This window comes from Eulemur rufifrons, chromosome 28 (assembly GCF_041146395.1).
Source record: "Eulemur rufifrons isolate Redbay chromosome 28, OSU_ERuf_1, whole genome shotgun sequence".
In the NCBI taxonomy this organism is placed as follows: domain Eukaryota; kingdom Metazoa; phylum Chordata; class Mammalia; order Primates; family Lemuridae; genus Eulemur; species Eulemur rufifrons.
Genome location: NC_091010.1, coordinates 28,161,711 through 28,305,889, shown reverse-complemented (window position 1 = coordinate 28,305,889; position 144,179 = coordinate 28,161,711). Strand labels below are relative to the sequence as shown.

General features: G+C 35.2%; 1 protein-coding gene across 1 annotated transcript; it reads right to left on the bottom strand.

The window, feature by feature from the left end:
- Positions 1-35,185: 35,185 nt before the first annotated feature.
- On the bottom strand, positions 35,186-103,732 carry RTKN2 (rhotekin 2). Its single transcript, XM_069460773.1, has 12 exons — positions 103,673-103,732; positions 97,853-98,049; positions 83,891-83,949; positions 80,135-80,188; positions 78,652-78,769; positions 75,035-75,232; positions 63,620-63,714; positions 54,451-54,557; positions 53,384-53,515; positions 41,277-41,442; positions 36,980-37,087; positions 35,186-35,721 (listed from the first exon to the last, which is right to left on the bottom strand). Exons 1-12 carry the CDS (start codon positions 103,730-103,732, stop codon positions 35,186-35,188), a joined length of 1,830 nt encoding a protein of 609 aa, XP_069316874.1.
- Positions 103,733-144,179: the final 40,447 nt, after the last annotated feature.

Below are 144,179 nucleotides of genomic sequence, written 5' to 3'. Positions count from 1 at the left end.
TGTTTTCCAGTTTGAGACTGGAAAGTCAGCAACCATGCACGGCTTGGGGTATTCTCTATATGATTATTTTTCCTTCCGTTAGACCTTTAATTTTAAAATTATTTCCAGGATACATTCTGACTTCCTATTATGTACGTATTTGTTTTAGGTGCTATTTCGGGGTAGGGGGCTGAGGGGAGGAAGGGCGGGAGGCGGGGTGGGGGGAAGACACAGTGTCCACCAGTGCTGATCCTAAAGAGATTATTCTCTAAGCAATGCCTTCTGAAGGGCCACCTGTTGAATAAACAGACACAGCTCAGGGAAGGCACCTGGTGCTACAAAAGACTGAAAGAAATAGTCACAGCCATTTTTCTTTAACGGCAGGACAGGCAGCTCAAGGCAAACAGGAAGGGGACATAAATACAAATCGATCAGCTTCCCGAGTGTAGGAAAAGAGACTAAGGTACTTTCAAAGGATTTCAGCAGCAAGGATTGAAACAAGGTTTCGCCTTCTGCTAACCAGAACATTCTGCTAACCAGATTGGTTTGTTCCCTGACATTTGTCTATTTGCAGACTCTGCTTCCTAAGTCTCCTTCTAGCCAGCAAGTTCCCCAGCTATGATTACCTCCAATATATGAGCTCATTTCTCTGCACTTACTCCCAAATGGTCGACATCGATTTGCAACATTAATGAAGTAAGTACCCAGCTATCCTTGTTCATGAGCTATTACCTCAGTATTGATTGTAGCCTTAATTGACAATTACTTGAATGGGCCGGGCTACACTGAGCTTTTATTAATTTTCCATTGTGATGCTCATTACTAAACTTCATTGCAATTGTGTAACAATGTAAACTCCCCACTGTGGCTAACTGAAGTGGAAAATTCCACTGGCCATTTCCCAAACCTATTTATCTTGGAAAATAAAGAATTTGGTATTGTTAAATTTGATATCAGGATTCTAGGCCTTGATTCTGTGGGAAGAGAATCGTGACTTTGGCTGTGAAAATAAATAGAATTTGCTAAATTATTTTCCCTTCGCGGCCATTTCAGAGGACATGTGACATCCAGAGACTTGGTTCTCTCTGCTCCCTGCCCAGACAAACAGTGAACCCCATGCTATTGTTACATTATATTCATTCTTCCACCTCCCTTTAAAAATTTTTTTTAATTAATGACAGGGAAGGGACAGGGAGAAGAGAAGTTTATGTGGTTGTAAGAATTTTCATTTCCTTCAGCTGAGCCCTGTAAATAGACCATTTTTTTAGCCACTCTGTCGACAACCAAAAAACCCTCTGATTTTAAGCCTTGCTCAAATAAGCAAATCATAGGAGAACTATCAAGACCCTGTTGGAAATGGAAGTCAGAGCTTCTTCACAAAGAGCAGTTAGCTGGGCTCAGCAGCCCCACCCCCAGAGACACATGGAAAAGCCCTTCCCTCTCACATGTGGCGCTCAGAGAGCCTCACAGTGGCCTCCCTTCCTCACCCTAACATGCCCTTGACTGTCCCTGACCCCACTGGGATTGTAAGTATGAATGTTATGCTGAATCACAGCCACACTTGGAAAATGGAAAAATGTAATTATAGGAGCCATTCCTTCTGGTCTATGGCTGGGAAGGGCTGAGTTCGGGGCATATGATGGGAGAAGGTGATCTGGAAATGTGACTTATGATATCTGAAAAAGCCGGAGCAATGGGTGCAACGTGACATCAAACTGATTAGAGTTAGAATTCACTGCGTTATGAACTACCGGAATGGAGCCACTCTATGGTCTTCAGAGAGAACCACCAATGTAGCAGAAAGGGGAGGAGTTCAAAAGCTTATCCATAAAGGAACTGCTTAACTATTGATCTTGCTGCTCTAGAAATACAACCAGTGAATAGCTACAAAAATTTCAGGGAAAACATTGATTGGCACCCAGCTAATTCAACTCCCAACTAATCAGACTAGTTCAGCTTTTGTTTTGCTTTGTTGATCATTACGCACTCATGGGAAGTCGATGATAAGAAAACAAGCTCCTACGAGAGAAGATGTTTTGAAAGAAAAAAATTAACAGAGATCAGTTTACATTGAGTGCAATCATCTCTACCTTGTGTGAAAGGCAATGCCTTCTGAGCCTCGCATTTGTCCTGTTTTTTTCTCAGCTCCCTTTATAATCATTCTTTTCCCACTTTACAAAATGGGGCAGATATGAAGCTATGCTGCCCAGCTACCCCATTCTACTAAGTGTGGTAGAAAACATTCTTCCCTGGGAACCAAAATCCTCATAGCTTAATGTCTCTAGACCTTATTGTAAAATGAGGGGTTTGGCCCATATAATCTCTAAGAAGCTTTTGTGCTCTAACATGCTGTGGTTTTGGTCACTGAGTTGCAGGAGGGTAGAACAGTGGAAAGAGTACTGCCCCGGGAGTCCAGACCATTGCTTTGAGTTTTCATTCTCCTAGCCAGCTGTATGGCTTTGGACAAGTCACATCACGTCACCGGACCTCACTTTCCTCCTCTGTACCATGAGGTGCCACTGAGCCAGGCAACCCATATGGTCCCTCCCACCTCTCAGCTTCTTCAATTCAACATGGCAAGTAATGGCTCTTGGGATGGTTACTTTTACGTGTCAGCTTGGCCAGGCTATAGTACCCAGTTATTTAATTAAACACAAATCTAGGTGTTGCTGGGAAGGTTATTTTGCATCTATAATCAGTTGGGTTCAAGTCAAGGAGATTACCCTCAATAAGGTGAGCAGGCCTTGTCCAATCAGTTGGAAGTTCTTTCTTTCTTTCTTTCCTTTTTTTGGGGTGTGTGTGTGTGTGTGTTCTAATTGGAAAGCTGATCAGTTGGAAGTTCTTAAGAGCAGAAGCTGAGGTTTCCAGGAGAAGGAAAAATTCTGCCTCAAGACTGCAGCACTAACTCCTGCCAGAGTTTCTGGCTCACCAGCCGGCCCTGCAAATTTTGGACCAGCCAGTCCCCACAACTGTGTGAGCCAATTCCTCAAAATGAATCTCTCCGTATACATATATATCCTATTGGTTCTAGTTATCTGGGAAACCCTGACTAATACGGCTCTGTAGGTGAGATGGCAAATCCGTAGCCATCAAAGGGAGGTGCATTTCTTCTGCTTACTATGATATTCCTTCTACTTACTATGATATTTCTTCTGCTTACTACAGTAGGAGCAGGCATAGAAACATTACAAAGCACAGGTTACCTCTGAGGCCATTTCCAGCCCACACACATTTTTTTCTTGGGCCTACCTTATTTATTTGTTTTGAATTACCTAACAACATTTAAAAACAAGGAGAAATTACTTAAAGTATGAATTTCTAATTCTTTTAAATAATTGGAGATCTAGCAACCTGAGGTCTGTATTCCTGCAAATAGATGATCAGCTTGCACTAAATCCTCAAACTGGATTACTTGTCACCCTAGGGTACACAAAGGCTTTCCAAGGAGTATCAATTTCCAGACACTCCGCTTCCATATGTTCTCCTTTCTAAAGCTGATCTGCTTGGCAACCTGCTTGCCTTTTGAGCCTCACATTTGTCCTGTTTTGTTTTTTTTTTTTTTTTTTTTTTTTCAGCTCCCGTTTATAATCACTCTTTTCCCACTTTACAAAAAGGGGTAGATATGAGGCCATGCTGCCCAGCTACCCCTTCCACAAACGACTTGCCGCTTGTACTGGGTTGAACGGTGACCCCCAAAAGATATGTCCACCTGGAACCTCAGAATGGTACCTTATAGGGAGGAAGGGTCTTTGCAGATGTAGATCTTGAGATGAGATTATCCTGGATTACAGCAGGCCCAAAATCCAATAATGAGTAACCTTAAAAGACACTGAAAAGGAGAAAACGGACACAGAGACACAGAGGGGACGGCCCTGTGAAGACAAAAGCAGCGACTGGAACAACGCATCTTCACGCCAAGGGAAGTCAAGGACCGCCAGGGGCCCCCAGAAGCTGAGAGAAAGGGTGGAATGGATTTTTCCCTCATAGCCTCCAGAAAGCACCAACCTTGTCAACATCTTGACTTTGGACTCTGACCTCCAGAACTTTGGTAGAGAAAATTTCTGTTACTTGAAGTTACAAGTTTGTGGTAATTGGTTATGGCAGCCCTAGGAAGCCACTAGACTGCCCATCTGCGGAGAGTGTGGCCAGTGGAGAGCCCCCAAAGGTCAGCTCCTTAGGGGGCCGCCCTGCCTGAGGTCACACCCTTCCCTGGATGGCCCCATACCTGGTGCCCGAGCAAATGTACGGGGTCACCAAGACAGCTCTCACGGGCAGCGTTCACTTCCCAGTTCCCGGCCGGGTTGGTCAAGGTGTTGCAGATTTCTTCTGTGCCCAGACCTACTTCCTCCTCCTTCATTTCGCAGATACTGATCCCTAAGAAACACCTCGCCCCCACGTTTCCTTCCCAAGAACCTAACCTTTTACCCATCTCAACTCTTGCTGTGGTGCCATTGCCTCGGGGTGTTACAACTTTCTGGGCGACAATGGGACAATTCAAAATATTTATGTTGTTGTAACAAAACAGTTCCTATTCCCATGTACTTGTTTTTATAAACCAGGTTTTTATAAACCTTTATATCTATAAACACCAAAAATAGGAACAGAGTTGGTGCTGAACCCTATCTCATTCTAGCGTTAGAGAATATCAATCCATGCATACATGAACTAATTGGGAAAAATACAACCCATCCATCTTATATAGGTATGCATTTTAAATAAAATTTTAAATTTATGTTGAATAATCATTCAGAAAAATGTTAAAAGTATATTTTGATCAATTTTTCCAGAAAATAAATTTTGTGAACGCCTATGGCCTTATGGTCACGGGAAACAAAATTTCAATTTGTGTTTTTATTTATGTTATCAAGAATTCTGATAGAGTGATGAATAAAAACACTTGAAAACAAACACATTAGAATAAAGTGGTGTGGGGTAAAAGGAATTAAAATATGAGTTCAAGGACAAAAAGCAAGCAATGTTTCTGTGTCAAATAAAAACTTCTGTTTTTTCAACCCAAATGCCCATCAATACATGATTGGATTAGTAAGCTGTGGTATATGTATACCATGGAATATTACTCAGCTATAAGGAATAATGAAGATACAACATCTCTATGGTTCTCCTGGAGAGAGTTGGAACCCATTATATTAAGTGAAGTATCCCAAGAATGGAAAAACAAGCATCACATGTACTCACCAGAAAATTGGTTTCCCTGATCATCACCTAAATATACATCTGGGAACGACACCAATCGGATATCAGACTGAGGTGGGGGGTGGGGGGGGATGGGTGTATGCCTACACAATGAGTGCATTGCGCACCGTTTGGGGAATGGTAACGCTTGAAGGTGCTGACTCGGGAAGGGGGGGTGGGGGGAGGGATATATACCTACATGATGGGTGCAACGCACACTACCTGGGGAATGGACACGCCTGGAGCTCTGACTTGGGGGGAAAGGCGGTACACGGGCAACGTATGTAACCTGCAATTCTGTATCCCCCATAACAATAAGATGAAATAAAAAAAAAAACCAACAAAAAAAACTTGTTTTTTTAATGGTTGATGGTAATATCAAATTGCTATGGAGTTTAAATTTTATTGGACTGATGTCAACTTTTATTTTAAAATGTCATTTACTATATACCTTTAATTACCATTTAAAAAATAACTATTAAGCTTATGATTAAAAATTTTTAGATGTTAACCTAAAAATCTGATAAAGGGTCCGTGGTATTCCAAAATATTTTTAGGAGGTTCATGAGCAGATAGTTGTATGACCACTGATCTGTGTCGCCTGCTGCCCCCCGTGGGCTTCAGCTAAGCCACTGAATATCTCCGTGCTAAAGCCCATGTTAAACCCTAAATGCAGTTCCTGGGAGCATTAGTGAGAACCATAGCTGAAATGCAGAAATGGGGTGTTTTTTTTCCTAGTTCCCACAAAAGTTCCTAAGGGCAAGGACCATAGGAGAATGCTCTGAGGGGCAAGAAAGAGTGTGACTTACAAATTCCCCCGAAAGAATATGAGAAGCTGCTTCCTCAGCACCCTCCCCCTAACACCATGCCCCGGGCTCTCTCCCTTTGCCCTCTCCTGTAGGCTCCAGCCATTAGGACTGGAGGAGAAGGACACATCTGAGGAGGATGTTCTCACTTTGCACCATTGCTGCTCTTTCCAACACAATAATCCCAACTATAATAATGACTGCCATTTATTGAGTGCTTACTATGTGCCAGGTTTAGGAAAAAAAAGAATTCTCTTAACAGCTGGCATCAGAATTCCTCATAGGAAGGAAACTATCTTTGGGAAATCCCTCGAGAAGCCCTTCTAGGGACTGATGCTAAAAATCATTCAGAGCATGAGAGAGGAAAGCAAAAAATTTGCAGGAAAAATTATGACAAATGATAACAACCAAAACCATTATAAACAATTCCTATGTAGTAGGCACTGGGTTTTTTTTTTTAAGTACTTTATATATAGCAATTCACTAAATCTTCCTAATCACATTATTATCCCCATTTTAAATATGGGAAAACTGAGGTACAGAATGAATAAGCAGTGTGTCTCAGTTCCAGTAAGAGCTAGTGTCCCCTGGATCCAGAGTCTAATGTTCTTACCTACTATGCTGCATCTATGCTCTTAACCACTGTGCTGTGTTGTATCAGAACTTTTTAAAACAAAATGATAGTAATTAAACCAATGTTGTGCCTTTTCGTCTTTTCATCGTAGAGTAAAGAAATAGAATAGAGACGAAAAGCAGACCCATATATAGAAAATTAACATATGATAATTAGGCATTTCAAATCAGTAGCAAAAACGAAAATAAATTTCTGCTTCACACCTAAACTGAATTATATTCCAGATGGATCAAATGTATGTAAATGAAAATGTATCAAAAATTTTAAGTACTAGAAGAAAATATTGGAATATTTTTATAATTTTGGCATTGCCTTCTAGGCAGATGAAGCCTGGAATTTATATTTTAAAAAAAGATTTGTATCTTTAGCTACATAAATATTAAAAAAATGGAAAAAACACTGTAATCCAAGTTGTAAGACAAATAATACTCTGAAAAATATTGCAAATATATGCTAAACAAAGAGACAGAACCCATAATATCTATATAAAAAATTCTATAAATTAACAAAAAAAAGCCCAATTAGCAATTAGAATAAGAAAAGAGATACCACTGTGCAATTCACAGAAAAATAAATGCAAATGACAATTAACATATTAATAACAGCACAATCACACCAACAGCCAAAGGTGTGCAAATTAAAAAAGAGAGGATATCATATTTAAAGAACAAAGTAGGAAATATTAAAATGTTTGAAAAGCTGTCAGATGAGAAAACTCTTAAGATACTGTTGGCATATTGGTGGGAGTGTCAATGTTAAGCCTTTGCGGAGAGAACATTGGCAGTAGCTATTCCAACAGAAAATGCTTATTGCCTTTGTCCTAGAAATTATAGGAGGAAATTATTATGTCCCCAGTATTGGAGAACCTAGAATGAGTCCACTCCTGGGTTAATTCTGCATGTCAGCCTGGTATGCAGACTCGTCTGTAATCTGAGCCCATGTCCCCATTCAGTGCTACTCCCCCTCACCAACCCGTCAGCCCAAGCCTGTCAGGTTCCAAACAGCACCCTCCCCCACGCTGTTTCATCTTCTCGAAGGACCCTCCCTCCTTGCTTACACTTACCACTGCCCACTTTAAGGCCCAGTCCAAGCTCCATCTCTTCCATGATGCCAGGTCCTTAGCACAGCCCCTGACACCAAGTGAGGGCTCAATAAGTGCAAGATTTTGTGACTTTAATATTATTAACATTTACACATCTCCTCTCTCAGGTGGCTCCCTAATTCTTTGGGGTATATTTTCTTTGCAATTAGGTTGAAAGTTTCTTGAAGACAAGAAGTACTTTGGGCTTCCCATGTAAAGGCAGTATAGTTTATAGGGTTTTAACAACAGACCTACCTGAGTTGGACCGCTATCTGCCTGTTTCTATTGATGTTTCAAGTTATTTCACCCACGTGGACTGGCCCATAATACATTCTAAATCCATTGTTACTGGAATGATGACAGCCATTTACCTTGTGTCTGTATCATGTTTGCCCAATCCCAGCAATGCCAAAATAGAATTGAATCCATGGAAGGTGTTCAGCAAACTCTTATTGCAAGCTGATTAGGCGGTCCGTATTGTCATACATTCTATCAAATATACTTTAAATGACATTTTGCGCGCGCGTGTGTGTGTGTTTTCATTCATTTAACTAAGAAAAACTCTTTTTTCTTTTCTTTTAGGTGGGCTAGTAACTCTTCTCAGTTTAGAACTAGCCAAAGAATCAATCTTGACCCAGTTGCTAGGAAACCCCATCTTTGGAGCAGAAGTTAAGAATCAATTTCCTCATGCTTTAAAGAACATGTATTTAAGTAAATTACTTCCTCAGAAATATTGATTCATTCCAAAAGCATTTAAATAATATGGAAAACAAGAGGATTTTTTATGTGGAAGCTGTATCTTGACAGTAAAGTAGATGTGCACTTAAGAAAATATATTTACACAGATAATCTCCACCTTGTTCCAAAAGAGAAAATAGACTTTAATGCAGCAATAGGTCTATTTATGTAATGAATTCTCATGGGTTGTTGCATAAATAATGATTCCTGAATTGTGTGAATGTTTGTGTGTGAAAACTGCCTTTGTGAACTTTCATAAGACTTTCGTTCTGTGATTACAGCAAAGGCTGAATTTACATTAGCAAATGAAGCATTGCGAAGACATGAAGACATTTTCTGATGGCAACATCATAACCAGAAGCACGTTTTCTCAAAAGATGCTTTTTGCTTAAGTGTGCTAATGGCCTCCACGTCTTGCAAAGGATTCTCTTGGTCAGCAACTGGCTTCCCAAGCATTCTCGGCCATCAGTGAGCCCTGCTCCAGGGAGGGACGCCAGCCAGCCTGTGAAATGTTTCCGCAAGAACTTTTGGCTGCCTTAACCGCCTAAAGCAAATGTTTGTTTGCTGCAGTACGCGAATCAAATGCTTTTGTGTGAAAACACTTGCTAGAGAAACAAATGTTTGTTTTGGTAATCGACATTTGGACTGTTGGAACATTACCACTTAAGATATTGGTTTGAGAAATATACATTTAATTTGGAAAGCACCAGTTCGGATCAAGCATGTGACACAAATCTAGGCTGTAAGGAAATGAGGTTGAAATCGGACCCAAAATTTTCACTTCCCCTTGTCAGTTCTGACTAGGAAAATGGTGCCTTGTTTCACGTATTGCTGCATAACATTACTGAGTAATGGCATAAAAGAAAAAAATGACTTACTTCCTTCTAGAAGTGTATAACTTATAAATTATCAAAGATAGCTGCACGAGTGTATTTATCTAGTATTAATATTTAAATGCCATTTTCCTATTGAATGTACCACATGCTCCATATTAATCTTTTAGATTAGACTTAGTACAAATTGATGTTTTCTAAATGGAAGATTTCTCCTCACAGTTCACTTTTGATTATCCATGCTAACTGGCAGGAGGAAAGGTATAGATACTCCAAAACAGCAGGAAATACAGAAATAAGCTTTGGCTTCTGAGAGCATTAAATTTTTTAGGAGCAGAAAGAAACTAATTACATTTTAAAGGAGAGAGATTCGGAAGGAAGGTTGGCAGCAAGCGGGTCATTTATGTATTAAGTATATTTGAACATAGATAATCTGCCAGTAGAAAGTTAAACTACTATACTGATGTAGGGGCCGAAAGCTAGAGCAAAAAAAAAAAAAATGTTTTAATTAAAAAATTTTATTTTCTTCCTGTACATTTTAAACCAGTGGTCCCGAACCTTTTTGGCACTGTGGACTGGTTTCATGGAAGACAATTTTTCCACAGACTGGGGAGTAGGGGCAGTTTCGGGATGATTCAAGCACATTACATTTATTGTGATCTTTGTTTCTATTATAATTACATCGTCACTTGCCATTCACTGGTAGGGTTTTGATATGAGTCTGCAAGCAATTGATTTATTATGGTCTCTGTGCAACAAACTTCTCTGCTAATGATAATCTGTATTTGCAGGGGCTCCCCAGTGCTAGCATCGCTGCCTCAGCTCCACCTCAGATCATCAGGTATTAGATTCTCATAAGGAGTCCGCAACCTAGATCCCTCGCATGTGCAGTTTACAGTAGGGTTCATGCTTCTATGAGAATCTAATGCCACTGCTGATCTGACAGGAGGTGGAGCTCGGGTGCTGATGCGAGTGATGGGGAGTGGCTGTAAAGACAGATGAAGCTTCGCTTGCTCACCTGCCGCTCACCTCCTGCTGTGCGGTCCGGTTCCTAACAGGCCAAGGACCAGTACCAGTCTGTCAGCCAGGGTTTGGGGACTGCAGTTTTAAACTATATTTTTAGTTTGATGAAAGCCAGGAGTATATGTAAATGTATTCTCTTCTGTGAAAATAAACTGCAGGATCCAGCTTTAACTGAAAATTCATGAGTTGAAACCTATAATCAAATCATTGTGTACTTAATAATACAATAAAACTATAGCTCAAATTTTTTGTTGCTGGCCTTAGTCCTATTTGATCTTCAGCTTAAAAAAATTATATTTTGAAATAGAAAAGGAAGCCAGTATCAGTTTGGAATAGACAAATGGAAGGATTATTCATTAGAACATTAAGAAACATGATTTTGTATCCTGAATCCACCCATTACTAACTGTTTCCATTTGTAAATTTTATTCTTGTGTTGAGAAAGATAAGTGATATAATGCATGTATATTTGAAGTAGTACTTTGAGCTCCCCAGAACTTAATAATTCAAAGTATTACAGTAAATTCCCATTTATTCTGAATCCAAACTACCAGAAAGCTGAAATAATGAGAATTTTTTGTGCAATTTACGAAATGGTAATGTCCCCGGAGCATTACAAGATTCTAAATTCTTTTGAACAGTCACAGAAAGATTAAATTTTGTTCAGCATAATTTTGTGGTAAGAATGTTTGATAGAGTTCTAATTCTTTGAAGATAGTAATTAATCCATGTGTAGCCTATGGTAATTCTTTTTAACTTAAATATAGAAATAGTATCTTTGCATTTCCAGGAAACTTTGGCTTTGTATTTCTAGCTAATCAGACCCTAAAATGTATATAGCACATCATAAACCTTACAGAGCTTGATAACAGATCACATGTGTCCTACTTAGCTATAAATGATTCAGTGTGGTTGCAAGTAAAAGAAGCCCACTCAAGCTGGCTAAAGGAAAAGATGATATTAAGTACTATGACAGTAGGCTCTTTCATAGAACCGAAGCTGGTCTTTAGGCATAAACTAGAATGAGGGATTGGAATTCTGTGGGAAATCCTGGAAATTTATGCATTTCTGTCTCTCCTCTTTACCCCTTTTTTGCATATCTGCTTTATTTTCTTCTCAGTCTGCAAACCAACTTCTTTTGTTCTCTCCACTAGGTGGAAAGTTGGACCCTTTATGGTAACTTACATCACGTATTATGGGGTCAGGCATTGGATAGACACCAACACTCTTTTGGACTGGCTTGAATGATAAGAGGAAACTAAGATGGAGTCCAAATCCATGCCCCACACCCCTATCCATCGACCCCTCTATCCCTCAATCTACTGATCCAGGAAAGAGGGTAAGGACTACAGCCTGGGTAAATCAACAAGAAGGGGGACAGTTATTAGAGCAAAGGGCTCAGTGTGAGCTGGGAGATTGACAGCAACAGTTCTCAAACTTTTTGGTCTCAGAATCCCCTTGTAGTCTTAACAATAATTGGGGACCCCAAAAAGCATGTGTTTATGTGGGTTATAGCTATCACATTAGAAATTAAAGCTGAGAAATTTAAAACTGTTTAATTTTTAATTCATTAAAATAATAAATTCATTATATAACATTGATAATATTCTTATTAAAAATAACTATATTTTCCAAAATAAAATGACATTAGTGAAAAAAGTAGCATGCTTTTACATTTTTGGAAATCTCTTTAATGTCTGACCTGATAAGAGCTGGATTCTCATATCTGCTTTTCATTTGGTCTGTTGTAATATGTTACTTTGGCTGAAGTATATGTAGTAAACTGGCATCACACAGATATGTATTTGAGAAAGGAAGGAGTATTTGAGTAGCCTTTTCATATAATTGTAAATATTCTTTTTTAATATTACACCAAAACCTGACCAGTGATAGTTGCAATGTAGAATCTGAATTCATATCAATGATCATTTTGTACTCTGTTACAATAGTATCCATCAATTAGATGAGAGAAAGAAATAAAAGGCATCCAAATTGGAAAAGAAGAAGTCAAATTATCTTTGTTTGCAGATGATATGATCTTATATCTAGAGAAACCTAAAGACTCTACAAAAAAAAACTATTAGAACTGATAAACAAAATCAGTAAAGTTGCAGGATGCAAAAGCAACATAAAAAATCAGTAGCATTTCTATATGCCAACAGTAAACTATCTGAAAAAGAAACCAAGAAAGTAATCCCATTTACAATGGCTACAAACAAAATAAAACACCTAAGAATAAACTTAACCAAGGAAGTGAAAGATCTCTATAATGAAAACTATAAAAAGCTCATGAAAGAAATTGAAGAGGACACACAAAAAGGGAAAGATATACCATGCTTGTGGTGAATGGAGGAACCAATATTGTTAAAATGTCCACACTACCCAAAGCAATCTACAGATTCAATGCAATCCCCATCAAAATACCAATGATATTCTTCACAGAAATAGAAAAAATAACCCTAAAATTTATATGGAACCACAAAAGACCCAGAATAACTACAGACATCCTGAGCAAAAAGAACAAAACTGGAGGTATCCTGAAATTTGACTCAGGCATGATTACATTGTGCATTGGGCATTTGGAAAATACTGGTTAACTTAGTTATATAGATTTTCCAAATGTTGATACATTTCCTTATCCAATATAAAAAAAATCACATTTTCTAATATCACTACCAATTCATCAGAAGAGGCTTTATTAGGAAGCTGTCACATGCATGGTGACAGATACAAGTTTTCCAAAGTTCTCATTTTCACTGGAAAGCTTAAATTTTAGCATTGGCAACAAATACTGTCAATTGTATGTCTTGTATTGACAGGCTGACTTCATTCATTTTTGAGAAAACATCTGCCAAATATCTAAGTCTAAATAGCCATAATTTGTCAGTTGTCCTTTCAAATAAAAATGATGTTCCATTGGGAAAAAAAGGGGGCTAGTTGAGCTCACAACTCAAGCAACCACACAAGTGCTTTTCCTTGAGACAATCATTATACTTTGGTATACAGAAAAAATGCTTTATACATACTTCCTCTTTCATCACATAGAATATTAAAACATATATAATCAATGGTCAATGGTTAATAAAATTAATAATTTTTGACTGCTCCATCAAGGATATTAAGTGAAATCGTCTTTTTTTTTTTTTTTTTTTTTCCTGTGAATGCACCATGGTGAAGCATTTAATGACTGCTAATACAGCCTGGAGTTCCTGCTAAGGCACCATCCATCATAGCCTTTTTACCATCAGTGCAAATGTCAACACAGCAAAGACAGCAAATGTCTTTTTAGTGTTATGATAAAAATACTTAATATTTTTGCCTTCTCAAATTGCCAAAAGGGTCTCAGAGACACCCCTCAGGTCCCCCCGCCACTGGGATCTGTGGATCACACTTTGATAACCACTGTTATTAATATTTACCAACCTGCTAAATAGACATCCACTGAAATCATTGAGCAATTTGGGAAAATTTAGTATTATGGTATATTATCTTCTTGACAAAAAGGAAAATATACAACCATATTAAATGGGAGAACAACACATTTAAAAATCATAAATAAATCATACCTTTTTAGTAATCAGTTCTGGGGAGAATTTAAGAACTCAGACTGATACAGTTGGTAAATAGCCTCAGAGCTATTTAGAACAATAAATGCTGTGGTTTCTGTTTGATGGATTACTTTGCAGGAACTGAGAGGGCCCTTCAATAAACCATGTGGGATGGCAATTTTCCAAATCACATAAAATTAAAAATGCAAGGAAATCCTTAATTCTTAAGTTACCACAAACAGGTTTGTGAATTAAAACAATAACAATAAAAACAGTAACACAAAACTAAATTTCAAAGGAGGCAGTTACCACATACATGTAGCAGCAGTCCCCAACCTTTTTGGCACCAGGGACTGGTTTCATGGCAGACAATTTTTCCACGGACGGGGGTCGGGGCATGGTTTCAGGATGACTCAAGCGCATTACATTTATTGTGCAGTCAGACCTCTCTGCTAGTGATAATCTGTATTTGCAGCCGATCCTCATTGTGAACATCACCGCCTCAGCTTCACCTCAGATCATGGGGCATTAGAGTCTCATAAGGAGTGTGCAAACTAGATCCCTCGCATGCGCAGTTTACAGTAGGGTTTACCTTCCTAGGAGAATCTAATGCTGCTGATCTGACAGGAGGCAGAGCTCAGGCAGTGATTGGAGGGGTGGGGAGCAGCTGTAAATACAGATGAAGCTTCACTGGCTTGGCTGCCACTCACCTCCTGCTGTGCAACCTGATTCCTAACAGGCCACGGACGGGTATCAGTCCACCGCAGACACACAGTATTGATTCAAAATCACCACTATAAATTTACTAAGGCTCAGAGAATGCAGGGTTACAGAAAGAGTGGCTTAATTCAAGCTCAAGCATTTACTAGCTGTGTAACCACGAGGAAGGCACCTCTTGAACCTCAGTTTTCACATGTGGAAAATGGGAGTAATATTCCATGCCTCATAGTATTGTTGTATTGCATGAGCTAATATTTTTAAACTGTTAAAAAGTACTGGGCATATAGTAGATATTCAAAATATGTTATTTCCATGAAAGTTTTAGAAGGTAGGCAGTGATATAGCAGAGAAATCCCATAGCTTATCTAAGAAGATGGCCTTTAATATACAACTCCTAAAACAACAAAGAGTTACAGCTTAAAAGCCAACAAAGGTGATAAATGAAATAATTTTAAAAACTTAGTTAATCCAAAAAAGACAGAAAAAGAGGAAAAGGGGAACAATAAACTGATAAGACAAATAGAAAACAAATAGCAAGATGATAGATTTAAACTGAATCATAGCAATAATCATAATAAACATAAATTATCTAAACAGCTTAATTAAGAAGCAAGACCTTAACTGTATGCCTACATGATTAGATTAAAAAACAAGACCTTAACTGCAGAATGCCTATAAGAAACTTGCTTTAAATATAAAGAACAAATAGGGTAAATGTAAAAGAAGGAAAAGATATATACCATGGTATCATTAATCAAAAGAAAGCTATAGAGGCCATATTAATATCAGAGGAAGTAGATTTCAGGGCAAAGAATGGTGCCAAGGAGAAAGAAAGTCATTTCACAATGATAAAGGGATCAGTTCATCAGGGGGACATAAAAATCCTAAACATTTATGAACCTAATAACAGATTGTCAAAATACATGAAGTAAAAACTGATAGAACTTCAAAGAGAAATAAACAAATCTCTAATTGTGGAATTAGAGTCAGGGATTTTAATACTTCTTTCAAAGGAGTAAACAGGTAGATAAAAAATCAATAGGTAGATAGAAGACTTGAAAAACACAATCTGCCAACTGGACTTAATTGACATGTATAGAACACTCCAGCTAGTAATAGCAGAACAGACATTCTTTTCAAAAATATTTACCAAGAGAGACCACATTCTGGGCCATAAAACAAATTGGAATACATTAAAAGAATTCAATCATACAAAGTATGTTCTTTGACACAATAATATTAAATTACAAATCAATACCAGAAAGATCTTTAGAAAATCTCCAAAGCTTGGGAATTAACCCTCTTCTGAATAACTCATGACAAAAGAAGGAATAAAAAGGAAAATTAAAAAATATTTTGAACTTAATGAAAATGAAAACACAGCATATTAAAATTTGTAGGATGCTGCTGAAGTTGTTCTTATAGGAGACTTCAAGTACTAAATGCCTATAGCTGATAGGATGAGTCACAAATCAGTGACTTCAGGTTCCATCTTAAGAAATTAGAAAATGAAGAACAAATGAAATCCAAAGTAAACAGAAGAAGGGAAATAATAGAGATCAAGTAGGAATCAGTGAATTTTGAAAACAAAGAAGCAATAAAAAAATCAATAAAATAAAATCTTATATTTTGAGAGTAACAAAATAAGTCTCTAGCCAGACTGATCAGGAAAATGTAAGACAAGAAACAAATGACCAATATCAGGAATGAGAGAGGTGACACTACTACATTATCTACAAATATTAAAAAGATAACAAAGAAATATCACAATGTTATACCAATAAATTTGAAAACTCAAATGAAATGCATAAATTCCTTGAAAGACACAAACTACTAAGGTTTTTCCAAGAAGAAATAAATAACTTAAGTAGGCCTATATCTATTAAAGAAATTAAATTTTTCATTTAAAATTTTCAAATAAAGAAAAATCCAGGCCCAGGTGGCTCTAGTGAACTCTATGAAACACTTAAGGAAGAAATAAAACTAATTTTATGCAAACTTTTCCAGGAAATTGAAGAAGATGAAGTACTTCCCAACTCAGTCTTTGAGACCAGCATTAACCTGATTCCAAAATATGACAAAGACATTGCAAGGAGAGAAACTACAGAAAAATATTCCTTGTGAATATATATGCAAAAATTCTGAAGAAATTTTTAGCAAATCAATCCTATCAACATATAGAAAGGATAATGACCAAGTGGTCATTCCAGGATTGTAAGTTTGTTTTAACATTTAAAAAGCACCATATGTAAATCACCAATATAATTCACAATATTAGCAAACTAAAAAAGAAAAACCATGATTATCTCAATAGATGCAGAAAAAGCCCTTGACAAAACCATTTCTGATAAAAACTCTCAACAAACTAGAAATGCAAGAGAATTCCTCAACCTCATAAACAGCATCTATGAAAGATCTACAGATGACATCTAAGTGATGTTTAGTGATGAAGAACTGGATGTTCCCTCTAGGATCAGAAATAATACAAGGATTTTTGCTCTCACCACTTCTATTCAACATTGTACTGGAGATTCTAGCCCATACAATAAGGCAAGGAAAACAAATTTTAAAAATCTATATTGTAAAGCAAAAAAGTAAGACTGTCTTTATTCAGAAATGACATGATCATCTATGTTAAAATCCAAGGGATTCTACAAAACAGCCACTGGAATTAATAAGTGATTTTTAGCAAGATTCTAAGGCCATTATACAAAGCTCAATTGCATTTCTATAAGCAATGAAAGAAAATATTGAAATAAAAATATAATTTATAACAGCATAACAAAAATGAACTAGTTAGGGTTGACAAATGATGTACAAAATCTTCACACTGAAAACTATAAAATATTTTCTAACAGAAATTAAAGAAGATATGAATAAATGGAAGATGATCATATGGCTTTTGTTTTTGCTTCTGTTTATGTGGTGAATCACATTTATTGATTTATGTATGTTGAGACATCGTTGCATCCCTGTTATAAAGCCCACTTGGTCATGGTGGATTATATTTTTGACATGCTGTTGAATTTGGTTTGCTAGTATTTTTATTGACGATTTTTGTGTCTATATTCATAAAGGATATTGGTCTGTAGTTTTGTTTGTTGTGTCCTTTTCTGGCTTTGGTATCAAGGTGAAACTGGCTTTATAGAATGAGTTAGAAAGAATTCCCTCATTTTCTATGTTATGGAATAATTTCTGTAGTGTGGGTACCAGCTCTTCTTTGTAGGTTGGTAAAGTTTAGCTGTGAATTCATCTGGTCTGGGGCTTTTTTTGTTGTTTTTGTTGGAAGATTTTTTACATTACTGCTTCAATTTTGTTGTTCATTAGTGGTCTGTTCTGGAGTTCTTTCTCTTCCCAATTGAGTCTTGGGATGTTATGTGTTTCTAGGAATTTGTCCATTTCCTCTATGTTTTCTAGTTTATATGCAAAACTGAAAACATTTCCCCTAAGAACTGGAAGAAGACAAGGGTGCCCACTATCACCACTTCTATTCAACGCAGTGTAATAAGTCCTAGCCAGAGTAATCAGGCAAGAAAAAGAAATAAAGGATATCTAAATTGGAAAAGAGGAGGTGAAACTGTCACTTTCCACTGACAACATGATCTTGTATCTGGAAAACCCCAAAGATTCTACCCAGAGACTCCTGAAATTGATAAATAAATTCAGCAAAGTCTCAGGTTACAAAATCAATGTAAATAAATCAGGAGCATTTCCATATACCAGTAACAGTCAAGCTGAGAATCAAATCAAAGACAACACTATTCACAATAGCTACAAGGAAAATAAAATACCTAGGAATATACTTAACCAAGGACATGAAAGATCTAACAGGAGAACTATGAAACACTGAGGAAAAAAATTGCAGAAGACACAAACAAATGGAAAAACATATCTTTCTCACAGATTGGTAGAATTAACATTGATAAAATGTCCATACTACCCAGTGATTTACAGATTCAATACAATCCCCATCAAAATACCAATGTCATATTTCACAGATCTAAAAATTTAATTATATACTTTGTTTGGAAAAGAGCTCTAGTAGCCAAAGCGATCCCAGGCAAAAAGAACAAATCTGGAGGCATCATATTACCAGACTTCAAACTATACTACAAGCCTCTAGTAACTAAAACAGCATGGTAATGGTACAAAAATAGAGACACAGAATAATGGAACAGAATAGAGAGCCCAGATATAAAACCATCCACCTACAGCCAACTGATATCCGACAAAGCAGACAACAATGCATGCTGGGGAAATGAAGCCCTATTCAGTAAATGGTGCTGGGAAAACTGGATAGCCACATGCACAAGAATGAAACAGGACCCCTATCTCTCACCACTCACAAAATTAATTCAAGATGGATAAGAGACTTAAATATAAGGCATGAAACCATAAAAATTCTAGAGGTAAATATAGGAAAAACTCTTCTAGATATCAGCCTAGGCAAAGAATTTATGACTACAATCATGGCAATCATAGCAACAACAAAAATAAATAAATGAGATTTGATTAAATTGAAAACTTATGCACAGCTAAGGAAATAATTAACAGAGCAAATAGACAATCTAAAAAATGAGAGAAAATATTCACAAGCTATACACCAGATAAATAAAGGGCTAATATCCAGAATCTATGAAGAATTGAAGAAAATCAACAGGAAAAAAACAACCCCATTAAAAAGTGGGCAAAAGACATGAACAGAAGCATTTCAAAAGAAGATAGACAAATGGCCAATAAACATATGAAAAAATGCTCAACATCACTAATCATCAAGGAAATACAAATTAAAACCACAATAAGATATCACCTTACCCCTGACAGAAATGGGGAACCTGCAGCCTTCTGATTTCGAGATTGTTCTTTTTTAAGCACCAAAGGAGGCAAGAAAAGCTTCATCTTTCTCTGCTGCACCTCTTTAAATAAAAAGATTTATTCTGTAAATTTGGATTCAGTCACAAGGCTGCACTTAAGGACCTACAAAGTCACATGGCCTTAAGGCTGCAGGTTCTCCGCTCGTGGACAGATGTTGGCATGGTTGCAGAGAAAAAGGATCCCTTATACACTGTTGGTGGGACTGCAAATTAGTACAACCTCTGTGGAAAACAATATGGAAGTTGCTCAAAGAACTCAAAGTAGACCCACCATTTGATCCAGCAATCACACTACTGGGTATCTACACAAAGCAAAAAAAGTCATTTTATCAGAAACACACCTGCACTTGAATGTTTATTGCAGCACAATTCACAATTGCAAAGATATGGGATCAACCCAAGTGCCCATCAATTCATGAGTGCATTGACAAAATGTGGTATATGTATACCATGGAGTACTACTCAGCCATAAAATGGATGAATTAATGCCTTTTGCAACAATTTGGATGGAACTAGAGACAATTATTCCAAGTGAAGTATCACAAGAATGGAAAAATAAACACCACATGTACTCGCTATTAAACTGTAACTAACTGATGAGCACACATGAGCACAGAGGAAAGTAAAACTTAGTGGAAATCAAGCAGGGCAGGAAGGAGGGAGGAAGAGGCAAAAACCTACCTAATGGGTACAATGAACACTATTTGGGTGATAAGTACACTTATAGCTGTGACTCAAGCATTACAAAAGCTATCCACCTAACCAAAATCATTTGCACCCCTTAGTACTTTGAAATTTAAAAAAAGATTAATGGAACAAATTAGAGAGTGTCTGAATCAAAATATTGCTCACATATACATTAACAACTGATTCTCTATAAAAGACATATATAAATATTTATAGATATGAATATATAAATGTAGTATATACCCATACATTTCACTGTTACCAAAGGAACGGTTAACAGTGGGGTAAAATTGAGATTCTTTTCATGGCAAAATTTTCTATGCTATTTAAAAATTTTGCCATGTGCCTATGGTACTTTTATATTTAAAAAGACAAATTTCATCTTAAAAAATTATTGAGCTTATTAAAAAGTTGATTTAATAGCTTTAAAAAGAAGTTTGAAGGCAATGTCTGTGAAACTGGATTTCATGAGATACATCACTAAGTGTCCTCTGTGTTCTGGCCAGCTGGGAAGCTGGCCATGCAGGCAGCTTGCCCACGGCCACTAATTTTTCTTCTCATTGCCATGGTTAGGTTCCATATCATATTTTTTTCATGGCATTGGAAAAAAACATGGATCCTCTAGTAATGTTCTCTATATTATGTTCTCTCTCTTTCATTCATATATTCATTCATTCAGCAGATGTTTAGTGAGCACCTACCTTGTTCCGAGCAGCATGGTAGGTACTGGAAATGCAGCAGGCAACAAAACAAGTACAAATGCTTGTCCTCATGGAGCTTACCTTCTATTATGGGAACGTTTCAAGATTCTGTTGCTCCTTTCATGAACTATCCCCAAACATACTGTCTTCACACAACAACCTTTTCTTTCCTTACAATTCTATCAGTCAGGAATTCAGCCCGGATCATTTACTCGACTCCATTCAGCTGATGGTAATGATAGGTTAGCGATTAAAGAAGGCTTTATTCACATGTTGGGAGCTTTGGGACTCCTCCCTGTGGCCTCTCTTCACCTGGTTAGTTTGGGCTTTCTTACAGCGTGGTCGTCTCAGGGTAGCAGTTCTTCTTCTTTCTTGTGGCAGTTGACCTCAAGAGGAAGCATTCCAAGCATGGAAGGCAGAGGCCCAGATTCAAGTGGGGGCAAAATAGAGACTCCATTTCTTGATGGGGCAGCATGTGAGATCACAGCTAATGTAGTCATCTTTAGAAACATAATACTTAAGGTAATTAAAAAGATAAATAAAAGTGAATTCTAAGGAGAAAACTAAAGCAGGGAAGGTCATAGAAAGTGTGAGTTTGGGGATGGAGTTGCAATTTTAAGAAGAGATGCTAGGGAAAGACTCATTGAGAAGGTTACATTGAAATCAAGACTTGAATGAAGTGAGAATAATTAGGGCAAGAGCATTCCAGGCAGCGGAAACAGCAAGTGCAAAGGCCCTGAGGCAGGAGCACAAAGTCCAATATATTTGGAGCAAGGAGAGTGAGGGGTCTCAGGAATAGCAGGAGATTAAGTTATAGAGGTAAGGGTAGAGTCTTATAGGTCATCAGGTAGAGTTTTTAGGTCACTGTAAGGACTGACTTTGGCTTTTACTCTGAATTAAATGGAGAGCCTTTGAATGGTTTTTGAGCATGGACAATACATAATCTGACTTGTGTTTTCACAGGATCCCTCTGTCTGCTGTCATGAGTATAGCAGAAGTAGGGAGACCAGTTAGAAGGCTACTGTAATAACCCAGCAAGAGATAATGGTGGCTTCAAATAGGGTGGAAGCAAGGGAGACGGTGATAAGTGGTTGGATTCTGGAGATATGTGAGCATATAATCAACAAGATTTGCTGATGAGTTGGACACATGGTGCTCAGGATACAGGAGAGCCAAAGGTGACTTCAAGGTTTTTGACCTGAGCAACTGGAAGGATGCAGTCAGTGCTTACTAGATTTAAAAAAACCGTGAGAAGATCCGAATAGGTAGAGAACAGTTGAAGATCATGTTAAGTTCGAAATGACTATAAAATTTCTAAGCATAGCTGTTTAATAGGAGCTGGAACATATACAGTAAGTCCTCACTTAATGCTGTCTATAGGTTCTTGGAAACTGCAGCTTTAAGCGAAACAACATAGAACAAACACAGTTTTATTACAGGCTAATTGATGTAAACAAGAGTTAAGTTCCTGTGGCATATTTCTGGTCACAACACATCACCAAACTTCTAAATAAGTACCAAAACACTTCTAATATTGAACATTGTAATAAATGTGAGCTGTACATGCATTTAGGAAAGATGAATAAGAACAAGTGAGATAATTACGTGCCTTCTTCTTCCAGTTCAGGGTCCCGGGTGCGCAGAGCCTCTCCCTGCCGCAGGGTGCGAGGCAGGAACCCCGCCTGGACGGGATGCCTTCCCACCGCAGGGTGCACGCATGCACACACCCCTGCTCATTCAGACAGGGACCATTTAGACACACCAGTGAGCCTGGCCTGCACATTGCTGGGATGTTGGGGGAAACCAGAGCGCCCAGAGAAAACCCACGCAGACATGGGAGAATGTGCAAACTCCACAAATACCATGGCCCCAGCAAGCGGTGTTTCTCATCAATGTTATAATTAAATGATATTGAATGAAATGAACAAAACTGAAGAAAATGACATTATTCAAGGACCTGGTGTAACTGTGTGTGTACGTGTGTGTATACACACACACGTACACACAAACACACTTTTAAATGCATAGAAAATCTTTGGAAATACTCATTAAAAACTGTTGACAATGATTACCTCTGGGTAATGGGAATCTTTGAAAAGTGACACTAGGATGTGAGGGGAGGGGGTAATACATATGTTTTTGTTCATTTTTACATTTAATGCCTTTCTGTAACATTAAATGTATTTATATATGTATATATGCATGTATGCATATATTACCAGGTCCTGTATTACTTTTATGATTAAAAATTACTTAAAATTCATGTGGCTCATGAAATAAATCAAGTTACCACAAATAAAAGTCTTATTAGGAAAGCCCGCATTGGACCAGGGGTTTACAACGTCCCTTTGAGCTCTGACGCTGATTTCTACACCTGGGGGTTAATGGCTAAGTCTTACTGTCACTTCCTGCACGGGCTTCCTGGGGGTTAATGGCTAAGTCTTACTGTCACTTCCTGCACGAACTTCCGTGAAATTTGGGGTGTGAACAGCCTGATGCATTTGCCTCATCTTGAAAACAGTACTGGGAGCTCTCAGCGCCTAACTACCTCACAGGAAATTTGAGGTTGGCTGAGATAAGGTGTTCAAAAACTTTGAGTTACCACAAAGACAGGTGCTCATGTAGGCAGAATATTATGAGTCCTGGAATATTAAAAGACGTGGTAAAAAGAAGCCGTTTCTGTCTTTTGATCACATAGGCATTTTGATACTCTTGAACTATTACTCTTCATTCAGTCGGCTGTGGAATGAGTGTTTCTCCCCAAACAGTATTAATTTAGCATTTTTGTTCATGCCTTCTGTCAAACAAGATTTCTTCAGCCTTTGATTTTTTTCAAGATTTACTTGACTTTAGTCTTCAAAGCATTTAATTCAAAGTTCACTCTATCAGTGGGTGGATTAGTTGAGTAACTGAAATACCAGTGTTGAATGCCATAATAGTTTGTTGTAATATTTCTCTTCACAGGAGATATACTTACCAAAGTCATGTACTAATGAACAATGGAGTGACTATCCAAACAGCAGACATCTTTAAAAGAAAGTTACCAGTAAATGCCGAATGGAAAATAAACAATGGCAGCTCTGCAAAATGCTCATTCAATGACTCTTAAATATTCTTCTAAGGCCATTATTACGTGTCAAGCACTGTACTGTGTGCTAGGAATATAACACTACACATGGCTTGTCCTTCATGAAACTTACATTCTGCCAGAGACATGTCACATTGTATTTTGAATTTTGCATAACTGTTCTAATGAAGTATTTGAGATGCTATGTGAAGAGGAATTTGGAGGTTGCTGGCAGTGTGAGTTTCTGGAGATTATGTATTTGATTACTATTATATTGAAAAAAATAATCACCTTTAGTTCCACAAATGTCAGAAGAAAACCAGAAAGTCACCACCAATTAGAATAACAAAGGGCAGTCAGTGGCAAAGGTTGCAAGTTTCGGGGAAAAATGAGTTGTCTCAATATGTAAGAAAACCTTTCTCAGAACTGGAATTACAAGAAATGGGCTGAACTTGCTAAAAACAACCTTTAAAACATCATGTGAAATAGAGGCTGGATATTCATGGATATTATGGGTTGAGGAGGGTGGTTTCTGCCTATGAAAAGAGGTTGAAGTAAATTAACTTTGAGGTTCTTTTTTTTGTGTAAGGATCTTATAATAAGTACTGCAATTAAGAAATTACATTTTCTCTAGAGAAAGATTTCTCAACAACCAAATACACCCTAGATGCTAATATTCTATTTATATTTTATAATTATTGAACAATGATCTCAAACAAGAGAAGAGTAAAGAAAACAAACAGGCCTTGTTAATTACTAAAGAGAAAAGTATAGCTTTTACCAGACATTCTTGTTGCCTGAAGCTCAATTAGAATTTTACCATTCACTGGCAAAACATCCGTCAGATTTAATAGGTACACAACTAATTGGGTCACTCCGGGGCCCCTGCCGCCATCCCCATCCCCAACTCTTTCCCACTGCTTCTGCCACCCTGTTCTAACTAATTTGCCACCCAAATTTCTGATTTCAGTACTAGCTTCAGATGACTCTCCTCTCATCTTATGGTGGCTTGACTTGCCACTTCTCGTTTCTATAATTTATCAAAAATAAGACCTCCACAGCAAAAAAGCCCCACAGAAACCAAAAACAAAACACCTCGTAGTTTTGATTGGAAGACCCTCCAGGTTGACTGGTACTTAGGCATTCAGTCAGTCCCAAGCTAATGAACATTTGGTTGCATCCAGCTGATTCAGAGTACCTCCAGCTGATTCAAAGGATGCTTTTGGCAAAGACATTGACTCACTTTCAAATTGTGGTGAGACATCAAAGGAGCAAGTTCTTGTTTGGGTTCCTTTAGGAAGAGGCCAGGTTAACCTAACATCTGAATTCATGGCAGAGCTACACAGGACCACTGACCCCTCACAGTGTCTGGGGTCGGGACAGTAATAGCTATGGTAGCTAACATTATTGAAAACTTACTGTTTACTTGGAATTTTGCAGATAGTTTCATGTACAGTCTTCCATTAAATCCTTGCCATGATGAGCTGATGAAAGTCCTATCAATACCTCACAGGGTCCGAGACTCAGCAGGGTTCAGTTCATGGGCTGAAGGCCGTTGAGTGAAGGTGGCAGAGCTGGGACTCAAACCCGGGACCGTGTGCTTTTAGCACCTCGATGGCTGCAGACTGGCGAATGTGACTAAGGGAGGGAGCTGGGCCCTCATACCTTCTCCTTTCTCCACTGCATACCTGACTCCCCTGCCCTGGGGCTCTCACTCCCACTTATTCTCAACCTATAGGCCTTTATTATCTTGTTTTGTTTTACATCATGGAAGTTTTCTGTAATTCAGCTGAAGCTTCTACTTAGTGCATTCAGGTAGCGTGAGAAGTTCCAAAAAAACTTCTTGTCTGTATATCTATGTGGTTAAATTTTGCTAGAGGACGAGTTAAGTGAGCAATTTACTAGAAATGGGATTGATGAAGAAACCTTATCTTGATTTGAAGGACGAAATAGGGAGACTTTGCAACCATGGAGGAAGACAGAACATGGTGAACATCTTTGCATTCTTCCAACTTTGAAACAGAGGTTGGAGCAATAGGGAAAGTAGCTGTCTGCCCCTTGAAAGATGTGTGGTTAAAGGAGACATGTTTTCTCTTTGACTTGTGGTCCCAGGAATGGGTTGAGGGCTAACTAGTGGGGAATTAAGCCTTTGGGAGACTCTAGGCACTGAGGATTTCGGTGCCCTCCTTCCTCCACCCCATATAATTAAAAAACAATATATTACCAACCCATGAAATATAAATCTTACACATGTGCTTACATTAGGATTGTTTCTTTTTTTCTTATTGATAAATCATTTTCTAGTGTGTGTTTGTTTTGTTGGATTGAGCATTGCTTGCTATGTAATCCAGTCAAATGTAAGGTTCTAGAAGGCCAATTAGCTGCAACAAGGAAAAAGTAGAGTTTGTTTATAGCTCAAAAGTTTCTAAATTGAATGGCTAACAGTACTTCATTAAGACTAATCAAGTGACACATTAGACCAGCGGTTTGCAAACTGTTCTGGGAAATGCTAAGGTCCTACAGACAAGCTCCGTGCAGAGTGCTGGGCAGGGGTGGGGGAGGAAGCCAGATGGGGGCCGAGTGGACCTGCCCCTTCCCCACTCTGGAGTATTTGCACTTGGATCTGTCTTATGTATTAAAGGCCTGCATAAGATTTTATTTGGAAATACGGTTCTGCTGCTAAAACAAAAGTACAGTATCGTACAAGGGATATTTTAGTGCTGGTTACCAGTCAGAAAAACATTTGTTTTTTTCTGACATGAACTAAACCCTGTCAATCAATTCGACTAATTCACGGTCTCTGTGAGGACAGGGAATAGCCTTCATCCTCCACCTTCAGATGCCCAGGCAGCTGGCAGAGTCCTGCACACAACAGGGACCAGCAAAGTGTTGGCTGAGTGCATTTTTCCCCCCAAATATTTTATTAATGGTACAAGTTACTGACTACTTCCCAGGAAGTTTGTGGCAGAAAAATCAAACAACAGACTATTTTCGCTTGTACTGATAAGACTTGCGGTACCTTTAGTCCCATAGTTTCTTGGTTCTCCACTCTAAGCATTTTATTTCAGTCATTGATTTGGGTTGTAATCAGTGTAAAGTGGAATCGTATCTCCAAAGTTTTATTGAACCTACTTTCTTGGACTGCTTGGCCACGTGGCACAGCAAAGGGGCTGGAGCATACCAGGCACACTACATATCCTAATTTCCTAATTGCCCAGAGAAACTCTGAGGGGCTGATTTGGAGACGATGGCAGCGTTGTTCTCATAAATTGACTTATTTAAGGAACAATTTTGGCATCACAAATTACAAAAAAAAAAAAAAAAAGCAGTTGAATTTCCATCCGAGGGAATGGACTCCATTCCAAGCCCTTGGATGCACATAAATGAGATTTGCCCCAGGCCCCCGAAGTTTCCTCCCTTCAATCTGTTCGCCCCTCTGTCACCCCTCGCAACCCTTCAGGCCTCTCCTTCCCTCTTGTGTACTAAAAAGAGAATTTGATAAACTCAGTCACGCTGTCTCAGGTGGATGCAATTGAATGTGTCACCCTCCCTTGCAAGAAGGCTGGCAGGTAAGAAAAATCGAGTCAGTAGTGTCACATTAGTGACCTGGATATATATATATATATATATATATATCCTGGAGAATTTGACTAAGGGAGGGAGCTGGGCCCTCATACCTTCTCCTTTCTCCACTGCATGCCTGACTCCCCTGCCCTGGGGCTCTCACTCCCATTTATTCTTAACCTATAGGCTTTTATTATCTTGTTTTGTTTTACATCAGGGAAGTTTTCTATAATTCAGCTGAAGTTTTTTAAGAGAGAATTTTTTAAGAAATTTAAAAATGAAGCCAGTGGAGGTTTGATCCTCTCAGCATCTTTATATTGACAAAGTATGTCTAAAAAAATGGCCCCTGTCCTTTGTGAACTTAATACATAGCGGTGGCATTTGCAGGCTGCTTTTTTTTCTTCTAGACAATTCAATAATGAGGATGCTCCCCAATACTATTTGTAGCGATCTCTGCCCTTACTACTCTCATAGAGAAGCAGTCAAAGATGTGATCTGGACGTACTAAAGCCTGTCTGGCAAATTTCTTCAGCCTACCAGGGAAAAGGCAAACTTTGGCCTGACATTCCAGGCCTTCCATGATAAGACCCCACCTGCCTCATTAACCATATTTCTCACTAATTCCTAACCATATGCAACTAAACCATTTCAAGTTCATGGGTATACACTCTATTTTCACACTTTTTGTTATCTACTGCTGTGGAACTAAATTGCCCCAAACTTAGTGGTTAAAACAATAAGCACTTATCATCCTATTTTCAGTTACTGTGGGTTAAGAATTTAGGAACAGCTTAGCCCAGTGGTTCTGGCGTGGAATTTTTCAGGAGGTTGCAGTCATGCCTAGACTTGAGGATCTGCCTCCCAAGTGTCTCACTAGCAAGCTGGGGCTGGTATTGGTGGGACTCAGTTTCTCTCCACATGGGTTTCTCCCAGGACTGTTTGAGTGTAACTGCTGGGTTCCCCAAAGTCAGTGATCCAAAAGAGACAGCTAGGTGTGCGCTATCTTTTTATGACCCAGCCTCATGTGTCACATGGTATCCCTTCCAGCATATTCTCTGTGTTAGAAGTGAATCACTAAATCTAGTGCACGTTTAAGGGGAGGAGGATTAGGCTCCATCTCTGAAGGGAAGAATGTCAAAGCATTTGTGAACACATTTCAACCCACCATAATGCTCCTGCCCCTTTGCTCATTCTGTTCCTTCTGCTGAAAATGCCCTCTTCGATCCTGTATGCCTTTCAAGACCTAGTTCAACTGTCATTTCCTCCAAAAAGCCTTCCCAAATGCCTCCTAAGAGTTTTCCTTTCTTTGTATTCCCATAATAGTTTCTATATTTTTTTATTGCATTTATTGCTTTTTATCTTAGGTGATACCTACACACGTATTCCAAGCCAGGGTTTACCAGCTTTGGAACTACTGATGTTTTGGGCTGGATTCTTTGGTGTGGGGAAGCTGTCCAGTGCATAAGATGTTCAGCAACATCCCTGGTCTCTTCCAGCTGGATGTGAGCAGCACCTTCCACCCCCAGTGTGATGATCGAAAATGTCTCCAGATGTTGTCAAATGTTCTGTGGCGGGCAAAGATGATCCCTGGTTGAGATCCATAGTTCTAAGCAATTAAGGTCTGTGATTCGTTTTGTATCCCCAAGTCACTACTCTAAAAGACTATTCTAACATGCTAGAAGAACACTTTCTTTCCATCTTCATGTTGCTGGGGACACTTGAGTTGTCCTGTCCAACCTTTCGTTCTTTTTTTCTTTTTGGCTTAAACTAGCTTCTGTTGCCTTCTACCTAAAGAAATGTAATTAACAAGGACAACTCATCCTTCAAGGCCTGGATCAAATACCACTTCTTCCAGTTCTCCCAGATGTCCTCAGGAAAAATTTATCTTTTCCTCCCCGTTGTTTTGATTAACGCTTTCCACAGCCTGGTAGTAGAGTCAGGTTTACATATACCCAAATGCTCCCTGAACCCAGGACCAGGTGTCATGCCCAGAATGGAATAGGCCAGATCTAATTGTGAATGAAATGGATTTTCATTTGGGGTTTCAATGCAAACATATATACAAAGTGACCACATTACCAGGGAAAAAGAGTTTGGAGGCCAGTATGGTAAAACTTGCTCTTGATGCTTTTTTGCTATTTCACATTTATTAGAAGATGTTGGGGTACACTGAGGAGGATGAGAGGGCTCAGTCTGGATGATGACTGATCAGGTTCAAATCCCATCTTTACCACTTACTGTGAGGCCTTAGGAAAGTTACTTAATTATTCTGTGCCTCCAACTCAATGGTTCCTTGCCCTATGAATATGATGGGATATCACATCCAGGATTATATTACGTGCAAAAGGATTTTCCAGATGTAACTAAGCTTATTAATCAGTTGACCTTGAATTAGTCAAAAGAAAGATTACCCTGGTGGATAACCTTCATCCAATCACTTTTAAAGCCCTTTTAAAAGCAAAGCATTTTCTCCAACTGGTAGCAGATGAAAAAGTCAGGAGATTTGAAGCACAAGGAGGATTTGATATACTGTTGCTCGCCTTGAAGATTGAAGGGGCCACATGCAAGGACTGGAGAGTGGTCTCTAGGAGCTCAGAGTGACCCCCTAGTCAACAGCTAGTCCTACAAGCATACGAACTGAGCACAAAGTCCCTAGTAGGTGTGACAGGTTGGAGCAGGGTTGTAACAGTTTCTGTAAACTGCGGAAAGTGGTTTGGACTTTTACTCTGCTACTATTGGCAGCACATTTAAAAAAAAAAAATCCTTTAAAACGAATTGAAAATACCTGGATTGAAAAATCTACTGTAGTATATGTATGAATATGTGTGTATGTATGTATGTAATATCTACAGTTTTACATTTTATATATATCAAATGTTTTAATATTTGAGGTAAGTGGATAATTCCTCTTAATACTTTTTCTCCCCTTAAATATAAAATTGTAAAATTGTTACAACTGATTAAGTTAAAATATGTTTATTAAGTTCAACAAAAAAGCATTTACTTACAAAACAATTTTTTTTCTTTTGAGTAGACAAAATATTTTGATACAAGACACAGAAAAGTATCCATCTTCAACAAAATTTATTTTGATATCTTGAAACATGCTTATGACATGGCATAATTACGTATACACAAGATCTTTTCAATTTACCTCTCCTTTAGTAGTTACATTAAGAGATTACTGTATCTCTCAAAAGCAAACTGCTGCAATTTAAAATACAATTTTCAGTAAGATCTGAAATAATTTTTCCTAATTACCAAACATGTCAGGATTGGTATTTTCTCCTATACTCAGATAAAGAAAAATGTTTGTTAATATTTCTGTAACAGTTTTTTTTTTTTTTTGGTTAATCTAACCTATAGGTACTTTGTTTATCTAAGTACATTGATTAGCAGGCCTTTCTCTTTAGAGAAAGGGAAGTTATTTTCAAAAAAAATTAAATATTTCTGATCACACTACAGATTTAGAAATAAAATGCTGAAATAATATAATTGAGCCAGGATTGCTCATTCCTCTCCCCCTTCCCTGAGGTGCTCCATGGGAATAAATTAAGTACTGAGGGAGGTGCATTAAAATCAGGGAGTCTCCCTGTGGCTAACAGCAACTGAATATCCTGGGAACTTAATTTATTATCAGAGTGACTTACGCTCTGGGGAAATTCTGGACCACTAAACTAAAAGTAAGATTACATCAATGGATTTTTAAAAGAGTATACTTTAAGAAAGATTATATGCAAACATTTTAATAAACGTTAATTATACCAAGGCTATCAGAATGTTAGTCTTATAATAATTAGCACCAGCTACTAGATACGTCTTTCTCTGATTAAACTGATTCTACCACACTGCCTACTTCTCTTGGTTTAGCCCAGACGGGGGACCTAAGGAAAAAAGTTTGAAAATGTCTTCATGAATTAGTTATTTTAATGTATAGAAGTTTTAATCACATGACTTAGGCTTCCTTACCAAATACATTTGTTCCTTAAAAAAATATATATGTCCCGTGATATAATACTTTATTTTAATCCAGAAGTTTGATATACATTTAAGTAAAAAATAAAAATTACAATATCAATTATACAAATATGTCAGAAAACAACACACCTTAATGTATTTTCAAATGAAATCTTGTCTTTTAAAAACTAAAAAGGTCACATCTTTCCCAGTGTTAATTAAGAACATGCATGATACAAAACAAACAGTTTTCACATGACTATTATTAGCAATGAAGCAGTTATACATAAACATGTAAAGATTTAAAGACAATAATGCCTTTGAAATGTAGGTGCAAAATGTCAACTCTATCTATTTCACAGTTTAAGACTAATAAAACAGTGAAGATAACTACTAGAATATAAATGGTTATCAGTTAAAGTCTAGTTACTGCTCAATAATTCACTCTAAAAAGACAACGAGTTTTGATAAATTTGGACCACAGGAACAGATATTTTTCCTGAAAAAGTATTTCTCTTCTTGGTCATGGTACAGCCCTCTATCTCTAGCTCGTATGGTTGTACCTCGTTCATTGTAACAGATGATTATATTCAAATGGCATTTAACATAAACTGCACCAAACTGCCCTATAATTTCATTTTGGACTGAATTAATTAACTTCTCAGTAGGCAGCTAAGGTGCTGAACATAAGCCTAAAGAAATATTTGACTGCTTAACCTACCTTACATGAGTTGTCTCTAACTCAAGACAGCTTCCATTTTTAATAAGTAGTGCCAGGTAAAATGCATTTAGTAGGATCCTAAAGGGTAAAGATAAGGCATTTATAATAAATGGATTTAGTTTTCCACATATATTCACATCCATTTAAAAGAAGTCAGGGGGCATTGCAGACAGTTAAGGAGGATTTAACAAAACTCAGCAAGAGTTGGCAGGCCCGATATTTTTGAAAGACTATTTACCTTAGGAGGTACGCATTTATAATAAAAATAAAATGCCTTCTTTGTCCTTGTAAGATATTAAAATAAAAAACATCACTTTGTAGCAATTAAAAGTAATACTATCTTAATGCTATTGCAAGTAATTTATATCCCAGAGCTTGAAATGTAAATTGTCTAAGTCTCTAAGACATTATTTCAGATCATCAAGATTATCATATCATAAAATATCTATTCCATTATGCTTCTCCAATTATAATATTATCAAGATCTGACAGCTCTTTGTTTCAAATTTATAGTCTTCCATATATCAAGAAACAAAAGGACAAACAAGGAATGTAAAAGCCAGCTCATAAAAAGTAGAAACATTTTTCATACTACATGGCATATCTGTCCTAAATTTCTGATTTAGGAAATGTGAAAACAAATACTTCCTTTGATGAACTCCTTGACATAGTGTTAAACTTAGTATTTTTAGATTTTTTTTTAATTGTGAAGGAAAGAAGGAGAAAGAGGGAGAGAGGCAAAGGAGGAAGGGAAAGAAAGGAAAGAAAGGAAGAAAAAACAAAGAAAGAAAGAAAAACCAATTTTATACTATAACTGTCATTTGGAGCAGGGGTGAATTAGCATTTCATGAGCACAACAGTCAAAAGAAGCACAGCTGAAGACTCTAGGCTGATTTCAAAGGCTTTGTAGCATACAGTAAGAGGGGCTTCCAGAAACAGACTAAATAATTTGGTGGAAAGGGTGGTCCTTGGTCAGTCTTCCTTCACCTAAATGGTTCTAGGAAGAAGGGCTTTACACCTCTGAGGGAACAACTGCTAGGTAATTTCTGTCTGAATAAATTCTTTTTCCTGTACAACTTAAATTCTTCCTGCTATAATTTGCATGAGGAGAAATGACAAGAATATATTAATAATTTGGAAGTTTTAGTACTGGTTTGTAATAAAGGAAGGCACCAACTAGGAAAAAAAAGAATGCTTAGATGCCAGTTTCAGAAACAATCTTGCCTGCAGCATCTTCTAGCTCAATAATTTAGTGGCAATGACAGTCACACACACTGTCAAAAACAGCAGTGAGATCTGAAAAAATAAACAAAAATTCAAGCAATAATATCCTTTAGATTTTTAATATGTACTGAAATAGCAATTACAACAGAAATTTATGAGAGTCTTCTAGTTAGAAAAAATAAATTAATCTACTTTTTTAGGCTTTCATACATGTGGTTATCTCTAAATTCCATCAGGCAAGCATATAGCGTTTTCTTTTCACCAAATACTATGTCTGTCCTGGTGTTGCCAGTCACAAGAGATCTTTTGTATCATTATACTCCCTCAAGTTCCCATTCTTACTAGGAGTCCTGGGCAAATACAAAAGTGACCTGGCAGTTACATCATTCTCTATAAATGAAAAAGACTCTGCTATCTAAAAATAATGAAAGACTCCATTTAAATTAATGGTTTTTTGGGTCAAGTGTTCATTTTATTTTGTAAAAATGCAGTTCTGATCCAAATAGAGTTCTTACTAGCTTTAAAAAGATCTCTAGAGATTATATACAGGGCAGTAATTTAATTCTTATATTTTTATTTCTTGCAATGACATTTAGGGTTCAGTATGATTTGAGATTTTTAGTGCTATTGCTGACACCTTATGGAAACTGTTTTATTTGGAAATACTGATCAGATTTTTAAAACCATTCAGCTCCTGTTTACAACAAGTATTATTGTAAAAAATGGATTTTTTGTTCCTTTAAGGTATTCTTCCCCTTGCTATTTATTCCTCACTTGATTTTATAATCCTGTTTGGGTCACTATGATTAGTTGCTATGGAAATTACCTCCTATGGAAATGATTCCAATGTCATTATTGTAAGAATGACTTTTAATGAATAATATCAATAGCAGACATCAATCCTTACTAGCAAAAGGAAATCTAATTAAAATTTTGAAGAAAGGATTAATTCTGAAAATTATTATCATGGCCAACTTTTCTGATATTTTTGAATCTCCCATCTGCTTTTTAAATAAGTATTAAATGAATTTTAAAGTGTTAATCAGCTACTCACTTCCTCAAATTCCAAAGTCACAATGGAAATTAGCACCACACACAGAAAATTGAATGTAAAGAACATTTCATCTACCATTTCTCTAATCTAATAAAAGCTATGCTTCATTTATGAGAGTTAATGTCAACAGGATTTCAGGGCTCATCAAGGAAACAACTTTGAATAGCACATTACAAATTACCTTTAAAGATGAAGAATTTAATATTCCAAAATTTATCCCAGGAATTTAAAAGGTCAGGCCTATAAACTAGTGAGTTAAACAATAGATGAGAGCCAGTGAACCATTAGATGAGAATTCCAGAATGTTAAGAAGAAAATTTTCTTGGGTGGATTCTATAATTTGTGGTTTGAATAAAACCTTTGAAACATTCCATTAGTATTAAAATTCTTACAATGAGAATATGGCTCATATTTAACACATTTTAAATTACTAGACAGTCTCTCTCCAAAAGAAATTTTAATGCTTTCTTCTGCCTAGTGCTTATTCACTGCCTGGTACTAATTTAGGAATAAATTAACCCTTCCAACAATTAGGATATTGTCTAGCAACTGCCTCTTGCACTCTGCTGGGGAAATCAGTTATATTCTGAAGATCGGAAGTAAACGAGAAATCCATTTCTTCATTACAAAATGTTTTTTCTATATCTAACAGCTTATTAATTATTGATGTAAATCACTATCACAGTTACCTATATAATTATATATTACTATGTTTATAATACCTCAGAATTAAGCCTCACAGCTATAGATTTTGTTAAATGTTTTATACATTAAGGGTTTTCTATACTTGTGCCTGCAACCACGATCTAGGGTCCAAAATGTCTTTGATGGATTTCTGCCTTGGAGCTGGCACTGGCTTGGCTTCAAAATTGGTTTTAGTGTCTGCGTGCTCACCATCACTTAAACTATTTTTCCTGGCAGAAAGAAGTTTTCGAGGAGCAGCCATTGGTTTCTGTAAGTGATGCATGAGGCTTGATAGTTTGGTTTCCAAAGGCAAGGTCTGAGGTACACTTGTTTTCCCCCAGTTGTCCTTAACAAATTGATCTGTGTTGCTCTGTGTTTTTAAGCTGAATGGAGGTTTGTCGGAAGGGGGCAGGGGAGCTCGTCTCTTTTTCCCTTTCCCATCATGTAACTGCTCGCCTGCAGGAGACAAAACCTTTTTCTGGATGACCATTTGATGATTTCCATCAAAGAGTGTGGCCCAAGGAGGTGGTAAGGATTCTTCATGCTGACCAATAAGAAACTGTCCATTTGTCTCCTCAATTTTTTTTTGTATTACATCAGTTAAACTTTCAAGTTTCATTGGTGAATCAATGCCTGAAATAATTTTAAAAATACACGATAAAATTAAAAAGCAGTATGTACTTTATGTGAATAAGTTATTTTTCAAATGAATATGTTATATATACATATACATATATAATGGTCATCAAAACTTAGATTAGGATAAGCAATAAAGTATTTAATTATACCAAGAGAACCAAAAAAACAGAGATCATGCACTGCACTATATACACATTACATATATATACATATATACTTAAAAAAACAAATAGTGTATATATAAAATATACAGCATATATATGCACATAATACACACACATAAATATATTCCTAAATAAATGAGTAAAATCCAGCTTTCAAAGAATTAGAGTTATATGGGTATTTTTTAAAATTCTATGGATTATTTATTAGGTAAGTTGTCTTGGATTTAAAACCTTATTCTGATTTCTAGGTAAGAGTGGATTCCCTTTATACAAAAGCTTAATATATAAACTGGGATGACTGTACCTGGATCATAGTATTCTTTCCCATAGACTAGCAAAGTCTTTGTTAAAAGGGAAAAAAAAACCCAAACCAAAAATCCAGGCAAATAAGAGTAAAACCCTCATACCACTTTGGTGATAAGGGTTTGGGTAAAATTTTCCTTGGGAAATGTACCATTTTTAATCTAATATTTTAAAGTATAGGTATGTGCAGGTACATTAGTGGCAAATTAGACTAGAATTTAGGCCTGGAATGCACTGGTTTCCAACACTGTTCACTGAGGCCGTTCCACAAAACTAAACAAACACCCCTCAAAGTATGGGAAAATGGAATGTTAATGAGTCTAGAAACCTTAAATTTTCCAAAGTATTAAACTTAATTTTTTTGGCCAGAGATGAAAGCTTCTATTCATTAATATTCATTTATCAACATTACTTAAAAACAAATTTAATAAAATATAGGAAAAATTACTGAACATGATTACATTGTAGAATCTTCAAGTTTATATTTTAAGAATTTTCATCAGCTACCAGCTAATACTTATTTTTACTGTACCTTTACTCACTTTAAGCCTTAAAATTTTATTTGATCTTAAGCATTCACACTATGAAAAAATGTATATTCATTAATTTTGTATTAATTCATCTATTAAACATGAGTTCCTTACTCTATAATCATAGTCTCTTTTCATTCATTTTGATTGTGTTCTGAAAATTTTAGCATTTTAATGTCAATAGAATAAGCTGCTCGAGTATGGACAATGTTGTTTTTGTTATCCTGCAGCTTAGAAAAGACAAACCCCACTTACTCATATCATGGTAGACTGAGGTTGCCTCTTTTGTTAAGAACAAAGGTGGTTTCCGTGGTGACATAATCTCAATTTTCATAAGTTCTTCACAACAGTGCTTCCATTGGCCTAAGAAAGGCAGAAAAAAGCAGGCTAGTTTAAAACATAAATGTGAAGATATATATTTCGTTTTGAATAGCTATCAACATGTTTTGCTTTGAAAAATAAAAGTGAATTTATAAAGCATTATTTTAAGGGAGCTTACACAAAAACCTAATTCTACCCATAATTTCAAAGTCTAATTCTGGGCATGAAAGTAATCTCTTTAAAAAATAGAGTTCTACGCACAGATATCCTAAGATCTCTAGGATACTAAATACTATACTATTTCACTAAATGGTCAATAACTACTTTAAAATTTCTGTTCATGGCAAAAGTTTGTACAGGTTCTTTTCTTTTAAATGATAAATTAAAACATCCAGTAATTTAAGATAGTTGAAAGGTTAAAAATTAACTGAAATATGATTACTTAGAAAGAAACAGAAAAAAAAAATCTAAGAAGCAGTGGTTCTCAAAAATGGCTTTAACTTTGAAAATTTTACTTAAGAAATAGGAATTGTTTATTTAAATGTCTCTTTAAGATGATTATCATACTTTTCAAAATCATCTAACTGTAGAGAAACATATTTTCATTTAAGTAAAATGTATACAAAAAAACCCTATTACTACGTTCGCTCAATAAAATTCTGAGTCTAATTTGTTTTAGGAAGGACATTTTAAATAAAGCCATTAGGAATTTGGAATAAGAAAAAAGTATTCTTAATAAATTGTTTCAACTATTATTATAAGTTAAAATTTAAAAGTGGGGACATTATTAACTTTTCTTTTAATTATGTTTCACACCATTTTAATCTTAAAACAAAATTTGCAGACTTATTTCTCCTGAGTGGCTATCAAAAAATTTAACCTTTCCATATTTATTGTGCACCTGCATGCTAGAAAACCACTGTGCTTGATGCTATGTATCCATAAATTTATAAAAGGAATTTATTGAGATTCACCATTCTTACAGCCTGTCTTAACAGTAGTAGAAAAGTAAATGTAATACACTCATGTGCCTTTTTAGATTGATTTATGATCTACACTTCTCTTCCTGTTATTACTAATATGTTCTCAATATCCATATTCAATATTCAACTTGGTTATTTTCCATAGCTTAAAAATTAAAGACATTTCATGCTTAGTCAAATTATCTGTTCATTTTTATTGTTTTAGTCAAATATACTGTTATGGTAATATAGTACCATATGCATGAATTTTAAATCCATTACCTTAAATAGTTAAGAAACATAAAAAAGCCTTTTGGTATGTTTTGTTATGATGCTAAGTACAGAATATGGTAAAAATTTCAAAATAACCTACACAGCAACTCACAAAGGGAATAAATTCCTGAGTAGGCTTCAACGGTTGCTCTCCAGAATTTAAATCTAGTAGGATCTGAGATCTGATAACTTATTCCTCCCTCTACTTCCTCTTTTAGATAAATACATAAAAGCCAGTTTTTTCTTCTTGGGGGCAGGAAAAAAGCCCTTATCTAATGGAAAAATAATGAAACACTTTAAACTGGCAAACATTTCTGCCACAGTTTTAGACAAATTTATTATAAAGTACACTGTTTTCTCTATATTTATAGATGAAAGCATTTCATTGTTAAACCAGTAGAATACTAATCATAATGAAAATTGGAATATAATGCCACATTATTCCATGTGTTACTAAAGTCAGAGGTACAAATGTGGTATGTTCACTGGTCAAGACTATAGAACTGCAACATTTATTTTGCTGGTGAATAAATTTGTATGCACAGTTATACAAGATAGCCAGCATGCTAACACGAAAACAAAGGGCCAATATGAAATATTAAATGGATATGTTTTATTCATATAACAATCTATACATTGAAGATGTTTCCCACAATACTATTTATTGTTATAATGTTCCCAGTCAAAATTATTATGCTAAGCTGCTAATGTAACTCAATAGTTATATTATTAAATATTTGAAAAAAACTTAATGTTCCAAGTCTATTTTAACTTTATATATCTTTGAACCACCATTCTAGCTCTACCCCTATTGACCATCATGAACAAGTGTCATTCTTTTACATGTTTCTTACCTCTCAAGTATCAGAAATAGCTATCACATCCCCCTTGTTCCCCAATCTCTACCGGCACTCCCCTCGCCCCGCCATTATTCTTCCCCAGGCTAAACAGACCTACTTCCATCAATGTTTCCTCATTAATTCTCTCACCCTCCTGGTTTTCTACTCTTAAGTGGGACCAAAGAATTGAAATTTGCTACAAATATTAAATTATTCTTACTTTATTCTGTCCCGGATATCTATCCTCTACTTTGTTATATACACCATACTTCAACCAGCATCACAAGAGGCTACATCTGTCACTAGGAAAGTAAAAATTTTAATGTACAAGTCAAGTTTTAGGATAGTATAAACACTTCCATCTTTGCTTCACGTCTCCATACTGAAGTATAGATGTAATAGAATTTGTACTTTAAAAATTACATAGGTTGGCAGTGTTTATGCAAAAAAAAAGCATTAAATACCAAAGTAAGCAGACCTGAAAACCAAGTTGTTATCACTTTCTTATTACTTTGACAGTACAAAAATGTCATGAGATTCTTATCCCTCCAACTCCCCACTTTAGCATGATAAATTATTTCACATAATCTAGATAATGAAAACATGAGCTTATCATCTAATGGATATGCAGACTACAATATTCTGGCATTACACTTTCATTTATCCCTCCCTCCTGCTTTTACACAAATACAATTTATAAAATACTAGAATCATTTCTAAAAGTAACAGTCTTTTGTAAGACAGACTCTCTAAATCAGAGTATTTAGGAAAGCACTTAAAATTTTATCTATGATCAGCAAAATAAAGGAAGTTGCTGTCTTTTAGATTACTCCCCTAAGATCTGCTGAAATTTTTAACTAAATAAATGTAGTACATGCTGATAAGCATGCAACAAATATTTAAAGATTTATCGAGTGCCTAGAGATGGTACTTAAGGAAAACATATCCTAAAGAATCCAAGAAGGCCATAGAGGGAATCTTCTAGTTCAATGCCATGAACCAGAAACCTCTTCAGGATTAAGTTTTCTCATCTTTAGAACAGAAGGAAATAACTTGTACCTCACAAGGATGTTATGAGAAATAAATGAAGTCATCTGGAATATGGGAAATAATTTGTAAATGTAGTTTCCTTTCTTGCCTCCTCCCCAACATCACTATAATATTTGATGAGGCTGTGAATCAGAGTAGGCCTATAAAAATTAACCTGAGGACTGCAGGTATTAACTCTTCATAGTGTTCCAGATAACGGAATTCCTAAATATCTGTAGGATTCTTTCTAGGAGTTGTGGAAATAACTTTCCATTGTTTGGAAATAACTTTCCATTGTTTGGAAATGGCTCTACTTTGTAATTCTATAGAATAGTGTTCTACAGACATAAAATGCTGGTTGAATCTAATAGTAGGCTAAATTTGATAAAAAATAGCCATCATCAACATTCTACATTTTCAATATAAAATGGTAGATAATAAATATGCTGTTAAATTTATTGTCAGTAGAGACAAAGAACAAATAAAACTGTAATTATTTTCCTGTTGACAAAATTCTTTCTTAAATTGAGAATGAAATATTAGAACCTCATATATTTTATACACTAGAACCCTATCACATTACTATTGCTATCGCATGTTTTTATAATCCATGTCACTGGACTGTATTAATGAGATGAACAAACCATATGTGTGTGGTCTTAAAAAAAATCTCTCTGGATGATGTCCAGGATGATGTTATAACAAATCTGGACTTAACAGAAGGTTACATAAAAATGAGACTCCTTCTGAACATTTCAATATTTTAGGATCATCATTATCCTGGAAAAGGGTTTTGCTCCTCAAAAGGCTTCTTACCTCTTGGATCAAACACATTGCCTGAAGTGGTTAAAATCTAATATTTTGAAAGAATGTGGTCTGGTTGTTTTAGCAAATAAAGGAACTTAAAGTATGAGATAGGGATGCTAAGGATTCAATAGTCAGTCAGGCTATCAGTCAAGAGATTGAGAGAAAAAAGCACCAATGCATTGATGATATACTACCTTTTTTCAATAGCATAAAAAAATTCTTGCTGCAAACTGTAAGATTATAATTTTAATATTTAGATTGCTGTGTGCATCCTTACAGGCTACATGAATATACTACTAGAAAATCCAAATATCTACTTACTAAGATCAAAGAAATGCTGCCAGAAGGCTTCCATCCACTTCTGAATATCTTCTCTATCGTCAACTGCAAAAATCTGAGTTATAGCTTGTCCAGCAACAGGGTTGATAACAGAGAAATTAAGGATTCTTTTCTTGGAATCCTTATCCATTGCCCGAATTCTGGTTTCCTAAAAATTAAGACAAAATTGGTGCTTTATAAGAGACATTTCTGTAATGATCAAACAAATATTTTATTCCTCAGCTACTATTTACACCAGATGTAATTATAATCTTATTGCTGATCATTTGAAATTTAAAACATGTAGTTTTGAGACTTTTCAATATTCAAACTCAGATCTAGGTTTTTTAAAAGAATGCTTTACATTCAAAAACTGAATAATGCTTTAAAGTATGCTACATATAGCACTTATGCCAAATTATGAGATTAAAACATAACCTCTATTTTGATCTATCTCAGTTTAAGTGGGAGTTGCTGTCTGTTATGTACATCTTAAAATTGGCAATAGAACAAGTATAGCATGTCATAACTGTAGTATGAATTACATGTTAACCATATTTTCAACAGTAATAAAATAGTATGTTTCTTATTCTAATATTCATGTATAATATCTAGTGTTATCAGTTATAGCAGTAAAACCATAAGTTAGTGTTTACTGCAGCCAAACAGTTAGGTTTTCCTCATTAACATTTATTTTGTATGTAACACTCATTTACAAAGCTCATAGCTAAAGATACATAAAGTAATATAACCCTCATAATGTTAAGATTCTTTTTTAAAGGCTCAATGCAACACTCTACAACAAAGGCAATGGTTTCATTCATGCTGATAGTCTAAATCTTTTTTAAGAGCGGTACTGGGTATGACACTGTAATGATACTTATTGAATCTATATGTAGAAGAGAGAAGCCTATACCCAAGTCACACACAGGGATGGCAATGGCACATAGCAAGCTAGCAACTACATGCAGTTTAGACCAAGGAAGCTTGGGGAATAAAGTCTGGACTAGAACTATCTATTATACAAAGATAGAAATGTGGTTGCCTACATAATGATTAGTTTTATACTACTCTAGGGTAGCACTGTTCAATAGAAATACAATGTGTACCACATATATAATTTAAAATTTTCTAAAAACTGTGTTAAGTAAAAAGCAACTGGTGAAATTAATTTTAATTTATTTCATATACTCTTACATATCCCAAAATATTGTCATTTTAACATGCAATAAATGAAAAAAATCATTGAGGTATTTCAGATTCTTTCTTCATATTAAGACTTCAAAATCCAATTTGCATTTTACCCCTTATAGCACATCTCAATTCAGACCAGCCACATTTTAAGTGCCTAACAGCCATTGAGGGCTCATGGCTAGTGTATTGTGCAGAACAGTTCTAGAGAAAAATGGATGAGCCTACTGTAATGTGTGCAAAACAATATTTGGCTGGCAGTTATAAAAGCTGATTAAGAGTAGAAAGAAATTCTTCACTTCATTTAGTACAAGATGAAGAGAGACTGTACAGTCACATACCAAAACCTACATACACATATAATGTGGGCTTATGTGGTTATGAGAGAAGCAGCAGAGTTAGGGAGAAAAGCTATCCATTCCCTGAAAAATGGGTAAGTACAGGCAGGTGAACACCACATATACTACAGAAGTTCTTTTCTAAAGGAATAAATTCTTAACCAAAAATAATAGGGGAACAATGTATACTGTATAAAATAGCAACATAATTTAGAACCTTTAGAATATCACAAAATATAAAGACTGGTAATTATCTTAGAGATAGTCTATCCTGTCATTGTAGAAATCTAGGTATCTTAGTGCCTTTAGAAAAATATAATGAGACTTATGGTCAGCATCTTAATTTTACTATAATAGGGCTTTTTATACTCCTATGCCTTGATAACAAACTTTGTGACTTAACTCTTTTAAGCAATTATTTTTACAATATAAAAAATGCTGCCCTAAATGGCATCCTTAGAGCTGAAAGATGCATCCAATCGACCTCTTTAAATATAAAGCTTATTACTAGCAGTGAATGACTTAAGCTCTAGGAACCGTCTTTGATATGCTAACCCTATCAGACTAATTGAAGGTTAAATCATACTGAGGGAAAAAAAATCCCTCTATTCTTGTTAGTATTAAAAAAATAAAATTAGGAGTATTCTTGTTACTGAAATTGTGCTTTCTTCCACCCAACTGCATTTCAACACAAATTTCTGACTTTTTGTATATAGGCTTAAAATAGACTTAACTTTCAAATAAGGAAAATGTGATTTTTATAGATGAATATGTATATTTTTACCAATGTATCATTTCAAATGAAACCGCCATGTAGAAAATCAGATGAACTGAATCATTTATATCCTTTTAAGAGAATATAATGCAACAATATATAAATACTACAGTATACACTCCATTAATTCTGGTAACCATAAATACCACTACATTTTAAAACATGAGAGGTTTTTAAAAAGTGCAAATGAAATGCAGAATTTGAATTAACTTCTATATTTTTATCATCCAAAATAATTTAACGAGAAATTTTTAACTACAAACTTGTACGTTAAAGAAAAAGTGATTAGCACCAGTAAAGTTTCTCAGTGTCAGAAAGTTTATGCGATCTGTTGTTTGTTGTAGGAAAGCAATATTGATTTTTGTATCAATAATGGTGTTCCTCTCAAAAAGTGAATAGAAAACACTAAGGTGAATTTTAGGACTGTTATCATTATAGGCTCATATAATGTATAGATGAGAGAATTATCTCCTCTTGGCAGGACATGAAGACAAGGAATTTGGGAATTCCTCTTCCTACTATTTCTACCACCTAATTGTCTAGCACTAAGTGGCTAAAAAAAAAAAATTTAAGAATAAATAAATGAGATAGGAAAAGAATAACTCAAAAACAATAATCAAAAGTTTTGTACTGATAGACTCAGATGCTAGAAATAATCTCTAATCCAACTCTTTAATTTACAAATGAGGAAACATATGTGAGAGAAGTGTTCTATCCAAGGTCAGAGTTTCCTGTTTTGCTTTTGCTAATCCTAAACCTTTTAGTTGATTTGGGAGGCTTTATAATCAACTTTTGTTGATTTGTAAATGGTTTTAAGATTTACTGTGAAATTTTAATCTGTAGTTGGCTTTGCTTTTCGTCAATTAGCACATACTGAACTGCAACTCTTCACTGCATGAGAAGTGGCGTTACTCAGAGAAGGCCAAGTGATGTCATTGAAAACAATCTGAGAAGACAATTTTGTAACAAAACATAATAAACTCTGAAGTCAAAGGAAAGTTTCATTCAGGTTTTTTATTATTTTGAATTAAAACTATACTTCTACCTCTCCATTTCTATGTACATGGAAAACTGCTATATCATGATTAGATTTATAAACCATTTCTTTTCTTTCTTTTTTTTTTTTTTTTGAGACAGAGTCTTGCTCTGTTGCCCAGGCTAGAGTGAGTGTCGTGGCATCAGCCTAGCTCATAGTAACTTCAAACTCCTGGGCTCAAGCAATCCTTCTGCCTCAGCCTCCCAAGTAGCTGGGACTACAGGCATGTGCCACCATGCCCAGCTAATTTTTTCTATATATATTTTTAGTTGGCCAGATAATTTCTGTCTATTTTTAGTAGAGACGGGGGTCTCGCTCTTGCTCAGGCTGGTCTCGAACTTCTGACCTCGAGGGATCCACCCGCCTCGGCTTCCCAGAGTGCTAGGATTACAGGCGTGAGCCACCGTGCCCGGCCTATAAACCATTTCTTATTTTACTTTTGATTATATGACCTTTAAGTCTGCTACTGCACCCAGATTATGGTCTCTACACTTTTCTACAAAAAAGAATCAGAGCTCTTGGAGAAAAACGGCTGATTCCCAGTCTGGGTCTGGAAATGTGCAAGATGATTTTGGAACATCTTGTCCTACCAGAAAACAAAGATTATTAGAGTTGTATAAAAAAAAACTCAAGCCAACCTGAAGAGGCTTCTACTAGTCAAATATAGTACAACTGGAATACTGATAAGAATGACAATGGTAGTAGATTGATACATGAGATGTCTTTAAATCCATAAATTCATAATGATATTTAAAAACTAACTCACTGGTCACCTTTGAAGGATGCTAGAGAAGTACCTCATTGTGTTGGTAACTGATACATAAATGAAAAAATATCGAGCACTTGTCCCATCTTCCCTGTAAGAATTGTACCTCAGGGTAATCAAATAGCTGATGAAGTAGAGGTATTCCAGCTAATAAATGAAAAAAGAATGTTAAAATATTATCAGTTTGCAATCCCTAATAAAATAATCGATCTAAACAAGGCTCATCAGTGGATGTTGAGATGAACAGAGAACCCAAATTGTAGGCCTCCTGATAAAAGTAGGACATTTCCTAAAATGTATTCTTACTGACCAACCAACATAAACATGATCCAAAAACATAAGAAAAAAGACGACCCAAAGATTCCATCAGCAAAATCCATACTATGGAAAACCCTGTAGGTAAATGACCTAACTTCTCCAACAAAAAAATTGTGTGTCTCTATGTGTGTTTGAGGTGTGTGTGAACAGGAGCCAAAAGATTTAGCTACTTCAAAGACCTAATCAATCAACTGCATGCATGGCCCTTATTTGGAGTCTGATTCAAAAAATTGTTACAAAAATTATGAGAGTGGATAATTTGAACACTGCCTGGATTTTTGATGAAATAGTAACTATATATGACTACATATATAATAAAACTATATCTTTTTTTTAAGTGTGACAACTGGAATATTTACAAGTGAAATGAAATAGTCTCTAGGATTTGATTCAAAATAATTCTAAGGTGGGGCAATGTGTGAGGGTACAAACGGGTTCATTTATACTATTCTCCATATAAATTATCTTGAAATTTTTCCAAAAACATAAAAAATAAAATACAAATACAAAAAACAAAGTAAGTCTATTAAAGCCTCTTTCTTATCTGCAATGCAGATAATATTTCACATCTTCTTTCCAAACATGCTGTAAAGATAAGTGAGTTCTTTGAAAGGTGCTTGGCCTGAAGTCCTGTTAATCAGTGATGAAGACAAAATGTCGCTACTAAAAACAAGCTTTAGACCTTATGCATACTCTAATGACAAAGAAAGCATACCTTCACAATACATGGCAAAGAATGTTTGAAATGTGTAAAGCATAACCGTAAATTAAACTAAGTATTAGGTATGATTAGCATCAGTCTGATATAATTATTTTGAATTTATGTTAATGGAATCAGATATAAACTCCTAAAGGAAAAGGCTGTTTTAAAAAATTATTTTTGCTATATTTAATAAAGGACAATCTAAATAGTTGATAGGATTCAGATATTTAAAAGACTAATATAATTGCAAGAAAATCCCATGTGCTTCATAATAATTTTGCTTTCCAGGGTCCATAATAGGTAAAAGTAACTTCAAAAAAATTTAGCTAAGGTCTACCACACCAAGTAGGTTATTGACTTATTTACTATGGATTTTATTAAAATGAATGATGTATAGTATTTAAATCAAGAAAAAACTATTGATCTCAAAGACCCACACGTTTTTACCATGCCACTCCCCACCCCATGGGTAATGGATAAAGCTTTGGCTAATATAATGCTTTCTATGGTGTATAGGAAATTCAGTTAAGTACCGTTATTGAGAATGTCTTGCTCAAAAACATTCATAGTGAAGTTTTTTGAAGCTGAAGCAATCACTTTGAAGTAAATCACCCTTTCAAATTTGGATTGAAAAGGGGAGGGGAATAGCTTTTAGGCTTTTCTTCCCTTAATGTGACTATTTCCACAGATGGCTCCCTATGAAAATTAATGAACTAACTTAGCCTTACAGGAAATGCCATTTAGAAGGACGAGAATTATAGTTAGAGAACAGATCCTGTGATCAAAATAACAGAACTATTATTTATATACCTTAGCAGGGGCAAAATTTATGTTTTCACATAATTTTTAATATAACATCTAGCAAAATTATTATTTTTCTAAATCACGACAGAAGACAGCCAGCCAAAAGAGGAAGAACTCTGATTTGTATTTAATGTTTAACATTATTAAGCTTAAAAAGACCTTAGACACTCAGCATTGGAAATATACTAAAAACTAAAAACATCATTCTTAAAAGTTTTATTTGATCCTTACCTGCTATATCAGAAAATACTAAACTGGCATTTATCAAAGACCTTTTGTTTATTTAAAAATACACTAATGGCATGTGTACCCTTAGAAATTTTCAAGGTAAGAAAAACAATTAAAACATCTACCTTATATTAAGAAACCAAGTAATTTTTTAAAACACTGAATAAATAAAAACCTATGAATTTATCATGGTAAGAAAGAGAGGGAGGTAGGGAGAGGAAAGAAGAAAACATTCATTTGCTACTTGTGGAGGGGGTAATACCAACTCCAATACACATTACCAATACCAATATAATACCAGTATGTATCATCAACTTCTTACTCTGAAAATTGGTATTAATAATTAAGATATTAAGCATTTATTCTGCCTTTTCAGAGGGAACTATGTAGTTCATCCCTACTTAATAAGTAAAAGTGTTTCTTTACAAAGGAATGCCAGTTAATATATGCACAAGGAAGGACAGTACAAGAAAATGAGGAATCTCCAATGGGATAACTTATTCAGGCAATGACAATCATAGGTTGCCAGAACCATTATGTAAAAGACTGTTAGACAACAAAAATATTTACAGTGCCAAAGGATCAACTCATTGACTACTTGCTAACTATAAGGAGGAAAGATTACTTTTATGTTGGAGAGACGGCATCACCAACTAGTGAAACAACCTGACATCATGCGTTTACCTCTTAGTGGGATGCTCTGTAAAGTATTTGTCATCATCCAGAAGATATTCAGTTAAAAACTGTTTAAAATAAATATAATCAAGCTACTAGACCTACAGAGGATGCATATACCTGAATAGTCCTGGTGGACTAAAAACATAAGGATATTTTGGGACAATGGGAAAATTTGAATATGAGTTGGATATTAATGACATAACGGAATTATTGAGCTTTTTTATTTTTTAATTTCAAAATGTTATGGGGGTACAAACATTTAGGTTACATACATTGCCTTGTACAGCCTGAGTTAGAGCTACAAGCGTGTCCATTCCAGACAGTGCGCACCCCACCCATTAGGTGTGTATTTGCCAGTGTACTCCTCCTCCCTCCCACCTGCCTGACACCCGATGAATGTTACTTCCATATATGTACACAAGTGTTGATCAGTTAGTACCAATTTGATAGTGAGTACATGTGCTTGTTTCTCCATTCTTGTGATACTTCACTTAGAAGAATGGGCTCTAGCACCAGGGAATTATTATTAATTTAATTAGCTGTTATAATAGTATAATTACATATGTAAATGAAAGACTCCTCTTTTCAAGAGTCACATGTTGAAGTATTCAGGAATAAAGTATCATTATGCTGGAGTCTTATGTTCAAATGGATCAGCAAAAAATATAGATAAGCAAAGAGATAAAGCCAAATATGACAAAATATTAACTGAGGAATCTAGGGGATGTGTACATGGATGGTCACGATGGTATTTTTTTCAACTTTTCTGTATATTTGAATTATTTTATAAGTTGAGAGAATACAAATAAAATTATTTTAATAGGATAAATAATTATATAACAATGTTTTAGAAAGTAAAAATATATTTCTTGAGCGGAACAGCATTTGACATATTTGAATAAGGATATCAGTGACATTCACTATTGAGTGAGAAGTTTTTAGGTGAAGGGAAGGGAAAGGGTTCAAAGGAAACAAGATAGAAGTAGGAGCTACAAAGGGAAAAGTTTCTACATAAAAAAAGACAGGAATCAGCACTGGAGAAAATTAAGATGACAATATCACAAAGCTGGAAAATGGAAGACTGCTATAAGTTTCATCTTTGAGATATGCAATTAAATTATATTTATATATTATACATTACATGTAATAATAATAAATATATCTTCCCAACCTTAACTCTTACCTCGTGTTTTAATTTTAAAATTCTCTTTCGTACTTTACACAAGACTCAAATGTACAATGGAAGAGATAATTAAGTCATCAGTCCTCAACATCAGATATAGCCCACGTTGTCCCCAAGTCTAATGCCACATCTATACAAATTATTAGATTAATAATTTTCCCTTGAATATGTGATAGTCAATGTGGAACGACCACCAGAATCTGTGTCTGCTGATGTCAGTCCTCTTAATCATGGCACTGACTACAGAATCCTGTCAGTTGCCTGCCCATCAGCCTTTATGACTACAAGGAAAAATAAATCAATTTAAAAAGGTCAATTCAGTCAGGCCACATAAACACCATACCACTTTTCTGGAATTAGGTCCTTGTCATCAGAGAGGAAATACAGATGCACTGACTACAATAACAAAGGAGTCTCATTACAAATGTCCTCTTAAATTTAAATGGTAAAGATTCAACATATGTCTAAGCCATTGTCTGTAGGTCTACTGTGGCTTCATGCTCAGAACCTCATTTCAGAGCTAATTTTTACTTTTAAAACTGATTCAAAGTGGGTATGGAGATAGGAAAAAGTCTCATTTTGCCTTCCAAATCTAGTCTAGTGGTATGTCTGTGAGGAAACAGAAGAATTCCTTACATTTTTATCTATTTTTATCCTACCCATTAGGAAAAGCGTGAGCCATATAATTTTCCCTACTAGTTTGGCAAATTCTATTGGCAAATTGATCTCTGAGTCTACTTCTTCACTTGTAAAATAGAAATAATATACTTTAATGTAAAACAGGGCTGCTGCACCTGCTCTGTCCACCTTAAAGGGCTGATACAACAGGAGTTGAATGCCTTGAAGGCTGTCTTCAAATAAAACAAATGCTTTAAAAATATCATTTATTTAGAGTACATTTTAATTTGGTTTATGACTATCCATTTCTGCAGTACAACATGTAAGAAAAGAAAGTGGTAGGATTCCATTTTTACTACCCAGCTATCTAGTAAAAAAACAAATTAGATATAATCATATAGACAGACTGAAATCTTGCCAAAAATATTTAAGCTGAATCTAGCGAAACAATTAGTCACATATAGATTTGGGAACATTCTACAAAGAAAATTGGCCAGGACTTTTAAAAAAAATCAATGTGACGAAAGACATGAATGAATGATTCAATGAATGAATGCAGGAGATGAAGGGCACAATTTAGATGAAAGGAAACAAAAGACATGTTGACTAGATCTAATTTGTAATCCTTGATGCGGTCCTGGATCAAACAACAAATAAGAATTAGAAAGAACATTTTGGGGACAATTGGGGCAATGTGCTCTGTATATTAGATAATATCACGTCAAAAATAAATTTCTTGAGTGTGACAATAATATTATGGCTATGAAGAAAATGTCCTTGGTTTTAGGAAAGCATGCTGAAATACTCAGGGAAGAAATGTTACATTGTTTGCAACTGATTTTCAAATGGTTCAGAAAAAATATTTTAAGTAGAGAGTAAGCAAATGTGGCGAAACATTAACAAAAGCTTTAGAGTCTAGGTACAGGTATACAGGGGCTCATTATTCTATTTAAACTTTTCTGTACATTTGAGTTTTTCAGAAGACATTTGAACTTTTCAGAAGAACTTTTTTCTAGCCTAAGAACTTTCCTGAGCATGAAGCCACAGTAGACCTATAAACAATGGCTTAGACATATGTTGAAAAGACATATGTGGAAAAGTGGGAAGAAAGAGAACACTACATAAACAAAACAATTAGTTGGCAAGTAATTAAAGAAGTATGTCAATTTTTCATTAATAAAATTATATATTTCAAAAACTTAATTTTCTAAACCAAAATAAATTCATTATAATATTGATTTGCTATTTATTTATATTACTTAAAGCAACACTAATCTTGCTAATAATAAACAAAACAGTTAAATTAGGTGGACTTAATTATATATAAAAGGTCTTACTAAAAATTTCCTTTCTTTTTCCATTTTTTAGATATTTCACTTAGGAGAATGGTCTCCAGTTCCATCCAGATTATTGCAAAAGATATTAATTCATTTTTTATATGGCTGAGTAGTACTCCATGGTATACATATACCACATTTTATTAATCCATGTACTCACTATTAAATTGGAACTAACCGATAAGCACTCATGTGCACAGATGGAAGTAAAACTCAACGGAAAACATGAAGGTTGGGGGGTGTGTGGAGGGGATGGGTGAAATCATACCTAACGGGTACAATGTACACTATCTGGGTGATGGGCACACTTATAACTTTGACTCAAGCAGTGCAAAAGCAATTCATGTAACCAAAATATTTATACCCTTATAATATTCTGGAATTTTTAAAGAAATTTCCTTTTAGGTAAGAAGCAGCATAGTTTCTAAAAAGCAGGATAGAAATAGATAAAAGTGTTATTGAAAAATATCATGGAAATAAACTTAATGAATTTATAGATTAGCAGACTGGTACCCACATATTTTCAGGAGTACCACCATTATATTTAAGGACATACAACTTTACATTTTTTTTTAAAAGAAAATTTCAAAGACAAAGAGAACATAAATGATGGCTCATATTTTACCATGTACTTCAATTCAACCACCCCAAAGGCAAGCAAAGTAAAACAATTAGAAACAATGAGGTGCAGTCCATAGGTAAAAATAACAAGATATTTTGCTACAGAAATACCATTAAAGTATCCTAGGGTAGAAATGCTATTAAAAGGGGTGGAAAGTGGGAATGGTTAATGAGTGAAAAAATGTAGTTATTAATAGATAGAATTCATTATTGTTCATTAATGAATGAACAATATCTGATAGCACAAGAAAGTGACTATAGTCAACAATAAGTTATAGTATACTTTAAAATAACTAAACAAGTAGAATTGGAATGTTCCTAACACAAAGAAATGACAAATGCTTAAGGTTATGGATACCTCAATTACCCTGATTTGATCACTATACATTGTAGGTCTGTATCAAAACATTACATATGGCATGGGGGTTCATGCCTGTAATCCCAGCACTTTGGGAGGTCAAGGCAGGAGGTTGAGACCAGGAGTTCAAGACACAGTGGGACCCCATGTCTACAAAAGTAAAAAAAAAAAAATTAGCCTACAGTGATTGTGCACAATTGTCATCCCAGCTACTCAGGAGGCTGAGGCAGGAAGACTGCTTTAGCCCAGGAGTTTAAGGTTATAGTGAGCTATCACTGCACCACTACACTCCAACCTGGGTGACAGAGCAAGACCCTGTCTCTAAATCAATCAATCAATCCATCAAATCACACATACATCAAATATGTATAACTATTATATACCCATAATAACTAAAAATAAAAAATCATAAAATAAAAAATTCTTTAAATTATTAATGTAACATATTGGATCAAATTTTAAAAAAGGAAAAGAAAACCCCTCTAATCAACAATAGACTTAAAATAGTGAAATAAAAGAAACTAAATCTGCCTTGTACTGGAAAATTTTCCTACATTATTTTAGGTGAAAAATTATAGCTAAATTTCAATAGTCTCTTTTGCATCAAACCAGTATATATATACTTGACAGATTCTCTAGGTGGTGTAGTACTACTTTTTAAGTGCAGTGTAAGCATTCAACTATTCTAAATGGATTGTCAGGCTTTCTTGTCCTGACAGAAGGTTGGAGAATTGCCCATCAATCCCATAAGAAATCAGAAAGTATAGTCAGGAATGTCTTTGTATGGCTTCATTTGAATACTAACTAGAAAGAGCACGACTGTAACATGAGCTAACAATTTATGTTTATATAATATCTTAAATAAATTCAGGGAAAATTTAAATATTCTGTTAATATGGAGTTGCATTCTCTGCTTTAAAACCTATTTACTGTATAGATTTCCATTACTATGTTTTTTTAGGAAATGTATGGTATTTCCTTTAACGAATAAGTTCTGTAATGGAAAGAAAAATAAGAACAGATTAAATTATCTTTATGATCTAACTTGTTTTTACCAGTCTTTCCTTTTTCTTTATAAGATGGCAACAATGTGAATTGTATAGGCAAGAACAAACTTCATAATGAATCTTTATTTTCAAAATAACATTTCATTTACCTTATTAATGGGCACTATCAAAGTGGGTTCCACTTTAGCTTCAATTTCTTCTGGACTGTAAAAACAATAGAGTTTACCCCCTCTCAAGACGCAATACAGCCTTCTCCAACTAATCAGACCTTCTACTATTTGCTGAAAGAAAAAAAAAAAAAATCAAGAAACTATCAACTTTTATTACTTTAACTCTAAATTCATCAAAATACTTATCAAAGTTAAATTAGTTATTTAGCATTTATAAAATGTGATAGAATTACCCACTAATTTGCTATCCAATAAGTATAGCTGCCCCAAATCCAAGAGTAAGTTAATATCAGAAAAGTTTGGAATTCTCAAAAGCGTTAAGCAAAATGGTGGTAACGGTTACCATATAACTTTTCCACACATAAAATCATAAATCAATGCAGTTTCACAAAAGCTAGTCTATTAAAAATTAGTGCTTAGAATTCCACAGCAATTCATCAAGTGACTCAGGAAAATTATAAAAATAACTCTCAATGTTCAAAATATAATTTTCCCTTACTCTTCTCAAAGCATTGGAAAATGTTGACTACCCTGTAAGAATGCAAATTTTCTTTCCTCCTAATGGAATCTTTTAGAAAAAGCTATTGATTCATTGAAGCCCACAATTAATTATTTACTGAATATAAATAACCGTGGTTATAAATAAATCAGGAGTAGGCGGCACAGAGGCAGCTTTGGAAGCTCAGAGGCCTAAACTGTGCCAAAAGCTGTCTGCCAGAAAGGCCTTCGTGTGAGAGGTGTTAAGCAGCCCTCGTTGGTTTCCACAAGGAGCCCTCTGCTGCTGATTACCCTGTTACTGCTACTCATGAAGCAGAGGAGCGTGGCGAGGTAGCTCCTCAGCCATCAAAACTGCACTGGACCCCTCCCCTTGCCATCTTTTCCACCCCTGCATCCTCCACAGTTTATATCTGATAACATTTAGAAAACTGACATTTAAAAAAGACTTAAAAAAAATACTTCTCAAAATTAGAAGGTCAAACGACTGCCAGTATATTAAGATTTAAATTGGAGCTACAATTGTTGTAGGATAGTTAAAGTCCTCTAACCTGCTGATTAAGAAATCCTGCAAATGCATCCTCAGCCATACAAGCTGGCTGGGCGACTAATCGGCAGCACATGTTGCCATATAGGGGAAGCCAAAATGAACACTCCTCTATTTAAAGGAGAAAGGAAAAAAGTCAAGTTACAAATATATGTTTATTTAAGGTCATTATACATTTAGATCTTTCTATTTTTCTCCTTTTACATTTTTTTGCTTTACACAAGAACATATTTTACAATTACTTTCATGTAAAAAAATCATCCTATTCAAATACCAGTACCATATTTAGTGACCAAATCAAATATAATAAAGTTAAAAAGACAGGATGATATTAAATCAATAAGTTTTAGCATCTTATCAGCTGGAATAAGCATCAACAGTTTAGTCTCTTGATCTTGTCTGATCTTACAGTAATTATTCAATGGAGATTATTCAGCGAATATAAGTAACCTCATTTAATATAAAAAACATTCTAACAAAATAATTTATATTTGTCAAATTTTACTTTTTGCTCTGATTTTCATATGATTAGCAAGGTGACCCTCTGAATAAAACATTTCGGAGAACAACTTAAGATAATTTAATAAATATTTTTGGCCCCTCCTCTTCCTGAACAATTCAGTCATAAACCATTAGGTAGAGCCTCCAACATGGGCGTCGGTGCCAGGGCTGTGGCAGGAGCTGTGGTGTGCTAGGACTGGGTGCTGGAGCCAAGCAGGCCGAGAAGGGTTAGCAGGAGGGCTGCCTGCAGGAGGTACCAGTGCCTGAATGGGCTGAGAGGGCAATTACACAGAGGCACAGCCTAGATTGGGGAGTCTATCCCGACGAAGCAGGGTGAGGAGGGTGTCCCTGTGCAAGGATAGCCTGAGGTGGAGAATTAGAGCTCAGGGGGAATCTTTACTCAGAGGATGGCCTGGTGTGGGGGAGTCAGGGCCCAAACAGAGTGAGGAGGGTCTTCATGGGGGGTGATGGCGGGTGGCTGCTTGATGTGAGATGCCAGAACCCAAGAAGAATAAGCAAAGTGTCCACATTTGGGCAGGAGCCCAGGCATCGGAGTCAGAATCTTATTTACTTACACATGTGTCAAACTCAGAACAACAGTGTGTCAGAGCCCTAAGTCAAGTCAGAAGGGCATCCAGGGTTCCTTGGAGAAATGGCTGATTCCAGGGATGGGGGAGAGAAAGTACGTGATGAGCTGGAATATCTCAATATGCCGTAAAGCATGGAAATGCTCAAAAGAATGATGGGAATGTATCAAAAAGACACAGGGCCATCTTGAATGGGTTCCCACTGGCCAAACTGGGGAAAACTTGAACCTCAAATTAAACAATGTAATGTATTAACATTATGATACACTGAAAAATAGAAAATGTGAGTTTCTACTGATATAAATAAATCAATGTATAAATTGAAAATCTAATAATAGCGCATATTTGACTATTGAACAGCACGTTTGAACTGCATAGGTCCACTTATATGTGGATTTTTCTCCTGCCTCTGCCACCCCTGAGACAGCAACATCAAGCCCCCGCACTCCTCATTCTCTGCCTACTCAATGTGAAGACAATGAGTATGAAGATGATTATGATGATTTACTTCCACTTAATGAATAGTAAATATATTTTCTCTTATGATTTTATTAATAGTATTTTTTCTCTAGCTTACTTTATTGTAAGAATACAGTAAGTAATACATATACAAAATATGTGTTAATTGACTATTTATGTTATCAGGAAGGCCAGTCAACAGTAGGCTATTTGTAATTAAATTTTGGAAGAATCAAAAGTTACATACGAATTTTTGACTGTGCAAGAATTGGCACTCCAAACCCCATGTTGTTCAAGGGTCAACTTTTGCCATAAAGAACATTATTTGGACAATGGGCAATACTTGAACGGAGGCTGAGGATTAGATGTTAGGAATGCATTAATATTCGTTTCTTGACTTGGAGAGTTGTGATGATGTAGGCAAATGTCTTGATAGTAGGGAATATGTATTGACATATTTGGGGGTAATAGACTATCATGTAAACAACTTGCTCTCATATTTTTTTGCGGGAGGGAAGATCTGGAGATTTAAGCTGGGCATGTTGGCATATACCTGTAGTCCCGGCTACTCAGGAGACTGAGGCAGGAGAATCACTTGAGCCCAGAAGTTTGAGGCCAGCCTGGGTAACATAGCAAGACCTCATCTCTAATTAAAAACAACAACAACAAAAAAATCTTGACTTTCAACTTGCAACTTTTCTATAAGCTTCAGATTGTTTAAAAAAGTTATTAAAAAAACATTAAGATACTCCTTTGATGTAGTATAAAGGTAGGTATATAGCTTTCATATGTGTATGGAGGAAAGCATTAAGTAATTTATTCTGTGCGTCAGGGTATAAATAAAAACCTAACATGATCTTTAGTTCACACTGGACCATACAAAAATGATTTCTAAAGTTCTCAATGCACTTCTGTTGGTAGTACCTATAAAATGGATAGCCATTGGCTATAACTACTATTTACCTAAAAGCTTTAGTTACTCTGAAAAAAAAATTGGTAAAAATACAGCTATTTAATACATAGATGCAAGGTAGCCAATGTTTGGTACCAGTTAAAGGAAAAAGAACAGCCTAAATGAAGAGTACAAAGTAAAACAAAGTTTTAAACAACTTCCCTACCTAATATTCTACCATAGAATAGCACATAACAAATGTTCTGAGACTATTCAAAATTTTTTATTAATATCTTTTTAAAGCTATCTTTTAGAAAGAAAGGGGGGCCTGACGTGGGAGAAATAAATGCACACACACAGTACATTCAATGATTCCAAAATGCAGACACAAATAAAAACAATGAGTTATCTTTCCTAAAATAGGCAGAAAATGAAATATAAATTCTACAAAAGCATGCACCTCAGTAATACATGCTAAAATCAACTTTGTGATCCACAAAGTTTGAAAGCAAATTTTTAAAAATATAGGCAATCTCAGATTTATGAATGCTTTATGTTCTAAATATCTGTAAGTTAGTTGTTTTTAAGTTAGAATGAACTTCCTAAAGAAACAGAATCATAAATGATGATTAGATTCTCAGACCAGTCCATAAGTTTATGCAATCAATAATCATCTGGAACCTAAATACCACATGTAACAATGTGTGTGTCTGGTAAAATAAGTTCAGATTTCATGGCATGCCAAGAAAATTAATTCCTTCCTGACTGTAGTCCTTGAAAAGGAATAATGGGACGTCCTTGCCACATATCCAGCAATCACCTGTTACTTTTAACCTAGGTTTCTTTACAGCTCAGGACCACTGTGGAATAAAATGTGGAGTTGCAGCTTCTCTATCCTACTACTGACAAGAAATATGGCCTATAGGCTACTCACACAACCTATCTGAATATTAATTTTTCATTTTTAAAAATATCACCTATCTTAAGTAGGGGGGTTGTTATGAAAATCAATTAAGATGCTTCTCATAAGTTTATATCCAGGGTACTCTCACTCCTCAAACCACACCTTTTCCATTTTTCAATGCTGCCTCTCAGTGCTTGTGCAACATATCAATCAAAATACTGAATTTTTCTTTTCTAACTAAGGGAGGTATGAGGACAAGATGAAATGAAACAGAAAATAAAGGCTTTAACTAATTCATCCATAGTTTCAAATGGGGAACAAAAAGGAGCTTAAAAACGACGACAACAACAAAACCAAAATAGGCAGGAGAAAGAATCCAGATAACATCTCAGTTCTGCGTGACTCAGTCACTTCATAATGTGGTTTCATTATCTTATAAAAAGTATAAAAATTTCTTGGTGGCAAATATAAAGCTCAAGATACCCTTTGGGCTGTTTCCTTCAATAACAGGAATAATTAAATTGAGTTATAATTTTTCAAAACCTTGTATCTCCTCTTAATTTTATAGTATTTGGTAGATATTGGCATAACTTTATTTAAGAAAACCCATTATATATTAACATAAAGACTTAACTTTGATTTATACATACTTCTTAGGAATATACCTATTACATAAAAAGAAGCATACAGTTTTATGTTTCTTAAAATTTGTTCTGTGAAATCTACATGTTCCAATGTCAACAGTTTTGGGGTTTTATTGTTTTATGCACAGGTCTTTTCACAGTCTTTAATATGCATGCCCTGTGTTTCTTTGAGAGAGCTATAACACATAACTTCCATGCTTACTTGCCCATGAGTATTCTGTTGAAGGAGAATCCAGTAATATCTTACAGGACACTGAAGACAACTGAGGAATCACTGTTAAAATTGATGCTCCCTTTGTGAATTTTATCCCTTTCTACTACTTTTCAGATGATTTGTTTGAAAGAATGGGGCCTTTCATCAACTTCATTATCTTCACACATCATAATGTTTTGGTCTTTGGGTACTTTAATAGTCATCCTGCCCGACAGTAAAGCATAGCACAAAGAACACAGCCTGTCGTGGACTGTCTAAGGTCTGGCTCGACCACTTGCTAGCTACGTGATCTAGCATGTTACCTTCTCTAAGCTGCATTTTACCCACCTGTAAAATGTAAATGACAATACAACGAGGAACTTGTGAAGGTCACAGAACTAGCCAGTGGTAGAACTAAAATATAAACCTAAGAGCTATGGATCCCCACTATTAATCACTTTATTATAATGTTTCCTTATAACTACACCTCACAAAGTGTTAAGAGTAAAAACTGCTTTAAAAATATTTAGAACAGTTTCTAGCACATTATAGGCACTAAACGTATGGTGGCAGTACTAATAATTCTAGAGCATTGACAAAAATAGGATAACAACAAACTCTGTTTATCAAATTTCCTGATAAAACTGATAATGCAAATACTGTTGCAGACTTTAGGTTTCTGGTGATGGCAGGCCAGACTGTTCAGGCCAATCTTCCCACTGAAAACTAAAAATGCTGAATAAAATATATTGTAAAAATATTCCTCAAACAAGACTATAAGAAATTTCCAGGACAAACCTGAAGATTAATGAAAACCACCAAGTTAAGTGAGCACAGAAGCTGTGTCTATCCTGAAAACATTTACCAATCCCATCAAATCTGAACTTATGATTTAACGATCCTGCAAGATGAGGAAGAAGAGAAATCAAAGTCCAGGGTCTGCCCAATGGATCAGTTTAGAGATTCTCTGCATACTAAGCTGATATCCCAAAGAGATCACCAGCAATGTAGCGGTGAACTAGATGTAAACCAACCCTGCTATCCAGATTCCCATTGTCTGGGGCTGAGAGTAGAGTTTGGGTTGGGAGGAGTCTAGAGACACTCAGACATGGTCCTTAGGCCGGGCGCGGTGGCTCACGCCTGTAATCCTAGCACTCTGGGAGGCCGAGGCGGGTGGATTGCTCAAGGTCAGGAGTTCGAGACCAGCCTGAGCGAGACCCCGTCTCTACTAAAAATAGAAAGACATTATATGGACACCTAAAAATCTATATAGAAAAAATTAGCCGGGCATAGTGGCGCATGCCTGTAGTCCCAGCTACTCGGGAGGCTGAGGCAGTAGGATCGCTTAAGCTCAGGAGTTTGAGGTTGCTGTGAGCTAAGCTGACACCACGGCACTCACTCTAGCCTGGGCAACAGAGTGAGACTCTGTCTCAACAAAAAAAAAAAAAAAAAAAAAAAAAAAAAAAAGACATGGTCCTTGCATAAAGTGGGACTGGACTGACAATACCTCCAGGTGCCTGACAGAAGCAAATAGAAATACCCGGCATCAATTTATTCCTAATATGCAAAATTTCAATTACATGGACAGGTGTATGAAGATAACCAGACATTCAAGGACTCAAGATACCATGAGTGAGAACTAGTTAAAAAAAAAAAGACCTAGAAAGACTTTAGATATCTCAATTATTAGACACAGACTATAAAATAACTATGCTTACTCTTTTATTAAAAACATAAAAGATAATATTAATGTATTTAGTGTATAGAAAGTGACACAGAAGATTTGAAAAAGTCAAATAGAACTACTAGAGCTGAGGAACATGATAACTAAAATGAAGAACCTAGTATATGGGTTTAATAGTAGATCAGACAGAGCTGCAGAGGGAATAAGGGAAAGGAAGACAGGTCATAAAAATATCCACAGAAGCACCAAAGACAGACAAAAAGATGAAAACTACATCATAAATGGCAAGAAACATAAAGGATACAGTGAGAAAGACTAAAATAGGTTTAATGGACATGCAAGAGGAGAAACACAAGAAAATGGAGCATAGGCTGTCTCAATAGATGAGATTTTGTCCAAACAGATGAAGTACATCCGTCAACAACTTAAAGATGCTCAAGGAGTCCCAAGCAGCATAAATAAAAATAAATTATACACATAATATATCACAGTGAAATTTTAGAAAACCAAAGAGAAAATAAAAAGAAAGATTACATTCACAAAAGTAACACGATGATAAATAATTTTCAACAACCAGTAATAAAAGTCAGAAAATAGTGCAATTATATTTTTAATATTCAGAAAGAATTAAAATGGCCAAACTTCTATATCTTGTAAAAAAAAAATACGCTTTCAATAATGAAGCAAAATAACATCATCTTCAAGCAAACAAAAAGAACCAAGAAGTTTGACACCAGCAGAACATACTAAAAGAAATTCTAAGGATTTCTCTACCTCATACAGAAAGAAAAATTATCCCAGATGTAAAGTATAAGATACAAGTAGTACAAAGAAATATGTTAGATAAATCTTTAAAAGTTTTAAATACATAAAACATCTTGTAAAATTTAAAAAATAAACAGAATTATAATATATAACAATAGCATATAAGTTAGGGAAATGGCGATTAACTGTTCTGAAGTCTTTGCATTATTTGATAAAAAGGTAAAACTATCTTTTAATTTTAGACTTTCATAAGTATGACTAATGACATTTTGGGGGATAATTTCTAAAAGATGAGAAAAAGAATGTATAACTTTAATTACAACAGGGGAAAAACTGAAAAGATAAAAGTAATCAATCCTTAAAAAGGTAAAACACACACACACACACACACACACACACACACAAAATATGCCAGGTGTGAGCCACCACGCTCGTAATCCTAGCACTCTGGGAGGCCAAGGCAGGAGGATCACTTGAACTCAGGAGTTCAAGACCAGCGTGAGCAAGAGCAAGACCCCTCATCTCCAGTAAAAAATAGAAAAAAAATTAGTCGGGCAACTAAAAATAGAAAAAATTAGCTGGGCGTGGTGGTATATGCCTGTAGTCCCAGTTACTTGGGAGGCTGAGGCAGGAGGATCGCCTGAGCCCAGGAGTTTGCTGTTGCCGTGAGCTAGCCTGACGCCATGGCACTCTAGCCTGGGCAACAGAACAAGACACTGTCTCCAAAACAAAACCAAAATCAAAAACAAAAACAAAACAAAACAAGATAACCATGAATAGGTAGGACAAATAGAAAACAGAAGTTATAGCAGATTTCACCCCAGATATATAGCTATTTGATATTAAATACAAAGGGACTAAAGCTTCAGTAAAAAAAAGACTGTCAAATTCTATAAAAATTAAAATCCAATATAATGCTGGTTGAAGAGCACATTTATAACATAAAAGCAAGTACAGTTTGAGGTTAAAGAATAGAAGAAAATACAAAATTTAAAAATTATATTTATCATATAACAAAGGCTCACATTACATAAAGCAAAAATATGCATAACTATGAGAACTAGAAAAATCCACAATCATAGCAGATCTCATCACACCTCTTGCAGTAATATAGAATATACAGACTAGAGTCATTATTCCTAACAAATAATTTGTACATATAGAACACACTAGTGAATAATAAAACTGACCAATGTATTGTAAAAATGAGAATAAAAATACAGAGAAGGCACAAAAAGCCAACACCAGCAAAGAGAAGAGGGGAACAATGCTACAGAGGCTAAAGACATCCAATATAGAGAAGGATATTGTAGAAAATTTAATGCTTGTCAACATAAAATTTTAGATCAAATGTATATGTATCTATGAAAACATAACTTACTGGAACTAACTCAAGAAATAAAAGCTGAAGAACCTTGTAACTATTAAAAATAATTGAATCAATATAATAAATATATATTATTATACAATGAAATACTATAAGCAATGAAATGCATACATACTAAATGATGAACAAAAAGCAAATCACTAGGATGACGTAATTTGATTCCATCCACATAAAGTTCAAACCAGGTAAAACTAAATTGTATTATTCAGGGAAGCACACACAGTGGTAAAACCATAAATAATGCAAGGAAGCAATACCATAAAAGTTTAGATACATGTATACCTAGGGTAACTGAGGGAAAGCAGTGATGGCAATGTTCTATTTCTTGATGTGGAGATAATTATACAGATATTCATCTCAGAATTATTTGTTGAACTGTACATTTCACAAACTTTTCTCTATTTTTAATGTAACTTTTTATTGTGAAACTTAAAAAACATTGGTAGACATAAAATTATCAATCTCATCAGTACATAGCCACCCATCTTTACAACAGCAAGTATAATATAGTACATTTACATATTTTGCCTCAGAAAACCAACAGAAGTAAATAATCCAAATCATATTTCTAAACTAGTTTAACAACACTGCTCTGTATTATTCATTACAAGTAAAATAATCTGGAGAAGTAGAGAGTGCTCATGCTAAGCTTTACGACCCTTCCTAATCACCTAACCCCTTTCTATACTTTGCTATATATTTCTTCTGGGTAAACTATTACTACAACTACCACTATCATCCAGAGAGAAAAGGGTTAAGATCAATTTTGCCCTACCTTCTCTTTTTTATATCCTTTGCTTCCTATCAACAGAAAGGTTGGTTTCTTTGATTTCCAATTTTAAAATGACAGGTCTTTAATTTCCAGGTACAAGAGTAGTGAAATCATCAATTTCAAGTCAAAGATAAGGATTTAGAACACTTGAACACTTTCTGCTCTAAGTTAGCCTCACAAACAAATCTCAGCATAGAGAAAGGAAAATAAACTTTTTTTCCTTTGTGAAAAGGGGATAGACAAATTTGAAAAAACCCACAGAATCACTCATGCCTACATTATTTAAGCCAATATTCATTTGGTGGAAAATATTAAAATTAGAAATTATCACTGTCACCACATATATACAGATATATGTAATAAGTAAAATACATAATGTACTTACCATTTCCATTAATAGACAGATTATGGGTCTTGAAATTATCATCAGCACTTTCCAATGTTAGGGTAGTATGAGCTAGCAAATTATACTTTACACCACTAATAGTGAGAAAGAAGACATGTTTTAAGTATTTTTGTATGTTTTCTATTATGTAAAATATTTAGATGTTCAACAACAAAGTAATAAACCTAATTTAAAAATGGGCAAAGAACTTGAATAGGCATTTCTCCAAAGATGATACACAAATGGCCAATAAAAACATGAAAAGATGCTGAACACCATTAGTCACTAGGGAAATGCAAATCAAAACCACAATGAGATATCACTTCACACCCATTAGGATGGCTATTAGTAAAACAAACAAAAAAACACAAAATAACAAGTGTTGGCTAGGATTTGGAGAAACTGGAACCTTTGTGCATTGCCAGTGGAAATGTAAAATGGTGCAGCCGCTTTGGAAAACAGTATGGTAGTTTCTCAAAAAATTAAAAATAAACTTACTATTAATATATAATCTAGCAATTCTACTTCTAGGTACACACCCAAGAGAACTGGAAGCATGGACTTGAATAAGTATTTGTACACCCTCTTTCATAGTGGCATTATTTACAACAGCCAAAAGGTGAAAAAAACCCAACTGTCCATCCAGGGAAAAACAAAATGTGGTGCATATATATATATAATAGAATATTATTCAGCCTTAAAAAGGAAGAAAATTCTGACACATGCTACAACATGGATGAACCATGAAAAACATTATGCTAAGTAAAACAAGCCAGTCACAAAAGGTTAAGTACTATATGATTTCACTTATAATAGGTACTTATAGTAGTCAAATTCAGAGAAGAAGTACAATGGTGGTTGCCAAAGGCTGGGCATTAGGAGAATGGGGAACTGGTATGTAATGGGTACAGAATTTCAGTTTGGGAAGATGAAAAAGTTCTAGATGATGGTGATGGTTGTATAACAATGTGAACATACTTAGTGTCTCTGAACTGTATGCTCAAAAATGCTTAAAATGGTAAATTTTATGTTATATATATTCTACCACAAAAAATTTCAGATATTATAGAAGATAGATTTATAGTCAATATGTTATTAATCAATTTAGTATGTTTATTTTTTATGACATTTTGTCAATAAAATCTGCAAATTATTTATTTTAACTCACACAAATGTTTTTCTGAAGGGTGTCCATTTATTCATTCAATAAATATTTACTGAACACCTAAAATGTGCCAAGTCCTATGCTAGGAGATGCATATTCAATTGTAAACAAGATTCAGCATTACATTCTGGTGCAGGCAGGAGAAAAAAAAAAGAGTAAGCAGAGGAATAAATCAAATGCCAGTATTTGCAAGTTGTAATGCAATTTTTTCTCTGAAAGAAACAAAGGGGATGAGAAAACTAACGACGTATGTTAGATAGGTGAATTGGGGAAAATCTCTCTAAGGAAGTAACAGTTAGACAGTCATAAAAGGATCTAGCCAAGCAAAGAATGCAGGAAAGTGTTCCAAGCAAAGAGACAGCAGGTACAAAGGGAGGGCTGAAAGTAAACTAGTGTGGCTGGAGCACAGCAGCAAGCAGGAAGCATGGTGCAACACAAGGCTGGAAACATAGGCAGGGACTGGATCACCTAGGCCAGGGCTTGGTGAGCCCAGAAAGAAGGGTGGATTTAATTCTAAGAGTAATGAGAAGTCATGGAAAGTTGTTAAGGGGAATGATAGGATCTGATTTACATCAATTTGCCAGGAACAAAGACTGTCTTCTTGATGAAACTCTAGCCTGGTTCCTCTGAGTCCTATTCTCAACTAGACCCCATCCATGGCCTATAAAGACTTGAACAAAACAACAAAACACTAACATTGTCTCTAACAGCTTAAGCGTGCATTCCTAGGATGTCCTTAGACCCTCTTAAAATGCCTGCCTGAGAAAATTCAAGGCTGTCCAAAGAATCTACTGTTTGTTTCAGACAAGACCTAAAGAAAGAGTCCTTGTCTCCTAATCTCTGTGGGAGGGTAGCAGCCTAACTTTGCTAAGTACCAGCTAGCACGTCCAGATGGTTGTACGTGGACCAAGTACCCTCCCACTGTTTGGAAATTTTTACTTCTCTGACTGAGCCCAGTTCACCCCTTCCCTATTTCCTCATCCTCCCTTTAAAACGTCCAATTATCTCCACACAAATCAAAGTTGAACACAGTTCTTGCCGGACTGTTCTCCCTATTGCAATAGGACATTACTGATTAAAATCTACCCTTACCACTTTAGCTAGTGTCCAGCTTTGCTTATTTCTGACAGAATGAATCTCCTTCTTCTGGCTATCTACTTCAAAGATTTGGGGGTTTTATCAATAATGAGGGAAAATGGAGGACTTCACTATTAATTCAATTTCTTTATTATAGCTCCCTTTAGGGTATTTATGTTAAAATAGCACTCTTGCCAAAATATCTAGAAATTCTGGTGATGAATTTCATATCCTGGTACCTTCTGTGGTGATAAAAAGTGAAGTTTTGTTCAATAACAACTGTATTTGCTGTGCTAGTAATCTTATTTCATTACTTTTCTTGGTTTTATTATTTATTTTCCAAAATAGTTAAATCTCAAAATGCAAAACATCAGAGTACATTAAAAAAATGACATAGATATAGAAGAGATTGATGTCTGATAGGAATTTTTATTAATTGTGCCAGGTGATATATTTCATAAACCTTTTTCTCTTACTAAATCTTTAATAAAATTTTTATTACAAAGAAAAATATGCATACATTAGTAGGTATGCAACGCATACATGAGTCTATTCAATAAATAAAAGCATATTCCATAGACTGGTACTCCTTGCCTACTGGTTTTAATAAACCACCATTATAGACCAGAGATATCTCTCAATACCCAATGTTTTAATTTACGTTTTTGTCTTTAAATCTCAAAATAAATTTTTACAACAAAATGCACAAGTAAAATTTCAAGTTACATTCTGAATACAATTGGTGTAATGTCAGACTTTTTGAAAAGTTTACTAAGTACCAATAAATCTCCACTGCTGCTAGAACTGAAAGGCAAAGCCTCACAGGGTGGAACATTCTCTGCTATTATTCACTCATCTTGAACACATTCTACAGTGAATTTCATAATTAGCTCTTATTTTTGCCTGGTGTTTGAGTCCCAAAAACGTTAAGGAAGTATTCAAAAAAACTGTGGAGAAAGAAAGTAATGGAGAACAGTAAGTATAATGGAAAAGTAACTATTACTAGATACAAAATTGCTGATTAACAATTCTATTAGTCCTCTATGTCTTCCTTCCTGCCCTGTTGCCCTCCTATCCCTCTCCTCCAAAAAAAAAAAAAACAAACCCCAAAAATCATATTAGTTATTTGGTTATCAGAGTATAACATGTTAAGGATTATCCCAACATGACAATTTGTCCCTGACATATAGGTTTTGTGGAACTATATTTTAGAGAACTAGATGAGAATTTTAAATTGATAAAGCATTATAAATTATCTCAATTAAGATAATGGGAAATAGACTCCCTGTTAGCATTTTAGTGCAGAATGTTATTTTCAGAAAACGATTATTGACAATAAATAGAAGAGTTGCCTGCATTTGGCAGGCACTGTTCTAGGTGCTGAGGCTACAATAATCAACAAAATGGGGGGAAGGAGTAACAGGGAGAAGTCCTTCTCTCTTATAAAAGAAGAAAGACACACAGATGAACGTATAATTTTATCAGATCCACGAGGCTAAGCATGGTAAGGCAATGAAGGTGATGAGAAAGTGTTATTTCAGATGAACAAAGGAGAGCAAGGTCTATCAGCAAAAAGTAACATTTGAGCAAAGACCTGAAAGAAAGAAATGGGCCATCAGAACAGAAGAATGAGCATTTCAGGCAGAGGACAGTAAGTATAAAGGCTAAGGTGAGCATATGCTAAGTATGTTTGAAAAGCCACAAGGAGGCCCGTGTGGCTACAGTATAGTGAGGGACAGAGAGAGTAACATGAAATGCCCAAAAGGTAAGTGGGGGCAACACTATACACTGCAGTCCTGGTAGGGCATGATAAGGACACTGGATTTTATTGAGTGAGATGTGAAGCAAATGGTGAGTTTTGAGCAGAGGCATGTTCTGTGATTTTTGACTTGTATCATAATTAAATGATCCCTCTGGCTGCTGTGCGGGGAACAGACCACAGCACAGGTGCCAAGAGTAAACATGGAGACAACCACCTAGGAGTCTACTGCAATTGACTAGGCAAGAGCTACTGCAGACCTGGGATAGAGTAGTCATGGTAGAGTGGTGATATTAATAAATGGTAAGAATCCTGGCCGGGCATGGTGGCTCATGCCTGTAATCCTAGCACCCTGGGACGCTAAGGTGGGAGGATCACTTGAGGTCAGGAGTTCGAGACCAGCCTGAGCAAGAGCAAGGCCCCACCCAACCCCGCCCCTCATCTCTAGTAAAAATAGAAAAAAAAAATTAGCTGGGCAACTAAAAATAGAAAAAATTATCCAGGCATGGTGGCACATGCCTGTAATCCCAGCTACTTGGGAGGCTGAGGCAGGAGGATGGCCTGAGCCCAGGAGTTTGAGGTTGCTGTGAGCTAGGCTAACACCATGACACTCTAGCCCAGGTGACAGTGTAAGACTGTCTTCAAAAAAAGAAAAAGAATCCTGATATTTTCTTAGAGTTGACTTAATGTGAACATGCAATGTAAAAGGAAAGAATTAAGGATATCTTCAAGGTTTTTGGTCCACGCAACTAGAAAAATGGAATTGTTATTAACTGAAATGAGGCAGATTGAGAAAGAAATAGGTACAGGAAGTAAGAATTTAGTTTTGGGCAAGTAATTTTGAGATTGTTTTAAATATTTAGATGTACTATACGGTAAGCAGCTGTATATATGAGTCTAGAGTTAGGAGAGGAATAGGTATGGAGATAATAAATTTGGACATTACTAGTATATAGATGAAATTTAATGAAAGTCAGAAAGTTAAGTGAAGTCCAAGGACCAAATACTGGGACACAAGGACTCTATCATTTCAGCTTAAGTTAAAGAGCAATGAACAAAGGAGATAGGCAAGGAACAAAAAGTCACGGAAGTAGAAGAAAAACCAAGAAAGTGATATCCTAGAAGGCAAGTAAAAAATTATTTCAAGGAGAGTGATCATTTGTGTTACTGCTGAAATGTCCAAGTAGAAGAACACCAATAACTGACCATCAGATGTGGCAACATGTAGATCACTGCTGACTCTGACAAGAAACTTCTGAGGATGCGATGGAGGTAATATGAGGGAAGCCAACAGAAATGGTCCAAGAGAATATGGGAGGAGAGGAAGTGGAAACAGGAATATAAAAAACTATGTTCTGTAAAGGATGGCTATGAAACAGGAGGTATTTTACCATGTTTGTATGTTTGCAGGAATGATGCAGAAGATAAGTTGACGATGTAGGAGAGGAGGAAACATGTGCAGGAGCCTATCTCTGAATAACTGAGAAGATGGGATCTAGTGTACAAGTAACAAAAGGAGAGAGATGCTAAGAAAGAATTACATGGTGAATCATGTAGTCTATGCTACGTTGGAGTCAGAGCACTGAAGGAAAGAGCTGGGAATTTGGGAGATGGTAGAGAGTAACTGGATACCTACTGTAAAGATTTTAGAGGGTGTGCAATTATCGGTAATGGCAAGATCTAGGGTACAATCATGGGGCAGTGGCTGAAATGGATGAGAAGACATATCACCGGAGGCAAGGAGGTCATGAAACTGAGAGATCAAGGTATTATATAGACTGACACCTGTATTAGTCTTGACACATGTCTGTTAAGTTCATCAAGAAAAATATCCGAAATAGTGGGAGAAAAAATGAATGAAGAAACTTTTGGGGTTTATATTAAGAGTGGCATTGTAATTTATTCTCACTGAACACCAAAAACATTTGAGTAGTCTTCACCTTAGGAAGAGTCATTCCAATTTACGGTGGAATATAAAACAATGCTATTAGCATGCACAGAAGGAAACTATGATATAGGCTGTGCATTTACATTGGGTGCACTGGAGAAGTGGCATGTTTAGAAAGCAATTTGTGGGGCAGAATAGGCTAAAATTATGCAATGACCAAATTGTATGTTTAAAATTTTTCTCAGGCTTTAAGAAATGATTGTGACTGAGATATTTTTTCCTTAACTAATTTAAGGTAAATATGTAAGACATTTACCTCTATTTCCAGTGAGTGATACATCTGAAAATAACAATACAAAAAAAGTTATTGATAACTTCCTCTAAAAATGGTTAAATAAACTGATATAGCCAACTGATAGTGTAGCCATTAAAATCATTATTAAAGGCTGGAAAATATCAGCTCAAAATGATAAAAGTTATGTGGTTTAGAGTGGTTGAACCATGAGTTACTTTTTTTCTCTTCTAGCTTCTATTGCCCCCCAAGTTTATATTATTTTTCTAATGAAATAATTAACATGGTTAAGTGGTAACAGGATGAAAACCATCCCTAAAAATCAACTGCATGCAAAGCAATATGTGCAATTTAGGGCACTTTGACAAGCAATATATTTTTCAAAGTTCAAAACAACTACTTGAGGCAGTAGGCAGGGCAGATATTTTGGGGTCCACATTTTCAGATGAAGAAACTGATGTTCGGAGAATGTGACTGATTTGCCTGTAGCTAGCAAGAGGTATATTGGAAAAAGAACCCCACTACACCATACTGCCTTTATACTTCCTTAAGAAATATCTTAAGATACTTTTTCTGTTTAAACAGATATATAGTGACCACATTTTTACTGCAAAAAATTTTGAGTGCAGGGACCATGACTTATTAACCTTTGAATATACCACATGATATAACTGCTAAATAATCATTTCAAAGATGATTAAATGAATAAATAATTTATTATATGCAGTAGTTGAATAATTTCTTAGTTATGTTTACAAACTGCATTATCTTTAACAACATTATTCCTAAAAACATAAATAATCCATTTATTCTAGATAACTGTTAGGACACTTGTTTTGTAACTTCAATCTTATTTAAAATGTAGTATGATGGGTTATTTTTAAAAATTTTAATACATCTTTTGTCAAGTAAAATAATCACTCAATTCTACTAGTTTTTATAAGATGATTATTTAAAATGATGGTTATTTATACAATGAAGAAAAATGTACTAAATAGTTATCAAGGAACATAAAATAGTTATTAATAATTCGGCTATTAGAGGCACTGGGAAAATCTAGTTAAAGGAATTTTAGGGTGCTAAATTCAACAAATAAAATGAATAAATGAATCATATCAGGGAGCATACTAAAAATTACCAAAAATGTTCACTGTCTTCTTTCAGATCAAACAATACTTTATGATGGTATTTTAAGTAACTTCATTTTTAAACCATGACTAATTACAATGCCAATGCTTCCAAAACCAACAATGACCTCACTTTTAAAACATTCTTGTCAGGATAACATTTTCTTTCTAAAACATTACACTCATTCCTTTTAGCCAACCCTAATATTGAGTTCCCAAAAGTTTAATCAGCTACATTTTTTTCTATCAAATAGGCCAATTGTTATAACATTTTTGGAGGAGATGGAATGTTATGAAAAAATAAATGACTAGTTTAAATGGTAGTCTAAAAAAAATGCACATTTGTCAGGAAAAACAGCTATATTTGGTCACACGTCATATTACTAGGGAAGATATGTATTGTTTTATATGTGACCATTTTGGTTAAAGACTGAAAGCTATATCAGAAATCGTCACATTAACACAGATGGCTATTAAACAAAATTGATCACCTTACTCACGCTGATTACTAATGCTATTCTCAAACTCCTGTCATGGTGCTGAAGTGGTCAGGTAAAGAAGTATTAGGTAAGAGCAGCCCTGGGCTATGAGTTAACCTAGTGTAACTGGATTCACACTAGAAGGTCATTAGAATGCTGGCATTAGGAGAACATGATTTGGTGAAATGGTGTAAAAGATTTTATCTTATCTTTTGACCAACTTTCATGGTATAATAAGCAAATAGCATACAAGTTTCATGGGAAATGTTCATAAAGAAAATCAGTGTTTAGATTCAGGGATAAACCAAGTAGAATGATAAAACCTGAAAAGGACAAGGAACATTTAAGATAAATATACCTATCTCTATTAAAAAGAACGTAATATACAATAATGTTATTCTCAGAAATGCCTCTAAGCTTCAAAGAGAAATATTGGTTAAAGATAGGTTATAACATCACTTAGATGATCTTCTCCTATAAAATTATAAACATAGCTGTAAGTGAAAACAGATATGACTATGTTTTATAATCCTATGTCAAGTTTCTGTACTGAAGACTTCAGCGTGAGTTTTAAAAAAGGCTTAGAAAAATGACTGGTCTGGGAACAGTAAAAATAATAATGGTAATAATGCTACATTTATTAAATGCTTACTTTATTCCAAGTTCATGAATTATCTTATTGAATCTCATAATGATCCTATAGAGTTAGATATTATTTTATTATTATTATTATTGTTGCCATGTACCATTTTACAGAGGGAAAACCAAAAACTCAGATAGTAAATTAATGTCTTGGGTGACACAAGTAATAAATGACAGAATAAAAATATTGAGTATTCACGGCCAAACAATGAAATTTTAAACTATTTTAGAAGTCCATTCATTGTTTTTATATGCTTCAAAGGTGCATGAAACTCTAGAAATGTCTCTAAGGAGCTTTCTAAAAGAAATGGCTGTTTCTAAGCATCTTTATCTTTCATATGAGAAAACTAAGGCCCAGGGAAAAATGTAACTTGTCCAAGGTATCATTTCGTTGGATAATAGAAATTAATAGTTCTGTAATTTTTTAAAATAGGGAACTTCACTGCTGAAAAAATTTTAAAATTACTAACCTAGGTGGTTACTTCTAAGATTTCTTTCTGCTCTAAAATCTATTTCAACCTGGAAATAGAATTATCTAATCATCAAAAAGAAATAATTCCACTACTTTAGGGTTAAATTAAAGTGACTTCCAGCAAATTCTTGAAATAATCTTAACTGTAGAAACGTGTTTAAGATGGTCGTAAATCTAAAAGAAGAAAATTAAAGGTCCCTTGCCCCTTTTAAATGACATTTGTAGTGGAAAGACTTACATCTTCTATGACTGTTTTTCAGACTGTGGATTGGGACCCATTCATACATATATCATGAAATCAACTTAATGATTCACATACAGTATTTTTTAAAAACGGAAAGTGGTAGAATAAGAAAATGCTTGATACTCTATTGTAAATAGTAATTAGGTTAAGTATTACTTCATAAAATCTACCTGCTTATGTAACTGTGCACTCAGTCATGATGTAAAATGTATTTCTTAGCATGAATCTCAATCAAAATAGATTGAAAGTCACTATGCTAGAGTGCCAAGGCATATTTCACATGTAATATATCTGACATGAAAGGAGTAATTCAATTACATTTTAATGATTGACATTTCCAGGATCTATACCTAAAATATTTTGCTCTTTATAATTACAGTAAAGTTATTGACATGCTGAAGAGCCAACTCTACTAGACAAGCAAAGAAATTCTAGGAATGCAGCCTGATCAGCAGTGTTCCAAAGAAACATAAACATAAAACTATTTGTGAAGAAACAAACACAATGTTTAAAGAAAGTATCTAAAAGAAACCAGGGCCCCTTGGAGAAATGGTGATTTAAGCCCCTACAGAAAATGCAAGATGAAGAGGGAACATCTTACTGTGTGAGAAAGCAAAAAGGCTATCAAAATCAGGTTGTGTTAAAATGATGTAGAAATCAGCTTGAAGGTTTCCTACCGATGAACAATTTGGGCATCAAAGAGAATATAACTACAATAGATTAAAACACAAATATATAAAAATTCAAGAGTTTAAACAAAACAACATTGATCACCTCCAAGATTGCTAGGGGGGATAGCAACTTATTGTTTTAAAATTTGGTGAATGTAAGAATCAAGTATTTTTTCTTCCCTTTTCTCTACCAATTTTATCGCAGTTGTATCCAGAGAAAAAGTTCTTTGCATTATTCTGCTTTAGAAGAAAAATTGCAGGAAAGATTTAGAAAGTAACCAAATTATAATCCATAAAGAAATAAGAAATGATCAGCAATGGCTGCTAAAACCATTAGATAAAAGATTGATATGGAATTTTATAATGGATGGAACAGGCTCACAACACCTAAACCCACTGATCAATTTTAACATTACCCAAAGTAAGACAAAGCCTCCTAATGGAAGGTAGTAGAAAGTACATATAAAAGTATGAATTATTATTGCCCTAAAAGAGAATCTGAACCTAATCAGTCCTCTAGGTCTCACTACCAGGTTATAGGAAATACAAAGGCCAAAAAAAGTTGTTTAAAAAGATCACAAAGATGTAATCAGAGAAACGCAAAATATGGGAAATTTTGTAAGACCTGGTTTCTTCAATGAATAATGGCAAGAAAAAAGTGGGCAGGAAATTGTAACAGATTAAAAGAAACTTAAAAGATTCACTTTAAATGTAACACTATAGACCTTGTTTGGATTACGATTTGAACAAACAAATCACAAAAGGACTTTTTTAGAATTGGGCAATTTGAATATAGACTAGATATAAGATGATATTAAGGACTTATTTTTTATTTTGTTAGGTGTGATAATGATAATGTGGTTTTGTTAAAAATAGATAAAATATGTTTAAAAATCTGTAAGAATAAAGCATGACATGACATAAAGAAATTCAATTAGTAGACTGATATGTAGCAAATACTTCCACACACATATATGTGTAGTCCTTTTTCAAGAAAAACATTTCATCTTTCTGAGGAGATACAGGCTGAACATTCCCAACCCAAAAATCTAATATCTGCAATGCTCCATAATCTGAAATTTTTTGAGCACCAACATGACACTGTATGTGGAAAATTCCACAGCTGACTTTATGTGACAGAATACAGTTAAAACTGTGTTTCATGTACGAAATTGTTAAAAATATTGTATAAAATTACCTTCACACTATGTGTATAAGATGTGTATGAAACATAAATGAATTTCGTGTTTAGACTTGGGTCCTATTCCATTATGTACCTCATTATATATATGCAAGTATTCCAAAATCTGAAAAAATCCAAAATCTGAAACACTTCTGGTCCCAAGCATTTTGGGTAAGGGACACTCATCCTGCATTGGAATTCCAAATCATTAAAAACACTCTGTCAACAAACTTTCTACCTTTTTAAAGTAAGGTATTAAGGATACTTCAGCTGGGTAAATGTCAACCAAGTTTTGTTTCTGCTTCAGGATGTTTTTCCATTTAAAATGTAAGCATATATTCCACACACAAAACTTTAAAATACCACAAATGTATAATTATATTATGTCACCATAAATATTGCATTAGAAAACTTACAAAATAGTAGAACTGAAGGGCAAACATGTTTCATGATCCTCTTCTTGAAGCACTGCATTGATTTTCTTTCCTGTTGCTTTACTTATAGATGTTTTAAGTTTCTTAGCTAGTTTTTTTGGTGTATTGGTTATGGAAGACTCTTCTGTACTGCAACTATACACTTCCACCTTTATCTGAAAGTCTGGCCCTGCTTCATTACTAAAAACAAGGCATTCATAATGTTAGAAATTTATCTCAGTAGAAAACAGAATTATAACCTCCTTAGATGTTTTCATAACATTTAAAATCAGCATTTGACATCAGGGAAATGCAAATTAAGGTCACTATGAGATATTATGTCACATCCATAGGATGGCTATTATCAAAAAGAGATAAAAACTGGGGAGTGTGTGGAGAAAAGGTAACCCTAGTATACTGTTTGTGGAAATGGAGGTTGGTATAGCCATTGTGGAAAATAGTATAGAAGTTCCTAAGAAATTAAAAATAGAACTACCATATGACCCAGCAATCCCTCCTCTGGGTTTATACCAAAAGGAGATGAAATCATCACCTTGTAAGTATAGATAATGCACTCCCATGTTCACTGCAGCATTATTTACAGTAGCCAAGATATGAAAATAATTAGCTGTGGATGAATGAATAGATTAATAAAACACATAATAGAGTATTATTCAGCTTTAGAAAAGGTCTTGCCATTTGCTACAATATGGATGGACATGGAGGATACCATGCTAAGTGAAATAAGCCAGATACAGAAAGAAAAATACTGTATGATCTCATTTATATGTGGAATTAAAAAAAGAGCTCAAATACACAGAGATAGAGAATGAAATAGTGGTTACCATGGGCAGGAGTGGCATGGGAGGAAGTGAGGAGATGTCGGTCAAAGGATACAAAAAACAGCAGATATATAGGATGAAAAAGATTAGAGATATACAACATGAAGACTAAAGGTAATAAAATTATATTATATTAGGAATTTTTGTCAAATTTTAGCTGCTCTTGTCACAAAAATAGTAACTGTGAGAGATGACAGATTTGTTGATCTGCTTCACTATAACTAGTAACCATTTTACTATCTATATGTGTCCCATAACATTATGTTGTAAACTATATTGTATATAAATACACAAATGTATATAATACTATATATTGTAAATAAATATACTCAATAAAATTTATTTTATTATAAAAATAAATAAATAAAAGATTGCGAGAGGCCCAGAGAAGACTGCAAAATCTCTTCAATCAATGCAAAATTTATGGGAAAAAATAAAATCAGCATTTGAAATAAGTTTATGTTAATATATGTTAATGAGAAAGAATCTCCTTCCATTTATTTAGTATCTAAATGGACTGAGAGAGTCACTGCAACTTTCAGAGCTATCAGCTTCATAACTAGGGCAATCTTAACTCAATATAATCAATATCTACAGACATATTACTTAAAGTGAAAGAATAAAATGCTCTGGTCATTTTGTTGCCAACACTATTTCTCCTTGTCATTCCTTTAATACCACCATTTTTAAGGAATTTATATGTGTAATTTCCTAAAATGACTATTCCTCCAAAGCAGAATCTGCTGAAACTTTAGTTTTCATTTATTCTTCATAAAGAGTCAATTATAGTCTACTCACCACTGTGCCCCCACCCCACCCCTCTTTTGTACCTAGTAATTACAAACAATATTTCAGAATATTGTTATATAGGGGGAAAAACATAAAAACCATATAAAGGGATATACTTCAAAGCACGAATTCCTTGAGGGTAGGTGCTGTCTTGGTGATCTTTGTATTCTTACCCTAGCATTGTAACCTGGAATGTAGAAGGTACTCAATATAAATTTATTAAACCAATATGCAGAAATTCTGCAATTTTAGCAAATGCTAAGATTGGCTTTACCTTGTTCATACACAATGAACTACCTTTAGCATAAAAGATTGTGGTGGTGTTACTAACAATAAAATATACTTAAGACTGCAAAAGAGGTCCATCAGCAGCAGATGTTGCCTGCAGATGGAAGATCCATGAGCCTCAGAGATTTTAAAAGTGCAGCATAGACATTTTAACATATAAATGGCCTATCTATAGTTTGGTTAAATCCAAGGAATAACTTCTAGATATTTTTATAGTTTATTATTTGGCAACTTTTAAACATACAGTATTCCTGGTAATGACTAACAAATGTCTCAATATTTAGAGGAAAACCAGAAATTCATAAATATTGAATACTTATTAAAAACAATCATCATAACAAAAAGCACATTTTTAAACATTTACAACATTTGTCAGCAGTTATTTTTAGAATAATTTAAAATATTTACAGAATTTTTAGAAAATTATAAATCATGTGTTGTCTTCCCAAGTAACTCGCATTGTTCTTTCTCCAGGAAAAAAAAAAAGAAACCTGATTTTTGTCTTTGTGGTAAAAACAAACAATAGCAAAGTGATATGAAGAAAAGAGCCCATTAACAGGGTAATTTTGGCAGAAAAAAATTCACTAAGAGTAGTTGATAATGGAAATAAATGTATTCAGATAACTTACGAAAAAATATTTGTTAGCCTCAATTATATAAGCATTTGGGGATATTTTTTGGATCTTAAATAAATTTCTTTGGTTCAATACAGCTTGTAAGAAGGTCTGAATTACTGCTTATAAACCAGAACAATGCATTTTATTTTTTCGTGGTATACTATTACTACGGAACACTGGACCAGAAGTCACAAAATATGGTTTGCTATAGTTTTTTTTTTTTTTAACATTATGTGAGTGGCAAAACTAGTTCGCTGAAATCTCAACTGTCTAGTTCCATAACTGAAAATGACAAAAAACACGTATATTGATTTTGTCTTAATAGTCTATTAGCTACATTTAGATACAAAGATAGTGTCTTTAAAAGCCTGAAAGGAATACAAATCCCACATTGATTTAGACCCAAAGAAACTTTGAAAGAGGCCAGGGAAAACTTATGCTAGTTAAAAATGATTTCTATGGTTACCTGAGGAGTTCATTCTGGTTCTGTATTATTACCACAATAAAATAAGCCTGTAAAAGAACAGGGGCAATAAAAACAGCCCTGAAGATCACCTATTTTTTTTATTGTTTTGGAGTACATGAAAGAAGTGTACCATAAGAAAAAGAACACTCCAAAATTTTATCAAAGTGCTTTTCCTATAGAATATACTTTAGTATTATCTTATAAAGCTGTTACGCTATTTTAGTATTTCTGTAACTAAATCTCGTATATGAGATGGAAGAACCTGTTTTATGCCCAATTTTGCTCTATATCAAATAATGTTGAAGAAAATTCTATTGTATTCATAACTTAGTGGATAATGGAACTATAAATATTTATATAAAATTTAAAAATTTATATCCAATGAGTCAAATATTTACTGTTAATACTAATCATAAGATTTCCATTTTATTTTATATCAGAAAAATGCAAATGTAGAAATGGTCTTCTTTTGAACAAAGTAACTTTCAAAATCACTTTAACTATTTAAAAATCTTAATGCTTCAAAAAGAATTCAAAGACTCAATATTTAGGACTTCCTTTTTAAAAAAGCAGAATTTTAGATTATTTTCATTCTCTGAAGATTAAAAAAATACTTACAATATGGTTACATTTTCAAAACATATATCTGTGATTGTTTTATCCACAATCACCATGTCAGTATCAAAAACCTTGGCTCCCATTTTGAATAAACAAAAAATGGCATAGCGCTGAGATCCTAGAGAAGAAAAACATTTTAAGCAACAATCCATATAAATCACAACATTATGTTAAAGTCTACTTGACAATGAAAATTAGCTTAAATATTTGTTAATAGGTTATTTTCATACATTGTCTCTTGTAATCCTTAATGTTCTATAGTGATTTTACTGTTAGTATATAGGAATACCTTATCCAAATAGAACACAAGTAAACAAGGAAGTATCAAAAATACAGTTAAATATAAAGCCTCTTAGCAGCCTAAAGAAACTACCAAATTAATAAATTTTATTTCTAGAAAACACTTTAATCTTTAATTAATAGCAAATTTATTATATATATATTACCTCTGTGGTTTTGGTTTCCAAGTCTATTTAAGAAAAATACTTTATTAGAAGAGGTTAAGAGGCATATTAACAATAGCAAAATATTTTCCATCAAACTAACAGCAAGAGAGGAAGCCACAAAAACAAACAAACAAACAAACAAAACCAATAAAAATTAGACATGGGAAGACAGAAAACACAGCTGCTGGGCCTTTTAATTTGGTGCTGTTTTAAAAAGTATTAGGTGATTAAAGGACTAAATCCTCACTATTGAGAAAATGTATGTCTTCAGAAAAACTGATTCTCTGTAGTAATCAGAAAGATTTACTTAATTCCCACATGTATTCCTTTGTAAAGTAAATTATATTTCCTAATTGAATAACAAACACTAACCTGATTTTAAATTCTTCATATAAAACTAATTATGCTCAACACGATTCAGATTTTAAAGTATGAGGAACAAAGCTATCACAATAGACAAGAAAGATAAAGGATTATCTATCATATCTTTCCTGCTTTGCCTCTAACAGCTAGAAATCATTTGAGGTTAATTTCTATGACCTAAGCAATACATGGATTTGTGAAGACTCTATAAAGCCATAAAATGCTGAAGGAAAAAAAATCAGATCAAGCTAAAAACTAAAACTCTTTCCTTTCACCTCCCGTTAAATATATCTAAAGTAACAAAATAAGGCAGAAAAGATCTTCCAGATTCTGGTCAAACAAGAGAAATATTGCTTTTACTTTTTCCTTAAACATTCTCTTTTGTTTCATATTTCTTCCTTCCCTTCACCCCATCCTGAATCCGTAACTTACTATCCTTGCACAGGTTCCTATCAACAACTAAACGTACACTAGAGATGCATAATCTTAATTAGTATCAAGCGACTGCTACATATTTATATTAAAATCAGAAAACAACAGTTCAGCAAGATTCTGCTTATTCTGCCAAATGACATCAATTTCTTTCAGTGTGGAAGCAGGATTTTTTCCCAATAATCACCAATTTACTATACACTAAAGAAAATATTTCAATTACAAATTAAAATCATACACACGTTCTTTATTGCTGAAGTGATCAGAGTCTTTCCACATTAGTGGTATTCGAATATCTATAAAGAAGGGAAAAAGAAATGACAAGTAATAATTTTGCTAAGTTTTACTTCTTAAAGTGACATGAACCTCTGAATTGCGTAACAGATCGTGACCATTGAAGCCAAAATAAAGTGTCATTATTTAACAGCACATTTTCTAGATATTGTATATGGTGTGTACTTTTAAAAGTTATTTAATCTATGTACAAATTTTGGGTATATGAGGTGAAAATATATTCTTATAAAAATAATTGTTCTAGCTCCATGTATACATCCTTCTTTTCCTGATTTATGATACCATATTCATCATATATGCCATTCTGAGTAAATGTCTGTTCCTCAGCTATGTTTTATGGATCTTATTGAATCACTTATCAATTACTGTCTATCCTAATACCAACACTATACTATTATAACTATTGTACCTTTATAATATACTTTACTGTTAGAAATATTTCCTTTGGAAAATATCTTAATCTCATTCGCTAATTTCTTTATGTGGATCTTAGAACTATTGTGTCAATATCCCCCTCTCCAAATGTTTTTAAGTATTCTACTATCCAAATTAATTTGGGAACTGATAACTATTTAATATTCTGTCTTTATACAGAGTAGCATGATACATTTACCTTTAGGTTTTTATTAAAGTGGGTTATTCTTTAGCATTTAATGTTTTTATTTTTTGTTGGTTTTATTATAAAGGTGATCATTTTTGCCATTATATTTTCTAACTAGATAAAGCTGTTTTTAAGAGAAACTACCACTTTTTGTATATTTATCTTGAATCCAGCCACTTTTAATGAATTCTTTACTAATTCAAAGTGTTTCAGTAAATTCCCTTACATTTTATAAGTCTGCAATCTATTATCTTCAAACAGTATTCAATTTACCTATTCCTTTTCAACAGTTTCATCTTTTATTCTTATTATTTTAGTGAGACTTGCTAAAACTGTGTTAAATTATACTGACATATTGGACATTGTTATTTCTTCTTGATTTTAATGGGAATGCTTCTTCACTGTTTTATGATTATGCCTTGGCTGATGTCCTGTCAACGATCCCACTTCTTCTTGCTTGACCACAGTTGCTGACTAATTTCATTTCACAACTGTTCTTGTTCACAGCTGTTCTTGCTCTGTTATGGTGGCATTAACTATTTACACTATCAAGGGAAGAATATGCACCCTGACTTCCTTTGCTGTACACCCACAACCTGTGGGTCAGCCTTGCCTTTCCCATGCCTAAACTGAGAGGGTGGATGTCATCTACAGAAGAGAAGGTGGATATCTCATATCTGTTTCCCAGAGGGTCACGTACTGTTCGGACAGCAAAGGATTTGTAATCTATCAGCCATGTTTCTTAATTCAGCTTCAAATAAAAGTTTCTTCCAGATTTTTGTAAATGGTTGACTCAGTTTTCGTTTATAGTACTCTTACCTTTGTCTTTTTTTAATGTCTTCATTGACATTGTAATGATAAACTGAAAGAGCCACAGTAGGATGGCTAACTTGATGTTATCAGGTCCTAGAAGTCTATTGTTTTCAAAAGTGAAAACAGAGGCACTTGATGTACTAGTTTGGTTTAGTCATTGAATTAGCAACCAGTGAATAAGCAGACACAATTATCACTGTGTAATTATAGTAAATATTACATTTTCATATGTAAATATTTGGTGTTTGGCAGAAATAATCAGAATAAATCTCAATTATTCTTTTTACTTTTATAAAGATCTCACCAGTGAGTGGTGAAGCTGGAAACAGTAAACCCAGGTATTTCTTGGCTATAGATGTAATATCAGAAACATTATGAATCTTTGTTGCAAATATTCATTTTGGTCAAAAGTCACATTTTCATCCCAATATCCAAAGAAAATGATTTATAAAGGTGAATTTGTTTTTTATTTTCTTTGTTTTCACAAATACACATGTATGAGATCATTAAGTCTAGGCAAAGATGAAAAGAAATTACATAAACATTCCATTTTCTGAGAGTTTTAGTTCCTTAATTTAAAATTATCTTTTGGAAAGAAAGAACACATGTGGAAATAAGTTCAATTTTTACACTTGAGTAATTGTGGCCAAGAAACATTTTTTCTTTAAATGCTTTTACTTTAGGACCCTTCTAAATGTACAGTTAATTCTAATATCATGAATTACTGCAGTCAATAAATTATTTATTATAAAATGACAGTATGTTGACTCTATCATGGCATTTGCATCTTTAACAGCAATTTAATAGATCTCATTTGTATACTGAGTGGCATCATATTGAAAACAAGAAATGAAAGATGTTTAATTATTTTTAGAAACTCTCCTTTAAATATCTACAATACTTTATTCATGTTAAAATGTATTAAACATGATGAACAACTATGTAAAAGTATTGTTTGGCAGCAAAAGAATACAAGGAGGTATAATACATGTGTTATTTCAATCTTATAATTGGAAAGATAAAAACATAAATGACCATAATACAAGCAACAGATTTTTATATATCCCAGTTATTTTTCTAAAGAATTTTTTTCTTAGGAGAATACTATTCATATTTCTCTGATTTTGGACAATTTTTACATCCTTTGTAAAAAGCAGGTCTACCCTTCCTATATGATCATTGTTGTTTATTCATAAAGACATTACTGAGAACAGTTCCTTGGATGACAGGGCCTGAAATGCAACCCTAGTACAAGGCTTTTGGCCAATGAAATAATCTAGTTATTACCTAAAACTGATGAGGTACATACTGTTGTTTCCCAAATGTAATGATGAGACAATATTTGTAAAAGTGCATTATCTAACTAGTGTACACACGAGTCAGCCATGTATTCACTTCAATCTGTGGCACTGCCAAGCCATTGTCTTTAGCTTCCTTAACATTTTGGAGAAACTGAGACTACACAGCATAAGTGCCATCTAGTGGTAAAAGGTCTCCTAACTGCATTAGGAATTCAGAGAAAGGAAACATCATTTTTAACTGGAATGACAAGGAAGGTTTTATAGATGTGCAAACAAGTCTAGAAGAAAATGTAGTTATTTCACAAACTAATTTGGTGTCAGAAGCATGGGGTGTGTTGACAGGCCAAGGAGAGAACTGTTTGCCTAAAGCAGACAGCTTATATAGGAGCAATGAAAGATATGGCTAGAAAAAGAATTGGGTCAGGATGGAAAACTGAAGAAAAAAGTTTGGTCTTTATCCTGGAGGTAACGCAGAAGAGTCATCCATCCAATAAAATAGTCTCTGAACACTTACTATGTGCCAAGCACTGTGCTATCTTCTGGGTATAAAGTGATGAACAAAAGAAACATGGCTCCAACCCTTATGGAATTTCTGGCCTAGACAAACATTAAAAACATTATTAAAGCTTCTCAGCACAAAAGGAACAGAGGCAAAAGATTGGGTTTGTTGCCCAGCTCAGCCACTTTATAGGAAGTCACTTAACCTTTGAGTCTGTAGAAAATAAGAACAATTATCCCAACTATTTTACAAGGCTGCACTACAGAAAAAATTGCATAGCATGTATAATGAATGAAACAGTTTTCTCAAATTGTAAACCTCTGCATAAATGTGGAGCATAATGATGCAAACTGTTTTCAAACAAATATTCTGATAGAGGTATGAAAAATAAAATGAAGAGAATGAAACCAAAGCATAAAACAAAACGTACCAACTCTAGTTATTTTATAGAATTTATTCAGCAATATAAAATGATTTATCTATAGCATACCTGATATGGCAATCTTTCCTTTACATGCTTTTCGTTCTTTATTTTCAAAATTCACATTACTGTCAAAAGAAAAAAGCTTTATGAAAAAAAGATCTTTTCTAGTAAGCAATTGTTTTAAGTCTTTCACAAATGCCTAAATATAAAAAGCAAACAAATATTGATGAATAATGACTTCCAGTTAATATAAACTATTTGACTCAAACCTTAAGATGTTTAGTCAACAGCTAGACAGTTAAGAGAAATATTTAGAGCCATTCTGTTTGATTTTTCATAAACTTCACGTTCCCTAATGATTGTATACTGGTTACTCTATAGTGAAAGCCTTTTGTGATCTCTTGCATCTATAAACAAAATGTACAATATTTGTCCAGGTCGCCAGAAGTGTAATACCTTGGATCACTATTCTATAAATTATATTTCTAGCTTACTAGATATAGTGATTTGAAAAAGTTAATAAACTTTCCAATTATGCATGCTGTCCAGGAGTACCTTATCCTTATAAAATCTGACAATTATCCAAAAAATTACTCTCTGACATATATTTATATACACATCATATTTCCTTTCCCCAAATTCCAAAGAACTAAGTCTATACTAAAACAATAAATTAACTAAGGTTTCGGAAAAGGAAGGAGTGGTTCTGTAAAGAGGAAAATAACATCATGACAATAAAAAAAGTTTCAAAGGAAATTCTGAGGATATAAGATACTTCCAAATATGACATTAAAATATACTAGAGTACCTGCTGTGTGAAGGGTTCTAGAACACTTAAACTCATTTATATAATAAAATCATGAGAAAAACCAGGAAAAAAATAATATACTAGAGTACCATAAAAAAAACTTTCAAAATAGATATCTCCTACTAGATCAAAACAATCTCACTCTTGAGTATTTCCCCAATGTCCTATTTCCTAATAACCTGCATTTGGAGATAAGTGTTCCACTTCTAGAGTAATATTTCCAAGAGTATTCTTTGTATTTTTTGTCCCTATTTAATTTGGTTGGCCAATTAACTGCCAGATAATTTAATTAGGCACTTCAAATAAGTGATAAGATGGAAACTTTCCATTTGAATACTGTTTGATTCTAAGAGGGCTTCTGAAGAAAGGTGGGAGTTTGAAGTTATCTAATTTTCAAAAGAAGACACCAACTCACTGCTTTCAGTAGGCTTGTTAAAAAGAATACGTATTTAATCATTATCATGCACCCAAATTTGAAAATAAAATATGCCTTACTTTTTTAGCCCCTTACTGGATTAAACTTGTAAGTATCATAAGTGTATTCCAAATAAGCTAAATTAATTTACTAATGTACTAAAGTTGGTAAGTTTTTATGAGATATTTACATGGTATTTATAGAATCATACACTATGTCTGACTAAAATAATGTAGCAGATTTAAAGTCAAATATGCTTAGAATCCTATCTAATTGCTTTACGGTTATACCTGGTATTTAACTAGGGAATTCACTCCATGAAAAATATAAAAACTCATTGATTATTTCAAAATAATGTTTCATTAAATCATGAATTTTAAAAAGAGCCAAGTTCAACATTTTATATTAAAGTTTAGTTTGTCATATTGGAGAAGATTACCTTGCTTATGATTATTAGTTCATCATAGAGTGAGATGTTCAATTGAATAATCTATTATATATTTTGGTGAAATCATATACGGAAAGGCCCACAAGAAATCAAATACAAATCTCAATTTCTTCAAATTGCTATAAGAAATACAATATAAACATAGTTGGTTGGCATTTGTAAGTAATGTTTTTTTAAAAAAACTATATGAGCAATGCATATATAAATTCTTAAAATACTTATTTCAGTGAAAAAGATATAAGGAAGCTCTCAGCAACTTGAGTTATTAGGGAATAGGTCATAGATTATGCTAAAGTTAAGGTATTATTAGGTATTATAAGGTATTATTAAATTGGATTAAATTTGAGGCTTTGACAGGCAAATGAAATTCTGAAATACTAGAACTACCAAATGCAAACTTGCTGAATATTTACCAAAAAAAAAAAAAAAAAAATTTTCCTCCTCCAAGCTATTCAATCAACTACCTGGCAGAGAGCTTTCTCCCTGTCAATTATAAATTATTTGCATAGGCATTTCCAGGACTAGTCAGCAAACTTAACTATATACAAATATTATCAAACCATAATATAAATCCAATTAACTATATAATTTTACAGAATAACTATCTTTAAAAAAAATGAGAACTAAAGTAATACAGCCTTTTCTGAAGCTTGAATTATCTTCCATTCAAATAAGTCCCCAAACTGTTATTTAGGGTCCTAAAATGTGATGTTTTTCTAATTAATCCAAATTAACAAAAAATTGATAAACTTTATCTGTCTAATAATGTGCTACTGTACCTAATAGTTTGCTACAGTTAAATAAATACTTGTTTGAAAATCTGCAATGTTAATGCCAATTCTGAATGCTAGAATTAGAGAGCCAGCCTGAGGAAAAACCAAATAACCACAAAATTACTGAAACAAAGCGCCGCTAAATGATAGTGTAACTTATTCATATGAACCCAGTTTAGACCATTATTTTGGTGAGTCTTTTAAATGCTAATTCAAAACACAGATATAAACATATGAAAGATAAACTTTTAATTTTGTTGTATTACTTATATTTCTGTCTGTAGGTAAATAAAATGACCAACAGAGGGTGCCAATCTGCCACTTTGTTGCTCAAAAATCTGTATTAAAATTGACTAAGTACAGATTATCTTATTTTATATTACTCCAAATGGGAATTTAAAATAGCATTTCTTTGCTAAAATTAACAAGTTATAATGAGAAATAGCACAATGATGAATGTATTTTACATTTTCTTAATGAAGTACTAAAAGAATTCTAAATGGAATTCTATTTGAAAGGTTATAAAATCCTTTACCTCTTATGTAAATAAGTGAAAACTAAAACACTCAGAAATGCTTAGCATGGAATTTTAATCTATCCTAAAACTATGTGGTATAAAATTAACAGCTTCATAAGTATCTTAAATTGGGAAGATGAGCTTTATACTCCAAACGTGATATAACAGAGTCTTCAACAGACACCAAACCATACAAAGTTTAAAAAATAAAATCAGTAAGTCTTTAAGTACATGTTTTATTACAGAACTACTAGGAGTACACAATTTTCACTTCCAACCTATACTGTTTCTTTTTTTACGTTATAGTACCTAAGCAATAAACTAGGAAACTGGAGTATAAGAAACTAGTATAATAATCATGTAAAACTCTTGGAGTTATTTTGGCACTATTAAAAATCACAATTATATTGAATGACAAACATAATTAAGTCCCATAACTGATTCTGATTACTATTATTTTGAAAAAGCCAAATAAAAAATTTCAGAAGTTAAGAAGAGATGAATTGAGTGGGGCAGGCTGTGGGGTTGCGGATGGATGATATTATTGCTAAAAGGTAAGCTCCGTGAGTACAAGGATTTTTTTTTTTTTGGTCTGTTTTGTTGACTGCTATATCACCAGTCCCTGATATACAGCACAGTACATTCTAAAGAACTCAAGAACTCAATGAATGTTGAGGGACTACTGAATGAAATGAAAAAAGGATATGATCATTTTGATGGAGAGGCAGATTTGGACTCTTACATCTTAGGTTTGGATTTCACTCATCATTAACTAGTTATGTGAGTTGTTATTAATCTCTTAGCCTCAGCATCCTCATCTATCAAATGGGGAAATGGTGAAAAGAAGGAAGCAAATGAAGTTAAAAACCTCAAGAAACAAATTAGTATCAAAGGGAAGAGAAAATCAACTGAAGTGCCCATAAACTGATGAGTGAATTAAGAAAACGTGGCACATACACACACACACACACACACACACACACACACACGCCATGGAGTAGTACTAAGTGATAAGAAAGAATGAAAGAATGGCTTTGGCAGCAACTTGAATGATCCTGGAGGCCATAAAGCCTAAGTGAAGTAACCCAGGAACAGAAAAATAAATGCTGCATGTTCTCACTTGTAAGTGGGAGCTAAACTATGGCTACACAAGGGCACACAGAGTGGTATTAAAATAATACACAATAGAACCTTAAAAACGGGAGGGTGGGAGGTGAAAATTATCTATGGGTGCAATGTACATTACTTGGGTGATGGCTACCCTCAAAGCCCATACTCCACCACTATGTAATATACACATGTAATGGAATTCATCTTGTACTCCCTAAACCTATTTTTTAAAATGTCAAAAAAAATCTAAGCAAGTCATGTAAAAAATAAATTTGAGGGGGTAAAAAAGATATAGCTAAAATAGACAGCTATAAATTATAAGGGATTATCAGAGTTAAAGTGTTTTAGAGACCTTGTACTATTCAGGAGGATGATATAAATACTGATAATTTTTTAAATACAAAAGTAATAGAAATAAAGTTGGCTTATCTGTATTTTCATATATTTCTTTTATGTTTATTGCTTAGTAAAAAGAAAATCAACCAACATCCCAAAAGACATCATTTATTAAAGAAACTGGTCTTCACAATTCCAATAATAGAAAACATTCTTGAACGAAGAAACCAAGTACAGTAGTCCTCCTTTATTCATGATTTCATTTTCCATGGTTTCAGTTATCCGCAGTAAACCATGGTCTGAAAATATTAAGCGAAAAATTCTAGAAATAAACAATTCATAAGATTTAAATTGTGTGCCATTCTGAGTAGTGTGATGAAATCTTGTGTTGTCTCATAGGATATGAATCATCCCTTTATCCTGTGTATCTACACATACATGCTACCCACCCATTAGTAGTTGTTTGTGTTATCAGGTTGACTCCTGAGGTATCACAGTGCTTGTGTTCAAGGTCAATAGTAGCCTATAACATTCACCTCAACTCATCACGAAGACATTTTATCATCTCACATCATCACAAGAAAAAGGGTAAGTACAGTAAAATAACATATTTTGAAAGAGAAACTGCATTCATATTTCTATTATGAATAAGTATATTGTTATATTAATAATTGTTTTACTTTATTATTAGTTGTTAATTTCTTACTGTGCCTAATTTATAAATTAAACTTTGTCTTAGGTTTTTAAGAAAAAAATAATTTATATAGGATTCAGTATTAGCTGAGGTTTCAAGTATCCACTGTGGGTCTTAGAACACATCCTCCATGGATAAGGGGGGACTAATGTAAGCCATTCTAGCAACCCCTCACTCCACTCATCACTTGGCTCAGTAAAATCCTACATACTTCATTAAGGACAACAAAGGACTCCAATATCCATAGAAAACTACTATAAATAAAAGAATCAAAACTCTTTAGCTGATAAAAATACTCTACAAACTTTACCTCCACAAAATATAAACACAATTATATAAACAAATATAAACTTTAACACAATACTCCAAAATGAATTAAGTACAGTTAAATTATTGCACATGTGAAAGAAAACAGAAACCTGAAATCTAAAACCTCACACTAGTAAAGGGTAAACAATATGCAGATATACAAAGAGAGAAAAGAATGAGAGGAAAGAACAAGGAAAGAAAATGGAAAAAAATAAAACTATTTCTGAAATGAACATTAAAATATAAGGTGCTCAAGGATGAATAGAAGTGAAAGTTACACTAAGGGACATAGTGGATGGGAATGAAAAGAACAAAAATAAAATAAAGTATTAAAAAAGATCAGAAAGTAATAGGCATAAAGGTAAAGAAGATCCAACTTATGTGTGATTAAAGTTCTTAAATAAGAAAAAATAATGAGGTAGAATTATACTTTATTTTATTAATATAATCCCAGAAAACTTTCTGGAAATAAAAGAACTGAATCTACATATTGAAAGGGCCCTTAATGAGCCAAATGGTCAGCCTTACACATATCCCAGTAAAACAATCAGACTTTAAGATAAAGAAAACCACTTTCAGTCTCCAAGGAAAAAGAACAAGTCATTCACAAAGAAAAGAAAATTAAAGACCAGATTTCTCAATAACAAGACAACAATGGAGCAAAGTCTTCAAGAAACTCAAGGAAAGACAGTGTTGGCTAAAGATTTGATAACTAGCAAGGTTACCCTTTAAGTAGCAATACTGAAGAAAAACACATTAAGCACGTAAGAACATAAAGAAAATTATGCTCATCTTGAAGAATTTACTAGCTGATGAGCTTCTTCTAAAAGAGATGATTTTGAAAAGTACAATAAAAGCATAAGCAGTGAACATTATACATATTTAATTGCAGATCAAAGACTAAAACAAATGTGAATATGTAAGTATTCTCCATTCCACCAAAGTAAAAATAACACAACTTAAAAAAGTAGAAAAGGGAGAAAGGGGAAAACAAAATAAGTTCAGTGATCTAAATATAGATGATAAGAAAAAAATAATATCATTTAAAGCAAAAAACAAAATAGGAGAAGCCTACATAAGGGAAAAATAAGAACTAAGGGCATTATATAATTATCAGTATATAAACTTTTTTATATAAAATTATAGTAACTACCAGGACTTACAAAACTCTTCCAAAATTGAGAAAAAGAGCAAAGAAAATAGATCACATAGTGTAAGATTATAATTATAATACATAGTTAGCATAACATAAAAGAATATGACTGGCTGAAATAAGATATATCAGTTATATTAGTAAATATAAATGGATTTAATTCCTTCATTAAAAGATTTTCAGATTGGCTTATAATATAAAACCCAACTCTAGCATAAATACAAGAAACACATCTTCAAAGGCATACAGAAAGGCTAAAAATAAAGAGATGGGCAAAGATATATCAAACAAATGCAAATAAGAAAACATGAATGTGATCTTATCATCAGGCAAGGTAGAATCTAGGTCCAAAAGCATTACCTGAGACAACAATGAAAAAAAGGACACTTTATAATGCTAAATGCTGAAATTGACAATGAATATATCACAAGTACCTAAGGTACCAAATGTTATAAAGCATCTTTAAAAAGCAGAAAGTACAGAAGATACAAGGGTAAAGACAACAAAACCTTAATAAAGAAAAAGTTGTAACCTGTTTCAGTATAAGATGGTTCAAGTGGTCAAAAAATAAATAAGGCTATAGAAAACTTTAAAATCATAGTCATTAACACAGATCTTTTGAACCTATATGACAAACTTTATACTCTGATAAAAATATAACTTCAAAAGCCAATGAAACAATCATGAAAATGGACCATATCAAGTCATAAAGAAAACCTCAGGATATTCCATAAAGTAGAAAAACTAAAAATTATTTGAACAAGATGCAACTAAACAAATTCCTCTTTGATAATGGCAGAGTAGCTCATATTGGAGAAACTCCCACAGAGAACAATTTAAAAATCTAGAAAAACTATTTAAAAAACAAATACCTAAAGGGATTGGCAAGAGACCAAAAGTAGGCAGAAATAACAGAAAAGAATCAACACTAGAAAAAGGGATATTGCAGAACACACTTATCATTAAAAAGGAAAAATAACTGATATATGTTATCACATGATGAATATTATATGGAAAAAAAGAAGCTTCTACTGTATAATTCCATTTATACTGAGTACTACAATAGGCAAAATTAACCTACAGTGGAAGAAAATCAGAACAGTGGCTGCTTCTCAGGGTGGGACTACCAACTGGGAATTGGGAAGGGGCACAAGGAAACATGATATATCCAAAAAATGTAATTAATTCAAAGAGAAAAAAGTAAACAAATAACCCTGTTCATGAAGTTAATAACATGTTTTTGTCTGCTTTGTCAAAAATCAGTTGTTCATACCTATATGGTTTTATTTCTGGGTTCTCTATTCTGTTCCACTGGTCAAAGTCTCTACCTTTATCCCAGACCAGTCCCACAGTGTTTTGGTTACTACAGCCTTGTAGTATAATTGGAAGTCATGTAATGTGATGCCTCTGGATTTGTTCTTTTTGCTTACGACTGCTTTGGCTACTACAGCTCTTTTTCTAGTTCCACATACAAGTGTAGAATTATTTTTTCTAGATCTGTGAAATATGATGTTGGTATTTTGATAAGAATCGCACTGAATATGTAAATCACTTTGGGCAGTATAAACATTTAAATGACATTGATTCTCCCAATCCATAAGCATGGGATGTTTTTCCATTTGTTTGTATCATTTCTTTCATCAGTGTTTTGTAGTTCTCCCTGTAGAGATCTCTCACCTCTTTGGTTAACTATATTCCTAAGTACTTTATTTTCTTTGCAGCTATTGTAAATGGTATTGAGCTCTTGATTTGACTCTCAGCTTGACTGTTATTAGTATATAGAAATGCTTCTGATTTGTGTACATTTTGTAACCTGAGACTTTGCTGAAATTATTTATTAATTTTAGGAGCCTTTTAGTGGAGTCCTTGGGGTTTTCTAGATATGAGATCATATCATCAGCAAATAGGGATAGTTTGACCTCCTCTTTCTCAATCTGGATGCCCTTTATTTCTTTCTCTTGCCTAATTGCTCTGGCTAGAACTTCCACTATTATGTTGAATAGACATGGTGATAGTGGGCACCCTTGTCTTGTTCCAGTTGCTAGGGGGGAATGCTTTCAACTTCCCCCATTCAGTATGATGTTGGCTGTGGTTTTATCATATATGGCTTTTATTATTTTGAGGGTTAGTTTGTTGAGGGTTTTTACCATGAAAGGGTACTGAATTTTACTGTATGCTTTGTCTGTATCTATTGAGATGATCATATGGTCTTTGTTTTTACTTCTGTTTATGTGATGAATCACATTTATTGATGTACATATATTGAAACATCCTTGCATTCTTGGGATGAAACCCACTTGATCATGATGGATTATCTTCATGTGCTGTTGAATTTGGTTTGTGGGTATTTTATTGAGGATTTTTACACCTGTGTTCATAAGGGATATTTATTGTTTTCCTTTTTTGTTGTGTTCTTTCTAGGTGATACTGGCTTTGTAGAGTTAGGGAGGGTTCCCTCCTTCTTATGTTATGGAACAGTTTTAGTAGAATACATGCCAGTTCTTTGTAAGTCTGGTAGAATTCGGCTGTGAATCCGTTGCGTCTGGGGCTTTTTTGTAACAGGGAGATTTTTTATTACTATTTCAATCTCGCTACTCATTATTGGTCTGTTCAGGATTTCTCTTCCTGATTCAGGCTTGGGAGGTTGTGTGTTTCTAAGCATTTATCCATTTCCTCCAGGTCTTCTAAAGAACTTATTTTGAACTGCATCATAAAAAATAAGATGGATTGGTAGATGGATAGAGGGATAGATATAAGAAAAAGCAAATATAGTAAAATATTAATTATAGAACCTAGGTGGTGGGTATATAGGTCTTCACTGAACAATTTTTTCAACATTTCTGTATGTTGGGAAATTTTCATAATAATTTCTGTATCCTGAAAGAAATGCAAAGATATCTTGAACCTGTCCAGGTAGGTTTACGGTCTATAAGGGGATATGGTGTAAAACTTTATTTATGAAACACATGTTAAATTGTTCTTAAGTAAGTATAGAGCACTAATAGGTGTTCTGGGGGTTATGAAGGAGAAAGGACAGAAGCAACATTAACTGAGTTACCTCTGAGCTCCAGGCACTAAATCTTCACACCAATTCTATGAAGTGAGTGATGATACCATCTGTATTTCGCTGATAAGAAGAATCAGATATTATCCCTGTTTCCAAAAGTGTATAACTCAATTGAAAAGATACGTTTATAAATGGTTCCGTTAGAATGTAGTATGTTATAGTGAGGAACTAAGAGGACGCAAATAATTATTTTTTGGGCATATTTACTATGGGCATAAAGGAAGAAACAATCATTTTCTGAATAGAATTATCAAAGAAACTTTGATGATACAGGTATAGTGTTGCAAAACAAAAGGGTTTTTGTCAAGTGGGAATAGAAGGTGGGGCACTTCAGTATAAGCAAAGGCACTGGAGATGAAAAAATTCAAGATCTGTTTTGGGGATATGACCAAGTATTTGGTTGCAATAAATTTGTTAAATAGTAATTGAAAAATAAAACAAAACATTTTGAGATCAGACCACAAAGACACTGGAATTCCTATCTAAGGAAGTTTAGTAAATGGCACCATTATCTGTTTTGTAAGAAGTAGATACAGACAGTCTTTTAAGTAAATATATATGGCTATAGCCTGTAGGAAAAAGGTAGGAAGATAGTTTAGTTTACTAGTCAAAAGACTAGCAAATTGACAGACTGCTGTAATCAAGCTATGCTACTCTGTAAACTGAGGCAGTAAGCTATCTGTGCCCCTCACCCTACCTACCTACTCTCTACCCAACCTAGAAAGATTTTTGCATCCCACTTTTTTGGATCATTCTAACTCCATTGTGAATTATATACAAGCCTGGGTATCTTTTGCTTATTTAGGCATAAAGAATTTAAGCAGTGTACTAGGTGTTTCATACCTAAAAACAATTTAAACAAATTTTTTGTTATATTATTAGAACATCATGATAATGGAAAATTTAACCAGTTGCCAATATTCTCAGAAGGATTATGTGAGTATAAAAAAAAAATCCCCACCAAATGATATTACTGATTTCTCAAGTGGGGTTCCTCATCTATAGCACAGAGTGACTACTCAATTCTTCTAAGGATTGTACACAATAGCATTATTCTAGCCTACAGAAATTAAATCAACGCATACAATGGATATCTTAGGGCATTAGGGCTTACTTCTTTCCTGGAACCCCAGTTTAAAAAGGCTGTAAAATGAAGTAAGATTATTTGATTGTTTGAATAAATTCATCAGCTTAAGAAATAACTGAAAACTTTTTGTAGAATGATTATGTATAGAGAGCACCTTGAGTGAAGGTATATTAGAAGAGCCCTAAAGAAATTCATGCACTAGTTTCTATTTACACCTTTCTCTAATCAAAAGTTACTCCATTATTAGATCATTTCTATGTCTGCCTATCCTTAAATATTTTCCCTAAAAATTGGTTTAATTATTTTTTCACCACCTTTTAATACTCTGCTGCCAGACAACCTTCCTAAAACCCATATTATCATGCCTCTTACTTACTTAAAATAATAAAGAATAAATGATAGATAAGCAAGTAAAGAGAAAGCCCTATAATATCTCACCATGGCAGCTTAGAGAAGTGCAAAATACAAGGGCTTTGGAGGAGTAGGCTGGGGGAGGGGGGGTACATGGGTTTTTAAGTCATCTGGATACATATACACACTGTGTGCCCCTGAAAGAGTTATCTAATATTTCTAAGTCCCAGTTTCCAAGTCTTTAATAAAGAGGTTTATACCTTTCTCAGTTTTTAATGTGATATTTGTGAACATCTTAGCATAAAACCTAGAAAGGCTGTTAGTTAATACCAAAGAACTTCCTAGCATGCTTTCTTGAGTCTTGCTTCCTCCTTCCTTTTCATGTTTGGCTTGATCTTCAGCCTCAACCAAACACATTTCTTCACTGCACTTCGGTAATTCATGCTCATCTTTCACCCTAAGATTTTATTTTGCTATTTCTTTTTCTTGGAATGCTGTTTTCCTCCTATTTACCTACCTAAACTCTATCCACCCTTCATCATCTAGAAGACTTAGACCCAATTTTTTCATCAGATCTTCAACTCTAGAAGATCTAGAATTTTGATTCTTCTTTGAAAAAGTCAGTAGATTTACTGTCTGTATTAATTTTTTGATATTTTATCATTAAAATTTTAGAGAAGACTAGTGTTCTCATTAACATGCTATTTATTCTAACTCTGGCAGCAATATAAAAACAGAGCATTTTTCTACCTTAAAGACTAGACAAACTGAGGAATAAACTGATGAGTCTCTAAAGGGAAAACATTTGCTGAATATATATATTCTTATATTTTGACAAATTCTGTTCTTTTAATAGATACCCTAACACCATGCTTAATAAGTATTGTGCAAGTAGTAGATAGTAAATATATGATTAATCAAATGGCATAATTTACATGAATTTCTTCAAGGAACACAAAAAACTATCATACAGACTCAATCTTCAATTCATTTTTATGTTATAAGAAAGTACTATAATTTCCAGTTACATTTGACCAGTGAACTCAGGTTATAGCTGCACATACAAAATGAACTGATAAACAAAAGAATCCACACAGAACATTTAAAATTTTTTAAATTACAGAAATAATTCAATAATTTAAGGAAATTCTATTTTTATATGAATGATGAATATAAATGTGCATATATACCAACAAAGATATTTTCAGCTGTCAAAGACAATCAGTAAAGAAACTGAAAGTCATACACATTTTCAGTTAAGATCCCAGATAATTTTTCCCCATCTTTGCTATATAAATCTAACAGTCATTAGATTTATTTGATTTTCATAAATCAGCCACTTCAAAAAAGTCACATTGCTGAATTAAGAAAATGGCCAATTCACAATTCATTATATGTATTTAAAAGGCATTAAATATGGAGGCCAATATGGGTCCCAGAAGAATATTCGAGATATTGCGAGATAATAATGAATGCTTAGTACCACACTTTCTAAAATCAGTGCTTCTCAAACTTTTCTACTTAAACAGTCCCTCTTGACAAAATATCCTAATAAAGGCTGAGAAGGAAAATATATCCCCAGGAGTAGAAAAGCATAACCCAAAAATATTCCACAATTCTAAATTTCTTATGCTTAATCTTAAAAATTCATGCTCTTAAGAAAATGTGTCATAATTATTCTATATTTTTACATACCTCCTGATACATAATCATGTACTCTCAGTAATACATACATGGGACCCAGACTGAGATGTATTGACTTAAGTCAATGTTTGCCTATCTGAAAAATACTTTCCTAGATTATGATACTGGAGCAATTTTATTTTATAATGGCTGAGGCACACAGTAATGAAAACTATCTGATATTTGTTGAGCACACTATGCAAAAGGCATTAGATTTTTATGTATAAAAAATATCAACTTTCAGAATGTAAATATTGTCATGCCCACTACAATGAAGGAACTGAGGCACAAAAAGATTAAAATAGCTATCCCCTGGCAATATAGCTAATAAGTTTGGCTACTTTGTACCCAGTTCTCTACTACATCACAACTTCATCAATATTTTATTTTCACAGAAATCTCCTACTCTAACCTGTGTTTTTACCTTACTTTTCAAGAATTTAACAGAGGTACACTATGACCAGCCCAACAGCCACTATAGTCTAAAAAGAAACTCTTCATTTGCCCTAGAGCTATAAGCCTAATCAACAATGTGGGATGTTAAGATTATTTGTATTTAAAAAGACCCCAAAATCTAGCCACTAAATTAAGCCAATTCTTAGGTTCCAGTAAACTAAGAATTGTAAATAGGATAGGACATAAATTTCATATGCAAATTGTACATCTAATCCAAAAGAGCAGCATGAGGTGACAGAGAGAATACAGAACCAGAAGTTACATAGCAAATCCTAATTCTCACTAGTTTCCATCACTAGTTGCATGACCCTGACTAAGTCACTTGCCTCTCTAGGACTTACGTTTAGCATATGAAGGTATGTGCTAGCAGATTTTTAAGTTTCTTTCCATTCATAAGGTTTTATATCTTTATAATTTTGCTGTCCATTCATTTCTATTTCTATACTTAAATTTCTATTACTCTCAGCTGGTACCTTTTTATTAGCACATCTTAAAGTAATTAATTTTTTAATTTGCACTTCTAAATACTCAACTATCAGTCTTATTCCTTTCTTCTTAAAATACTCCCTCAATCCTTGCTTTGGAACCACTTTCATTTTACAATCACATATTGAACACAACAACACTACTCAATAATAGCTGCTACCTAATATAAGCTCACTCTGAGCTCTACTGTCAAAATATGATGTCAGCTACTACTTCAGTATATTTGTTTTCTAAAATGTTTGGTTATTTGACATTTGCACTTAAGCTTAAATTATATTGTTTTTAATGCAAATATTTAAATATATTAAAAGTCATAGGTAAACTATGCTACTAACCATCTTCCAGTTTGATTTGCAATTTGCTTTTCTAATTTCTGTAGCTCCGATGTATAAGCCATTATTCGTGCATTGCACACCATGAGATTTTTAACTGCATGTAAAATCTGGTCTTTTTGAGTGCTCAGAGAAAGGAGTTTCCATATTCCTTCTCGCATTCGAATTTCTAAGTCTATTTTTTCTTGAATGCTGCAGTCCTAAAAAGAAAAAAGAGAAAAGCATTTTAAAAGTGTAGCAAAAATCCAAATTACAACATTTCTTTTTATCCCTAGTAGATGGAAAATGTTCTATGATTACAATTTTATACCATACTAGAAAAGCAAGAAAGTTTTAATATATGATGGTATAAAAATTACAGCTTTTTAAAATGCTGTTTGCAAAAATCTTAATTTCATGCTATTAGGAAGTCTGTACAATCTACTGGAGAAACAGAACAGAAACAAAGGTAAGAAACATTGTGCTCTTACCATAACTGCACTAGGTTCAATAGTACCCCCCAAATTCAGAACCTCAGAATGTAAGTTTATTTGGGTATAGCGTTTTGCAGATGTAATTAGGTAAAATGAGGACATACTAGAGTGGGCCATAAATCCAATCACTGGTGTCCTTAAAAGAAGGTCACATGAAGATAGAGAGAGACACATACAGAGAAAATGGCATGTGAAGACAAAGATTGAAGTCTATAATTCAAGGAATACCAAGGATTGATGGCAATAACCGGGAACTAGAAAAAGTAAGGAAGGAAGGATTCTTCCCTGGGGACTTCAAAGGAGCATGGTCCTGCCAATACCTTGATTTCAGACATCTGGCTCCAGAACTACGAAAGAATAAATATCTGCTGTTTTAAGCCATCCAGTCGTGGTCATTTGTTATGGCAGCCTTAGGAAACATCTAATAACTAATGTGAACAATATTCCACACATGTATATTATATTAAAAATATGAGCTATATTATGGGATGGCAAGATGAGGTTGATGACACTGAATTAATTTCTGGAAAAATTTCTGAAAGAGCAGATGCTGAGTAAAGGAACCAAGGTTTAGCAGCAGGAGTGTAACAGGCTATTTTTCATGGTAAACAGTGTAAATAAAATCTCAGAAGCAAGACAGTGAAAGCACTGTACTTGCTACCTGAAACAGAGATTTAGAATATAGTTCTGGACATATTATTTATTTTAGTTTTAAGATTCACCATGAAACTACTGAATATATTAGTACTGGAGGTCTTTTATTCCATATAATGATCATATAATGTAATGGCCTGCTTCTGTATACAAGTTTCATATGTAATATTAAAATTCTACAAACTGAATGAGCAGTTCTGATTTAATTTATAGTGACTTTGTAAAAGTTATAAATCACTGAATACTTTTTACTATACTACAACAATGTAATAATGTTTCTAGAATGTCTATTTCTAAAAGTAAAGTGACCATCCTAGCTTCTATGGTAAAAAATGAACAGGATAATTTACCTTCTATTGGGATCAAAATGTAAATTAAAAAAGTGAATGGAATCTAATAACAAAGTCCTAGATATTAAAATGACAATCTCTTCAGAAAGAAAAGAAGATGAAAGTTAGGACAACTAATACTCTATGAAGATTACCCAAAAAGAGAAAATGCACTAAATGATTTAACTTGACTATCCAAATCAATCAACTGTACTATTCACACACAGAAAACAGATCTGTTTAATTACCTTCTGTAATTACATCATGTAATCACCATATAAAAACCTTCTCTTATAGTGTTGTAACTCAAAACTGGCATACTATATAAACGCAGTCATTTGCTAGTTTTCCTTCTTTACACATGACTGCATTTCAACAACTCCATTTCATCTTTTTATGACTTGTCAGCCCCAAAGTAAATTCCTCCTTAATGTAATTAGCAATTAATTATAAGAATTATCTATGTGACCCATATGTCTATAGAAATAAACTCTGGCAGCCTGGTTAGTATTGGAGAATGCACACAGAGCAACTTAAAGCTGGGATGGGTGGCTTTACTCCACAACTCAAATATAAACAAATACCATCTGGTGGCACTAAATTCAATTTTGCTTTTTGAATGTTGCAATGAGGCAGCCAGTTTATCTAGCATAGTGGTTCTCAATGCTAGCTGCACATTAGAATCATCTGAAGTAGAGAGGAAGGGCCCTATAAAAGTACCTAAACTAGTGATATACCGTAAATAAATTAGGATCTCTTGAGGTGGGGCCTGAGCATTTTTTTTTAAGTTCCTCTGATTATTCAATGCACAGCTAGGTCAGAGAAGCACTGCAAGACTGAAATTCCACAGCAATCTGGAAAGTTGCAACAACCTTAAGGAACCAGCAGGTGGCCACAGTCACATTAAAGAATGCTTTTGGGCTTTTAGGGTTTCCATCCTATAACAAGATTATGTTCTCTCCATCACTTATCAATGAGGGACTCCGTAAAATTAGAGAGGCTTGGGAAATAGTGGAGAAAGGAAATGTAAAGTCAGGGTTTTAAGAAAACTCATTGTTTATAAAGTTTCAAGTTTAAAGATGTTATAAGATTAAATCAATATTCATTAAGAAAATAAGGTATATCTAACAGATATTACTATTAGAATTTTATCCTTTAGAGCAGGGGTCAGCAAACTATGCTCTGGCTGGCACCGGTTTTGTAAATAAAGTAGTATTGGAGCATAGCCACACCCATTTGTATTGTCTATGGCTACTTTCAAGTTATAATACAATGGCAATTGAGCAATTTCAACAGACTGAGTGGCCCACAAAGCTGAAAATATTTACTATCTGGTCCTTTCCAGAAATAGTTTGCTGACCCTTAACCCAGACAAATTAACATACATAGTAAACTTTGACCCTAGGTCCTTCGCTGAGGCAGGTCTCAGGCAAATGTGAGTTAAGTGGATCTGGGAGGACTGACACAAGCAGGATGAATTGTTAAGTGTACACTTGGTTTTGAACGTATTCAGAGTTTTAAAAAAAGGCTACTGTTTTAGCTAGTTTTGTGTTTTGCATGTAACTTCTTTTAGTACACATGTACACTTTACATGCAGAAAAAAATCTCTCTGGTCGAGCAATACTAGCTTTAGCCAAGAACAGGTTTATGGAGCCAAAGCACTTGAGTTAATAAGGGTACAAAGTGCACCTGGGGTAAGAGCTGATGGCCAGCGCTACCCACAGTGAGACGAATGATCCTGTAAGGAGGGCACCATTGAGTATTCAGTGGTGATGTCTACTGACCTCAAAGAGGGAGAGTAGGGGGCTAAAATCATCAATGTTGATGCCTCAGCCATAATGGCTCGGCCAGGTAGAATCGAGGACCAGTGACCAAAGCATGTCTCCCTGTATCCATTCCTCTTAGGAGGGTTTGAATGCAAGTCTCCAGGAAGAGCAGAGAATGGGACAGGGCCATCCTCTTATTTCTTCTTCAATTTTCTGAATAAGAGTTTGCCTGTAATCAAGTCAAAAAGAAGCCTATGTCACAGTCCTGATCCTGTAAGTCAAGTCAGGCAAAGAAATGTAAATGGACAAAGCTACGAATGAAATAGGAGGACAGCTTAAAAGTAGAAATCTAAAAGTAGAGTATGTAGCAAACAGAAACCTACTAGGTTTTAAAAGCTGGCCTAGCACAAAGGAAGTGCAAAGAAAACAGCCTCATTGTTGGTATTAAGGGCTAGAAAAAAAAGTGAGGCTGAGCTGCAATAACCCAGGGAGAAACTGTGGTCCACATAATGGATATAATTAAGCCATGTTAGCTAAGAGACCAAGGTGAAGATGAAGAAAAAGAAAAAGACTGCATAAGAGTATATACAGTATGGTCTTTCTAAAAGACACTGTATGTTAAGAATTGCTTCTGTACAGAAAAGTCTGAAAATTGTTAACAGTGGCCATTCTAGGGAACGGAATTGGAGAGCAAATTCTTAACATTTCTGTTTACATTGACTTTTCTGCAGTGAGACAGTATTACTTCTTGAATTTTATTTTTATTAAGATTTCAAACGTTTAAAGGTAACTGCCCCAACTACTCAGATGAATAGGACACAGGATAATAAGAATGGTCATCTCTCAAGCACACCTTGAGACCTAGGCTCTGTGCTATGTACTTTAGAGAAGTTCTCAAATTTCAACAACTTTCTGGGATAGGCAGTATACCCATTCTACAACTGTGAAAACTGAAACTTAGAAAAGACAGATAACTTACTCAAGGCTGCAAAACAGTAGAGTTGGGTTTGACCTGAATCTGACCCCAAAACCCATGTTCTATACTGTAAGGAGTCACAGATGACTCCAAGGTTTCAGGAGAGGTGTTTGACTAGTATATGACCACCTCAAAATCTTTGGTCTTATCGCTATTAGATGGCAGCTTCATTCATAACAAAGGAAATACACCAAATAAAAGTTCAGTGTTAGTTTAAGTATAAAATTCTCTTACTGACCCTCAATATTCCTGTTAGGTTGAAACCTATTACAATTTTGTGATTTTTCTCCAAGATCCAAATAAAAGAGGTAATTCCACATTTCAATTATTTTGATTTTATGCTGTACCTTCTCACATGTAAATAACCCAGCCCTTGTGTATACTTATGTATACTAAATATTTAAACACTTATTTTCATTCTATGGAGCTAAACTTCTTTCATGACTTTATCCTCTTGTCTCTTTTGTACCACTCCTAAATACTACTGTAGCACACAACTCAATAAATACACTTGGACGGCTACACCAATACCTATGATAAGTGCAAGAACCTCAACAGACTGCTAATTCACTATAAATCAAGATTTTGTTAACAGGACAACCAAAGCACATAAAATAATAAGATAGGAAAAAAGTACATCAAAATCTTTGAAAACACTGGCATAAAACAGCATAAAAATTATTCATAAAGGTACTAGATTGCTTTTACATAATGAATCTCAATGTCTTGCTTTGTTTTTCACAGTATTATTGAAGACTTCCTAACAATTGCCTATCTGCTGAGGAAATTCCAGATTTCTAAACAAAGGCATTAATTAGGTGGCTCCATATGAAACTGCAAATATTCTACCAATTTTGACCTGTAAAACTAGCAATTTCATATGCTTTAACCTACTTCAGAAGTAGGTAAAAGAAGGGGGAGATTAAAAGGAAAGATCCAGATTGAAGACATCAGAGTTTTCTTTTAAGACTCTAAAGTTATGGTTAAGAGTGGAAAGAAATAATGTTGGTCTATGAGAAATAAAAGTATCTAAAGCACATTTCTCATGGCTCAAAAGCAAACATAAAACTTCTATCCAATTCAAGTGCCCTCTCTCTTTCCTTTCCAATTATTTGAGAAAGAATCCACTATCAAACCTTCAAATTTTTCTATCAGTTCACCCCGCTCCCCTGCGTCCCCAAAAGTTTATGTTGTGTGAAGACTTCGCTCCAGTAACTGTGCTTTCCATTTAATCCAATAATAAGCCAACTGTTCTCTACTGGCCTCGCAGGGATCCTTGGAAATCCAGGGTCTCCCATTTCCCCTGCATTACTTACACTTGCACAAAGACAGGAGTCAAGACCCTGGGGAGGGAGGCGGACAGGTGCGCCCGCAAACGCGCCGCGAGACTACGGCATCGCCTTCCCATTTCGAACCTCAGTTTCCTCCCTAAGAAATCGAGGGTGGAGATGTCCAAGCCCTTTAGAGCCGCAGGAGTGCAGTCTCCTAGTCCCTCCCTTTGTTTCTGGCCATGGCTGAATTCGAGACGCGGAGGGGAGGCTTTCCGGACAATTGGATGGGCAAAGCGAAAGGAGAAAGAAAGCCGGAGCCCCTTTCCATCCGCGGCCGGGCCCCCCATCACTTACCTGCTGGGTGGGAAACCCGGCCAGGCCGAGCTCGGGCCCTCTCAGGGTCTGCCCTTCCATTTTCAGCGCAAACAGCCCGGCCGTCGCCACTCCTCCGAAGGGAAGATTTGAAAAGCCCGCCTCTGGCTGCAGCCCCGGAGGACGCCAACCGCCCGGCCGTACCAAGTCCGGGCCGCAGGGGTAGGGGCGCAGGGAACGCCGAGCCGGCGCGCGCACGCGCACTGAGCGACTCGCGCCCCCCGGCTCCGTTCGCCGGAAGTGCCGGGAGACCCGTTTCTCAGTGCAGGCCGGGTGGGGAGGTGGAGAGCCGGGGGCTGACTTAAGGCCCTCACCGAGGTGTGGGCGGGGCCGCGGGGGGGCGTCGGCGGCTGAGGGCACCTGACCCAGACCCAGAGCCGGGTTCCCGCTGGTGGTTTTTGTGGCACGCCCTTTGCGCTGGGAGCCTTCTGTCTGCATCCCACCGAAGGCCGTCCAAAGTGCTCAGGGGGCGGACAGAGTCCGGGCTGCAGCAGTCCCTGGACCCCCACAGACAACTCAGAAGCACACAGTGTCACTAAGTGCCCACGGTCTTGCCCCCAGAGAACCAAGTGGCATTGCTCGCAAACAGCGCTCTCACAGCAGTCTGTCACCCAGGGTCACCCAGAGATCTTGGCTTTGTTAATCCGGTTCGTGAGACACCATGTCAGGCATTTCAAAGTCTTGTCTTGTTCTGTATAATCCCAGATGCTCCCCAGCCAACACACCAACTACTCTGTACTTTCTGGCAAAGGACTCTTTTCATATTTCACTCTGTCTCATTCTCTCTATCTCTCATCTTTTTCGCTTTCATTTACCCGCCAGCATCCAAGGGGACAGCAAAATGGGTTACTATTTCTCAAGAGCCTCATTACTTGCTGCCCCTAAAGATTGTGTACAAAAACATTTAATTAAAACATTTGTTTTTTATTTATCATAATGAGAATGTATGGATTTTTAAAGATCAAAATTGAAGTGGCAAAGATTTCAGGCTCTGTAAAGTCCTTAAAATCCATTGTCCCTAGCTTACCTTGACTTCCCCTTGAAAAAGCAACAAGAAGCCTCTTTGGGTTTCTGACGTTTTTTCTCCTGAGGGGAAGAGTCTACCAAATCAACTCTCCTACCCTCACTTCCTAGAAAGCCTGGGGCACGTTTTCTCCGTAAATAGGGTGACCATGGTTTTTATTTGCCTGAGACAGTCCCTGTTTGAGTCTGTTGTCCCAATGTCCCACCAATCTTGCACTTGCTTCGAAGTGGGTATTGAATCATATGGTCATCTAATTCACAAGGTCTTTTTTAAAGAAGTTGGTTTGAAAATCTACTTTAAAAACATAATAGGTGCCCTTCCTCTCAAATGGGTAATTTCCTTTTTGACTAAGTGATACTAAACGCTGCCCAGTTAGGAATGACTCTCCCTCACATTAGGAATGACCCATATCTTTACACAGAGCTATAAAATATGTAGAGCTCAAAATTACCAACACAGAACTCACCTCATTTTCTACAAACACAGATCTGGATTCCAGAGTCATTAGGTGCCCCTTCCCCCAGTACACACCTCTCTCTTATGCTCCTACTTTGTGGTGTAATTACCCCCTACTCACAGTGAGCTGCATGAGCCCAGTCATAGTACCTGACTCATAAAAGACATACACACAGAGAGCTCATCATCAGACATACAGTATTTATCGTATAACTCAGCTCTCAGATCAAAATACATGTAGAAGCTATCACTTCATTAAAACAGGGGCAAGCCAACCAATTTAAAATTGGACACTAATGTAGGGATATTTGATGAATGAATACTGGGTATATAACTGGAGATGCATTTATTTATAATACTAAAAGGAAGAGAAAGGCCATATTCAGTAATTATCTGTAGAATACAGGCAGTTGCTATTAAAGACCATTCTCTTTGAAGAAGAAGATATGATGTGGTCCTATGTTTTTATTATTGCTCAAGGGATGTGCCCAGGAAGTGCTTAAGTGCTTAACTATTATATGGTGATTAAAATACCTGAGTGTAGGACTTCTGTTTTCCTTATTTATCCCCAGGTCCTTTCTTGTCACTGCTAGTTGCATGGAGCATAGTTTCTCTGTTGCGTGTAATGTACAAAAAAAGTAGAATCATCCATGGAAACTACCAAAAAGTTAGAGTTTACATGCAGTGGTTTGATTAGCTTGAAAAGTTATCTATCATCTATTTATCTATGTATCTTAAAGTTTCCCAAAAGTAAGAAGTACTACCTTTTACTATCTGAAATATTTGAGCGATAGCATTTGGGCATCTCTTACCCCACCTTCCTTTGGCTCTCACAGAAGGCTGACAGCCACCCACCTGTGCAGATGTAGTAGCTTCAGCTGGAGATTGAGCAATGGAGTTACTGTCCTACCAATATTACTTCCCATTATAAGGCCAATATTTAATGCTAATTATAAAATAGATATTAGTTATATCTAATGTAACAGATAGTGTTTAATAATTAATTAATTAAATAGAAAAATAAGTATTTGACATGGAGAAGCCCGTTTAGATAATACTAATAAATGTTAAAGTTTATTTTTCTCCTCTCATTCCCTGTATTCCTCTCTTTAACTCTCTAAGAAGCTAAAGGAAAGGAAAATACAGAACTTAGAATCAGCTCTCTCTTACATAACAGACGTATTATTTTTAAAAATGTGGTTTGACACAGAACAGGTAACTTGTGATTTCTAATAGCCTCCTACCTTCTCTTAAAAAAATTCTATTGGTACTTTTTTTACTCATCTGTTCATCTTGTAGGTAATGATTTAGAATGAACTTCCCAGACTAGACCTACCTGTATTTTGACTTATATACAGGGGGCGGGGGGTCGGGGGGAATGTAGAGAGAGAGAGAAGGGACTGAGCTAAAGATGCTAAACAGAGGCACAGCATTTTCTTAAATGAATGGGTCATAATCTACAAATCGCAAAAGCATCCTATAATCATAAGGAGGATATGGAATGCAGAGTCTGAGGATTTACTGGACCAATGACCTTGGGCAAGCTACTCAGTTTTCTTATCTACAAAACAAGAATAATAATATCCATCTTGTTTTTAAAAGCTGTTGAGAGACTCAAAAAAGATAAGATTTGTGACAGTGTTTTTGTAAACTGGTTATCCCATGAAAACATGAGCCATTACTACTGTAGGAAGAAAACATCAGTAGTGAAAGGCAACTGTACAGGACCTGCAGAACTCCGAGAACTGAATGAGAAAATCTTATGTGAATAGGATATATTCAAGGTATGTCACTTGCCACTGCCAAGTAATGCTTATACTAAATATAAAGAGCTCCTACAAATCAGTAAAAATCCAATTGGAAAATGCTCAAAAGGTATGGTAGGGGTATCAAAGGACAGTAAACCCAAACAGCAAATGAAACGTGAAAGGTTGCTCAACCTCGTTATCATTCTGGAAATTCCAGATTAAGACCCCCAAGGGCTGGGCGCGGTGGCTCACGCCTGTAATCCTAGCACTCTGGGAGGCCGAGGCGGGTGGATTGCTCAAGGTCAGGAGTTCGAGACCAGCCTGAGCGAGACCCCGTCTCTACTAAAAATGGAAAGACATTATATGGACAACTAAAAATCTATATAGAAAAAATTAGCCGGGCATAGTGGCGCATGCCTGTAGTCCCAGCTACTCGGGAGGCTGAGGCAGTAGGATCGCTTAAGCCGAGGAGTCTGAGGTTGCTGTGAGCTAAGCTGACGCCACGGCACTCACTCTAGCCTGGGCAACAAAGTGAGACTCTGTCTCAACAAAAAAAAAAAAAAAAAAAAAAAAAAAAAAAAAAAAAGACCCCCAAGAAGATATTTTACAGTCACTAGATTGATAAATACTAAAAAGTTTGATAATCTTAGGAGTTGCTAAAGATGCAAGTCCAAGGGATATTACTGGTGGAAGAGATGTGAATGTGTGTAATCACTTTGGAAAAAAAAATTAGATCTTGTAAAGTTGACACTGTGTATACCTAACAATTCCACTCCTAGGTATATATCCTATGGGAAATTCTAGCAAATTTTATGGGCAACATTGCTTATAATAGGAAAAATAATTTAAAAATCCAAATGTTCATTTCAGGAGCATAGACAAATTGTGGTGAGTTACCCAATGGAATGTCAAAAACAAATAAACCATAGTTATATGTAATAGCATGACTAAATCTTGGAAATGCTGAATGAAGGAAGCTAGTTACAGAAGAGTACATAGAATATATAATCTCTATAAACCTAAATAACAAGAGAATCTAAACAATACATTGTTTAGGGAAACAGACACATAATTATAGTTTATATTTAACAAGGAAAGGAATGCAGAAAACAAAATTCAAGCTAGTGGCCATCTCTGAGAGGAAGGCAGCAGAATATGAAAGAGGCAGAGTCTGCAGATGTAAAGCTACATACTGCTTATGTTTTAATTCTTAAGTTGGGTGATGGGTTCACAGGTATTCATTTTAATGCTTACCTGGTAACTTACACAGAAATTACATATATTTTTGTATGCATCAAACATTTCATAAGAAATAAATTTAAATATGTAAAAAAAAGGTCCTTGTAAATGTTAAACAATAGTGGTAATGTTTGGTATTCTTTTCAAAAAAAACTTTATTTGGCAAAATAATAATACATATTTTGGCTGATAAAATTTGACTTGACATTTGATCCATTTCTATTGCATTTTTACTATGTGAAATCATGAGAAACACAGCGGTAATGCATCGGTGTCTATGCCCAGAAAAAGGTGCTGAAGAATTGGCCATGTAGATTTATTTGTGAACACTTAAGAATCACTGCTTGGGAGTAGTGTGAGGCAGGGGTCCAGCAGAATTTGCAAAAGATGAGAGGTCTTGTCAGCAGGTAGAGACAAAATTAAGTGCAATTTAAGTTATTACTGCTAATGTGATCTACATCTTACACACAGGCCCGAGGAAATTCATGTGACATTATAATCAGAATGCTCCTGCTTTGGTTCTGGAAAGTTCTTTTTATAGATATTTACAACTTTTTTCTCCTTCAAGACTATCTTGGGGCTGAGTACATGCTCAGGTCTGTAATACCAGCATTTTGGGAGGCCTAGGCAGGAAGATCACTTGAGGCCAGGGGTTTGAGACCAACCTGAGCAACATAGTGAGACCCTGTCTCTACCAAAAAAAAAAAATTATCTCAGTGTGGTGGTGTGTGCCTGTGGTCCCAGCTACTTGGGAGGCTAAGACAGGAGGATCACTTGACCCAGGAGTTTGAGGCTGCAGTGAGCTGTGATCACACCACTGTACTCTAGCCTGGACAACAAAGCAACCCCATAACTAAAAAGAAATAATTTTTAAAAAGATTATCTTGGCTATTACTGGAATTAGAAAAAAATTAGAAATTAGAAAAAATTAGAAAACATTTTCTTAGTTCTTTTTATTTGATTGTTTGCTTTCTGATTTTAATCTTTATCTCACTAAGTACAGATTGTTCACCCTGTAGCTTTGGGTTTATGCCCTTCATTCTTAAGCATTAACTTTCCAAAAACTGCCTCTCATCCATTCTCTCTATTGCAGGACTCCCATTAGAGCTAAACTAAATCTACTTACTCTATTGTCTTTAACTTCTAACCCCTCTTTTATATTCTCTACTTTCTTGACTCTTTGTGCTAGATTCTAAGTTTTTTTTTCCATCTTCCCATTTCTTTATCTTTTCTTTCTTTGTGTCTAATTTTCTTTTAAATCCATTTACTGAGGTCTTTATTTTAACAATTACATTTTTCATTTATAGCAGTTCTATTTTAGTTACTTTTTAAAATTTCCCTGGTCATTTTGAATAATCCTTTGTTGCCTGCTCATTTCTGTGATTCTATTTCTTTAAAAATTTTTCATAATTATTCTACATTCTGTATCTAATCATTCTAACATTTGTAATTCTTAAGGTTATTAATTGATGTTCTTTCCACTGACATTTACCCATGGTGTTTTGTAGTCATTGACCAGGTGTTCATATTTAGCTAATTTAAACTTCCTTACAGAGAGGATTGTATATACTTCTCCTGGGAGCCACAGGCTCTAGATGCCTGAGACCAGCTCCAAGGCCTAATATAAGGATCTCAGGTATAAGTTGTTCCACATGCCATGGGCAGAGCAAAACCATTGTGTGTGTGCACATATAATGTACAACTGTGGTTTCAACTCAAGGTTTTTTTGTTTGGTTGGTTGTTTTTGTTGTTATTCTATTTTTAGTTCCTTAAAGCTTTCTTTTATTTCCTGTGATATCAGTAATGTTTTAAAAGCTATATTTATGCAGAATATAACTCACACAAAATTATTTATTAGTGAGAGGAACCATGATTCATGACGTCCACTGTACCACTTATATAGAAGTCCACAGAAACTGCTGAATTTAGAAGTCCACAAGAAAGAATATTTTAACATCAATATATGAGAAGTACATAATTATATATAAAATATAAGAATAAAGAGCTGTCTTTAAAATTTCACACATTTGGTTTTCAAGGAAACTCATCACATTATCTTTGTTTTTCTCCTGCAAATGTACTGGCCTGGAAAAGCTGCTCAGTGTCCCAACAATGTCAGAGTCCCTTGTGTTCATTTTGAATGTGTTGTACTTAGAGGAAAATGGAAAAGGAAGAATTTTTCAGAGGGTGGAACCATGTGCCATGAAGAATAATGGACCAGAGAGTCCCCTCCAGGGTCTGATCAAGGAGCATTTCTCTCCCCTTGGCATAGAGGATCATTACAATATCTGCTTGCTGAGATTGCACAACTACTAAAGACCTGCAACGGCTGTGTGTCTCTCCTTCTTCTCCTTTCTAAGCTGGAATAGTTACTGAGGTTATCCTGAACATGTATCCCCAGGATATATTGAATGTATAGTGAGCAGATGACTTGCCATTTTACTTCCTGGGTTTTTGGTTGAAGACAAGCCACATCCAGACATGAAACATAGCTCTTCATAGTGCAAGGACTACAATGTATTACCAAAGATCCTATTCTTTGAGCTTGATGTCCTCACTGCTTGGAACTTTTGGGTTTTCTCCTTCAGGGCGAGGGTGAGTCCATATTGCCTGTAGGAAGGAGAGTGAACTGAATATTTAGTACCTATGAAAGACTGACTATTGAAATCAGTGACACTTACAAAATATTTTTGTTTTAGTTGGCTTCCTCATAGGTTTGCCCGAGATGTGCTTTGGCTTCTGAATCATGAGCAGAGGGTCTCTACAGCAAATTTAAGAGCAAGTGTTTTATTTGCTATATATTTTTTTCCCCTTAGTCCCAATGACAGGCAACTTTCTAGATGGTGGATGGTACAGTATCCTGGGTTTCAGAGTGAGAGAATTAAAGACAGCCCCCAGTCATCTTGTGATGGACACATATTAAGAGCAAGAAACATATCTTTGTTATTTTGAGCCTCTGGATCTTGGAATTGTTTGATGTTATAGTATTACCTAGCCCATTCTGACTGATACAAGTACCAAACAGGGAGACAGAGAATTTCAATCATAATCTCAGCCCTGCCACCTAATATACATTTGGCAAGTCACTTGATATCTCTAAACCTGAGTTTCTTAATCTGCAATGGAGGACTAATAATTCTTATCCTGTCTGCTTCACAGGCTTGTCTTGGGTAGCTAGTGCATGTGAAAATGTTTGAAAAATGTAAAGCATGTGCAAATATATGCAAGCAGTATCATTAACAACCTCAAATTGGTTTTATCCATCTATACAATGCAAATCCCAAGAAAACATTAGCGAAGTTAAGAAAACTCAAGATTTAAATCAGATAACAGTGGAATGAAAGACTTGATAATTTCAGCATGAAGTAGAGGAATTGCCATCTAAAATATCTCAATGACTATACACACCCTCTTTTATAACCATAAATTTCTTTAAAGAGTCTTTAATGCTTTTGAAATGGCATTGTAAGTTAAGAGTTATGACTAACAAAAACAAAAACCAAAGGTAATTTTAGAAGAAAAAAAAGTTTATTTTGGAATTAGAAAATATTATATTTTTCTTTTGTATGATATCAAAGTGAACATTGATTGAGTTGGCTTGCTTACTACAAATTCCAGAGTCAAGCTTATTAAACTGCTTTGTTTTCATACTCCATCTGCCTTTCCCTCACCCCAAAATTCTGAGCCCCTGGGGGTTGATCCTTGCCTTCCCATGAGATCACCACATTAGAAAGAACAAATCATAGAGTCCTTTAATATACCCTTCCTATTATTTTCTGAAAGCCTAAAGGCAGGAAAATAACCTGTGATCTCTTTCTGGAGTGTGTGAGCCTGTTTAGCAGTTCAGCATTGATTAACGAAGAGTATAAACTGATTGCTTAAACTGTCAGTGAGAAGGAACTCTGGGCCCTATGGGATTGTTGCTTTTGGCTTGGCATTTGTTGTGTTATGAACGTCCAGGCAGGCAGGCCAGAGCCCCACAGTGATTCTAAGAAGGGCTACGTTGACTGGATCTATCACAGTAATGATGATGATGTTGAATAATTATACACGAAACTCTGGGTTCTTTCTCTCATTAGACACCTGGGATGGATTACTTATTATCTCTGTTCTTTCTAGTTTTGCATTGGGAAGCCTAAAAATTTCTGGTTTCATTTTGAGTTGTATGAGCTTTGCTGATTAGTTATACTCAGATTAGGTGTTAAATAATTTCTAATGCTATGTGAAAGCTTACATTTTGCTGGCCACTGTTCTAGTTTTTTTTTCATCTATGAACTCTGCCATGAATATAATTTCATTTCTTCAAACCATTTCTCTGTTACTTACAGAAATGCAATAATTCATTCCTAAAACGTGCACTAAAGTCTTTAGTTGAAATAAGTTAATAATGTGTGGAATAGCATATAGTATTAACAAGGATGTTTTTTTTTGCCACTTATAACCGAAATAATGTGGCTCTGACTGTGTGAAAGGACATTTGTGCATGCCAGAGAAGATAGTCATCAGATATATACCTTTATTTTTTGTGTCCTAACAATGGCTTGATCTTTTGGAGTCTCATTTCTTTTCATTGTGGAAATTGGTATAACAACGTCACTCTTTCTTCCTAGTGTAGTATAAATAAAAGGTAAGATTTTACCTGCAGGTTTAATGTATGTTCCTTAATGTGTAGCCCTAAATATTTTGAAGAATTTTGTATACTAATCATACACTTGATACCTATTTGAAAAGTGTTGAACCAATACATGCTTTTAAAATGTTGCTGTGCCCAGAAACAAATGCTGTATAAATATTAAATAGAAAAGAACAGGTAATCACCCTACTAAAAGGTCTTTCTTTCCAATGCGCAATATCATATTTTTCTGCATAGTTTTTATTTAAGTAAACTCTACTTGGAACTTCTTTCCTTAATAGTTTCTTATGTTAAAGCTGATTATAGAAATTACATACAAAATGATATGTATTTTATTTCCTAAGGTGAACTTAGTTTTCCCTTTTGGACATTACTTATTTACTGAAACTAAATTTGCTTTTATTAGTGGTGTTTCAAATTCATAAAATTAATAACATAAAAGGAATGGTTAAAAAAATTAGGATTACTATAAATTACTTTTTATTATAATGCAGTTTTAACAAAAATGAGTTTTATAAATTGAAAATGTCTGTGGAAAGGAATAAAAAAGTTCTTAAGAGCCCTTAGTAAATTTTATCACTTTTTTTTCCCATTTCCTAATTCATCAATAAGAGAAACAAAAGGGAAAACTAAGCGTGCTTATTAACTTTTATTATTCAAATAAAATGTTTACCCCTATAAATTTTTAGGGAAAATTGTAAATTTAGGTTGTCCCCCAAAATTCATTTTAATATAATGAGTAGCTAGATTTGTTAAATAAATACAAGATTTTGCCGTATGTTTTTTGAATATGAGAATGGTTTAGTAATCATCACCAGATGTAAAAGGTGGATGTTATGCTATGTTTTCCTAAGGTACAGAATAAAATCTATTGTGTAACAATTTTAGCAAAAAAGATCTAGTTTCATGTCATTTCTTTATGATTTAATTGGGTCAGAATTTTTAGGACTCTTAGAAAAATATATTACAAGACTTTCTGAGCAAAGAAGATTCAATTATAGAATTTTAGAAACTAGAACAAGCCTTAGAGAGTATCTATCTAGTTCTATTCCACAATTTTCTAGAAGATGGTAGATACAATGTAATAATTATAAAATGTTATAAAAATTACAAAAGAATTTACTACTTATTAAGTGTCTTTAATGTGCTATTGGGGCATATTGGCAATCTCTTCTTAAAGATTTTTAATAATATGATAAATTGTTAGCTTTCATTTGTTATGTATTTGTATAAATGTTGATATACACTATATGGCATCTTGGAGTACAATTTCTGCATCTGGTAAAAGAACGTTTCACAAAGTGGTTTTCTGACGTGGCCTTTTGATGACATTTACTAAAGGGCATGAATAGATTGTTAATGGTGGGATACCACGATATTTTTCCATCATTTTACAATGACTACTTACAGTATTGGCAGAGGCTTCACCCAGGTACATTACTTCCTCAAGGGCCATCTCCTCATGTTTATCTCTCAGCAATAACAACATATGAAAGTCTCTGGCTGTACCTTGTCTTTCCAGCTGTGAGCCTAAAAGTTGCAAGTGCTGTTGGAGATACAGAGAGTTAAATGGGAAGAAAAGAGAGTGAGAAAGAAAAATGCCCAGTGCTGAAGATCCTGCTGTGCTATTTGATTTTCTGCCTTCCATACCCAATTGTCATATTTTATACGAGATTCATTAATCAACTGGGAGCTCAGTGGTCGTGACAGTTGCAATGTCTTCTAAATAAAATGCTTCCTTAGTGACACCATGACTTCAGTATGGTACAGCTGCACCCACCCACCACAGAATAGATATATTCATTTGTCCACTGAAAAAGTCATTTTTTTTCTTCCTTGCAATAGGAACAATTTTTCTCTTCAAAAGTAAATCAAAATCTCTCTTTTCAGATAGAGCCTTGAACAACAGTCACATTGATCTCTCTAAAGCCAAGAGTCAGGCTCAACGTTGCTAAATTCATTTTCAGCTTTCACTGGAGAAAGGTTACTGTTAGTAGTAGAACCAAACATAAGGTTTCATCTGTTGAATTTTGAGTCCTTAATTTTCAGAAGAAAAGTACAATGAGAAGCCTTGCCACCTCTACCCTCAGCCTCAATACTGTCACATACTTGTAAATTCTGTATGTTGCAATAAGTAGTTTTCAGGGTCACCATTATTTATTTCTGTGGCTGCATTACAAACTTAAAATTAACAAGATTAATACCAAAAGGCTATACAACACTAGGTAAAATGTCTGATGCCATAGCAATCAATTTTAAAAATAAGACTACAAATCTGAATGTTATTATGATAATCATATTTATGCTTGTATGAATAAAGTTATTCATTCCAGAATGTTAAGATGTCTTTCACATATAATTAAAAGAATTTATGTCAAATACTTTGCTACACTATTGAGGTACTTTCAATATTAATAATTTCATATAAATGTCTAGCTCGAATAACCAAACAAAATTAATTCATTATCAATTATTATAGATTACTTTTTTGGCTATGATTTACTTTCTGATTAATCAACTTGCTTTTTTTCTAAAATAGGCCAATATGAAATGAGTCCTAGTCATTTCACACTTTTATTTTTTTAATAAACCAACACTATTTAAAGAAATTAGTTATTCTCATAAATTATTAATCTTTATGGATGTTATAAATCATGTTTTCATTCCTTAAATATGATATGCTCATTTTCTCTTTAATTATTAGTGCTGTAGTAATTTTATTAGTTCTACTTCTATAAAATGGATTTATTCTAAATTAATCATATTTGACTTCACAGTACAAACATACCTCTCGTTATTACATTATTGGCTGGAAGAAACTCATTTTCAAGATGTTTAGCCAAAAGTATAAAAAGAAGACATTCATGTCTTTAATTTTTTAATTATTTTGATCCCTGGTTTGGATTTTTGTGACTCAATGTTTGGTACACAGATCTCCCATTAGTTTAAGCTTGAATTCAGGAGATTAAGAATCAAACTCCTTGATTCTTTTTTAGCAAAGGATATGATATTATTATAGCAAGGGCCATATTATCTGCTAAGCAAGCTTTAGTAAAGAATACAGATTTGAAATGTTCAGTATGAATTAAACCTTTCAATCTTAGCTATGTTGAAGAGATACTGGATTCCTAACAAAGGGTTAAGCTTCTTCCATGGTTACTATATTTGAGAAAAGTCATTCCCTTTATGTGTTTGTAGAATTTACCACTTTATTTGGCAACAGCTTAAGTACAGATGAATGTTAAAATAGGGAAAGAAGTGAAAATAACTGCAGAACAAAGATAAAATCATTCTCCTGAAACACAATCCTTTTTTGAAAATTCTTATCAATTATTCTTAATGTAAAGTTTATCATTTAACTTAATTGGGGTTGATTCCTTTTTCACCTATGTTACTAAAAAGTTGTACTTTTTTTCATAATAGTTTTAATATCATAGCTTATGCACCCACTCTTAAATTATTTCCATGGATTTTAGTACAAGTAAACTAAAAGCATACCATCTTTCTGAGTGTTTTCTTCACCTTTTAAATATTCTCTCCATTTTAAAAATGGAGTTGGAGTTTTTTCACTTAGATAATAACTAAAACTTTTCCGTGACCCTATGATACAAAGTATGAATTAGAGGCTTTGCATATAATAATAACAGCAGAGGCAGCTAATATTTACTTGGTATTTTTGTTTTGCAGTCATGGTACTTAGTGCTTTATATGTTCTATCTCATTTAATCCTCGCAGCTCTGAGGCAGGTAAATGCACAAAAGGCAACTGTAAAGACTCAGAAGTTAAAAAATTTGCTCAGTTCACACAACTACAGTGACTAACCTGGCTGGGACTTAAACCAGATGTGTTTAATTCCAGAGCTTACTACACTACTTTTTTAATTAGAATAGAGGAGAATAGATTTCTTCTGCCAAATATCCTATATCATCACTTGCAAGTTCTACTTTCCATAAAACACTAGGACACAAATACAATTCAGCCAAGTTCTTTGCCACTTTATAGGAAGGATAGCCTTTCTTATAGTTTCCAGTAACACATTCCTCATTTCCTTTTGAGACCTCATCAGAATGGTCTTTACCATCCATATTTCTACCAACATTCTGATCATAACCATTGGGGTCATCTCTAAGAATTTCAAGGCTTTTCTCTGCAGCTCTCTTCTTCTGAGCACTCACTGGAATCACCCTTTATGGTCCATTCATGGCAATATAGGCTTTTTCCAGCTTATACCTCCAAATTCTTTCAGCCTCTATCCACATTTTAAATATTTGTTATAGCAACACCCTACTTCTTAATATCAATTTCTGTTTTAGTCTGTTCAGGCTGTGTGACAAAATACCTTAGACTGGAAATTTATAAACAATAGAAATTGATCATTCACAGTTCTAGGGGTTGGGAAGTCCAAGATCAAGGTGCTGGAAGAGTCAGTGTCTGGTGAGGACCTGTTCCTCATAGATGGTGCCTTCCATGTGTCCTCACATGGCAGACGGTCAAGGCCTCTTTTATAAGGGCACCAATCCCATTCATGAGGGTATAGGCCTCATGACTTAATCACTTCCCAAAAGGCCCCATCTCTTAATACTATCCCATTGGGTGTTAGGTTCCAACATATGCATTTTGGAGGACACCAAGATTCAGACCATAGTAATTATATTGCACAAAGATAACAATAAACAAAAAGTCAATATTTGGATATTATGGCTGCAAATTGCAATCATAAAGCACTTTAAATAGTCACATTTGGAGGGAATATAAAATGTTGAGAAAATTCACATTTACACAATCTAGTAATGGGAATCATGCTAATGTTCAATCACTCACCTTGCAATCTCAGGATGTTCTTTATTCAATTAAACAGTGATGATAGAAACAGCTTCCTTCCTTAGTCTTAGGAAAATTGAGTTAACCTACACACATGGTAACAGGTAGACAGTTCTCCAAGGTGGGCTTTTAAAATGACAGTTTAAAAAAATAATTAGAAAACATTTTAAAGGTGAAATTTGAATCAAATATTTGTGGAAGCAGTTCTGAGGAAGCCTAGGGTTGGTGGTGGGCACTACTTGAAAACTGCTACACTGGGCATCGTGCCAGATTTTGCTGTCTGCTTGATATAAGATAGTGATTTAGCAATACTTTTGTAAGTTGATCAATAGAGCTAGCCAATTTAGATTAAAGCAAAAGCATTGTGTTTTTCTCTGGGCAATTAACTAAGTAATGAAAAACTTAAATCACTTTCTAAAAAAATTAAGCTGTTAATATAGGGATAGTGTATGATCCCAAAACTATTAGAAAAGATATGTCTAAATATTTTTTAAATTTTCTATTATGGCAAACATTAAACATAATCCAAAGTAAAGAGGAAAATTCAACGAATTCTCCTAAGCTCAACATCTGGTTTCAACACTGTCAACTCATAGCCAGTCTTGTTTTATCTAAGTTGCTTTCCTCTTCCCAGCCCCAGCCATGGATCAATTTGAAGCAAATCCCAAACAGCATATTATTTTTTCTGAAAGTATTTCAATAAGTTCTCCAACAGATAAAAGTTTTTTTGAAGAACATAATCCCATAATTTCAATAATTCCTAAAGCCATCAAATATTCAGCATGTGCATAGTTTTCTTATTGTTGCATAATTGTATAATACTTTGCATAAACCAGGATCAAAATATGTTTCATAAATTGCAATTGGTTGATATGCCTCTTAAGTCTCTTTTAACTTTCTTTCTTTCTTTCTTGCAATTTGTTTATAGGAAAAAAATCAAAACTAGGCCATTTGATCTGTAGAATTTCCTGTAGTCTAGATTTTGTTGATTGCGTCTCTTATTCTTCTGTCCTCTGAATATCTTGTAGATTAGCAGTTGAATCTAGAGTAGTGGTTCTCCTCTGGGGGCAATTTTGTCCTCTAGGGGACATTTGTCAATGCCTGGAGACGTGTTTGGTTGTCACAGTGGAGGGAGATGCCACTGGCATCTAGTGAGAAAAGGCTTAGGAGGCTGCTAAACAACATACAATGCACAGGACAAGCCCCACAACTATGAACTATCTGGCCCAAAGTGTCAATAGTGCCAAGGTTGAGAAATTCTAGAGGGATGGTCAAATTCAGTTTCAGTGTGTTTCCCAGCTTTTTCCAGTTTGTGTAAATATTTTGATCTTCTTCACATTTTAAACACTAATTGCATTAAATCAATTTTAATTATTTTTAACACATGATTTGAAATATACTGAAGGGAAGAAAAATTTGAATGACTTTAAAGAGAGCTCAAAACTGCAATTAGGATATTTTTATTTATTAAACTGTAATTATACTCAGAAAGTTTGATATTCTGAATATAATTGGGGTATAAGTCTCATTTTTTAATAGCACTTATTCCAAATTAGTGCAGCCATTGATATCTATTTTCTGAATCCATTATGAAAGTTGAGAAAATTTAGTATTTATAAAATTTTCTTCAAAATTTTGAGAAAATTCGTGTAAAAAGAAATAAGTGTTTTTCATATATATAGCTATAATTAAATTTGAAAATAAAAAAGCCATGTGTCCTGTGTTTTAAAAAAATAAAGCAACATTATCTAGAAAAATAAAGAAAGAATATCTAATTTATAAATGGTTCAAGTATTTAAAAGTTAGTCACTAAAAAGTCACTAAAGAAATACATTTTTTACTGAGAGTAGCCTAGGTTATATTTTTTTGAAGAGAAGAAAACTTCTGACTCCTGATTCTGCCAGTCAACTAAAAGCAGTGTTTCTGTCTTTATCCTCCATGCTCTTCCACTGTAAACTACCTTTCTTTAAACAGTAAGTGATGAAATGACATTGATTTGGAGAATGTATGGTGGATAAAAGAACATAATTAATCTTAAAGTCTAAAAATATTTTTATCGCAAAGATAGAAAACAAGATAAAGATGAAGGATTCTATAAAATATTAACTGATTTTATGTTGAAATTGTACCAAAGCCTTGTTTTTGAGATTAAGGCTCAGTTATCCTCTCAGTATGTGATGAATTGCTCCATTTAACATACATGAATGTTTGGGTCAATCTATATGAAAATATGAAAATTAAATCCATATTCTAAAAACGAATAACTTTTCTAATTATTTATTTCTTTGGGAATAGTACACTAATTTGTAAGAAATTTCCCTTAAAATATTTTAAAATTTATATTAAAAAGATAAATTTTTAAAATGAAATATCTTATTATGCATGATGGTTGCAAGGGGTGAAAACTTGACTCAAAGTGGCTTAAGTAAGTGAACTACTTTTCTTCATGTACCTGAAAAATCCATGGAAAATCAAATGTGGTAGACCTTGCTAATGGTCTATCTCCCTCTGCTACCACTTTATTTCCTTGTTGGAAAAGCCTGCTTCTCACAGCTAGGTTATGGGCACAGAACCCAATCCTGGCCAAGGAAATATAATGTGAAATCAACCTGGGAATCTCAGAAAAGACTTTCCTACTTGATTAAAAGAGGGAGGTCTTCGAAGAATCCACTTCTCTTTTCTGTCTTTGGATGTGGTTATATGAGAATATGATATTACAGTGGTTGGACAAGAGGTCTGATTTGTTCTACTGAATCAGTGCTGGAACAACCTGCCCCTGAACTCCTTGTTTTGTGAGGAAATGAATGCTCATGTATAATGGAATGTTTTGCTAGTTGTAGCCAAAAGCATTCTAACTAATATTGTTGACTTGAGGCCTAGCTAGGTTCAGAAGCTTAAGGGATATCAGCAAATCTTCATCTCTTTCTATCAATTCTGTAATCCTGTATTGGCTTCGTTATCAGGCTCCAGGTAGTGGCCCCAAGCAGGTTCAAACTACATCTTATTTACTGTTACCAGTTTCAGTCTAAAGAGAACTTATTCCTCAAAATAATTTTCAAGAGCAGTCCTAGGATTTAGTCAGATTCACCTGACTCAAGCTCTATACTCTTTCCTGGAACGATCCCTCTGGCCAGGGGCACAAAACCTAACAATCAAGTCTCCTGACAACCCCCAGAGAGAGTGGTGGGGTCCATCCTACCTAAACCACACAGAGAGCGAAGCAATTTCCCAATGTCATTAACTGAAAAGCGAAGGCAAACGCTATGTAGACAAACAAAACAAACAAGCAAACAAAAATCCCAGATATTCAGTGCAAGAATAAAAATTTTAAAAATATGTTAACATTGCTGAAGTATAGGATGTATAGTGAAAAAAGCAGAATCTTGGAAGTAGGGAGACTTTGGTTCTATTGACTGAATCTCTTAAAGACTTTGCTCATTAAGCTCTTGATATATTCTGGGTATTATGTAAATGCTGAAGATACAGAAATGAAGACACACAGCACCTGCTCTTCCAGGTTAATGAAGGAGGGAATTCAACGATTACAGCAGGGCAGATAGATGCCACGTGTACTGCAAAGGAAAGGTGGAAGAGGGGCATCTACTTTAGCCTAGGGGTGGTTGAAAGTTTCTGCACAATCTTCCAAAAAATGAGTGAGAGGACAACTGAGTTTTAGAAAGTTGAGATGGTGAGGAAGGACACCGTGAACAAAATCAGAGGGGCAGGTGAGCTTTTGGTGCTAATTCTAGGCTGTTTTCTCATCACAAATAAATAGGAGTCAGGTTGAGAAGTTAAGAAAGAATGGGCAGTTGGACCTTTAAATGGATTCCGAGGTTCTTTATAGATTGGAATCTGATTATTCTATTACAGTTTCTTGATACAAATGTCTCCAATTGCTATGACAAAAGCCCCCAAAGAGGTTTTAATTTTGATCAATCATGAAATTAATTGACAACTGACCTGCTTTTCTAATTATTGCCAGAAAAAAGACTCCAGTTCAACCACTGAATAACAGATAAAGTCATCATGTTTGGAAAATGTTCTCCTAAAGTTAACTGTCTTAGAGTTAGCCCGTTTTCTAGGGATAACATCTTACTATTTTCCTCTCGGTGAGTTCACCAGGAAGCTATGCTGTTAAAGTTCAACTGGTACTTTCTGAGTTGCTTAGTTCTGTTTTGTTTGCTGAGATATACTTTGATAACGCTCAAGTCCTTTTAAAGCTAAAATTATCTTGGCCTGCCTTTGAAGCTTGGGTCTGTGAGGCTTCAAGGCCCCATTTATATTCATTTATGCTGGAACATTTTTGCTATAATTATTGTGAAAATCTGAATTACTAAGCCCTCATTGCACCCCACTATATAATACAGTAAAGTTCAGAAAGGAAAAGGAGGAAGTAAGGGAACAGAAAGGTTAAAATTGATGAGAGAAAATGTCTCCCGGGACAGATCCTATGGGGAGACATTAAGAACATATGAGTCAGATTACTTGTTCATCCTGAACTTGACTTCTATCTGTTCTTTAAAAAAAAAATGCATCGCTTTTTTTCTTATTATCTTTTTAAAATAAATACTGATTTATTCCTTATCTTGATTTATGACTTTGACCATGCTATCAAAGTACTGCTCCAAAATAATCTCCCCCCTTTTAAAACTTACATTATTCTAAAATCTGTCCTAATGTTCACATTAATTTGAAATAGACCTATCTTGATAGACAGACATCTTAAATTTCTTCTTAGAAATCATCATCCTCTCTGGAAATAAGACTCTAATCCTTTTTCCTCTCTTTTTAACTACTGTAAAACGACATCAACAGCTATAGGAAAATTCTAATATCTATTAAAGTCAACATTTGAACATGAGAGAGAAGGTAATATTTGTTGGATAAACATTGAAAGATTTCAGTTTTGAGGCTCAGCATTTTTAGTGCCCTGTATTTTTCATTAGATTCAAGAAATTACCTTCAAGAAAGGAGGCATTTATCATGCTTCTGTTATTCTTTCTGAAGTTAGTATGGAAAGGATAGAATGAGCTTTAAAATTATTTGAAACTGTACACATCTATTCTGCTATTATGGGCCTGTTTATTTCAAAGTTTGATGGCAAATTTGTAAGAACACAACAATATCTTGCATGTTAACTGTGTGACACATTAATTTGAAAATATTCATTGTGACAATTAATGAGAGGAACAGAAGGTTCTATTTGTTTAAATGATCAGAAAACTCATTTGGAGGAATAATGGGGCTCTTTCTCTGGGAATCTGACATAAGAAACTACGAGAGGGCACACGCAGCTTATTTAAAGTATGTCTTTGTATTTGCTTTTATTAGAAAGTTTCAATCTTTTGTAGATGACCCCAAGCAATTATTTTGGAAGACAAAACGTTCTTACGTTGTACTGAGCTAACTGGATATTCAACTTGCTGCAATTAGTGAAGTGGAACACCAGGAACAGGGGGAAAAAATTACTATAATTTAATATATATTGGGATAAAAGAACTCACCCTAATTTGCCACTCTGAACAAAAGGGATCTTCCCCTCCTCTGACTCCCACACCATTAAGGGAAGCTCTGTTAAGACTTGTCACTCTATAAACTCCAGACAGTGTGGGGTCAATCTGTTCTTCACATGCAGTCTTGGCTGGGGCTATTTGCTATTGATGTGTGTGGGCTGCACTTGGAAGGTAAGACCAAAGGAGACCACTTATCATCGCACAGGCTGACCCCCGGCAGCCACAGATACCACCAACACCACTATCGTCTGGGGAATTGGAGTTCCACTCTCAGGGAACTCTTTGGAGCTTTGGCCATGACCGTCACTGCAGTCATCGATGGCAGCACCAGCATCGATGTTCTCTCTGGGGTGGCTCCAAACCTCCCACCTGCTTTTCTGCTTTTGACAAAAAGGTATTTTTGTCAAAACAACCAAACATCACCTGTCCTGAGAATCAAGAAAGCAAGATATTGAAGAGATAAACACCACCAACAGGCTTCAACAACTTACGATTATAAAATGAAGACTACTGTAATTTTTTAAAGTTATTAATTTCCTTTTTCAAATAGGTAATACATGCATGTGATTCAAAATTCAAAAGGCACCAAAAGTTATGCAATGACAATTTTCCTCCCACCTCATTCCCCAGACAGTTCCCTTCCCCAGAGAAAAAGAATTTGTTCTTTCACAGATATTTTATGTGTAAATAACTGTATATGTGTATTTATTCTTTTACCTTCCTCTCCTCTTCTCCTGCTCCTCTTCCTCTACTTTTAATGACTCCATAGTACTCTATTTTGGCACCAAAATTCACTTGGTCATCTCCTATTGATGGATATTTACATAGAGAAAAAAAAATTTATAAATGTGCAAAAGAAATTCATTGGTGAAAGGATGGTCTCTTCAACAAAAAGGGCTGAAGCAATTGAACATCCATAGGCAAAACAAACAGACAAAAGAATTTTGACCTAAACCTCACATCTTATTTCAAAATGGATCACTTACCTATTTTCCTTAAATGGAAAATATAAAACTACAAAAGTTTTAGAAGAAAACATAGGTGAAAATCTTCATGACCTGGGATTAGGCAAAAGTTATAGACATAACATCAAAAATATGATTCATAACAGAAGATAAACCATAAATTATGCTTCATCAAAATTTAAAAACTTTTGCTCTGTGAAGGACATTTAAGAGAACAAAAAGAGAAGTTAAAGAGTGGGCTAACATATTTTCAAATCACGTATTCTACAAGAAACACTTGTATCCAGTATATATAAAGAACTCTTTAACGCTCAACAATAAGAAAACAAACTCCTCAAATAAAAAATGGGCAAAATACTTGAACAGACACTTCACCAAAAAAAAAAAATATATACAGAAAGTAAATATACACATAAAAAGATGTTCAACATCATTAGTCACAGGGGAAATGCCAATTAAAACCATAATGAGATACCACTTCAAAACTACTAGAATGGCTAACAAAAAAGTATAATATCAAGTTCTCTGCCGCTGGAACTCTCAAACACTGCTGATGGGAGTACAAAATGGTACAGCCACTCCAAAAAAACAGTTTGGCAGTTTCTTGTAAAGTTAAACATATACTTACAATCCAGCAATACCACACCTAGATATTTGCCCAAATGAAATGAAAATCCATGTTCACAAGAAATCTATACACAAACGTTTATAGTAATTCTCTTCATAATTGCTAAAAACTGGGATCAACCCAAAGGGTAAAGGTGTGAACAAAATTGTGGTGCAACCATCCAACTGAATACTTCTCAGTAATAAAAAGAAAGCAAACTATTGATACATGCAACCATTTGGATGAACATCAAATACATTGTGCTGAGTTAAAGAAGCCAGTTTCAAAAGCTTACATGCTATTAATATATGATTCCATTTATGTGACTTGCTCAAAAAGAAAAAACTTTATCAATGGAGAACAATTCAGTGTTTGCCAGGGGTTAGGAGGGAGGGAGAAGGTGACTACAAAGGGATAGCATGAGAACGTTTCTAGGGTGGTGGAACTGTGTATATCCTGACTTTGGTGGTGGTTACATCAATCTATACTCATGTTAAGATTCACAGAACTGTACCCCTTCAAAAGAATCAGTATTATCATAGGTTTATTTAAAAAATTAAAAACAAAACAGAATAACCCTCCCAACATTCTTTACCCCCCTAAAAAAATAAATAAACAAATAGATAAGACAATTTTGAAAAGAAAGGACTTACTCTACTAGATATGAAGACTTACTATAAAGTTACACTAATTAAAACAACATGGTATTGTCACAAGAAAAGACAGATCAATGGAACAGACTAATGCCCTTAAACAGATTTATGTATATATGACATTTAATTTATGAAAAAGGTGGCATTGCAGAGCAACAGAGAAAGGATGGTCACTTAAAAAAATGGTGCTGGGACAGCCTGGGTGTCCATATGAAAGAAAAATCAACTACAAGTTATACTGTAGGTCTATACATGAAAGACAAAACAATACAGCTTTTAAAAGATAATATAGGAGAATATGTTCATAACCTCAGTGCAGGGAAAGATCTTTTCAAGCAGAATAATTAGGATTCCAGATGAGGCTATTCATCACGGTAATGTATACAATGGCAAGAAATCGGAAATAATCTTAGTGTTCAATAATCATTAAAGGCTTAAATCATGAAAGGAATAAATAGTACCATGCAAGTAATATTTTCAAATAACATCTAATAACATGGGAAAATGTTCATAATATAATATTAAGTGGCAAAAGCATGATCTAAACTCTTCAAGTGTCTGTTACTAGGAATACATTGGAAATAAACATACAAAATATTGTCTCTGGTCTATCAGTCAGATTCCTGACAGGACATAGCACACTCAGACTAGGTACTTTGAGGAGCATGTACTAAAGGAACTATTAATTTACAAAGGCATGGGAAGGATTTTAAGAGAGGGATTGCCAGAACACGAGAGGGTGGCCAGGTAGACAGGATTGTCGGATAGCAGCTGAGGCCTTTTATAGAGAGTTGTAGAGGGGAGTGAAGGAGGAGAGTGAATACCCCAACCTCTCTCCCCCGCACCGTTCCACTCTCTTCCTGTTGGCCAACCCAACAGGAAGCTGAAAGGCAAGGAAGCTGGATAGTGCAGCCCATACAGATCAGGTGCCCAGGGCACAAAGCAGGGTGAAGAAGGGTGGAGAGTGGATTTGCAGAAGCAAATGGAAGGTATCCAGTACATCTGGGGATAGGATTATTGATGATGAGAGTTTTTTCCATTGTAGGTTTCTTTTCTCCAAGTTTTCAGGAAGAACCTGTATTACTTTTAAAGCAGAACATAAAAGTATTATCAAACCCTGGCTATGTTTCTTAACATCTAAACATACCATATGTTAGGGGCTGGGAGGTAGGTGCATGCAAGGGGGTACACACCTATCCCTTCATTGTAAAACCCTTCATTATAGCAATGGAAACAACTCAATGTCCATCAAGAATCAAATGGATAAACAAGATGGCAGTATACTCCTACAATGAATCCTGTATGGCAATGAGTAGAATAAAATTCAGACCCCTTACCTCAGTGTACAAAGCCTTGACCTTGCCCACCTCACCATTTTCTCCTGCCTCCATTCTGCTTTAGCCAAAGGATCTTTTTGTTCTTCAAATATGTCACTTACTCTACCTTAGAGCCTTTCTTTGATCTAGGCATTCCCTCTTGCTGGAATGAAGAGCTCCCTGACCTTTCTGTGGCTAGCTGCTGCTTGTCATTTAGGTCTCGTCTTAAATGATATCTCTTTATTGGTGTCTTCTTTGCCCACCCAATCTAAATTAGCTCTCACATAAACCTGTTTTAATTCTCAAATACATAGTACAGAGCATTTATCTATATCTGATATTTAGATTAGCTTATTCATTTGTGGAATGATGGTTATTCATCATCACTTCCCACCAGAATATAAGCTTCCTGAAAGCAGGGACCTCATGGGTCTTGAACACCTTCATCTCCACGGATAGTGCTCACCCGTCATAGGCACTCAACTCCTATCAGTTTGGTGAACGCATGTCCACCACACATGCGTGCTCACAGGGCACAGAGCAGCGGAGTGGAGAGGCGAGGACCATCTCCTTGTTTATTATCTTAAGTCCAAATGGGTATAAAATACTTTTAGGTCTGTTTTGAAATTCAGTGTTGAAATGGTGATAAGGGGTTATTTAATGTTATATAAAATTTCAAAAATAAAGTCCCACTTGCCAAGAGAAAATTGTTTGTTTTTACAAACTGTACTATTTTTTTGAACATTAACTACCCAATTATACCTCAGAATTTGGTTTATCAGCTGTGGTGAGCCTGATTTTCTGTGTAATATAAAGGAGCAGATGTTCCAATCACGCCGGGGACAGGGAAATCTGTCCTCCTTTCTCTCGGATCCCACCCACAGCCCAGCTAACTGTTCTCCACGCTGTGGGTACATTCACTCTCAAAATTGTGCAACACAGAATCAGGAAGGATGCTATCAGTTTCCTGGTATTTCATGACCATTTTGTTACAAAAAAAAAAAAAAAACCAACAAAAAACCCCAACAATTTTACGTTAAAAATAGAGGGAAAGACCAACCCAATAATAGAGGTGCAACAACCCAAGCAGAAGGAGTGGAGGCTCACGGATAAAGTTGAGAGACAGAAAACAATTTGTGAGAGTTAAAAGACAAATTTTAGAATGTGTTATTTCAAATCTGATTATATTTCCATTGGTGATTGCTGACCAAGGACTGAAATCTTGATTCTAATCAGTAAGTAAATAGAATGAGAATTTTATCTTCTAAGAATTCTACTTAAATCATTTTGAAATTATTTCACTACTAAATGTTTTCTTGCATGTGCCTTCTAAAATATTTTGTTTCAAGGGCCTGCTGCAGTCATTAGAATTGATTAATGCTTTGCAAAGAGAAAGTTGTACTTGTTTGGATTCTTGTTTTCTGCAGCAGGGGGCATTGGGTGTGGAGAAGGAGCTTCCCACAGGGCAGCCCTGGGAAGTGCAGGCTTTCAGGGAGTCAGCGCAGGGAAGGCTGACAGCTAAGAAGTGACTGTGCACCTGGAAGGGCCATCCAACTCGGAAGGGGGGAGGACCAAGGTTGAAGAGCAAACATAAAAAACAGAGAGGCAATAATGTTGGTAGCCAGGAGGGTTTCTAGATACTATAATTTGGGATTTTGTTTTTGAGAAATTGGGTGGAACCAATGAAAGGTTTCCAAAGTTTCAATCTTCTAAGTAAGGACGTGGTGACAGACAGTGCCTGTTGTCTCCTCTTCTTCCTAGCTAATAGACTCCTTCAGTTAGAGAGGGCAGATCCCTCATCTTAGGAAAGATAGGTCTCTCCTTCAGGCCTAAGGGTAAATCATGCGACTTTAGACTAGTGCAGTAATTCATTCATTCATGCCACAATTTTTAATTGAGCACCTACTGTGAATCAGGCATAATTCTAAGCATTAGGGATATCGCAGTGAACAAAACAAAGTTCCTGCCCTCAAGGAGCTTCTATTCTAGTGGGAGGAGATGAACAATGACTAAACACATAAGCAAATAGAGTATGTCGGAAGGTGGGCTAAGAAGAACAATTAAGCAGGATAGGATGGGGAATGATAGGTTCAGAGGTCAGTGATGGTGGTCACTTTTCCTAGGATGGCTAGAGATGGCATCTACTAGAAGGCAGTGAGATCTGTCCATATCTGGAGGTGACAAGTGCAGGGGTTTTGAGGAGAAGGCAGGCAGGATGTGGTCAAAGAACAGCAAAGAAGCCAGGCTGTTTGGAACAGAGACAGGGAGGATAGAAAAACCAAAATCAGAACACAGAAGTGGAGTGGGAAGAGGTCAGACTGTGTAGGGCCTAGCAGATTTTGGCTTTTACCCTGCCCTCAGTGGGAGACCACTGGGAGGTTTAAACAGAGGTGACGTGATTTGCAATTTGTTTTAAAAAGAGCTCTTTAGCTGTCATGATATCCTCTGGTCAGTGATATGTCCAAAGATTGTCATGTGACCCTGTTCTGTCTAATCAAAGGTAAAGGGACATTCACTATGGAAGACTTCTGTTGCCAAATTAAAAAAAACGAACAAACTAAACATTATAAATAAAAGGCCCACACTTCTCCCTGTTTCTTTCTGTGTGGAACTTGGACGTGATGTATAGACTTGCAGCAGCTGTCTTGCTACCATGAGGTGAGGACACATCGTGCTATCAGTGGTAGAGTAGAAATACAGAAAACTGGGTCTTTGATGACATCACTGAATGCTTATAGCAGCCCTTGACCACTTACTTCCAAACTTTTTGTTAGGTCTATTTTAGTGAATTATTGTTCCTTGTAATTGAATATGTTGGAGCTGATATTGAAAAATTAAAAAAAAAAAAGAAAACAATGACCCTGACCCTTATATACTTTCAATGACATGTAAGTCCCAGAAGAGTGGAAGAGACATAATCTCAGAATAAAAGGCATAAATTTTTAAATGGAATCAGTTTAGTTTTATAAAAATCTCATAATTGGATCTTAATGCTTCTTATTTCCTTGGGGAGCAGCAAAAACCTTGATCACAGACAAAGCTCTAAAGCATAAGGAAGGAGCAGCTGGACAGTTCAGCAGACTAGGTCCTCAAACGGTGGTTGTGATCTTGACTCACCTTGCTAGAGTCTGGGTAACATTTCAAGGTTGGGTGACCATATGTTAAAGTTTTCTCAGGACAGTTGTGGTTTAAGCTTGCTGTTCTTGCATAATTATTAATATACCTTCTTTCCACCTCAAAAGGTGTCTTGGTTTGGATAATAAATTATAGTAACATCACCTGACTTAAAGATGTTACTGCATAAATTTTGGGTTTGCTCATGTAAGCATTTGCTTTTTTAAGGATTGGTTAGGGTGGATTCATTTCTCAAAGTCTTGGGAAGAGATACACCAGGGTTAGTGGTTCTCAGCAAAATTGGCAAGTTGCACTTAGGGTCTTTGTAAATGAATAAGGCAACACTTTACGAAAGAATGAGTGTGAACCCTAACATACTTCGTATGCACCACCTCCCAAATATGACTTTGTCAGGGATACCAGCATGAACTTGATATGAATACTGGAACCAAAGAGATCATAAGCTAGTCTTGAAAATTTATTGAATCCATGTTATATATTCCAAGCATAAAAAAACTGTATTTTCTGATTTGATTTCCACAATATCTCATAGGTATGCAGGGCAGAAATTCCTCTTTTCGTTTCACGGCAAGAACATGAAAGTGGAAAGAAGTTTGACAACTTGACCAAGAGAATGTTGCTAATAGGTAGTTAAGACTGGGCCGGGCGCGGTGGCTCACGCCTGTAATCCTAGCACTCTGGGAGGCCGAGGTGGGCGGATCGTTTGAGCTCAGGAGTTCGAGACCAGCCTGAGCAAGAGCGAGACCCCATCTCTACTAAAAATAGAAAGAAATTATATGGACAGCTAAACATATATATAGAAAAAAATTAGCCGGGCATGGTGGTGCATGCCTGTAGTCCCAGCTACTCGGGAGGCTGAGACAGGAAGATTGCTTGAGCCCAGGAGTCTGAGGTTGCTGTGAGCTAGGCTGACGCCACAGCACTCACTCTAGCCCAGGCAACAGAGTGAGACTCTGTCTCAAAAAAAAAAAAAAAAAAGACTGGTTTGCGATCAGCTCTTAGACTTCACTGTCCTTTTCACATCACATTGCTTTTCTCTTGTTGGTATTTTGGAAAATGTTTTATTCAAGTTGAGTGGAAAGAATTGAAATGAGGGGAAGGTAATTACAAGTAAGTCAAAACAAAAACTTTTTTAGTAATGCTTCAAGGTTTTCGATCTTAAGACAATAGAAGATTTTTATTTTGTTTGTGAGAAGTGCTGAAGTTCTCTTACGGAAGTAATTGAGGGAAAACTTGTAGGTGGTATCTAATAACAACATCTTAGATTTCTGTCATATTTTGTAGCTATATTCTAAAACCTGACATTTAAAAGATACATACTTACATTACACTTTAAAAGCATTTACCTTGAAAACACACACACACACACACACACACACACATATACATACACAAATACACGGGCCCACACTCCCCAAGCATGAACACAAAGGAGCAAATAAATAAGCTTTCTGAAAAGATACATGAAAACTGAAAAGAGATTTTCTTTGGAAATGGAACCAGGTTTGGGGAAAAGTTATATTTTATATGTTATTTGAGTTTTGTATCAAGTGTATGTTTGACTTTCAAAATTCAAAAATAAAAGTTTAAAATAATTAAAGGAAGCATCTACTTAGAAATAAGCAGGGTTCTAAACTTTATTTCTCCTATGTAGGAAGTCCATTGTGGAAGAAAATATCGGAGTCTACTGGAAACATCTGAATGAAACAAATAGCTAATTTGGAGAATAAACGTCAGGGACTTAGCTCTGAGAGTGAGGTCAGCACACGAGGGCAGGGCTGGGCTCTGGTGCCGGCTGTGCCATGCACCCAGTGCCCCCTGGGTGGGGACAAACATGCTTCCTAGGACTCTAGCAGCTTAGGGGTGGAGGACAGAATGGAAACGATTTCTGTAACATTCAGTAAATACTCAACAAATGTTTATTGAATGCCCATGAGGGAAACCAAAATATACCACTTCAAAATATAGTTCTCTGGCATATTTTGAGATGGCTATTCAGAGGAGCTGCACACACAGCACTAGCTCTGGATAGCTGTCCTCTGGGGGGGGGGGGATTTGCATCTGCAGGGAAAGTCTGCATTAGTGAAGCAAACAGCAGATGCAGAAGCTTTCTCAGGCGCCCCCTTATCCAGATCTAGGAAAGATTAACTCAAAGGAAAATGAGCTCCAAAATCTAATGTTTCTAAAGGTCTGATGGAGAAACATTTACTGCAGGGTCCCATCTATGCTCTGGGAGGCTTCATCTGCCCAACAGCCTTTGCTCCCCCCTCTCCTCCCTGGTCCCTCCCAGAACTTGTTGCCAGGCTCCAAGCCTCTATTCCTGTCTGTATGGTATAAAAACTTGGGTCTTCTGGCCCTTGGAGTTCCTTATGTGTGGGACTCCCGTGTCCATGTGCACATTAATAAATTTATATGTTTTTTCTTCTATTGATCTAAGGTCCATTTATTTCAGCAAATTTCGACTCAAATTTTCAGAGGGAAAGTTTCAACTTCCCTCTACCCACTATGCAGATGGGCCTGGGCTGGTAATTAAACGGGCCTGTTCCCTGCCCATGTGGACTCATACCTAGCAGGAGGACAGAGAACAAACAAGCAAATACATACATATGTGAAGAATTGCCAACTGTCAGAAGTATTGCGAAGCAAATGAAAAAGGCACAGTACGAGAAAATAAATAAAGGAATGAATGAATGAATGAGCCAACACACGCTAACATACGTTTATTTTGCCAGAACAACGACAACAAAAACCTTGAAAGCTTCTTTTCTCTCTTTCTATGAAAGGAGGTAGGTATAGGAGTGAAAAAGAGACAGCATTATGTCAAAAGAGTTTGTTAGGCCTGCTCAGGGTGGGAACCTGGAAAGTATGTATAGGATGGAATACAGTGAATGGAAAACTTAGATAGTGATCATATGGCCTGTGAAACAATAGCCACAGCAGTCTGGAGAGTCTGAAGATTGTAAATCTAACTCTGACCACAGACGGTTTTGGAACCGGTTACTATTCAGAAAACAATTCTGAACTCTCCCCAAACTTCCATCCAAACTACCTATAAAACCCGCCGCTCTCTCCTTCCTGGCATGGATGCTCTTTTTGGCCTCCACCCATCTACACCAAGATGCTCAAATAAACATCATTTTGCTACATCTGAGACTTCATGTATCTCTCTCTTGGATCGGGACCTAACAGAGTTGAGTCCTGATTCCTCCACATAATAATATTATGGCTGTAAAAGAGACAAATTTTCTAAGCCTCTATTTTTTAGCTGACCTTGCTTATTCACAAGGTTGTTGTGAAAAACAAAACAACACTCATCAATATATGTGAACTGCTGTAAGGTACAATTTATTATCTATTTTTAATCTATTTATTATCAATGAACATTTATTGAGTTCTGTTGTTGGGCCAGGCTCCTGTGCTAGGAGCTTGTTATATGGAGCTTCAAGATGTAAAGCTTTAGGCCGTAGTCAGAAAGCTCAGCTCTGATTTGGGGAGATACGTAAGCATAGATGCTCCTCAACTTATGGTGGGGTTATATACTAAAAAACAAATCATAAAAATCAAAAAATTTTAAGATAAACCATCGTAAGTGGGGGACTGTTTGTATATATAACTATGTGCATGTGTGTGTGTGTGTTTTCTTTTAAAAGATGTGTTTTAGACAAATGGAAATAAAAGCTCACACAAAAGAGTGATTTTAAAAGCACATGCATTAATAGAGACCCAGCCCAATATTTGTCATCTTTTATATCTGCTATTGTAGATAATGAGAATAAATGTTTATAATGGTGATGCTGTTGTGCCGTTTGATTCATCAGAGATTAAATAAGCATCAGCATAAATTTGTGTGAGACATTTTTGTTTGTATTTCATAGATGTGAAAAGCAACAATTTATATATAATAAAAATGATTGCTCTCTGTAGAATTTTAGTTTGCTGTAACACACTTTTCCATGAGGACAAGGTCAGATAAATAAGCTTTCTCTATTAAAAAGGAAAAACACTTTCTGGTTTAAATTATGGATCATGAAAAGTAAAGGGTTTGTGGATGAATTGAAGACAATGTTGCCAATCCTGGAGTCCTAAAGAAGAGAATGATTTGGAAAGTTTGTTCCAACAGCTACAATTTCTCAACAGTTGAAGCAGAGTCTTTATTTAAATTAAAATGAAAATAGAAGGTTTAAAATATCCCTTTTGCACCTTTAAAAATAAAGACTCCACTGTGTTAACTCAGTCATTAGAGTTCTACAGTTGATTTGTCTGAAGGGATTACATTTTTATAACTGAATTGATGAGACATTTTGATTTTTTTTTTTTGTCCATATACCTGCAGATCCTCAGAGATCACCCACGTCCGTATCCTCTCTCAAGTGGCCTATTTCTTTTTCAAAATCTATCTCACAATTCTACTTTTGTTTAGTTTGATCTTTAAACAGAATGTTATATAAAATGCTTCCTGAAAAGTGTGGTGCTTGAAAGAATTCATGGACTAATTAAAGCAATATTCTCAAACAAAATTGAATAAACAACACAAAGAAGTGAATAAACTTCTTTAAAATTCATATTGGCAATTTTATAGCAATTTAAAAACTGTATATGAGTATTGCCTGTGTTCTTATAGGAGTAGCCCTACTCTGCTTAACTGGGACCTAATTATTCATGTTTCTGAATTATTATAGCTCCCTGCTTCCTTCCTTTCTTTTCCCCGGTTATAGCTTAACTTCTGTCCTTGGCAAGAGATTACATAATGGGACTTTTAACATTTTCTCTATTGGTTGTTCTTGTTTGAAATAAGACAAGGACACAAGCTGAAGCAATTTATAGAAAGGAAATAAATGAATTATTAGTTGATAATTATTTCTTGTTAAGTTATAACTCTGATGAGAGCAATGACCATGCCCATCACATTCAACACCACACCTCCAGGACCTGGCGTGGGGCCTGGTACCTGAGAGGTGTTGACTAAATCCTGATTGGATGAATGAATTCCTCTCAGTCTTGGGTCTTGCTAATATGGATGACACATGCTAATTGTATAACTGTGGTAAAACACTGAAGTAGGAATCACAGAATCTGATTGGGAAATAATTTCATATAACACTGGGAAAAATGCTTTATCAGGTCATGGATTTTTAAATTTTAAAATGAGTATATTGGACTAGATCACTACTCCAAAAACTTTTTTGTCTATTAGTTTTTGTTTTAGTAATGGGACATTTTTCTCAAAAGATTATCTTAAGTGGAATATTAGCATCCTTTATACAACTACTAAAAGCGGAATATATCTAGTTCAAAACAAGGCCAGACTCCCTACCCTACCCTTGATTAGACATCCTCACATGGCTTCCTCTACCAGGATGAGCCCTGAGTCACCTTGCCTTGAACTTTCAGGCTCCAGAGAACATAATTTGAAAGCCAATGGACTTAGTTATTTTTAAGATCCTAGTTTGAAAATTTTATGACCAACACAAAAAGATAGTGTAGTGAAGAAAAAACACACAGGTCTCAGTCATAGCTGGAATCAGCCTGTAGCCCTGTCCTATGGTTTGAACGTGTCCTTAAAAATTTATGTGTTAGAAACTTAACCCCCAATGCAACAGTGTTGTGAGATGATGCTTACTAGGAATGGCCCCGGTCAGGAGGCATCCACCCTCATGAGCAGATTAATGCCATTATAGAAAGGGCTTTGAGTAGTGGGCTCTCTCTCTTGCCCTCTGCCTCTGCCATGTGAGAATGCAGCAAGAGAGCCCTAAATGCTAGGGCTAGATGCCAGACTAGATGCTGGCACCTTGAACTTGGTGCCAAAAAGTTCTTGAACTTGGGCTTCCCAGCCTGCAGATCTGTGAGATATAAATTTCTCTTCTGTACAAATTACCCAGTATCAGGTATTCTGTTATAGCAGCACAAAACGGACTAAGACACCCTGCATTACTGTGTGACTCTGTGGTTCAGTTTCTTGTCTATCAAATAGAACTATCCTGACTAATAGTGACAGGCTGATCAATGACTACCTAACTTAGGAGGTAATGGTCTTGGTTATCTACTGCTATGAAACAAACTACATAAAACTTGCTGGTTGAAATAGTATCTCATGATTTTTTGGGTCAGGACTTCAGCAGGATTTCTCCTGGGAGTTCTCTCTTTGCTTGATGTGTTCAGCTGGAAAATGGGCCAGTCAGGAAGGTCCAAGCCCATTTCACTCCCATGTCTGTTTCCTTGGCAGAAATGGATGGATGATGGGGAGCCTGGGCTCAGCTGGGACTGGCAACTGGGGACCCTACCCCAGGCTCTTCCATCATAGCAGATGCAGGGTAGTCAGTTCTTACATGGTGGCTCAAGGCTCCATGAAGAATGTTCCTGAAAACAAGGTGGAAGCTACGTGGCCTTTCTGACCTGGCCCTGGAAATCACTTAGCATCCCTTCTGCTGTACTCTATCAGTCTAAGCTGTCATGAGCTTTTCAAGGTTGAAGGGGAGGAACAGAGCCCCTACTCTCGATATGTGTTGTAGAATTTGCAGCCATGTTTTAAAACTGCCTATTATTCTGCTCTTCAGTAGCTGTCCTATTACTGTATAAATCAAGAAAAATTGGTAGGAGTGAGCACTTCTCTCCACTGTAACAGGAAGAAAATATTGCAAGGTATTCCACACTTTCTTGGAAATTTTATATTGTGATTGTAACAGAGGGAATGGCCTGAAAAAGTGTAAAATGTTTTACAAATTGTCTCTTTAAACCTCCCCCACCCCCAACTCTTTTTGGGAATTAAAACCTGCCTCCCTGTCCCAGCCCAGGCCAGTAATCAGAAGGGGGGGGGGGTTCTTTATTTCTTTGTACCACAGGAGAAGGCTCAAGAGAATTGTCTGGACAGAGGTCATGAGATTGCCTTTGCCAGAGATGCTATAGTTAAACAGCAATAGCCCAAAGCCGAAAACTCCTTTTAAAAGCTCCGTATTTCTGCTTGTGGATAGGAAGCTGGTACTTTAAGATGAGAGTCTCCATTCTCCTCATTTGCTGGCAAATTAATAAACTTCTCTTTTCTACTTCTTAAACCACTTGTCCTGGTTCTTCTGATGTGGCCTTGGGGAACAGTGACAAACTTTCAGTAACATGATGAAATATGCCAAGATGAACCAAATGACTACTGAGTCTCTTGGATTCTATGCTTCAGGCAAGCCTTATACCTGTGGTACAGAATGTTTTTGGCAGAATTCTTTGCCATCATATCATTCAACATAAACAAGTCTTTTCTAGCAAGTATGTGCCAAACCACCACAGCATTGTTTGTATAATGGGAATAGGGCGTGCACATTTGAAGAGCTGCTTTTGGAATTGTGACTCTAATAGTTCCTGGCATGTAGGCTTTGTTATGCAACTAGAATCATTTGGATATTTTTTTTTCTTGCTTCCCAGTTATACTAGAAATAAATAAGTTAAAACTCCAGAATGTTTGTTGTCTGGGGAAACATATTGAACACACATTTTGGACAGAGCTAGGTTTTATTTTATTTTATTTTATTTTTTAATGTACTATTGTGTAGAAAGAGAATTTGAAAGTGTTTAGGAGGCTAAATGACATATTGTCTTTGATAATAATAAATGGACTTGGCTAGGTTTTTCTAAACAAATGAACGGTAACACAAGTCTTTTTCCACCACCAAAAATGATTTTCCTTTTTATGTATGCTAATTCCACATATTGCCTGGAGAATTCTTCTCCTAGTGTGGAAGAGAGAACTCAGAATTTTAAAAGACACGTTAGGGAAAACAATGTCAGGAATAAAATTACTTTGGTGGAGAATTGCCCCAGAATTTTTCCACAAAACTAAATATGATAAGATTTTCCGAGTGTCTTGCACAAGATCCCCTTATACCAAGTGGGTCTGTAGTCAGTGAGGGCATAACCACCAAAATGTCTCTGTAGTCATTACAGCCATCCCTAAAACTACCAGTACAGGTTAAGCTCTTTGTTTAAATTAAGATAATGGGTCAACTGGAATTCTTGCTACCTTTCAGAGAGGTAAGAATAATTACCAGCCAATGCTGTAGAGCTCAGTATTATTATCTGGGTAACATGCAGTTACTGAAGGGAAGGGCGGGCACAGGGAAGAAAACTGGGGCTGGAGCAAGGAGAATGGCTGGGCTGACAGACCTGAGGGAGACACCACAGCAGGGAACATTGAACCCCAAGAGGCAGCAGCAAGATACCACAAGCAAGAGGCACAGAAATGAAAGCTGGGGTGGGGAGCAATGTGGGTGGATGGAGTACACTCATGATAAATGCTGATTGAACTGTCTCGTATATGGGTAAGGCTATCTCTACAAGTTTCCAGGGTAGGAAAATAAAAAGACCTAGTTAACACCTTGGTTACAGTTCACTTAACCTCTCTATTCTTCAGCCTTACTTGGTAAAATGTAGACAAGATTGTAAAGCTTCAGTGAAACAGTATTACCTAGCAGGGTCTGTCACAGAAGAACTTGACAGGAAGTTCTTTTGGTTTCCAGAAAGAAACAGATGGCACATTCCCATGGATTAATTTGAGGAGCGTTTTGAAAAGGGACCCTTTATAATGGCATGCGTAGGGTGTAGTAAAATCCCAAGCTTAGTACACTTGGGCATGAGGGCAATCTGAGCCCTCAAGAAGTAAAAAAAGGGAACAGTTACCAGAACCTGGAGGCAGAGAATAGTGTGGAGAGAGCTGCATGAAAGGAGATGCGGCTTTCAGTAGAGAGAGGAAGCCAGTTTATGGCAATCCTGCAGTGGTGAGCCAGAGAGTAAATACTCCAACCTCATCCTCCTCTCTCACTGTGGCTCCGGCAGTACTCCTCACTGACTGAATCCAACCACCGCCAGAGAGTAAGGGAGCCCACTGAATACAGCGGCAAAAAGCAGGGTATGTAGACAGTAGCTTTGGAGGGGCAAGTGGGAAAGGGATCCAGCACAGCACCTGTAATAATAGTAACTACAAATTTTATTTCCATTATTCCAGTATCTGGTACCAAAATACCCAATACTTAATGCCTAGAACCTGGATGCTCAATAATAATCTATTGAATGTAAGAATAAATTTCCATCCATGATTGTATCAGTTAGGCATTAAGCCAGTTTGAAAAAGAAAACCAACTGGCTGAGAGTGGTGGCTCCTGCTTATAATCCTAGCACTTTGGGAGGCTGAAGTGGGAAGATTGCTTGAGGCCAGGAGTTTGAGACCAGTCTAGGTAACATGGTGAGACCTGGTCTCTACAAAAAATAGAAAAATTAGCTGGGTGTGGTGGTGTGAACCTGTAGTCCCAGCTACTTGGGAGGCTGAGGCAGGAGGATCACTTGAGTCCCGGAGTTTGAGGTTACAGTGAGCTATGATGATGCCACTGCACTCTGGCCCAGGTACCACAGTGAGACTCTGTCTCAAAAAAAAAAAATGGTGAGAGAGAGAGAGAGAGAGAGAGAGACCCAATCACAGTGGCTTAAAAACACAAGATTTCTCTTCTGCATAGAAGAAATATGGAGGCAGACTCCAGGACTGATATGGGGGATCCATTAAGTCATAAGAGGCCCTGGTTCTTTCCTTCTTTCTGCTCCCCTGTACTAGCTTTCAACCTTGAGGTCTTATGATCCTCAAAGATACATCTTATGGTCCAAGATGGCTACCAGAGCTCCAGACATTATATCTACATTTCAGGAAATGGGAATAAGAAAAGGGGAAAGGGAGTTAGCTGTCCCTAAGCTGTTTTCCTGGAAGTCCCATATGGTATTAACTCATATCTTATTGGCCAGAATTTAGTCATATGAACACCACTATCCACAAAGGATGTAAAAAAGTGGTATATTTCTGAGTGAGTTATTACCTTGGATAAAATCTGCTATTGCTATGAAGGAAGTTCAGCAGTCTCTTGACTAAACTGGATGGACTTCAAAGACTAAATTTTTGAGACCTGAGAAAAGATAGTTATAGAAGAGCCACATAAGTTATCTCCCTTATCTGTTTCCTAGACTGAGTCTGAACTAGCTGAATAGTGATCTGAGACAATTATCTGTATAGTGGAAGAAAAAGAAAACATTACTGAGCTATTGATGGTGGTGATGCTTTCATCTTCCACTTTTAATTTTAAATTTAAAAGTGAAGCATCTCCTTACTTCACTTTTTTTGCAGCCCACAAACCAATCATGATGTTGAATTGGATCCCAGCTTGTCTCCCAAAAATAGTTCTAAAAATGGTCCTAAAATACCATTAAACCTAGGGCTGAATTGAATTTTTCATCTTCAAATATTTAGAAAATGAAAATTAAGAAAAGAATCCAGAAAAGTACTAAGGACAATACATCAAACTCCCATGTTCCTACCAATAATAATAGAAACTTAACGTTTTAAAAATATTTGCTTCTTTTTAAAATAAAAATTATAAAACAAAATGCCCTACTCTGGGCCAAACCCAAGTGTGTCAGAAAAGTGGAGGAGAAGGCTAAGGGCAGAAGCTTTAACCCAGTTTCATGTTTGGATCTCTGGGGCAAGATGGCCTTGCAAGTTTTCCACACACTGTGAACAAATGTTATCAGAAAAAAGCAATTTGGAATAAAGAGACTTTATTTCAGTAAACAGTTCACAAACTAGGGAGACACAGCTTCTGGTGTAAAAGTAAGGTGCATTCCAGAGAACAAAGGGAAGGGAGGGATTTTATAGCAAGTTCCTCCCCAGATTCCCAATCAGGTCTGTTGATGCGAATGAAGTATTCAAACTTGCTTAGTTTTGATTGGTCAATACAACTTAGCCCTGGGCTCTTTTTTGGTTCCATATGAATTTTAGGATTGTTTTTCTAATTCTGTGAATTGATATTTTGATAGGAATTGCATTGAATATGTAGATTGCTTTGGGAAGTACAGTCATTTTAACAATACTGATTCTTCTAATCTATGATCATGGGATGTTTTTCCATTTCTTGGTGTCATCTATGATTTCTTTCATCAGGACTTTGCAGCTTTCCTTGTAGAGATCTTTCAAGCCCTTGGTTAAATGTATTACCAGGTATTTTATTTTTTTGCCCCTACTATAAACAGGATTGAATTCTTGATTTGGTTCTCAGTTTGATCATCATTGGTGTATTGAAATGCTGATTTCTGTATGTTGATTTTGTGACCTGAGACTTTACTGAATTCATTTATGAAATCTAGGAGTCTTTTGGAGGAGTCATTAAGGTTTTCTAGGTATAAGATCATATCATTGGCAAACAGAGATAATTTGACTTCCTCTGTTTCAATTCGGATGCCCTTTATTTCTTTCTCTTGCTGATTGCTTTGGCTAGGACTTCCAGTACTATTTTGAATAAAAGTGGTGAAAGTAAACATCCTTGTCTTGTTCCTGTTCTTAGGAGAAATGCTTGCAACTTTTCCCCATTCAATATGGTGTTGGCTATGAGTTTGTTGTATATGGCTTTTATTATTTTGAGGTATATTTTTTCTATGCCTAGTTTGTTGAGGGTTTTTATCATGAAGGGATGCTGGATTTTATGGAATGCTTTTTCTGTGTCATATATTGAGATGATCATGTGGTTTTTGTTTTTAATTCTGTTTATGTGGTGAATCACATTTTTGACTTGCATATGTTGAACCATTTTTGCATCCCTGAAATAAAGACCACTTGATTGTGGTGTATTATCTTTTTGATGTGCTGTTGGATTTGGTCTGCTAGTATTTTGTTGAGTATTTTTACATCTATGCTTATCCCCTCCTTCTCAATATTTTTGAACAGCTACAGCAGGATTGGTAACAGTTCTTCTTTGTATGTCTGGTAGAATTTGGCTGTGAATCTAGCTGGTCCTGGGCTTTTGTTGTTGTTGTTGGGAGATTTTTCTTTGTTACTGATTCAATCTCCCAGCTCATTATTGGTCTGTTCAGAATTTCTATTTCTTCCTAATTCAATTTTGAGAAGTTGTATGCTTCTAGAAATTTATCCATTTCCTTTATATTTTCTAGTTTGTGGGCATAGAAATGTTTATAGTAGTCTCAGATGATCTTTTGTATTTCTCTGATATCAGTTATAATGTGTCCTTTTTCATTTCTGATTGAGTTTATTTGAATCCTCTCTCTTCTTTTCTTGGTTAATCTATCTAGGGTCTATAAATCTTATTTATCTTTTCAAAGAACCAACTTTTCATTTCATTGATCCTTTGCATTTTGGGCATGGTTTAATTTCATTTAGTTCTTCTTGGATCTTTGTTATTTCTTTTCTTCTGCTAGCTTTGGGTTTGTTCTTGTTTTTCTTGCTCCTTGAGGTATGATGTTGGGTTGATTTGTGATCTTTCTGCTGCCTTCAAGAGACTCACTTAACTGTAAAGATTTTTACAGAGTTCAAGTAAAGAGTAGAAAAAATATTCCATGCAAATGTAAATCAAAGCAAGCAGGAGTAGCTATCCTATTATCAGATAAAACAAACTTAAAATCAACAGCAGTAAAAAAAGACAAAGAAGGCCATTACATAATGATAAAGAGATCAATTAAGTAAGAAGATATAGCAGTCCTAAATATATATGCACCCAATACCAGAACACCCAGATTCATAAAACAAGTACTACTAGACCTAAGGAAAGAGATAGACAACAATATAATAATGGTGGGAGATTTCAACACTCCACTGACAGCACTAGACAGATCATTAAGGCAGAAAACCAACAAAGAAACACTAGATGTGAAGGGACTCTAGAATAAATGGACCTAACAGTCATTTGCAGAATATTCTACCCAACAACTACAGAATATACATTCTTCTCATCAGCATATGAAACATTTGCCAAGGTAGACCATATGTTAGGCCACAAAATAAGTCTCAAAATTTTTTTTTAAATTTGAATCATATCAAGTATCTTCTCAAACTACAGCAGAATAACACTAGAAATCAATTCCAAGAGGAACTCACAAAACTATGCAAATACTTGGAAGTCAAACAACCTGCTCCTGAATGATCTTTGGGTCAATAGTGAAATCAAAATGAAAATTAAAAAAAATTTTTAAAATAAATAATAATAGTGACACAACTTATCAAAACCTCTGGGATACAGCAAGGGCAGTGCTAAGAGGGAAGTTTATAGCACTAAATGCCTACATCAAAAAGACAGAAAGATCATATTTTTTCCATTTAAAATATGTCATTAGGATTTCCATATCAGTACAGTATATTGTATACTCATTCTTTGGTTTTTTTGGAGAATATTTCATTGTAAGCCTACTTCATAATTTTTTTAACTCCTTATTGATAGACAGAGAAACTTTTGCTATTATAATTAATAGTACAATAAATAGCTTTACAAATATGTTATATCGTGCACATACAGGTATATCTTTAACAAAAATCTAGGGGATTGAGCTTTAAATGAACATGTAAAGTGGTTGGAGACATTTATATGTCATAGAGAACTGGAACATTGCCAAGTCTAATTGTCCCAGACACCAGTGAGAAGCACCTTTTACGTAAGCAGACCAGTTAGTGGAGAAATAAAGAAGCCACATAATCTTTGTACACCTAAGAATACTATTGATAAGTATGTGACACTGCTTTACATCCATACATACATGTAAGCACACACTAAAAAAATCAAATTGGATTTATAGTTTGCATACTCTTTCATAACAGTTGTAAGATAGAGACCCACTGAGGCCAGTCCATGCAAAGGACTTATCGAAAAAAATTTGCAAAGAATGATAAGGACATTGTCTTGGAAATCCAAGAGCAGAGGCCAAGGTAGGGTGAGCCCCTTGGGGAGCTGGGCTAGAGTGTGGTTCTGGATCTGAAGCTGCTCCCAAGACCTCAGCAATAGGAGCTCTGTGTCCTTGCTGCAGAGCTGTGTTTACAACAAGGCTGGCTAACCTCCATCTGTCTTCTTTTTGTCCTGCCTCCAATAAGCTTCCTCTGCTTATTCTTAATTTCTGTTCCCCCATACTTTCAGTTTACCACTTCTTACAGCAGCTCTTCAAGCTTCAACTTTACCTTGTAGCCTTGTCACTGAGCTCTTAACCTTATTGTCTGTCTCATAGTTTCTGAGTTTTTAGTACAAATTTCAAACTGTCCCCTGTTCCTTATTCCATCAAGATCATACAGATAATAGGTCTACCAATTGGTTGCTCTTGGATCTGTTACTTATCCCTGAGCCAATCAGCCTCAGTGGAGAGAGGAGCCATGGGGTGGAACAAGGGCTGCTCTTCCTGGCTGCTGAACAGGGTGGGGCTGTTTCCCTGACAATAGAGTGTGTTCAGGGCAGAAACATTAATGTTTCCAATATTCAGAATCATGATAATATTTTCTATGTCATTTAATATTCCTACATGATTATAAAAAGTGGCTTAGACATCTATCATATTCTGTAATTTATATGATTAATTACTATTGCTAGACAC

What these genes read in the sequence shown, in the direction of transcription:
- RTKN2 (XM_069460773.1), bottom strand. Translation starts at nt 103,732, where the DNA reads ATGGAAGGGCAGACCCTGAGAGGGCCCGAGCTCGGCCTGGCCGGGTTT. An exon ending in TCACTTCAGCAATAAAGAAC is followed by an intron (nt 78,770 to 80,134) that starts GTGTGTATGATT and finishes TTTCTTCTCTAG; the next exon opens with GATCTCAGCGCTATGCCATT. An exon ending in TCTGTCTATTAATGGAAATG is followed by an intron (nt 54,558 to 63,619) that starts GTAAGTACATTA and finishes TCCTTTAAATAG; the next exon opens with AGGAGTGTTCATTTTGGCTT.